This window comes from Equus caballus, chromosome 19, assembly GCF_041296265.1.
Source record: "Equus caballus isolate H_3958 breed thoroughbred chromosome 19, TB-T2T, whole genome shotgun sequence".
Classification (NCBI taxonomy): domain Eukaryota; kingdom Metazoa; phylum Chordata; class Mammalia; order Perissodactyla; family Equidae; genus Equus; species Equus caballus.
Genome location: NC_091702.1, coordinates 18,774,937 through 18,880,870, shown reverse-complemented (window position 1 = coordinate 18,880,870; position 105,934 = coordinate 18,774,937). Strand labels below are relative to the sequence as shown.

The 105,934-nt window shown below is 41.3% G+C and overlaps 1 protein-coding gene, 1 long non-coding RNA gene and 1 pseudogene across 14 annotated transcripts; 2 read left to right on the top strand and 1 right to left on the bottom strand.

The window, feature by feature from the left end:
• The first annotated feature begins 11,991 nt into the window (after positions 1-11,991).
• Positions 11,992-14,313, top strand: LOC138918940 (uncharacterized; annotated as a pseudogene).
• Positions 14,314-21,063: 6,750 nt separating this feature from the next.
• On the bottom strand, positions 21,064-24,271 carry LOC111769059 (uncharacterized). The gene is made up of 3 exons (XR_011428747.1): positions 24,137-24,271; positions 23,644-23,985; positions 21,064-23,251 (listed from the first exon to the last, which is right to left on the bottom strand). It is a non-coding gene; the product is annotated as an uncharacterized lncRNA (long non-coding RNA).
• Positions 24,272-24,440: 169 nt separating this feature from the next.
• Positions 24,441-99,223, top strand: GOLIM4 (golgi integral membrane protein 4). 13 transcript variants are annotated; one of them, XM_070242570.1, is made up of 16 exons: positions 24,441-25,273; positions 67,334-67,408; positions 68,686-68,735; positions 70,273-70,326; positions 71,648-71,798; positions 75,530-75,612; positions 76,137-76,220; positions 79,411-79,569; positions 81,767-82,015; positions 83,810-84,072; positions 84,925-85,004; positions 86,377-86,486; positions 89,240-89,404; positions 89,736-89,804; positions 97,426-97,506; positions 97,821-99,223. In XM_070242570.1, exons 1-16 carry the CDS (start codon positions 25,087-25,089, stop codon positions 97,968-97,970), a joined length of 2,010 nt encoding a protein of 669 aa, XP_070098671.1. In that variant the 5' UTR covers positions 24,441-25,086; the 3' UTR covers positions 97,971-99,223. The 13 variants fall into 13 exon arrangements, with proteins under 13 accessions (XP_070098671.1, XP_070098670.1, XP_070098668.1 ...); XM_070242569.1 differs by having other exon boundaries at positions 84,925-85,007; XM_070242567.1 differs by having other exon boundaries at positions 81,767-82,036.
• The last annotated feature ends 6,711 nt before the right edge of the window (positions 99,224-105,934 follow it).

Here is a 105,934-nt window from a genome sequence, read left to right as displayed (position 1 = left end):
GAAAACCTAAAGCAGAACTAGTCCTATATCTCAGAAATCCACCTACTAAATATGAACAGGAAGCCTAAGAATAGAAAGAAAGACAAATAAAACAGCTATATCAAAGTCCTAAGCTTCCCAAACTTCTAATTAGTTAAGTGTGACAGATAAAGTCATGGAAAGGCTGCTACCGTTACTTATTTTTATTTTGCGTCTCCTACACTCCCCAAATCAATGGAAAACTCTCTAATGGCTGCGCTGGTGTGATCACAACAGAACACAGTCTCTATTTTTGAGTTCCTGCTTCCTATTATTCAGACAACACTTTGGAATTTTTTCTCCACAATTTGAACGTTGGTTGCTGCCCTGTTACTTAGCCAACAATGCATGATTTTAATTGAGTGTGGCTGTATCTAAGAGGGAAAGGGCACCAAACTTTAGAAAGCAAACATCACACCAGCATGGCTCAAGGCTTGCTAGCTGTTTTTCTGGCTGATCTAAGATTTCCACAGATGTTGGAAACTGAATCGTTATGGAATCAAAGTTTCCATTAAAAAGCTCTATTTATCATACTGAATCGATAGGATGCAGTAAGTTACTACTGATTTCCCAACACAACAAATCAATGGAATGTTTTGAAGTTATATATTTAATTCTTTGTTCAGTTTTATAGTAAGTTTATCCAACGATTGCATAATCACTCAATTAGCCTACTGTTCTGGGTCCAGAACTCCTGGGACACTCTCCAACACATTTTTGTCTCCCATCAGGATGGTTTATTACTAACAGGTTATATAACCTAACAGCTACATGATTATTGAAACAATTTCCTTCTCCACGAAATTTAAAATATACCAAAATTTAAATTTAAAAGAAAAAAGCCTGTTTTTTTCCTCTGAAGACAATAGGCCAGCACTAGTCACAACTCCAATACAGTTAACAATAACAATAGAGACAAACAAGTATAGATTGCACACTGTTGGAGACTCTGTTACGCAAAAGCTTTCCTTTCATTCTTCTTTGCCAATAGGATCCCACTGTTTTGGTAGGGGGAGGCTTGACAATGAGCCTGAAAGTACACACCTTCTTACAATCCCTTGCTTCTGGGCGAGACGGCGTGACCTGGTTCTAAACAATAAAATATAGACTGAAATTCTTGATGAGGTTTCTAGGAAAGCTATTGTTTTCCTGAATGTTTAAAAAAAAGAGAGAGAGAAAAAAGAAGGAAGGAAGGAAGGAAGGAAGGAAGAAGAAAGTAAGAAAGGAAAGAAAGGAAGGAAGGAAGGAAGAGAAAAAGGGAAAGAAAGAAAAGCAAAAGAAGAAGAAGAAGGGAAGGAAGGAAGGAAGAGAAAGACAAGACAAGACTCCTTTCCCGCCTGGAGCTCAGGAAAGGGGTGGCTGGCCATGAAGCAACCATTCTGCAACATTGAGATGAAAACCTCTTATTACAGAAGGTGGAACAGGAAGCAAGATGGTCTGTGTCCTTGACAATTCCTTTTGAGCAGCTGTACATCAGTTCTGGCTGCCTCCTCTCAGATTTCTTATTATCTGAAAAAAAGAAATCCCTTAATGTTCAAGGAAGAACAGTCAGGATTTGTGACACTGTGGCTGGAAGAAATCCTCACTGATAAAATAACACTCTATGCGTCCAGGGTGGTTGTGTTCACAAGTCCAGAGAGCATCATTTACTTGTATCCTGTACACCCACGTGGCCCTGTAGCTGCCGGATGCTAAACATGTCCTGGGGATTCAAAGATCAGTGAAATACTCTGCCATGTTAGAGACTCCGAGGAGTCCTGTAGCAAGAAAGCTATTTAACTTTCTTTGACTTGTTTTTTAAAATTATTTAATAATGAACTCTTTTTTTCTCATTGGCAGTATCTCTTAATATCCTGCACGCCAGTGTTCAAAAACACACTTAAGGAAATGCTGTACTAAGTGATTTAATAAAGTTATAACTTTAGTGTTGTGGCAAGTGTTACCTGTGGAAATAATTCAGCCATAGTTAAATTATCCATATATTAGTCTCTTTTCTTTTTTTAACCATCAGATGTGGGTTGAATTCTGTGCCCCCAAAAGAGGTGCTGAAGTTCTAACCCCTGGGACCTGTGTATGTGATTTAATTTGGATATAGGTTCTTTGTAGATGTTATTAAGATACAAATTAAGATGAGGTCCTACCGGATTATGGCGGGCTCGGATCCAATCGCGGGGGTCCCTAGAAGAACAAAGGATACACAGACACTCAGAGGAGCAGGGCAAGTGAAGACAGAGGCCGAGACTACAGGGACGCAGCTGCAAGCCGAGGAATGCCAAGGACTGCTGGCAGTCACCAGGAGCTGGGAGAGTGCCACAGACAGCCTTCCTTGGAGCCCCCAAGAAGAACCAACCCTGCTGACACCGTGATTTTGTTCTTGTGGTCTCCTGAACCGTGAGAAAAGAAATGTCTGTCGTTTGAAGCCACCCAGTTTGTGGTCCTTTGTTAGCCCTAGGAAACTAATACACAATCATACTTCCTATTTGGCTTCGGTCGGTTCTGTTTGTTGGGGGACTAGCTCTTGGTTCTTTCTCTGCAGTCTAGCAGCTGTGGGATGGGAAAGGAAGGGCATGAGATCCAGAAGAGTTTGGGCCCTGACTCAGCCTCTTTTTAACTCTTTGAATTTAGGCAAGCTCCTCAGATGTTCTGAGTCTCAGTTTTCTCAACCCTAAAATAGAGAGAGAAAGTTTCATTCATCAATTCATCCAGTCCTTTGGCAAATATTGATTGACAGTAACTGTCTGCCAAGCGCTGGCAAGGCGCGCAGACAGATATTAAACAGGCAATTACCAAATCCTGCAGAGAAAAAGCAGGTTCTAGGAGAGGGCATAACCCGCCCACATAAGCTACTCTGGGAGGTGGTTGTGAGAGTTAAATGAGACTTGTGTGAATGTACTTTATAATCTGTCCCTCAAAATACAAACAAAACTATTGTTATAAATAGGATCAGATGGGTTAATGAGAATGAATGTCCTTGTTCCCTCTGGTCAAACTGGTAAATATTAGGTTCAAAACTTGTTGGTGGGGTTTCAGAGGACTGGCGGGACAAACTGTTGGAGAATCCTAAGAGGGAATAAATACTGAAATAATGATAATATGTGTTAGTGTAAATAAATACACAAAAGCATATATTCCTGCCTATTTCAAAAAGGTCTTTGACGCTGCTTTTTAAAATATTGTTTATATTGGGGCCGGCCCCGTGGCCCAGTGGTTAAGTTTGTGCACTCTGCTTCGATGGCCTGAGGTTCACTGGTTTGGATCCTTGTCATGGATCTATACACGGCTCATCAAACCATGGTGTGACGGCATCCCACATAGAGGAACTAGAAGGACTTACAATTAGGATATACAGCTATGTAGTGGGCCTTTGGGGAGAAAAAAATAAAAGAGGAAGATTGGCAACAGATGTTAGCTCAGGGCCAATCTTCCTCACCAAAAAAACAAAGTATACTTTTGTTTATAAACAATGTTATTGTTTATAAACAATATTATTATATTATGTATAATAAAAGATAGATGTTCTACTATTCCAGGACTTACATTAAGTCCTATAATATATTACAAATTTTATTAAGTATATTAATTTTTAATATCACATGTTAAGGTTTTAATATCACAACTAACATGTTTCATGGTATAAATTTCATTTTAAAAAAACGAATTGATCTTTTTCACCCATTCAACTTTCAAAGAAGAGTAATCATAGCTCCAAACCTTACTAGCAAAAATTTAAAATAAACTACCTAATCAGCAAAAGGAGAGTCATTTCATGGACTCTGAGGGAATCCTGGTAAACAAGGCTTATATGTTTAAAGGAGCATCAAAAAATTGTGAGGAAAATAGAGTACCATGAATGGTATTTGAGCTGCAATTATATCTACCTTGAATAATGTCAGTTGTATTCATTAATTGTCCGAAAAACATCCCTACTTCGGCAGCTTTTCTGCTCTCCCGTCCTGGTCTCCAGATCCTTTCCCGTAGCCCCCCATGGCGGTTCTCGTAGGGTTGACGGGTGCAGCTGAAATTGAAGTGGGTTAATAGACTTTGATTATGGGAAAGATATGATTGAACAATTTGAGGGCGGTACATTCTACTCAGGGATGGCAAATATGTATAAGAGAATATGGACATTTAAAGAAATCAGGAGGAATCACACCAGGATCTAGAAAGATCTAGAGACACATGTATATACACAAACACATACATATATACATTCAGCTAAGAAGAGATGTAAATATGATATCCAATTATTTGTTTCAAACTTGATGAGGAGTGCCATGTCCGCACCCGGGGTCCTAACCGGCTGCGCCACTGGGCTGGCCCCTCTTTTCCTCTTCTTATAAGGGGCCAGCACTATTGGATTAGGGCCCCCACCCTTATGACTTCATTTAACCTCCTCAAAGGCCCTAGCTCCAAATACAATCACAAGGTGGGTTAGGGCTTCAACGTATGAATTTTGGGGAACACAAACATTCAGTCCATGACAACAGATGTGTAAACAAGGATGGGAGAGGCAAAGCTGCTTATTCAAGGTCACAGAGAGTGCAGAGGCAGTTGGAGATGGGCAAGCTGAAACCTCAAGAGCCTGTCGTTAGGACGGGAGCCTGGACATGGCTGAGCCGGGAGAAGGGGAACCTGCTCTCAAAAGTTAGCCTCCTGGAAAACCACCTCCCCTCCCCTCTCTTCCGTGGTCCAGTTGCTCGTCACTCTGCACATCACCGGTCTCTTAGGCTTACTCCGCAGTGCTCTTACTGACAGTCCAAGGGCTTGTGTTTGCTTTTTTACTGGAAACCAGTATGGCAACTAACAGTGAATTCCAGCAATTCTTTATTTTGTAAATCCAGCAATTAAGAATACATGCTCATTTTATTTATTTGATTGCTTGGTGAGAATCCAGAATTTTTTCATTCACTTTTGTTCTTTTTCTCTCTTGTGCATTAAAACATCACATGCTTCAAGGGTAAATGTCATGGAAAATGGGTAAGAACAAACTAAAGTTTTGATTTAAATGCCACCACTAAGGTTTTTTTCTATCCACCACTCATAGCTGTTCTTTAAAAAAGTAAGTGTATTTTGAACTCCGTATCATCAATACAATAAAATAAGGGCCCAGGGCTGTTGTGTGTTGTGGCCTCTTGGCCTGAGAAGTGGCCTGTCTTCTTCCTTTTTCTCCTAAGGCTCGGGCTTTGAAGAGAACAAAGTAGTTCTGGAGTTTCTCTTCCTTCCCCAGAGTCATTATTAACCGAAGAGCAAAGAAAACGAAGTGGAAAGTTGCTCCCCCGCAGCACCTCTCCATCGTTCATGCTTGTTTCATCTTGTGGTGGTGGTGGCATTGATCCAGGCCATGGGGAAAATGGGCTCTTACATGGAGTGCCTAAGCAAAGAGTAATTTATTAACACTAACAGAGATGAGTGCAGAGGAACGAAAAGAAATAAACAAAAGAAAGAAACCCTTCAGGCGTGCTTGCAGCAACAAAGCAACAACTCCCTGAAGGGCCACCCCCCGAAACAGCATTCTCTCTCAGGCCCCTTGTCTCTCAAATTTCACACCTCCAACTGCTTTTTCTCACAGCCCCGGTTTCTTCCTAGGTGAACTCACCTGTCTCTGGTCAGTCACAACAGAAGACTGGAATCAGAAGTGTAAAAGATATGTTATTCACTGAGCTCACATCAGATGTAAACTGCTCCCTGAAGATTATCAAATTCAAAACTGGTTTAGCTTTTCAGCTGGCAATTCAAATTCGATATAGAAATGCCTAGCTGGTGATTTGTGTTGGGTCCACCACCAAGGAGAGAAAATTAGCCCAGCCATTTTTTTTCTCCACTAATAATTATGCTTTCCATACATTATTTTTTATTTTAGCACATTTTAAGTGTAAATCTTTCTAAATGCATAAGTTTTCATGACTCTACCAATAGAGTCAACAAAACATAATTTAATTTGATGCTAATCTCAATATCATCGAAGTGGGTCCTGGTCTTCCTGATTAAGACATGTCTTTGTCAGAGCAACATGGCCTCTCCTAAGTGAACTGTGGCAAGCCAGGCAGCTACTAGGTAGGAGCTACCCCTCTGAGTCTGGCCCAGTGGTCATCAGATACTTAGCATCAAGACCTTCAACTGGGGCCCTGACATGACTGTTTTCAGAAGTTCTGGGAAAGAGTCCTATTTAACTCCCCCAGAGCAAAGATTTGGCATGCGACCACAGCTACACCCAGAATTACAGATGGGGCTGTCTCGTGATTCTGTGGGAAGTTTGCTTCTTTACTTGGCTTGTGTTGCACGGTATGTCATTTTCTGCCCACAACTTGGTGAAAGAGAACTTCTCTGAGCTCCTCTCTCAGCATGTGCACGCAATGCAGAAACAAGCCTTCTGAGAGCCAAGTATAACTGGATAAAGGACAAAAGAATAAGGTAATCTATTCTCTAAAACTACCTTGAGGAATGCAACCCAAAGAATGCACCCTACCTTCAAGCCTACGGCTATTTCAAGTAAATTGAACCAAATGGATAATTAAAGATTATAAACATGTTTTGAAATACTAAAAAATAATTCAGACTCAGTCATAGTAATAATTGTTCTATAATTTGGGCAAAGGGTTGATCTTTGAAGAATACAGATACTATAAATAATTAAAACATCTGTAAGAGAAAAACTAATTAAAACCCCTTCACATACTTGGATATACTCTGCTAGAAATATGCTTTGTTGACAGACATGGATAATGATATTTAAGAAAACATTATGAACAAAGAGACACTTGCAGGGGTTATAATTCATACCATCAAACTTTCCTTTCCCAAGTTCCTGCATTATATACTAGTTTCAATTTTCTTTTTTTATACTAGATGTATTTTACAATACTTTGATCCTCTCCAAAATCCTGTCTTGGCTTCCTTTTCCCTAATGAAGCCCATATGCATTATTTTAGCATTTTTAAGTTTATCCACTCTTCAGCCCCAATTTATCTTTCCAATTTAGTTTCTAATCCTCCTATACAAAATCTATACTCCCACGTTATTAGACATTTCATCTTTCCTTGAGAAAACCTTGCACTGTCCTTGGGCCATTTCTAATGTCACCTTCTCCATGAAGCCTCTGTGATCTCTCCAATCAAAAGAGATGGGTCCTTTATCCAAACTTCTGTAGTCCTTTGTACTTCCCATGCGGCATCCACCATGTATTGTATTATTAGCTGTACACATCTTCTCTCTCTTACCAGATTGTACAGTAACTTAAGGGTAGAATATGAGTTATCTGGCCATATGGGTATCACCCACAATACCTAACACAGTGTCTTACATATACAAAATGCAAGATAATCAAATGATATTACATATGTATGAGTCAAGCCTCTTTCAATTGCAAAATAACAGAAACCAATTCAAACTGGCTTAGTTTCTAAAAGGGGAATTTATTGACTCGTGTACATGGCCAATCCAGGGATGCAGCTGACTTCAATTATAAAAGGATTGAGGAGCTCAAAGAATGTCATTACTGTTCTCTCTCTCCATCTCTCTGCTTTTGCTATTATGTCTTTGTCTTCATTTTTCCAGGGGATATTTTCCACACGGTGGTTAAGAAAGGCAGCAGCAGCCTCAGGTCACATATTCCAGAAAAGACAACCATTGGCTCTGCTTGGATTTCATAAACCCACACCAGATATAGAATGAAAGCAGAGTTCCCTGATGGAACTCCAAGATAGATGATAAGAATCCATGTTGGGCAGTAAAAAACTACAAAGTTACACTACAAATGACAAATTAACTTTTTATAGACTCACATAAGGGTTAGCTTTTTCACTTTAAATTTTAGTGAAAATATCAAATCAAAAAGCATATATTATATGACTGCGTATTATGCTCAAGGGATACAAATGATGTAAAAGTCAAAGTTTCAACCACTGAGGAATCATAGCCTGCTTGGTGGTTGACAAAATTTGATGCATGACAAATAAAGAATGTAAGACATGATATTAACCAAGTGTTAAATGTTGCAGCACAGACTATAACCTTAATAATAACTCAGGGAAGAAACGGTGATTATGGAATAGGATAATCATTGAAGGTTTTATGGAGGTGGTAAAAACTGTTTTGTTTAATGGGAGATTGGTTGTTTTTGAATTGCTACAAGAGGGTGGGAAGGAATAAGGGAGGAAGGAAAGAGAACAAAATGGACCAGAGGTAAGCATTCTATTCGTAGAGACATAGTTGTAAACAACAGTTCACTTATAATGGAGAATTTTTGTTGGGAATAAGGCAAGATTACAGTGAAGTTAGCTTAAAGAAGATTTAGAATACTGGGTTTATGAGTATGAATTTTATTTAATTATAATTTCACTATACGTAGGTTTGAAGAGGAATAGAGAGGAAAATCCAGCTGCAGGTCATGATATAAGAGGAGTTCAGAAGTTGGATCATATTTGTGCTGTAAAATAGGGACCACCACTTCCATGTATGCAGGTTGTGAGCTGCACAACCCTAGTGGGCACCAATCACATTACAGTGTGAATGGTACCTCCTAAGGTACTCCTTGTTCAGTGCACAACCCTTATAACAACGTACGGCCCATCTAGATGGCTTTCAAGAAACAAAGAACACATCAATTTGATGGGAATGAAAGACAGGCAGGTGCTAGGTAGAAGTTAGAGAGAAGATTGAAGAGAAAAGTGAAGACTAGAGTGTGGAGTGCCTTGAATTCCAGGCTAAGGAGTAAGGACTTTATTCTGTATTTAATGCATGGGAGCAATTGGGGAAGCCATTGAAGGATTTTGAATAGAATAGTGAAGTTACAATCAGCGTCTTAGGAAAATTAAATTTAAGCTACAGGTTTAGGATAGACTCAAGGGGTAGAAATTAGCAAAATAGAGAACTACGCAAAGAGTAGTGCAGAAAAAAAGTGGACCATAAGACAAAGCAAAGGAGAGATTTGGGAGGTTTTTCAAGAAACAAAGAAAAAGAAAGAAACCAAAGAAGAGGGATTTTGTGCATCTCTTACAAAAGAAATACACACGCTGGACCAATTATTATTATTTAGGTAGAGAACAAAGGACAAAAATTACGTTTCTTTCAAATCACTCCTAATGACTTTACTGCTGGCAGTTATATAGCTCTTTGCAGTTTACACAGTAATTTCCAACATATTATTTAATTTGGATGTAGACGCTTTTTGAAATCATGAAATTGAGAAATGTCCTAATCTCATATAAAAAGGTCACATCTAAAATATAGAAATTGTTATTCATTGCCTAGAATAGCATATAGAATTCATCACATAGAATACAATTTACTAGCGTACCAGCAAACTTTCCTATGTTTATTTGGCCCAAAAAGGAATGAATGGGCAGAGATACCAGCACATCCAAAAACAAATTTTTCTTGTTTTCTTGATCCCATTCTTCTTCAGGAAACTTTTTCCCTACTTTTCCTCTTCTCATCACTAATCTTCCCTTCAGCATTTTAGAAAAACATTCTTTAACCCTATTTCCATCCTGGGACATCTCTCCACTTTTCATCAACCCAAGCTGCTGACAGAGTCAGTGTACATTTCATGTCCCCATCTCCTCTGCACTAAGTCCCTTCTCAGTCCATCCCACCTCTGCAATTTTTCTCCCTGAAGATAACACAAACCTCCCATTTGCTATTTCTATTGGACACTTCTCAGTAGTCACTATATTCAACCTTTCTGCCGTGGATGATATAGTTTTCCTTTCCTTCATTCTTGAAACTCCTGCCTTGGCTTCTGGGTCTCATTCTGCCTTATTTTGCTTCTGTGCCCTGGACTTTCTCCTGTCCTTTCATGTTAATAATTCTCCAGGATTCCATCCTTCACCCTCTGCTCTTTCTCATTATAGACGCTTTCTCTGGGGAATTTCATCCACTCCCTCTAAAGCTTATATACTGATAGCTATCAGTTCTATATCTCCGATCCAGATCCAAAGCCATATATTTATAATTAAAAGTCCCACAGATGCTCCCCAACACATGGCCAGCGCTGAACTTCTTACTAGTACCTCAAGTCTGTTCTTCCTTCCATATTCTTTTCAGAATTTATGGAGCCACCATTCATGCAAGAGTCTGAGGTAGAACGCAGGGATTTTTCTTTGATTAGGCCTGGATAGAATAAAAGGCTAAGTAAGAAAGAATTCTCTCTCTCTGCCTGACTGTCTTGGAGCTGAGACATTGGTCTTCTCCTGCCTTCAGATGCAAACTCCATCTAGAACTTACCCTCTAGCTTCCCTGGTTCTCAGGCTTCAGACTCAGACCAGAACTTTACCACCTGCTCTTCTGAGCCTGCAGCTTGCTGACTGCAAATCTTGGACTTCTCAGCCTCCCTAATCACGTGAGACAATTCCTTACAGTACATCTCCTTCTACAGAAAAGAATATATATCTTGTTGGTTTCGTTTCTCTGGAGAACTCTGACTAATACAGATTTTGGTACTGAGAGTGGTTCTAGAACAGAATTTTAAGGATGAGTTTTCTGAATTTGTTCCGGGGTTTCTAGAATTGGCTCTCCAACCTGATTAGATTGAAATATGCGAATGACTCTATTTCAGTGGTAAAGAAAGCACGGAAAGCCATGGCATGATGTGGCAATAGAGATGTGCAAAGTATCCTCATTAGATACTTCTAATCAACCACTTATAAGAAGCAAGGAGTTTGGTGACTCCATGTATGATACTTTCGAACATTTTTGGAAATTTAGTGAATGCAGTGAGGTTGGTTGATTGCTTCTAACCTTGCTGGACAAAGTGGTGAGAGAAAAGGATGAGCTCAGGGATTCAAATTCTCAGTTCCAGAGCCACATAAATGCCCTGGACACTTCTACGTGTGCCCTGAAGGAGACCCTTATCTCCTGTAGCCTCAGGGCTGAGACTGCTGAAAATCAAACACAAAATTTTATCCTGCAATCGGCCCTATTACAACACAATTGAGCTCCCAGCTTCGCAGGGTGTCTGCTGTTAAAGTGAGGGCATTGACTGGAAAAGAACGGGATCTTGTAAACTGGAATGGAGACGTGTGGGAAAATCCTGAGGAAGCTGGGGACACTGAGCCCCTAAATTCTGATGAGTCTTCTTTCTCAGTGGAAGCAGCCTCCTCACCCTCAATGGTATGAGCCTCTCCAACTCCCCCCCTCCTGTGATGGAGGGCATTTAAGCCTGCGTTGCCCGAGGAAACTGTAATGCTCTAAGGGCCTCCTCTGAGGGAGTTGCCAAGCAACACAAAGCTGATTCTCCTCAGGACCCACCTCTATTACTCTTTTCTCTTAGACCTATAACTAGACTCAAGTCCCAGCAGGTCCCAAAGGTGAGGTACAAAGTGCAACCTACGAGGAAGTGTGCTATACTTAAAGAGAACTAGGTGAGTTTTCTGATTTATACAGACAGAAATCTGGGGAACAAGTGTGGGAATGGATACTGAGGGCGCAGGATAATGGTAGAAGAAACAAAATTGGATCAGGCCAAAATTATCAACAGGGGCTTACTCAGCAGAGATTCTGGATCTGATGTTGTAGCTTGCGGAGTTGGAAAGGGGTCTAATATTTGTTTTGGTTGATTGGATGAAACATGGACCACTGTGAGCAAACTAGAAACACTGGACCTGCCTCAGTTTAATGTAAAGAAAGAAATTCAAAGGCTTAGGGAGTTTGGAGTGTGGATTTGTCAAATTAGTGGATTTTTAATTTAAGACCTATTCACCCACATTGAGAGTCCAAGTGACATACCAGGAGACATACCAGAGAGCCAAGAAGACATACATATCTTTCACTGCTACTTTGAGAAATGAATTTGTGAGTGGAGCCCCAGCATCCTTGAAGAGCTCCACAATCACTCTTCTCTGTAGGCCAGACCTTATGGTGGGAACTGCAGTCACTGAATCAGGAAACCTAAATGCAACGAGAGTGTTGGATCCTGGGGTTGTAGGGGCCAAGTGGCACCATGCAACCACTGAAGGCAAGGTGAGCATAGTTACCATGACGGACAGCAGGGTCCAGCAGCAATCAGCAGAGTCATTCAGCAGTCAGAATAGTATGAACCACACAGACCTATGGTATTGGTTGTTTGATCATGGTGTTCCGAGAGGTGAAATAGATAGGAAGCCTATTAAATTCTTACTTGATCTGTGTCAGCAGAAAAGTTTTAGATCGAGTGAACGAAAGTCTAACCTGAATCATAAAAAACAGAGTCATGGCCTCTCGACCGATTCCCAGACTTGAATCAGTTTGCAGACCCAGAACCCCTTGAATAGAGAGGAGGCCGGGTCACCTTGAGGCAGGACCCCAGTACACTGCCACAAATCTTTCTCCAAGCCTTTGCCAAAGGGACCTACAGTCTTTTATCAGGGTAACCATGCATTGGGGAAAAGGAAATAATCAGACCTTTTGGGTGCTACTGGATACTGGCTCTCATCAGACACGGATTCGAGGAGACCTGAAACATCACTGTGATCCATCAGTCAGAGGAGGGGCTTATGGAGGTTAAGTAGTCTGTGAATTTTAGTTCAGTTCCCTCACACAGTTGGCCTAGTGGGTTCTCGAATCCTTCCTGTCATTATCTTTCTAGTTCTGGATTATGTAACTGGAATAGATATAATCAACAGCTGGGAGAATCCCCACATTGGCTACTTGACCTGTGAGATGAGGGTTATTATGGTCAGAAAGGCCAAGTGGAAGCCACTGGAACTGCCTCTAACTAGGAAAATAGTAAACCAAAAGCAATACTGTATTCCCTGAGGGATTGCAGAGATTAGTGCCACCATCAAGGACTTGAAAGATGCAGGGATGGCGATTCCCACCATATCCCCATTCAACTTACCTATTTGGGCTTTGCAGAAGACAGACGGATCTTGGAGAATGACAGTGGACTATTATGAGCCTAACCAGGTGGTAACTCTAATTGTAGCTGCTGTACTAGATGTGACTTCATTGCTTGAGCAAATTAACACATCCCCTGGTACCTGGGATGCAGCTGTTGATCTGGCAAATGATTTTCCTGGCTATCCTTTAATAAACACCACCAGAAGCAGCTTGCTTTGAGCTGAGGAGGCCAGCAATACACCTTCACTGTCCTACCTCAGGAGTATATCAACCCACCAGCCCCATGTCATAATTTAATTTGTAGGGACCTTGATCACCTTTCCCTTTCATCGGATGTCACACTGGTCCGTTATACGGATGACATTGTGCTGATTGGACCTAGTGAGCAAAAAGTAGCAACTACTCTAAACGTTTGCATGTTAGAGGGTGGAAAATAAATCCAACAAAAATTCAGCAGCCTTCTATCTCAGTGAAATTTCTAAGGAACCAGTGGTACGGGGCATGAAAAAATAACCCTTTTAAGATGAAGGATAAGTTGTTGCATCTGGTCCCTCCTACAAACGAAAAACAGGCACAATGCCTAGTAGGTTTCTTGATTTGGGAGGCACCATGTTACTCATTTGAGTGTGTTACTCTGGCCTGCTAGTGGATCTTAGCAGAGACTGAAGGCTTAATCAAAGACCACCAAGTTACTGTGCAGCCTGAGCTGCTCATCATGAACTGAGTGTTATCTGACCCATCAAACCATAAAGCTGGCATGCCCGGCAACACCTCATCATCAAATATAAGTGGAATATACATGATACGGTTGCAATTTATCGAGACTTATTTGTCTCAGAATATGGTCCATCTCAGCAAATGGTCCATGTGTACTTAAAAAGAATGTGATTCTGCTGTGGTTGGGTGGAATGTTCTATAAATATCAATTGGGTCATGTCGGTTGTTAGCGTTGTTCAGGTCTTTTATATCTTTACTTGTTTTGTCAAGTATTAAGAGAAGAGTGTCGAAGTCTCCAACTGTAATTGTGGATTTGTCTATTTCTCCTTGTTCCGTTAATTTTTGCTTCTTGTATTTAAAGCCCCGCTCATAGGTGGATAAACATTTAGGTTAATTATGCCCTCTCAATAAATTGATCCCTTTATCATTGTGAAATGACTTTCTTTATTCCTGATAATGTTCTTTCCTCTGAAATCTACTTTGTCTAATATTAATATAGGCCTTCCATCTTTCTTTTGACTAGTGTTCTCAAGGTATATTTTTTCCTTTTTGGGGATTTTTAAAGTTTGTTATTTTGAAATAACTTTAGACTTACAGAAAAGATGCAAAACTAGTTCTCGTGTACCATTCACCCAGCTTCCCCCAACGTAAAACGTCTTTTCAGTCTCCCAGTTTTGTCTGCTCCTCCGCTAGGGAGATGGCCGTGCCCCACCTGGACTCCTCCTTCTCCGTGCTGCAGCCTTCTCTCCGGGCAGTAGTTAGAGCAGGCATGCAGTTTCCTCTCTCTCTGGGATTACTTTTGTCTGATGTCTTATTTCTAAACCATTGTTTCATATGTTATACAGGTTTTTAGTCATTTCAGACTGTAGCATAAACCTGGTCACCTTATATAGTTGTTGGGCTTTTTCTCATTTAGCACTCAACAGATCACACAGTATTCTTTGAAAACACCAGTTTAGCAGGTTCATCAGTGCTCCACTCACATTTGCATGGATATCTTTACTGTTTTCCTCACACATAGGCTTCCAGTGTGCTTTCATGCCCACAGCCAGTACCTGTGACTCAGGCTGCTGAGGCCATTTTGCTCTTTGTGCATGAAGGGCAGGAAAATTCCCGGGAATTTCTTACTGCCAAAAGGAGGAGGTCTTCTACTTGCCACAAGCCAACAGTAGAGAGGTAGGAGAGAATGGGTTTTATTACAGCTTGCTAGCAAGGTGGAAGGTGGAGGACTAACATCTGAAAGAACCATCTTACAGAACAAAGACTACAGACCAGTCATATAGTGGCTGGTCTCCAGGTGGGGCAGACATCTGGTCTTAGTTTCTGATAGTCTTTTGTTTTACTGGATATGCATCACAGACTGGAGCAACGCCCTATGCTCTGATTTAGTTTAAAGACCATAAGAACAAAATCTTCAATATGTGTAGTAAAGATTACTGTTTACATAAGTGGCACCAACAAATTTACTCCCCTCACCCCAGCTGTTAATTAATGACTCGATGGAGCAGGAATATAAACATGCCAGCTCCCTTGCTCCTGATGGGAACAACAGTGAGATATGATCTACATTTCTCCAAAGCTCTTCTGAGAGATTGGACAAAAGTTACTTTCTATGATACTGCTTGTTGGCCATTTTTCCTGCTACTATACTGATTTTTCATAGGAATTCTTCCTAATAACCCTCCTTCACACAAATCCTTTTTTCAGGGTTCCTTTCTGAGGATCCTAAACTAGAAAACCAGATTAAATGGCTGGTGAATATTCTACTCTTTATATACCATTTATATCATAATTTATTTAACTATTTCCCAATAGTTCAGCATTTAGTTGTTTCTATTTTTTCTACAATAAATAGCTTTGTACTGATTATCTTTGCATGCAAAAGTGTTTTCTTGGGTACTAGATTACTCTCTATGAATAGATTCCTAGAAGGGAAATTACTAATCAAAGTGCATGAATATTTTACAGTGCTTGATCTGTATTGCCAATTCACTTTCCAGAAAATGTGTATTGATTCATAGTTCCCTTTGCAGCATATTTTCTTTTTTTAAAAGATTGGCACCTGAGCTAACAACTGTTGCCAATCTTTTTTTTTTCTTCTTCTTCTCCCCAAAGCCCCCCAGTACATAGCTGTATATATTCTACTTGTGAGTGCCTCTGGTTGTGATATGTGGGACGCCGCCTCAGCATGGCTTGATGAGTTGTGCCATGTCCGTGCTCAGGATCCAAACTGGTGAAACCTTGGGCTGCTGAAGCTGAGCGTGAGAACTTAACCACTTGTCCACAGGGCTGTCCCTGCAGCATATATTTTTTAAAAATTTCTTACCACATTAAGTCAATCTTAATGTAAACTTTCCAAAAACCTTGCTAATTTTACTAGTGATGAGATTATTAGTATTGTCTTTATTTCTTTGATTACTGAAATTGAATATTTTTTCACATATTTACTGATTCTTTATCTTTTGCGAATTATCTGTTTATGAACTTTGCAATTTTTTGTTAATTAGCTTAGTGTTTTTTAAACAATACACATACAATTATATAATTTAAAGTCTATGTAACTTATGCAATCTGCTTAATCCATGCAAATATTCTCTGTATGTGTTTGTTTTTAAATTTTTTAGTATTGTTTGAAATGCAACAATTTTGCTTTTCCAGTAATCCAATCTATTTATTTGTTTTCCTTTGTGATTTCTTCTAATGCTTTCCTACTTGGAAAGTTGTACTACATTTAAAATCAGATAAATTTTATGTTACATTTTCCTCTAGAATTTTTTCTTTCTTTTCTCTCTCTCTCTCTTTAACACTTATCTTGTGAATTCCTCTATTTATTTTGACATAAGGCAGAGATCAAAAATAGATTACATCTTGTGTGCCAAGTTTATATACTCACTCAGGAAAAAGGTCTTCAGTGTTTCCTGTGTACCAGGCACGGCCCTAGACATGACTGGTAGAGGCAAATGGTGAGGGGAATATGAAAGTCACATGGAAGTCACTCAGTGGGAGAGTGCGCTTAACTGATTACTGATGGTGGGAGAGAGAGGCGAGGGGGGAAATGTGTGGAATGGAGCCCAGTGCTTGGGATTTTGCCCTCCTTTTACATGTAGTGTAATGTCAACTCACTACTTATAAAAAAACAGAACTTATGATCAAGGATACGCTCAACAATGTTAAAAACCACAAAAGAGTAGAAAGTATTATCTTGAGGGGAATTAATAGATTTTCATGAGCTATTTAAAATATCCTCCTTTTTTCCTCTCCATCTAATTACTTAAAAGTAGTAAGATATAACAAATTATTTTTTCTAGAAGTATTTTAACATGGTTGTAATCATATTGTTTATAGAATTTTATGTTCTACTTTTTCCATTTAACATTATGAAACATTTGCATATGTCATAAACTACTTCATAAACATCATATCTAATGGTTATACATAAATGCTTTTAAATGGACCAGTTACTCTTTTCAAAGCAGAGGTGGTTTCTCTTCTTAAATAAATAGATATTGTTTTATAGATTCACTACTTGGGATATTATGATATAATCATGCCCATTTTGGGGGGGTGTACACATTTAATCAAAGTGAATTAATACAAGCATATACCACCTTAGGTCCTCAAACAAATTTCTTTTTCAATTAGCCAGGCAGGCTTTTCAATTTTCTTCTTTTTGGTAGCTCTTAAGACCATTGATTCCATAATTTACTAGCCTCTAAGATGGAAAATGAACTATACTAGGGCATTGCCTTAAGGAATAATGTTCCATGCATTCTAATGACTGAGGCAGACTTTTCTTTGCTTCTTAGAAACTATATTTAAATGTAGCACTTTACATCTTTAACCTATTCCTCTCTACTAGCTCCTTTCCATAAATTCTTTAAAAAAACCCCAAAACCAAACTGTCTCTCAACCTAGTTTCTTCCTCAAGCGCCACCCAATCTATCTTCCTTCTCTGCCAAACACGTCAAAAGCAGAGTCTATCCCGACCGACCTCTCCTTTTCTGATATTTACCTGTTACCCATTTATTCCCCAGCCTACTGCGATCTTCCACCCCACCCCTCATCAGTTCACTCTATGACCTTGTTCTAGGCTTTATCTTAACTTGCTTTCTCTGTAGTCCTATCAATGAACACTTACCTCTCTCTCCAAAGGATTCACTTCCCAATACCTTTGGTTGCCCTGTTACTTCCCTCACAAACCTTTATTGACCACCAATTCCTTTGTTTCCCTCACTATTCATTTGATTGTACAGGAGAAGCCCTTACCTCCACTTAACCCACTCACTGGATGAGGGGAGGCTCTTCCTCTCTCTGTAAATCACTCTTTCCCCCTCCACACTAAAGGGCTGAAGACCCCTGGCATATAAACTCATCTCGAATTGGCCTGTGCACACCTACGGTGCTGTATGCTTAGCAGAGACCAACGGTTTGTTCTAAAAACTGTTCATGTAATTGCACCTGCTGTTTTAATTATGTAACAATCAAATATTATGTAAACTAGATTAATATGAGAGTGAAAAGAAGAGTTGTTTCTGTGAAAATTAAGATGAGTGCTTTGGAAAAGTTCCACAATGGCTGGTAGCTTAAAGAGAAATTGCAGTCAATTAGGTGCAAAACAAGACCAAGAAAAAAATCCTTCAAATTTAGAGATATTTTATATGGAATCACCTTAGCATGCAAGCGTCTTTAAGTTCTAGCACCATTCTACAAAGCTGAAGCTGAAATCTGAATGATGCTCTATGGCTTAAAAGATGAAGCTGAGCTCCAACCAACAACAGATACACATGTAAAGCAAAGGCCTTGGCCCCACATCAAAAGAGAATTAAAGGAAAGTACATTTACATGTTTCAAAGTGTCTATGTATCACTTCCGTTTTCCCAGCTTTTACTGGCTCTACTGATTAGCTTGTCCCAATTGCCTTGTCTAAGAGGCCTCCTTTTCTAGAAATATCTTGATTGCATCATGAGGCTTCTTCTTTCTTCACTCTGCTTTCTCCTTGAGAAATTTAGTTTCCAACCAGAGCTTCAATTTAGCCTTTAAACAAATAAGTACCAAATCTGCAGGCTCTTCGCAGAGAGGGTCCGTGGTTCATTCATCATCACATCCCCTGCCTTCCACTTCCCTCCCTGCGTTGGGCCTTGCACACAGTAACTACTGACAAAAAATTGTTGAGATTTAAAGCATAATGAAAACATTAGTCCATAATTATAACCCAGGAATTAGAAATCTGGCTTGAATAAGTGTATTACAAGAAAATTCCTTTCTTTTAAAGTCATAATTTACCCCTTCACAACCATGAAAGGAAAGAAGCTCAATTGATAAAAATGATTGGAAAATTATTTTAAATTAGGTAGCTGAAGCTGATCTTTTAAAAAATCAACTATAGTTTTCCAGAAATGTACAAATTTAGGTGAATGACAACAAACACTGCTATGACGTTCAACTTTACTTAAATGAAGTCTGCATTTTGCTTCTCCCTTGAATCCTGTGGGCTTATTTTCTCTGAAGCAACTGTCTCGGAGCTAGTCAGGGCAGACAAGATTACCCCTTCCATTTCATAGATGAGAGAATTAATGGTTCAAACAGTTACTGACTTACTCTTGACCTTAGAGATAGTTCATGACTTAAGTGGGATTTGTACCCTGGCAGCAGGCATCTTGAGTCACCTTTTAAATGTTTCTAACCCTTTTAAACTGGGCAGGAGAATCAGGAACTAATTGGCAAAAAGTCAAATGCTTCTATCCACAGTTATTACTCATTTACTTACCAGGCTGTCTAAGATTATGTCATTAGAGGTCAGTCTTTTGATTTAACATATTTTCCCACAAAATTCTTGAGAGGAATAATAAATTAATAATGCATGCTTTAATATCTTCCTATTAATTAATATATCCAATTTGCTTTCCTTTAACTAAGTGGTTACTTGAAGAAAAGGAAAGGACGGTAATAGGCATTTTCAGGAAGGATGATTTTAGATTACTGTACTTTGTCTTCAAGTAGGAAAGTCTCGTGTGTGTCTATGTGAGTGGGTGGTGGGGTGTGACAGGCATAGTCATAGATGAGGATTCTGGGAAACCAAAGGGGATAACTAGGATGTTGGATGCCAGGAGTTGAAGAGTTGACTTAGAGAATAGAACAAGAAAGAGCAGAGTAACCCAAGACAAATGTTTCTATTTCACAATTTTAATTTGAGCAGGACTTAATGCTGAGGCAACTTGATTCTTATTATTTTTTATTTGAAAGTTTGCCCTACTTTATTTCTAAGTAAACACATTGATAGTCCCTTTGTTTTGACTCAAAATGTTCCTGGAAACCAGAGCATAAAGAATGTTTATGAAGCAGATTATGATTCCCCTTAAGAATAGTTCTGAAATTGAATGTTGAACTTCTGACCCAGGGTTTAGCATTGGATATACCATAACCATGACCAGCCATGTTTCATGGTAATTAAGAAGTTACTATAAATACCTATCATATAACATATTAAAATTATAATACTAACTCTTTAAAATGGTTGTGGATAAACCAAGAATGTCTTTTATACAAAGGAATCCAATAAACTATATGTTTGGGGGGAAACATTAAAAACGTCATGTTTCATTGGCCACTGATCTTTTCCTTGGTCTCTGCTTACCTGAAGTCTCTGAGTTACTGAAGGGAGCGAGCTAGTGAAAAGCTGCCTGAAGGAGCCAACGGAAGATTTGGGAAGCTCACTTCTCTTCTGAGTCTCACATATGGTCCCTTTCTATTCATTCTAACATTCCTAGGAAACTAAACATGCTAGCTATTACAAACATTAAGCAACAAGTTCAAAATAATTTCTTGTCCCACCTTAGAATTTGGAAGAGTTTAGGGTATGCTAGATGGTCCTGCTTTAGAAGGCTGTTAAAGAATTTGAAATGATAGTTCCTGTGTCTTTAGTTTAGCTACACATCTTATAGCAAGTAGGGCCTTCTAGATCATTTCTTCCATTATCAATGTAGTCTATGTCCAAAAGATATTTATTGGTGGTGCTGACGGTGAGGTTTCTCTTATTGAAAAGCATTTTACAAATAATGGGTAGTCATCTATTTTCCCCTTTACTCTCCTTTAACTCTGAATAGTTCAAAATGATCAAGCTGGCAGTTTAGAGACAGACCAAAGCAAGACAAACTGAGTGAGCTTCCATCGCTTTGTTGTGCGTTCAGCTACTTCTTACTTTGTTAATCTGTTAACAATTATCGCCAGGTAATTAGCAAAATTTTGTGAAAAAGGAGTTTCCAGATATCTCTCACAGAACCTTCAAAAAGACAGAATACCTTGAAGGTAGGTTTCTTTACCCCTCCAAACAGGTTAGGTATAGGTGGCAAGCAGCCAAGAGTGTGTGTTAATTAAGTGACAGCAAATGGTGAAGTGGCAAAAAAAAAAAACAGAGATAATGAGTAAAGTTTCCTAGAGGAAAAAGGATAGCTGATTTCAGCAATTTCCACATGAAAAAATTAAAACTGTGGTTTATGAATACTGAAACACCGCTTAAAATTTTATTTCTTTTTTATTGAATATAATTGACATTTAGCACTATATTAGTTTCAGGCAGATAACATAATGATTTGATATGTTACATATTTATTGGGAAATGATCACCACAAAAAGTCTAGTTAACATCCATCACCACACACAGTTAGAAATTTTTAAAAAATTTTATTTAACATTCATTATCTTTTCTTAAGTGTTGATTTCTCTTGCAAATTAAAAAATACTGGATTCAATTAATTTCAACGAGATTCAATTCAATTCAATTCGAGATTTAAATGAAAAATTTCACAGACAATGGAAATTATTTACTCTAGCATCTTGAACATTATTAATTTAAAATTATCTATTTTTACAAATAATACATCAGCTGTATCCCTCAACTGTATTTTTCTTGCCGTCCTCTATTTTGAAAAGGAACAAATCTTACTGAAATGACAAATTTACTAAAACTGGAGAGAATACTAAGGTTCCAAATGTTACCTTAGCCCTTCTCAAATGTAAGACCTTGAATCTCTTTAAGTTAATTTCTTCCTGCCTTAGAAATAAAATATTAAATTGGTGAAATTCCTCAGGACTTACAATTTTTAAATTATATCGAGTTAAATATATGGCATATAGGAATATAATTGTCTAATAGTATTTTCTAAGTGATAAAGAAACAAAAATAAAATAAACTTACAACAGACCTAGCAAGACCAGCATAAATAGCTCATCTATCACAAGCTCTACCCAAAGGCAATGTTAGGCAAATTCAGTTTATAGGCCCCGGATAGCTTCCCCAGTGTTGGCCTTTCAAAAGCTCTGTGCTGATATTTTCAAGAAACTGGCAGCATACTTCACTTTGGGAAAGTAATATTATAAAGACACTGCCATTAGTGATTTTATGTACTTCTACATACCCTTCTTGAATTTGAAATAATAGATAAGTTCAGGTAATAATTTTTGTTCTCCTTCAAATTTTATGACTAAAATATTGAGTTGTGTTTTATGGCCTGTATTTATTATTATTCTGCAGTCAGCCAGCAGCTTTAGGCAAAGAATACCTTCGGAGTCTGCAATCAGATCGGAAAGAAGCAGAGGTTGAAAATGAGTAATCATGTATTCCGGAAGCATATGAATTTCCCAAAGATTCTGAAATACAACTAAATACTGCATACTGTGTAAGATATGAGCAATAATTTTCCAACCCTTGGTACAATTTCTTTTTCTTTTGTGGCTAGGATAACTTTTTATTCAAGTGTGGGGCAGGAACAATTGTTGCTGTAAACCTTCATTTCCTCCAGAGCAGTTATGGTAGTTTTTTTGGAGGAAGAGTTTATTTAGCAAACTGTACACTGACAATGGTAAAAATTTTTAGTTATGAGGAATTCTAGTAAGGTTTCAGGAATTATCCAGTCTCAATTTCTAAGAGTCAGACAGAAAGAGGGAAATTTAAACAGAAGTAGGTTCAATAACAAGTCAGGCTATATAGTATTTACGTGACAGAACAAAACTCTAAAACTTCTTTAGATCTTTTGCTTTTTAAACTTGGTTCTCATTTAATGGACCAGATACAATTTGTTAAATAGACTAGTTTAAAAAGAATGAGAACCTGGCTTCTATAAGAAAAAGAGATGGAAAGGGGAGGATTCTGACGTGGATTCTAATTCTGCTGAGCTCCTAACTTTGTGCATGACCCAGAGGGTCCCAGAGCTATCATAGTCACTTTGATAAGCTTTGGTGTCTTTATTTACTAAAATGTAAGCCTAATACTTAGCCTGGCTGTGATGAGTGAGACAGCGTATCTGTAAATGAAAGCATTTTGAGCAATATAATGTAAATTATTATTTATTAGGGAAAAGCACATGCCAGGCACACTTAGTTTTCACCGCAGTATAAATGTCACAGGCTGTAAATTCAACTTACTTTACGGTTTTTAGCATCCTTTAATTTCAGAGTCCACTTGAAAAAATTCTGCATCAGGGGCTGGCCCTTCGTTGCAGGGGTTAAGTTCCCATGTTCCACTTCGGGGGCTGGGTTCGCTGGTTTGGATCTGGGGTGCCGACATGGCACCACTTGGCACGCCATGCTGTGGTAGGCGTCCCACATATAAAGTAGAGGAAGATGGGCATGGATGTTAGCACAGGGCCAGTCTTCCTCAGCGAAAAGAGGAGGATTGGCAGCAGTTAGCTCAGGGCTAATCTTCCTTAAAAAAAAAAAAAAATCTGCATCAGGGACTGCCTTGTTTGTACTTGGCTAAACAGCTCTACCCTCATTTTGAGCACTCACTGGCCATTAGTGATAGTGATGACTAAAATCCAGTTGCTATATCATTAAAATTATGGAGTATGTAATAAATTCCACACTACTGAGGCATCTGAGAAATTAAATTTACTTTCTGAGAATTCAGGTCAAGGGCAGAAATAAAATGATGATTTATGCATAACCTCAATTTTCCCCCCTCAAGTACACAGAAAGAACAAAAGCACTACAGATTTTCTTTGAAGACATTTGTGGATATTACGTTTGTTTACTTGTTTTTACATAGGGAATCTTTGCTGGACTTTAAAATGTAATTTAGCAATGTAACTGACGTACTTTTGCGACCAATGAAACAATACGTATGACAAAATGAATGCATGCTCATTTCAGCCTGTAAGACTTCTTTTTAAATTATTCTCTTTGCAGCCAGGGAAAAAATATGAGATCATTTCTTTCCTCTCTGCCAAAGGCAAACTGATTTCCCCAATCCACGCGGGCAGTTGAGCGGTAAGTCTAGCGTGCTAGCATGCTCGAGTCCTGACTCGCGTCCTGCCATCTGTGGGCACACACGCATCCACCCTAGTACGCTGGATGGGGCAAGACTCAGCGGGCAAGGCATCTCTGGTTCTACTGCGAAGACTGCGCCCACGATGTAGCTATCCCGTGTGTCCGCAGCATCTGCCCATGGATAGGGAGGGAAAGAAAGGGTACTCGGTGGAGTGTACACAGTTGTTCCCATACATCCTCTCCCACTTACAACACTGTAGTGCTCTCCCCACGTGCGCTCCGAGTGCTAGAACACAAACCCACACACACGTGCGCACAGTACCTCGCCCAGCTGCAAGCCGAGACACGTCCCCAGTGCACTCCAACCTCCCCGGCCCTCGCTCCGCCGCCTCTCCCCACCACCCGCACTCCACGTGGGCGCCCCGGGCACCAGGCGGTCGCGCGGCCACGGAGCCCCCAGCCGGCGCCCGCGGGGGGAGGGAAGGCGCGGCCCGGGGCCGGACGGACAACGCAGACGTCCAATCAAGCCCGGCAGTGCCTCCCCGAAGGGAGGGAGCGGCGGCTCGGACGGGCCCAATGAGCGGGGAGCCCGAGTGGGACTTCCTCCCGGAATCCCGTTGGCCAGAATAGCGGGGCCGTGGGTGACACGTAAGTTGGGTGGGAGGCGGCGGCGGCTGCCGAGGCTCGGGAGCCTCATCAGTGACACCGGTCCGCTGTCCCCCAAACCCGGCCGGGGCGGCCGGCCCCCACCCATCCACCCACCCTGGGCCGCGCGCTGAGGGGCCGCCTGGAGCCCGGGTCCCTTTGTTGGGCGCGCACCCCCTCCTTTTGGTGGCAACAAAGTCGCGCAGTGGGAGCCGCCGCGAGGGGGCGGGGAGCGGCCGGGGCGGGACTCCAGGGACAGCCGGGCCAAAAAGTGGGGAGGAGGGAAAAGGCAGGCGGCGTGCGGGGCCCGGCGCGCGGACAGCCCGCTCAGAAGTATGCGGAGGGCCCCCTCCGGGGCCCGGGCACCCGCGGAGAGCCAGTCTCGCAAAAGTTTGGCGGCGGCGGCTGCCCCGGCGGCGTGGATGGCCGCGCGCCCCGCGTCGCGCGGGGGCTGAGCGGGCGTCACCTCCCCTCCGGCCCCGCTTTTGTGTCTCGCGCCTCCTGCTCATGCTGCGTCCGGCCCCCTCCTGCGGCGGCCGCTGCTGAGCGCTCGCCCGGGCCGAGCGGGGGACCGAGCGGGGACGGGACGGCGGCGGGGCGGCCGCGGCGCGGGGGCCAGGCAGGACTATGGGAAACGGGATGTGCTCCCGAAAGCAGAAGCGGATCTTCCAGACGCTGCTGCTGCTCACCGTGGTGGTCGGCTTCCTCTACGGCGCGATGCTCTACTACGAGTTGCAGACGCAGCTGCGGAAAGCCGAGGCGGTGGCGCTCAAGTACCAGCAGCACCAGGAGTCCCTTTCCGCCCAGTTACAAGGTACGGTTAACGGGACGTGCGCGGCCAGTGGCTGACTTTGCCCCGCGCCTCCCGCGCATCTGGAAAAGTGGCTTCGGTGAGCCCTTGGCGCTGCGGGTGCCACCTCTGACCTTCAGGGACATCAGAGCCGGGCCGCCGGGCCTCCGGAGTGTCTGGGAGATGATGGGGCCATGACATCCCCATTCTCCCGCTTCCTCCGGAGGTTACGTTTGAAAGTGGTGGCAGCAGCCCCTGGGCCCGCGGGGCGTCGGCCGGCCGGGTGCGCAAGGGGCCCTTTACCCCAGCGCTTGTCAAAGGCCCAGCTGCAGTCCGGGCAGGCAAACCGGGAGCCCTCCCTCCGCTCCTGCCAGCCCATCCCGGAGGGACATGGTTTCCTGGTTTCTAGGTATTTGCTTTTCAGTTGACTTTGTCAGTAGCCTAAGAAATGGGGAGTTTGGCAGAGATTTCTCAAACTGGGCTGTTTTTTCAAGGGAAATTAAGCCATGATCCAGCAGCCCAAACTAATGGCCCAGTCGCGTGGAACGTAGACCTGCTAGTTTCTGTTGACTTAATAGGGTGAGTTTAGAGATGTTGGAGAAATCCACACCACTGCTGTTTACCATCCTGCAGGTATATTTTGGGGAAAAAAAAAAAAAAAGTTTATTTGTCTTCCTGAGTAACTTTTAGTTTTTTTCACCGAGGTAGAGGGGTGTGTGTGTTTTACAATTAGCCCTGAGAGGTCCAAGAGGACAAAACTGTGTTTTTCACTTTGCCAGACACAGCAAACACAACTTGAGCAAGACCTTTAGAAAGACTTAAAGCTCCTCTCCTTCTATTTTTGAATCTCCTTTAATGTAAATTTCAGAAACATAAATGATGCATGACTGCAAAGTAAGCACCATGTGGTCTTGTTAAGAGCATAGTCATGCTATACATATTTTTTGAAAGCTTTTACTTGTACTCCTGGCTAGTTTTCACTTATGCAGCCCTCTCTCCAACCAAAAGAATAATAGCAAAAAGCTGTGAGTAGTGAAATATTGACGGTCTTTGCTGATAATGCAAATATACTTATTTCATGTTACTAGGAAGATACAAGCTGGATGGATGTTTCTGTCTGTGTATGTGTATACAAATATAAAACAGATGCCTTTTCGTTGCTTCAGCTATTTTGAGTGTTTTCTAGTAAAAGAATTTTTTTAAGTGAGAGAAAATGATGTACGGCTGATTGCTGCTGCTTCTTTGCTCTTCCCAACTTAGTACGGGAGTATTTTTAGCTTCCTGAAGCTGCATAGCCACAGGCAGTGAAAATATGCGAGCTGGGCTTGGTTTAAAGGGAAAACTTGTTTTGATACCATCTTAGGTTTAAAACTTGTTTCTTTAAACTTGTTGAAATTTACCCCTGAATTATTGTTGGCATGCAAGTATGGATATTTACTTACTTAGAAGGTACCAGCAAGTTTCCCTGTGAAGTTCAGTGCCTTTAGACCAAAGGGAAAACTTGCTGTCTAACTGTAGAGTGGCACGACTGCATTTTCACACACATGGCTGGAAGAGGTGTGGATGGTGGGTTCTATGAGGCTGGTGCCTCGGTCTCTCAGTTAAGGAGACCCACGAGAGCAGGCGCTGTCACGTTCACCAATATATCCTCAGCCCTGCACAGTGCCTGGCACTCATATGAGTTATTCAATCAACAAACAAACTTAGCCTGAACTTTGAGACTATTAATCCCAAACGCTTTTGTCCGCTTTCTCAGGCTTCACTTTTCTGTCTCTGCTTTTTGAAAAAAACCAAAGTAGTGACAAAATGTTTTGCCCGAATAACACAGTTGACTCAACTGCCGGTGGTGGAACTCATTGACTGAGGCCCTGATTTCTGAGTCATGGCCTTTATTTGCAGTATGCCATTTGGAAAAATCAATCTAGGTTTTTGTTCTCCTTTTATTTACCTTCTCTTGGTGGTGGTAGTGGGGGAGAATGGTGGTAAATGGTAATAGGAGACCGTTAAAATACCCAAATAAGCCAGCCCTGATGGCCTAGTGGTTAAAGTTGTGCACTCATTGCTTCAGTGGTCCTGGTTCATTTCCTAGTCACAGAACCTCCCCACCCATCTGTCAACTGCCATGCTGTGGTGGCAGCTCACATAGAAGAACTAGAAGGACCTAGAGCTAGGATATACAGCCATGCACCGGGGCTTTGGGGAGGGGAAAAAAACCCACATCTGCTTTGCAGCAGGAGATGAAAAAATGTTCTAGGTAGTTTGAATGAGTGGCGCGTAAAGTCCGTTTCTTGATATACTCTTTTGCCATTTCCTCTTGAGTTGTGTTGCTGCAATAATTACAGTGTGATTATGCATGAAGTTATGTCCCAAGCAGGCTACAGTTTCTTCTTCTTTTTGGTGGGTTCACGATTGACTTCTGTAGCGTTTATTTTGGATTTCACATCTGCAGGCTATTTAATGAAGACTTTCTGATGGTATGCAGCTTTTGCTTCCCCTTTCCAATGACAAATGACATTTTGCTCAGCAGTGCCATGTACCACCTGCATAGATTTGTTTTTAGGGCATTAGACTCCGTTGTTAAGACTTGTTTAGTTACGTGAGATCTCTTGACCCGGCTTGGATTAAGATCAGAGTAAATTATGAGTTGCCTTCTTTAAAAAATATGACTCTTGAAATGTTTAAGTAGTTTGGCCCTATAATCTGAAGGTGTATGTTTGTTAAGTGAACCTATTTAGGTCATCTTCAGTTTAAGAAAGGGTTGTACTCCAGAGAGTATTTTGAAAGTAGGTAATGTTTAACTCAAAGTGCATTTTGCAGTACAACTGTTCCATAAATAGGAGATGGTGGTCGGTGGGTGACATGGGGAAGTTCCAAGACTAGGCAGCCTCCCCTCCACTAAAAACAAATTTCTATGTCTGCCAGCCTGTTTACCTGTTTATTTGTCTCCCACCCACTTGTTGTTGTCAGTGCCATCTGGTTGATTCTGACTCCTAGCGTCCCTGTGTACAGCAGAGCGGAACCCTGCCTGGTCTTTGGTGCCATCCTCTCACCTTCCCGTCCTGTATCAGACAGTGCTCTGCTGCTATTCACAGGCTTTTCATGGCCAGTTTTTTCGCCAGGTCCTTCTTCCTAGTCTATCTGAGTCTGGAAGCTGCGTTGAAACCTCTCCACCACGGGTGACCCTGCTGGTATTTGAAATAACTTGGTGTGTAACTTCCAGCATCACAGCAACATGCAGTCACCACAGGATGACACCCAACAGATGTTTGGTGTGGTTCCCTGACCAGGAAACGAACTGGGGCCTAACCACTAGACCACCAGGGCTGGCTGTGTCCCACTCATACTGTACCTTAATTATTCTGAGGAGTGGGGCAGAGGTTACATACTGGCGGCAGAGACAGTAGTTACAGCCTTTGAACAGCACAGTGTTTAATCAACCTTTACATTTTTTAAAAAACTGCTTTCAGGAGGCCGTGCACCATTTTCTGTGTCTGAACATACTGGTTCTCAGCTTTGACTGCCCATTAGAATCACCTGGGCGGCTCCCAGACCAATTAAATCACAGTCTGTGGGGGTGGAACGCACCTGGCAGTCTCCCCAGGTACTCCAGTGTGCAGCCAAGGCTGAGAAGCACAGCTTTATAATCATAAAACTGAGCCACTTCACACATTCACTTTACCTCCTTGGCAGCAAAGACATTGAGGTTTTTTTTTTTTTACCAGAGCATGTGATTCAAATTCTAGCCCTGCAACTTTTTGTGTGAACTGGGGCTTCATTTTTCTTATTTATAAAATGGAGATCAGAATGACCTATTTCATAGAGGTATTGTGCGATACAATAATATCTATAAAGCTCCTAGCACACACCTAGCACATAGTAGGTGCTGTTAATTAAAGATTAGCTGTTACTATCATCGCAGTCCCTGTTTGAGGTAAAATGCTTCGTCTCTTTCTCGTCTCAGGTTTGTCATGGGTACAGTGTTGCAGTTGGTGGAATTTGGTTTTAGAGCCAGGCACCTCCTTTTGTTGTACCTAAATGAACATCAAAGAAAATGGGTAAAGTGGCCGAAATCCAAGTACTTTAACCCGGACGAGGGCCTTTGCTGACAATTTAAATTTGGAACTTAGTATGGTTGCTGATTAACTCTCCTTGCTTCACATCAGGTGAGGAGGCAGGTGACGACTAGAGAGGCAGTGGCCTTGTGTAATAAGACCTGGGAGGGAGAGAGGACTCTTTGAAGTTGAAAAAAAGTAGAGGCAAAGAGCCCCTCGTTCCTGAAACACTGGATTGCATTATTGCAGCCCTGCCCTTGGTCTTCCCAGTGATGACCAGGAACCTTCAAGAAAAGGTTTATATCGTGTTTCCTATGCTCCTGTTCCAGAGCAGTGTATTACAACTATGCAGAATAAACAAGTTTGATGCTTCTAAGGGCAGCATTGTTATCTAAGTTAGTTGTGCCTTTGCATCGTGTGTCCCTTGCACACAGGATGGCTGGCTAGCCTGGGCATGAACACAGCATATTGTGAACTGGATTCTTCTTTGTTTTCAACCTACCCTAAATTTGCTTTGTTTAAAAACAAAAGTTCTTCGGTTCAGGGCCAGGCTTTTTTTATTCTTTCTTCTCCAGTTCTTGATATAAAGTGGGTGCTCTATGGTAGATCTATACCTATGTGATATTTTAATCTGCCTGTAAATGTGCCTCTATGATATGGTGCGCAGTGAAGTGTAGTGGATACAGGCTGAGGGGTCAGAGCACTTGGATTTGATTTCTTGCTATTTTTTTTTTTACCAGCTGTGTGGTCCTGGGCAAGTTGCTTAACTTCTCTGTGACTCCTTTTCATCATATGTAATAATCAGGATAATAGTGCTCATAATAAGTTGTCACGAGGATCAGGAGTGTTAGCTGGTGTACAGTGCTCAGACGAGTGTCTTGTGTTTCGGACTCTTGGGGACCCCCATGTACAGCAGAGTGTTTGCAGACCTCCGTAGTTCAGCCCCACAAGTGCGGGTAGTATGCATTAGGGACAGGCATTTCCAAGTGTAAAGTGAGGACTTAGAAACGTCAATTAGATCCGTCTATTAAATGGACATCTTCACTGAAGTATATCTTGCAGTTAAAAGGAGATGTTTATCAAATAGCTGTTTTTATTCTGTTTCATTTAAAAAATGGAACAGAAATAAATTCTCTTTAAGTTCAGTAGTTTTTATTTGTATGAAAATTTGTATGTAAAATTTGTATGTAAAACCCCGCCTTAAAATTCATTCCCTGAATAAAAAATAATTTTAGATAATTTTTGAAAATCTGACTTAATGAAGCAATCTGTTAACTGTATCCGATTTGCGCAAATATATATGATTCCGTACGGTGTGTCTGCCTCAGTCATCCCTGTAAATTGCAACGTGGCAATATTGGTTGACCGTGAGGAAATTGTTCATTATCAGTGAGCTTTTAGCTCCCAGGTAGCTTGGAAGCCTTACCTTGACTTTTTCAAATTCTCTCCTGCCTTACCAAGGCCACTTTTTGTAGGGCTGGGCCACAGGACCAGGTGTGAATGCCCTAAGGAGTGAGTGAGTTGAGTTGGGGAAATGATGACTGAAGCTGCTGTGGACCCAAATGCAAAGGATTTGACAGAAGCCAGAAGAAGCAAGAGAGAGAAGAGGGGACTAATATCAGTTTATGACTTCTCAAAGCTTGGAGAAAGCTTCTGCCTCACATCTTTATGCCCTAAAAGGAAAGAAACAGGGAATAGCGAAGGGAGAGTAGGTTTGGCATCAGGTATGGTTTGAATGCAACTCTCGTGTGTACCAGAAGAGCTATGTAGAGTGGGCAAGTGACCTCTGAACTTGGGCTTCTTCATTTGTAATTGGGGATAACAATATCTGTCTTGCATGCTTGTGTAGATTAGAACTAACACATCTGAAGTGCCTAGCACGAATCCTGGAGCACAGTACAGCTGCATTTATTAGGTGACAGGACTACTGTGACTGGATTAGCATTGGGCCATCGGGCTCCTTTTTGTCTTGCCCACAATTTACCACATCAAGTAGGTAATAGTGGGATTAGTTGTGGCCCAAATGTGAGCTGTGTGCCTAACTTGGCTGAAACTTGTATTTGATTTAAGACCCTCTCACTGTCTTTTCTACCCTGTTGACCCTTTTTAGGGAAGAAAAGATCTGAAAGCGCTTTACGTGGTAGCAAAGAAGAGTTACTATTTTTCATTTTGACAACTGAGTGTTCTCGTTTTATCATCGAGGACAGAATGGTTTTGCGGCTTTCGTCAGTCAGTGGTTTGTGGGTTTTTGTAGCTTTGTTTGGAAGTGAAAGTTATATATAATGTAACTTTATTATAAAAGAAAAATGGCAAACTGTGTTTTTCTTTCAAGCCACTGGTATCTGAAGTGAATTTCGTTCAATGGAATTTTGAGAATTTATTTGAAGGAATTGAATTATTTTAAATACATAACATTTCTTGAGCATCTACTGTGTGCAGGTGTGGCATGAGGCACGTGACGTGCATTTTCTCAGCTAACGGGGACACCAGCACTTGAATGTGGATGAGCGATCTGAGGCTCAGAGGGGTTACTGAACTTGCAGGGTCAAGGCCAAATCTAATGAAACTGGGCTTAGAACCCTGATGTGCCGTCCCAGCCCGTGTTCTTTCCATTGTACTCCATTGCCCTCAAAATTATTTTAGCGTCTCTCATGACGATATTAATGGTTTTGAAAAAGTAGGTTAGGTGGGTCGTATGAGGATTCAAGATAAAATTTAGAAACAGAAGTAACAGGTGTGAGTATTTTTTGCTGTAGCCTTTTTGGAGTGTAGGACATTTGCTGCTGTTCCAGAAGGTGATTTTGGTTGACAATGCAGTTGGTTTTAGGTCGTATCCACATGCTGCATAAAATAGCATTGAATCACGTAATAAAAAACTTAACACCCTTTTGTATTCCCTTTCAGTGTTTTCTTGACAAGTCAAGGAGGAACTCTCAGTTTAATGCCAGAATCTCTTTCCTAGATATAGTTGCTCATTTGTTTTTCTCAAAGAGAGCAGACTTCAGGCAGCCAACAGCCTAATAGCTAGAGTTTTAATAGTTGTTTCTTGTTTTGTTGCATTTAAATTTTGCAGTTACCATCCATTAATGCCATGTAAGTCAGATTTTTTATTTACAAGATAGTAGTTAAAGTTTCCTTTTGGGAAGTTTATTTTAGGGGAAAACGCGAGTATTTGGTAGCCCGTGGTCCCTGTACAGATTTTGCACGCGTAAAGGAAGAACTCGTGTTTGGAGTACCTGCATGTCCGAAGTTTCGGAACACATTAACTGCTCATATCTGATACAGACACTAAATTTTACAGCTAAGAGAACAATCCTGAAGTGGATGAATCACTCACCATGTGTCTCAAGCTGAGCACGGAGCTTGCACCTCCGGACTTCCAGGGCAGTGCAGCATCCCGCCCCCGCGCTCGCCGTCTCTAGAGGCCAGCAGCACCGGCTTCTCTGAGCAGAAATGGGCGTTGCTATTTTTAAACAATGTTGTGTATTTCTGAATGTCAGATTTGTGTTCTTTGTTTTCACTGGCCTGTGAGTGCTTATCCAGAGGACATGCCAGTGGTTGCCCTTTGCTAGGGAGCCTCACTGAATAGGCTCATAGCCTGGAGGGACATGGGCACGAAATAGATTGCTCTTTATAACAGTATGACATTTAAAAAAATATTGCTATAACTATTTTTCATATTTAAAATGTCACAATAGGATAGATAGTGAATAGAAAAGTAAAAGATGTGCTGTCGTTCTGAAGGATAAGGCATTACAGACCATTTGAATGACACCATTTCCTTTCTTTGAGAGTAAGTGAATTTAAGAAAAATATATAATCATTTTAGGAGAGTCAAACATCCCATTTCCCATTTCCCACTCATTTAAGCCCCTCTTTAAGTGGAATTTTGTTACAAACAACAAAAAAATCTGTAAATCAGGATATTTAAGAGTGCTTTAACATTGCTTGTATGCTCTCGACAATAGCTATGATGCTATAAAATAAATATTCTAAACATAGATTAAAATTGGGCAGCTGTTAAATACTTGATTCGTTTGTTTAGTGTAGAACAATTTATTGTTTTACATTAGTGAGATTCATTATTATAAATCTATAGTTCATGTTCATCTCAACCTATTGACAAACATTTAGAGGGAGGGTTTTTTTTGTTTTTTTTTGCTGAGGAAGATTCACCCTGAGGTAACATCCATGCCAGTATTCCTCTATTTTTTTTTAGTATGTGGACTGCCAGTACTATGGCCGCTAACAGAGCAGTGTAGGTCTGTGCCCGGGAACCGAAGCCAGGCTGCCAAAGCAGAATGTGCTGAACTTAACCACTAGGTCACCAGGGCTGGCCCAAGAGAGAGTTTTTGAAAGGACTTTATATCCTTTTTAAAGGTTTGATGCTATAAAATATGTTAAATTGAACAGATGTCAGACATCACTTTTATGAGATGATGAAAAATAAATCCTCTTGACTGTGTAGGTGAGCATCACCTCAAAATCCAGGAGTCATCCACGTTTGATCTGGGTGTTGGTGAAGCTCCTAGAGTGTAATTCCTCAAGTACAGCTTCTCAAGTACAGCTCTTTTTCATCTGTAGATCTATGAAACTAAAGAGTCAAGATAGCTGACCTCAACACAGCCAACGTACAACAGTGGTACAGGTATAAGATGCCTAAATATTCTTGTTCAAAAAAGTGGAAAATACACGGTATGTAGGAGATACTGGTCCATAGCAGTTCTGAAATCCATCTAGACACATGCTCCTTGACGAGGTCTCCAGGTGTAGGAATAATTCTCCACAGCTCTTTATTCTACGTTTTGGGCTATTTGTTCCATTCTCTGAGTCACCCTTCCTTTGTCATGAAAAGGAGCATGTGTTTGCAGCTGGGTTTTCTCAGCCTGCTTTTTGCCAGTAGAATTTTTGAAATCTATGGCCTTTTTTCATTTAGTACCATCTCAGTCCCTTTCAGTCCAAATTGACAGTGTTCCTGCTAGTGAAATCCTCTCGAAACTTTTGTGGATCTCCTCTGAAACTTGTTGGGGCTCACTCTATTGGACAAAAACCACACCCACATATTTCTTGGAGAAAAATCCTTCTCTACCTTGGGCTTCTGCTGAGATAAGGGAGAGACGGTGCCCTTTAACTTCCGCAAGTCCTATTGAGAGGATCTGTGAGTCACATCCCTAAACTTTTAGAAGATCCTATGATCTGACTGAGTAGTACTCTGAGACACCACATCTCCAAGGTCTTACCAAGGAGTTCAGAAGCCACGCCTTCAGTCTCAGCTTTAGACCGTGGTTTTCTTCGGACAGTTCCCTGAAATTGATTTTTGCTTGAAAGCTGTTTCTTAATTTTAGCATTGTTTGCTGTCTAGAAAGGCTGAGAATTTTCAAAACCATCAAGTCTGCCTCCTTTTGGTTTAGTAGTCCTTCTGTCAGTTTATCTCCTCACAGTTCGCTATATACAGCAAGAAGAAACCAGGTAGTACCTTCAACACTCTGTTGGAAAATCTCCTTTGCTGAATCACCCAGTTCATTCCGTACATTTTTTACTTCTCGTGTAACTGCACGTGACTGCAGGTCATGTAACTATACATAAGTGCGGGTATTGTTAAACCTTCTGCCCTACATAATTTCCAGTTTCCAACAGAATTTTCCTCACTTTCATGCATGCCTTTACTAGCAATCCCTTCAAAGTCCAAAATTCTGTGAACAAAGTATTCAAGGCACTTTGCAGTTTTACTCTTCTTAAGGCCCACTACGCAGTTCCAGAGTCGCTCCCGCCTTTTAGATTTTTTGTTACTGCAGCACCCCACTTCCAAATCTGTCTGTTATCCTGTTGCATAGCAAAATATCCCCGAACTGAATTGGCTTAGAACAACATATATTATTTCCCCGTTTCAGCAGGAAAGGAATCTGGGCTCAGCTGGGTGATTCTCTCAAGCTCTCTCAGGATGTTGCAATCAAGCTGCTGATCAGGATTCTAGACATCTCAAAATTTGACTGGAATTGAAGGATTTGCTTCGAAATTCACTAATGTGATTGTTGGCAGGTCCTACAAGATCTGCTTCCAATCTCACTCATCTGGGCCTTTCCATAGCACTTTCCACAGCTCCAGCATGGAATTTACAACATGATAGCTGGCTTCCTCAGACCAAGAGATCCAAGAGGGAGCTAGAGAGTGTGCAAGAATCCACGATGAAAGTGAAAGTATTTTATAGCCTGATCTTGAAAGTGATATCCCACGACCTCTGCCATATTCTGTTCATTAGAATCAAATCGCTAAGTTCAGCCTGTGCTCAAGAAAAGGGGTTTGTCGAGGGCATGCATAACAGAAGCTGGGAATCATTGGGGCCATCTTGGTGGCTGCCTACCACAAGGTGAGAATGTCATTATTCTCATTGTTAGCATACTTGCTATATACCAGGCACCGTTCTAAATTATTTTCTTGGATTATCCAACATAATACTTTTGTAAAAATATTTTACTACATTTAAAATGCAGTTTACCATTTAGTTTGAAGTATATTAGCAAGAAGTGGCATCTGACCTGGAAGAATTAAAATTCAAAGAGGGTTCCAGGTAACTCCGAAGCATAAACCCAATCAGTAGGCTGTCAAGGGAAATCCCAAAGTGGAAAGCATCGTGTCCTTGGGGAGTTTCAAAATCCATTGACAATATGTGAAAATTTCCCACCCCCACAAGTGACTATTTGGCAAGTAGATGGGAATGCAGTGTAGTGTGTTTGTACATAGACCATTTTCACTTGCTTCTGAGTGTTCCTTCCGACTTTATAGACTTCAGTCCTTGGTAATGATCTTGTTATTTGATAATCAGAAGATAGGTTTTTTTTTTTGTAGAGTTATACTGGTCTTAGATAAATATCTTTGATTTAAAGAAAGAGCATTAATTGCATGGCTGGTAAGTTCAGCTTACTCATCCCTACTTTGAAAGTCAAGTTTAAAATATTGCAATATATGAGTTTTCTTTTGTGATATTACTAAAATAAAAAATAGAGCATAAGGGCATGTTATGAAAAAGTCATTAAATGTTTTCTAACAATTGTCATTCCAAATTCATAGTATGACCTCCTTCTTATAAACAAATTTTAGTAATTAGAAATATATGAGATAAATATTTCTATTTTCTATTTGACTTCCATTGTACTTTCTTAAGCATATTTCTGTCAGAGATTGGATTGGGAAGTGGATAGAGAGTATTTTGTCAAAGTATATTTGAGACCATATTCCGTTCAAGAATCAAGGAGAGTTCTGTGCTTGTCAGTGAGAACTTGCTGCTTAATTTCTGTAGACTCAGTGACTGTCTTCCAGCTGCAGTGCTCTCCGTGTGGGTGCCAGATTGCTGCCATGATATTCCCTGTTACTCTAGGTTGCTGTGGACTTCTCCCTTGGTGATATTCACATGAAAACCATTAAATCCCTTGTGACATGTGGCCCTGTTCTCTGCCCCAAAAACCCAAATGGGAAAAATGCCATACGTGTTCTACAATGTAGTGCTAATAGGCACAGTGCGGTTCTTAGGGAGACTTAGACGTTGCATACTGTGTTTTTCTCATATACCTGTTGCTGCCTGGGTTGGTTAGGATCCATATGGATTAAACTAGAGGATGCTGTCTTCTCTTGAAACTGTCCAAGGAAGCAGGAGCTACTAACCCAGTTAGCTAGAATGATGGTATTTGTGAGTGCATGTGAGACCCCTTATATAGACCCCAAGAAGTCTTCATCTGAGGGTCCCACAGTAGCAATACTTTGAGTAAAGGCTGAACCTTTGCAGAAAGATTGCTTTGTTTTTATTGTAGACCTCCAGCTGTTCTCAAAGCTGCCTCCTGCCTGGCAACAGCTCATTCCTAAGACCACACTGTGTGTCTTGTCTGTGACTTTCTCTTCCTTAAGGGTGACATTTTCAATTTGGGGTCTATGAACTTTCTGAAAATATGTCAGTTTTGCCTTTTTCCAAGACAGGAGCCGTAGCTTTTATCAGAGACTGAAAGCGTCAGTGACCTGAAAAAGGTGAAGACTATTGCTCCAGGGCAACTTCCTCCTTCTGAGGGCCTTTCAAGTCCATCTTGGAATTTGACCTCCCCTGGTCTCACTCCATGCACCGTCTAGAAAGTGGCTGAGTTTGTAATGAGGTAGTCACTGCTCACTGCTGTTCCCCTAAAGCCCTGACCCATGCCGGCCGCCTCAAACCTAAGAGAATCCTGATTAGATGCTTAAATGGCATTTAATAAATTGCATTCCTGGAATCCATTAGTAATTGCTTAGTAAATAATAAAGAATGCCTTGCAATTGCATGAAGAATTTATACTTTTCAAATTGCTTTATATTCATGATATCCTGAAAGCAGCCCTACGATGTAGAATAAAGCAATAGCTATATTATTACCCTTTTAGATTTGGGGAAACAGAAGTCACACAGCGAGGCAGTGACACACTTGAGGTGAATGCTCCAATTGCTTGAAGCCTAACTCACAGCTCTTGCTAATCCTCAGCTTCCCGAGCTACCTCGCCCTGGAACTAAGATGAAGTTTTAACAGTATTCACGAAACAGTGTGTCTGACTTTGCCTCCTCGGAGGGAACTCCCTCCTTTTCAGATTCTGTCAAACAGTTAGACATATTCCCTGATGGTGACTCACCTGGACTTGAGAACTGATCTCCTTGGAGTCGCCCTGTCACCCCCCACCTCTTCCCATCTCTGTGTCCACGGGAGGCGCGATGGCTGCCCAAGCTGTTACTTCCTGCTTCGCTTCTGCAGCTGTCCACCATCAGGGGCACTCTTGCCTGGTTCCTTTTCAGGTCTCATGTGCCCTGGAGACTCTCAGCAGGCTCCGTAGGGATTGGGTCCCTGGGCAGTGAGGGTGACAGTCACTGTGGTGAATTTGGCCTCATCCCCCATTCCATCTACATCTGGTACATTGTCCTGATGCAAAATTAGGGGGTGGGCTGTCCCTTAGCTCAGGATGATTCTGTTTCAGGCTCCTCTGCATGCTGGGATGTGGATAGGGCTTCAGCTCACACTGGGATCCTGCTAACTTGCACCACGGGCTGTCTCCTCCTGATGGCGTCGTAGCTTCACCTTGACTTCACACAGGGGCTTTGAAGCTCACACCTCAACTGATTCTCTAGCTGCGTTTTTTAGCTTCCAGATGTAATAGTTAGATCGCTCCTAACTAAATCATAGACTGGGAGAGTAGGAGAGAAAGCTTGTAGAAGCCAGGTTGCAAACAGCAGCATATGAACATGTTTTGATTTGACCACACAGGCTCTGAAAAATTTCACGGTAGTTGTGTACATAGAAAAAGAGTTATTTTATGTAAACATCCAGATTTCCAACTTTGAAGTCATGATTCCTCATTACTGGGCTGCATTCCTTCCTGGTGAATGATACATGTTGAATGGGGCATGTGGGCTTCAGTGGCAGAAATTGCCACTGGGAGTTCCTAATAACTTCTTTAGTTTATCCGTGAAGAAAGTGAGCCTCAGAGAGATTGAATGACTTGACAACTGTGCTGTCCAGTGTGGTAGCCAGTGGTCTTTTGTGGCAAAAACACTTACAATGCAGCTACTGTGACTGAGGAACTGAACTTCAAATTTTAACTAAATTGAAGAGTTAAAACTAAAACGTGAAATATTTTTCTGTTAAACACAGCTTTATTGTTTTGGTGGCCCTATGTTTCATTTAACTGTTGTGTCACATTAGATGTTAGTGACATATGACAGTGCACATAGACTTTCTACTTTTTAAAATGCAGCTGCTAGACATTTAAAAATTACCATGGTGGCTCACAGTGTGTTTCACTGGACAGCACTGACCTGACAGAGCTCACGCAGCTTGTTGGTGGCAGGTCTGGAATTTGTCAGTAGATATCCACAGTGCTCACCATATTTTTTCTCCATTACTAAAGTGTTGCCTGACTTCTTCTAATTCTCAAAACCTCTTCATTATAACGTAGGATCTCATCCTATAGGAATTTGTTTTTCCTTATTTTTCCATGGTACATAATACAGAAGTGATTTTATGTAAAAGAAAATTTAGCTCCGTGTATCATCAACAATTATATAAATAAAGGTAGTTTTAAAGATGATAAAACCAATATTCATGATATATAAAGACTTTAATTTTTTTCTCATTTTGGGTGATACTGCCTGTTTAATTTTCTCTGAATTATTTGTGTAAGCAAACAATTTTTAACATTTTTAAAATAACATTGTGTTTGATTTTGGCAGAGATGTATATTAAAATGAGTCTAAAATTAATTCTATCTTTTAGCTTTAAAACGGGACAAAGTTACTTTTAGATCTGATAGATTGAGTTCTTACATTTGACAAGGTAAGAATCGAATACTTCACAAGTAAAACATTGGGCATGTGAGTAGCCCAGTCAAATCTAACCTTTACCTTTTTCTTTGACGTTTTAGATTGAACTATGAATTATAACATATGTACATAAAAGTGCACAAATTCTAAGCATACAGCTTGATGAATTTTCACAAACACATTTGTGTAAGCAGCAACCTGATTGAAATACACAACAATACCAGCCCCCCAGAAGTTTCCTTGAGCCCCTTTCCGCATTTGCTCCCCCCCAAGGGTAATCACTATGGATTAATTTTGCCTGTTTTTGTACTTTACATAAATGAAATCAAACAGTGTATACTCTTGCATCTGGCTTCTTTTGCTGAACATTTCATCCAAGCTGATACATGTTACATAGATAGTTCATTTCTATTAGTATGCCCATGTGTAAGTCTGTCACAGTTTATCCATTCCACTGTTGATGGATGTTTGGATGATGTCAATTTCTGCTGCTATGAATGTTCTAGTTCATTTGACTTTTTTTTTTTTTTTTTAAGGACTAGCAACTTCTTGATGTGTTTGATGACGATTTTGAGTAAGATAATGCAACTTAAGACTATTTTGGTGCATTGGCAGAATTGTCTTATTATTGCCTCTCTGCTAGTGTTGATTTAATATCCTGTCTGTATGCACTGGACTATTACCAGTACGATGAAAGCAACTAAAACCTGATGTTCAGAATACAAGCATTGGTATCATTGTTCAGCCAAGGATAAGCTACCCAAGGAACTGCCCAGATATGAGCCGGCCTATCTGGTCTCTATTCACCCTCATTCATGTTCATTTGGTACATTCTTTTTCCATTTGTATTGTGCAAAAGGGTCATTTTTAAAGTAATTTATTTAAAAAGTAGAAATTATAACAAGCTCAGTTACTGCCTTTTGCTAAATTAATTTCCTGAAATGTATTCACAGTCCCTCTGGTTTGGGAACATTGCCTCTTAATGGAAGGGTCCAGAATATGACTATCTCAGCATACAGGAGGAATGTTATGGATTAACTGAAATATCGGGTGGGTGGTTGAACTGTCCTTAAGATTCTTTCTCAACTACAATTTTGTGATTTTTATATTCTAAGATACTTGCTTAAGTGAACAATAATGAAAATAATAATTACTTGTAGTGACTTATGCTCAGCAATTTATTAATACACAGTAAGTTTTCACAGTATAGTTTTGCTTTATTGTATATAAATGGCAAAAAGAGCAATGATGTTCTTAGAGTTGATCCGTGAAAATCTCATTAATATTACTTTTATAGCTTGTGATAATTGAACTTTTATTAGGCTACAATTTGTCTTCATGCAAATTATGATAGAAAAAAATAGTAAAATATTTGTGTAAACAAAAATCTATCCCGCTTTTTAAAAGAACAGATTTCTAAATCACTTAGGAACATAAAAAGGAAAGATATCCTTCTAGCCAAAGAATTAACAGATGTTTTCCATCTAGTGATTCAGGCAGACTCTCCACGTATCCGTTTTCAAAAGTAATAAAATTGCCCTCACTGAACTCCTTTAATTCAAGATTTTTACTAATTCATACTGGCTCCTCCTCCCAACACTAGTTCACGCCAATGAGTGTTTGAAGGGAAGCTGTTCGGAAACTGTTCAAAGAACCAGACAAGGGGTTCTAGAGTGGATCAGATATTTAGGGCAGCGCTGTACTTTTCCAGTTCACTTAGGCAACTGCTGCTTAAGTTGTAGAAACACCGGAGGTTACAAAATTATAACTTGGGTTTCTTAAAATACAGTTTATTCAGTATACTATAGTTTATTTCTGGAAATCAGACTTTAGTTATAAAATGAATGTCTTTCTGTGACAACTTTTTCATAACAAGTTCCTGTGTTACAAAGATTTCTAATTCTGTTCTCTGAAATAAAAGATAGCCAAAGAAAACTATTGTTAGTTTAGGATAGGTAAATCAAGAAGGCGTGGTTTGATGTGACTAACCTTACATGAGTAGAAAGAGACTTGAGCATCAATATATTAGTTTTTGTTTTGTAACAATTCCAAAATCTCAGTGGCTTACAATAACAAACATATTCCTGTTCATCGGTCTGCAATTTGGTTGTGGTTTGGCCATCATGGCTTGGACTTGGCTGGGCCTGACTTGTCTGGACCTAGGCATAGACAACAGGTTTTTGGTCAGTGTCAGGCAGACTCTGACCAGCACTGAAAGGATTTCATCTGCCTGGGGGTGTTCTTCTCAGGGTGGATCACTGGAGCACAAGAGGGCAAGTGTCAACATGGCGATGCCTCTTAAAGCCTTCTCTTGGAACTGGCTCACTGTCATTTTGTCCGCATTCTGTTGGCCAAGCAAGTCACAGGGTCATTCCCAACATTAACGGATTGGGGTGCGGAGGAATACTCTGCCCATAGCATTAAGCACTACAGGGTCAATGGCAGGCTGTGGGTGTATAATCACAACAGTGAGGGGTGAAGAATTTGGAATGATGACCCCATCTACCATAGTCAATTTCAAAATTGGTACAGTGTGAGGTAAAAGAAGGCGGCTTCTTTTGTTTGACGAATTATTTTACAGCGATTTGCTGTAGACTTATGAAAAGACTAAATAACATAATTTTAGTCATAGTTGTGTTTTCTCCGCAAAGGGTATGAGTTTATAATGAAGCACTTAGCATAAATTTTAAACAAAAGGCAATAAGCAAATGTGTTTTTTTTATTCAACAAACTTTTCTTGAAGCACCTACTCTCCACAGGCTTTCTTGGAGGATGTAAATTTGATTATGCAGCCGCTGCCATCAAGAGAAAGAGTGTAAATGGAGGAGCCTTTAAAGCTGAAGGCTTTTCTCTTGGATTTTTGTGACTCTGCTCTTTCAGCGACATAGACTGAGAACTTCTCCACCGAAGTATTTTAACATTTAATACGCTGATTTTAGCAGCAAAAGCAGATATGATCAAACATAGGATTTACTTTTATACACTAATTTATGTGGGTAATAAAGGAACTAGAACAATTTAGAACGTGGATCTATGGATCAATTTGGTCATTTGAAAGTTTCTGTAGACCTCCTGTGGACACGTAGTCCCTTGCTTTTTAAAAAATTTTGTTGTGCTGGGATTCTTTTGTGCAAAGAAAAGGAAAAGAATTATGCCAGTAGTGTTTACTTGAAGGTTCTAGTGCCTACTATGGCAACTCTGTATGTTTATACTCAAGGGCTTGGGAAAAAACTGGAAAATTCATGGTCAGATGCCCTTTTTGTCAGTCTGTCTTTCTGACTTTCTTTCGTCTTTTTAAGAACTTATCTGATTTTAAGCATTTCTTTAAAACACCCTTACTCTTCAAGTTGCACATTTATTAATTCCATCCATTTAACGTGAGATTGTGTATATATGTATGATTGTATATATGTGTGTGTATGGCTGGTCAGTTATTATATTGGCCTTCTTTAGTAAGATAATCCTAATAGCAGTTTATATATACTTTTACTTTTTAAAGCTTGATTCTTCATGTCTCCGTTTGAGAATATCAGAATTTTCTACTGAAAAAGGGAAGCCGAGGGCTGGTCCCTAGATACAAAAATATGGCCTCAATTTGGAAATGGATATTTCCTGTGAGTCATCCCGACATGCTTTTTGTGTGTACAAGAGAAGAAGCAGTAAGAAGAGGCAGGGTATTTTTGACAAGTTCATTTCTGTACTTTTTGTGAACAATACCTGCTCAGAAAATTTCCAGAACAGGGACATGTAGATTCTTGTTCAGCTCTAATGAGTGAGGTTCTAATGCTCTCTGAAACCAGTGAATAGTGGGCCAGTAACCAGGGAAAGTATTTGTTCTCTAACTTAAAGAAGTACTTCTTGTCGTTAACTTTGTTCCTTTGGAAGTATGTTGCTCTGGAAAGAAAATCTGGTTTTCTTTTTGGTCTTCCTCATCTCTGTTTTATTACTTATTTTTTGTTTTTCACTTTGCTGGTTGATTGCTTGAACACTTTTTTTAACAGTCTTGTTAGCACCAGTCAGAACAGACACCAAAAAGAACATTTCTCTTGACTGCTTAATTATTCTATAAAGGGAAAAATCTTTCTTTCCAGGCCCCATAGCGTATTAACTACAAGAGGTTACAATTTTTCTTATTTTATTGTATTTATTTATTTATTTTTTTTGAGGAAGATTAGCCCTGAGCTAACTACTGCCAATCCTCCTCGTTTTGTTGAGGAAGACTGGCCCTGAGCTAACGTTGGTGCCCATCTTCCTCTAGTTTATATGTGGGACACCTGCCACAGCGTGGCTTGCCAAGCGTTGCCGTATCCACACCTGGGATCCGAACCGGTGAACCCTGGGCCGCTGAGAAGAAGAACGTGCGAACTTAACCACTGCACCACGAGGCTGGCCCCGAGGTTACAATTTTTCACCACCACACCTAAAATTATTTCTTGACTTTTGAGTTACGTTTCAGTAGGTCATATCTAGTTTCCCCTCCGTCTAAGTCTGTTCCAGTGTTATCCAGGTCACTCAAAAAGCAGAACCTATTGGCATGGTGTAGGCTACATGGATAAGTTTTTTATGTAGTTGCCTTGACTCTACCTTCAAAATACATGTCCTGAATTTTGCCCATCTATAATATTTCTATTTCTAATATCCTAGTCTGATTTACTGTCATCTGTTGACTGGACTAATTGCAGTAGGCTTCCACCTGGTTTTCCTGCTTCCACCCTTACCTCCCCCATAGTACCCCAATAGTTTACAAATTATTCGTTGTGCAATATGAATTAGGTAATGTTATTTCCCTTCTCTCTTGGGAGGAAATTTTAACTCTTCTCTTACCTTTGTTATACTTTACCAACAAGATTCCAGCGACATGGGCCTTCTGGCTGTTTCAGGGACATCCCAAACTCACACCTTTCTCAGAGCCTTTTTACCTGCTATTCTGTCTGTCTAGAACGTTCTTCCCTGAGATCTCTTCATCACTGGCTCCTTTTTATAGTCATGCGCTGCATAATGATATTTCAGTCAAAGATGGACCACATATATGACGGTGGTCCCTTTAGATTAGTACCGAGTAGCCTAGGTGTGTAGTATTGTAAGTGCACTCTGTGCTGTTTGCACAACAACACATTTCTCAGAACGTATGCGCCTCGTTAACTGACACGACTGTATTAAGCGATGCATGATGTATTCAGGCCTCTGCTCAGATTTCAACTCCTAGAAAGGCAGCTGTATTAGTTATCTATTGCTGCATAACAAATTACCCCAAACTTTGCACCTTCAAGCAACAAACATATAAACATTAACTTTTACACGCCGTTTCGTGAGGGTTGTGAATCCAGGAGCAGCATAGATGGATGGTTCTGACTCGGGATCTCTCATGAGGCTGTAACCAAGCTGTTGGCTGGACTGTAGTCATCTGAGGATCAGCTGGAAAAGGATCCACTTGCAAGCTCATTCACATGGTTGTTGGCAGGCTTCAGCTCCTCACTACTGGCCAGATACCTCAGTATTTTACTCTGGAATGCCCGTCCATGGATTGCCTGTGTCTTCATGACGTGGCAGCTGGCTTCCCATAGAGTGAGGGATCTAACAGAAGACGAGCCCAACGTGGAAGCCCCAGTCTTTTATAACCTAATCTTGAAAGTGAGATAACATCACTTGTGCTGGATGCTATTAGTCACACAGACCAGCCCTGGTACAGTGTAGGAGGGGAGTACACAAGGGTATGAGTACCAGGAGGTGGGGGTCCTAGGGAGCAATCTGGAGGCCTTGCTGCTCCAGCAGCCCTGCCACCCATGGGGATTTCACCGCTTAGTTTCGAGAACTCTGTACCTTTCATATTTGTCCAGAGGTAATCTGAACAATCTGTAGAAGTCTTCTGTTCCTTGATATGAGGGAATACTCTGCGTAAGCAGAAAGATGGTCATAGTTGATACCCAAGGGCTATCTATCCTGTTATCCTACATTTTTATCTTATTTACACTGAGGACTGTTGCAAATCTCATGTTGTATCTCCTTATTGTCTATCTTGTTTGTCTGTCTTCCTCTATGAGATTTTAAGACCTTGAATTCGGAAAACTGGTATTTCACGTCCGCTATTTTAATCCTTGAGCTTAGAACAGTGCTTGAAATATAGTAGATAGTTATTTGATAAATGAATAAGTAGGTTTGCCTTTTCAAGCCCTAGAAGTTTTATTTTAGCCACTTTATATGGAAGTGTTTCTGCGTGCATCCCTGTGTTCTGAAATTGAGTATACGGAACATAAATTTCATTAGTTCAAGTAATGTTTGTAGAGTTTACCTTATGTAGAAGGCACTGTGCTAGTTACAAACACAAATAAGTCATGCTCCCTACTCCCGAGGAGTCCTCTTAGTCAGGAAGGGCTGACTCTGGGATGGGCCATTTGAGAACAAGTGAAATGAAGGAGAAACTACAGGGCGAGGGGAAGGGTGAGAGGGGGAGGAGGCTGCCCAATGGGACGCCCTCTTGATGTCCTGGGGTCAGTACAGTTATTTTGTGCTGTACTGTTGTGTTCTTGTAGCATGCTTGGAATGTAAGAAGGAGAGAAACCATATTTTTTGAACAACAGAAAAATCAGGAAACCTAGTCTACGTAAATAGAAATGGTAAATTATTTAGTTATATGTTTTTAAAAATCGCCTTGCTGAAATGACTGAAGATATATGAAATTGTGTTTCGTTATATGTGATCATACGTAGGGCAGTGGCCCGTGCGGTAAGTGGCTCTGGATCAGTGTGTCTTTGGCGTTGGTTCTCATGGTAGTGATTCTTTTCTATAGTATGCTTCGCTGTTGTTGTCTTCTCACTGGACACATTATCTCCCTCTCCTTAAAGTTGCTTCATCTGATTTTGCTGTGGACTTGAAAGCCCAAGAACCAAACTTGATAGAATTATGTGTTGTAGGAGTAAGTCAGACTCTGAAAAAAGTTTTCAAGTAATTAAGTTTTAAGGGAAATTTTTCTTCTCGCTTAGCCATTTGTGGCCCATCTTTTACTTCTTTGTAGTACTCACCAATGTTTTAAGAATTCTTTTAATAGACAGGATGTGACTTTACTCAGGTTTCCTATTGAACTTTTTGTCTCATTCAATGTATCATAGTTGGCTTTGAAGTCAGACTGACTCATAGGTCTGCCAAATTTTGTTTTATGTCCTAAAATAAATTGTTGAATCTTTCTGAGTGTCATTAAAAAGAAAAGCTCATGTCTTCCTTCCAGTGTTAGTGTCAAGAGTGAGTGACTATGTTAAGGACCTAGAATGTTACCTGGCAGTCTCTCTCCTTCCCTCCTTTCCCCCTTCCCCGTTCTCCCCACCAGGTTGATGGGCTTCACACTCTATCACCAACTGCCTGGTGGCAAATGCCTCGGTAAGCGGCATCTGTAACACATGCCACTTGGCTTATCTCCAGCCAGCAGTGCAGGACTGGACCAGGAAGCCCAGTCCTGCAGGCACCTTTTTTCCTAAGATAATCAGCACAACTTGGGGAGTGATGCCAGGTTGAGTTTCATTGCAGAGTGGTACCAGTCACTTGGCTCTGTGGAAAATCCAGAGTCCAAGACTGGCCATAAAAGTAAACTTGCTTTCTAGGTTTCCTTCAGAGATTTGATACCCACAAGGCAGGTTTAACTGCTACATGATATTTCATGCCCTGCCTGGGGTTTCCAGTAGAGGAACTCAGAGGCATCTCAGCCTTTGAGAAGAGTAAGACCGTGGGGGTTTCATAGGGGGAGGTATCAGTCACTGTAGATGCTCAAAGTTAACAAACATTCAGAGCAAGGAATTTTTTAATTAAGGTAAGTTCTACAACGTCCGTGTAATTATTTACATTTTTCTACTCCCTCACATATTTTCTCAGCTTACCCACCCTTGTGACTCATTCAGTCAGAAAATCAGTGAAATCAGCATTCTCTTCTAGTCATCAAGCAAAAATGGGTCATCTCCATGGCCAACTGGATTCTCTAGTGTGTCCCAGAGAATCTCATTTCAGTTTGGGCCTCTTCCTGCCACCATGTCTCCTTGTTTTCCTCTTGGGCTGGTTTATATCAACCCATGGCCAGCTCCTTCACTCCAGGTTGCTGTCGTCTAAATATTGCATATCTTATATTCATTCATCATCCATGCCTTGAAAATCCTACTAAGATTCAGCCTTTTTCTAGTTTTAAATTCAGCTGAAATTCACTGAGTACCTATTATGTGCCATACATTGAATTAGGCCCCGGTACTTACGTTAGGGATTAGAGGAATGAGGTTCAGAAAGATTGTGTGTCCAGAATGACGATGGTAATGAAAGATAGAAGGAATTTGAATGCAAATCTGCTGACTCCAAATTCAGTTTTCTTTCCAATTTAGCATAACTCCCCTTTCCTCCAGGCATGCCAAGACATTGAGAAACACTGATGATGTGAGCTGGAAGGCTTGGCTCCTTTAGGTCATGCTTGAGTCTGTGCCCTCTGCTGACTCGGTGACTGCTGGCAGCAATGTGTGGCAGATGTGCCCCAGGCACCATTTCTGGGTCCAGTTTGACTCTGTAACGCTGGCCTGTAGGATAGACAGAAAGATGTTATCTTCACTGTTGATCTTTTTTAAAAAAAGGACTTGTCTTAAAAGTAGAGCTAGCGATTTAGGATAGAAAACCTGCACTCACTATGGAGAGTGAGCTTGTCAGTAAATGTGAAGAAGTTGGGGGAACTCTCCGACTTCAGTTTAGTCAGAATATGGGTTTAATCTTTACTCAGAAGGGTATTTTGTTGAGTAAGCTTTCCCTTTCAAGTTTTGAAGCCTCATGCCTCCGTCTAGACAGGTCACAGACATTGTTTTTTCTTTTTTTTTTTAACTTTAATAACCTTATGAAAGTGAAGGTGGTTTCCATGAGTTGAAAAACAGGCAATTACTGATTTAATTATATTATTGGAAGAGAATATTAAAAATAGCTCATTTTGGGTCTCATAATGTGTATTTAGAGCTTACCTTTGAATCTGTATTTGATGAGGTAGATTTCTTCAAGGACTTTAATGAAGCCACATTGTGAATAGCCAACTCAGGAGGATGGGAAAACTATGCACCTTCTCAAAATCTGGAATGAGTGTAGACTTGCATTCAAATTGGATTCCATGATTAAACAATTGGATGACCTTTGGCAAGTTACCCAGTCACTTGGCCTATTTCATTGCCTGTTCAAATAAGAATTCTACTTGCTTTCTGGAGTTAATGAGTCTAATGAAAGCATCTATACTGTGCCTGGTGTGTGTTCGATATTTTGAAAAAGTTAGTCAACCCACGCACCATTTTAATCAGTTGAGAAATTACAACTTGAGGGAAAAAGAAAGTATTTGCCTTAGTAATGGTGAGTTAGTAACTTCATCTTTATATACAAAGGCTCCATAGTTGAAAACTTGCTACATTATCTCAAAGGTTTTATATAACACTAACTTAGAACATAAAATGGAGATGACATAAAGCTCCATTTGACACCCTTTTAAGATCTTCATTAAGGAAAGTAAGTTTAGCGTATTATGAGACATGATTTTTTTTACATTTCTCTCATGAAGTATATGTTGGAATGATCTTTGAAAGGCTGCCGTTTCAATGGTTAATTCGTTTTACTCAGAGACTATGAACATCAAAGCAGCAAAACTCAGTTAAGTGAACTAGTCAGGAGTTGGAATATTCTGGTAAATTTAATTGTCAATGTGAAATAGAAAACTTATTACCTTCTCTACTCATATGGTTTCTGGTCTCCATATTTAAATCATTCCATTGAATTTGAATTTGTATTGAAAGCTCTGTACCAAGTTTTTTTTTTTTTCCTGGTAAAAGAGAAGGAAAGCAATGAACGGAATTCCTTTTTGTTTCAAGTTATATTACTAAAAAGCATTCCAAACTGTATTAGTTGCTTCATTGATAAGAAGGGTCATCATTAGAAACGTCAGTTCTCTTCTCGTACTAACAATGTAGATCAGATCTGAGGAAGATGCAACTGAGTGTCTACTGTCCCTTGGACATAGTAATGAACTAGCCTTATCAGTAAATTTTGATCTTTCCCTTTCTTCTAGAACTTGAGTGCAAAAAAAATCCACTTATTTAAGTTATGGTGAAATGAGCATCAACATAATTAATTGATATGATATAGACTTAAAAGAGTAGTTTATGTTTGTGTACAAATGTGAAAAGTGCAGAAAATTTTTAAGAGGCGAAAGGAAAAAGTCATTCATAATCTCAAGAACCGGAGCACTCTCCATACAAGTTTAGTATTTAATCTAGTCTTTGTTTACAGAATCAAAGGCAAATGGATTTGCAGTTTTTTTAACTTGTTTAAATTTTTTTAAACCTCACTAAGTTGGTGTTTTGCTTTATGTATTTTTATTTCCCTTTTAAGTTTTAGGGAAATTATAAGGAAAAAAATGGATGAAAAGAGCAGAAATGAAGCTTCCCATTATGGTTTAAAAATTTAAAAATCTGTCCTTTACTCAGTCAACATTGCAGTATCTTGTTGGGTATGCAGGAAAAAATAACACACTGTTTTTTTAAAGTTTTTTATTCTGCAAGAAGTTGATATGTAAATAGTAAATCACATACTTCTTTCAGAATTCAGGAAAAAAAATTGCTCTGGAAAAATAGAACCATTCAGAAAGCAAATTTTGAGATTTTTTTTCTGCTTTGTTTTCCTACTTGGAGTGTTGAATGAACAATTTTTATCACAGTAATTTTTTGTTGGTTTCCTTTCAGGGTTTTTCCATCACTGTAAGGAATGTAAGCCTAACAGAAAAATGTATCCATGAATTATCAATATCTGTTTTATCTCACATAAATTAATTGCTGATCATTGACTTTGTAAGGGCAATCTTAGGAAAGTTATTTTAATTCTATAATGCGGTATTATCAGATATGTATTTTTATCAGATATATATCATATATAGTGATATTTTATAAACTCATTTAAATTCAGAATGAGAACTTAAGCACATAGCATCCTTTTAGTTCTGAAGTTAAGGAATTGTAAAATTATTTTTGTATATTCCTAGCGAAACACCAGGCCAGAAAATATTCATATTCTCTGGTTAGATTTCATGTATGTCTTTTTCAGATTCTCAAAACTCTGAAAGACAAGATGATGGAAATACCCACTTTCTGCACCTTGGATAAATGTCATGTCTATTTTGCATATTGATGATGTAGAATTGTCCTTTCTGCCTTAAGGAAATTTTTTGTGAGTCTTGGCCTTTTCTTAATTTCTCAGGTGGCTGTGTTGTATTCTCTGATGCATTTAGTATGGGACCGGTTCACTGAGTTCCCTCAGTACATTGGCAACTACGTTTAGATCAGAGGGATTGTTTTGGTTTTTGGTTTTTATATGTTGTGTGTATGTGTGTGTGTGTGTGTGTGTGTGTGCGCGCTAGCTTGGGAAGAAAAGCTAATAACTACTTAGTTTTATTTTTTTGTTTGCCTACATATACTGCTAATTATCTATTTAGGTAACTGCCTAATGTGTATTCCTGGGTTTATTGCTTTGGATCAAGGGCTGGAATTCTTAATTCATAAATTTTTGGTGTTGAAGGAATAGGCTACTTGTAAGTACTGTAGCTTTTAGTCTGTCATGGAGTAAGTAATGAAGTAGCCACAAAATTATCTTGATTAAAAGTAACACTCAGGGGCCAGTCTGGTGGCATAGTGGTTAAGTTCACACACTGCTTCAGCAGCCCAGGGTTCACTAGTCTGGATCCCGGGCGTGGACCTACACATCATTCATCAAGCCGTGCTGTGGCAGCATACCACATAGAAAATAAAGGACGATTGGCACAGATGTTAGTTCAGGCACAATCTTCCTCAGGCAAAAGAGAAAGATTTACTACAGATGTCAGCTCAGGGCCAATCTTCCTCGCCAAACAATAAAAATAAAAATAATAGTAACACTCAGACATGGTTTCTTTAAAATGTTAAAAAAATTTACCTAGTGTTTTCTCAAGATTCTAAAGTAAAGATGAAAGAATGTGGCATGACTATTAACTAAAACTTGACCTAATTCTCCTATGATAATTCATATTCAGTAGTAATTACAAAAAACCTTTCTTTTTTCTGTGTACTTATATTCATATGGCTTTATGGGGGGAACTATGTTGTATAAATGATTTTAAGGTAAATTTAAAGAGGATCGTCTCCTTTCTTTCTCACAGTTTCTTGAATGACAGTCACAAAATCACCTTAATAAGTGGATTCCTTTTCTTATGAACTAACTCTTCAGAAATTCAGAATAATGGAACAAGACCATATTAAATCACCAAAAAGTTTACTGCTTCTTCAGTCAATGCACTTTTAAATACTGTACTTGTAAGATGAGCTAATGGCTAAAGAAAGGTCACTAGATGTTCTAATGAATAGATGGGAGTAATTTCTAATTAGCACCCTGTTCACCCACAAATTACATGTGAATGGGATGTAAAAGCTCTTTGTATATAAACTATAAAGGACTATAAAAGCAAAGTTTATTATCATTGCTGCCGAAGTGGGTTTTAAAGGACATTTTCTCCCCTGAATATGTAAACAGTCATCTGCAAAGATATTTAACCTCTTAGTGACAGGTTTATCTACAAGGTGATAAACAGTTGAACCGAGATCTTTAGTGAAATAACTGTTTGCTCTTCCTGAGAAATTCTGATTTACACTTTGTCAATGGGGAAATAACATAAAATCAGAGGTGAAGTGTCTAGTATGCTAATTAATCTTGTTTTAAGAGCTATGGTTATAATTAGTTTTATTCTCTGTTGCTTGAAAATCAATATGTCGTATAATAATAAACATCAGTTATTCATGTGCAAATTACTATAAATATTGAATTGGTTGAATCTGGAGCTAGTAAGGTTATTCTGTGCCTGAACTTCCTGTTTTCACTTACCTCCCAATTACTTTCAGCTGTCAAAATAATTTTAATCACTTTCAGATACTTTGCAGAAGAAAAGCGCCTAAAGCCCTTCAGCCAAAAAGATGTTGTCCCTCCTTTTCCCATCTTCCTTTATAGCCCTGCTGGGTCCTTTTATTCTGGTCCGGCCGGCGTTCCTTCTGAACATCGCTATTACGCTCTAAGATCTTAAACATGTATCCAGGTCATTCACGATTCTGATTCTGTATCCTTGCCTGCTAAACCACATCAGAGAATTAGAGAATTTCAGAGCTGGAAGAGGCCTTAGAAATCAGTTGGTAAGCCCTTTTATTTTACTGGGGTGAAACATATGACATTAAATAAATACTTTTCAGATTAAAAATGAAACCCAAATCTCTAGACTTCTAGCCTTTTGGCTTGTTCCACCATGATGTGTGGCCTGTAGAAATAAGCAAGTAGACACGCAGAAACCTGCTTCCTCTGAAGGAGCTCCCAACGCCTGCCTTCTCCCACCGCTGTGTCCAGGCGGTCCCGGATGTGCTTGGTTATTTCCCAGTATGTGGAAGAGTTACTCTGGGGAGAGCAGATGGAAACACATATTAGGCAGAGAAAAAAACGAGCAGACACACTCCTGAGACCCACTTGCAATTAGAGTGGCAGCTGTACTCGTATGTACTTTACTGCTTTTATTATTCATTAGTGTCAGAAAAGGATAATGTGTTTGTATTTTTCACAGTCGTAACTATAGAAAAGGAGATCCCCACTACAGGACACCTTAAGTGTGACATAGGGTCTTAGCTTATATTTAATAGTTTTCAACTTTTTGAAAATCAGAGGTGACAGATAAATCTGAAATAGTATTCTTTTGTCAAAAGCCTTTTCCTAAAAAATCAGAGATTTTCCTAGCATTCTGCTAAACTGAGTCTCTCCTCTCTTATTCAAATTTAAGACACTGAGAATATTCAAAACCAGTTTGAAATGATTTATGTATTGCCCATGTCACTATTCTTCTCCTTTACCATAAATATGCATATTTAGAATTTTAGCATTGGAAGAACTTCCATGACCCATCAGCCCAACAACTTCATTTTATTGCTGAGGAAATGACCTAGAAAGGTGAACTTTCTTCGTTGTGAGCACAGAACTGGTTAGTGTCAGGCAGCGTGCAGCTCAGGAATCTTGGCTCAGGCCAGTGTTATTTGCCCTAAATTACTTGAAAAATCCTCATTAAGTTATCTCTTGGCCCCATCTGTTTCTGTCTGTATCTCTGTCAGTCTGTTTCTTTTTTCTTTCTCTCTGTTTTTTCTTCTAGGCTAATCCGTCTCAGACCTATTTAAGTAATTTTCAGAGGATTTAATCTGAATTCTAACTATGGAAATGGGTTGAAAAGAAAAATCAGAAGTCTGATTCTAATTAGAATGCTGATATCGTTAAAGATTTGTTCTTTCTTTCAGCATCCTGTCATGCACCTTTCTACAGGTTGATTGATTTTACTGTGCTTTCAAAAATCCCCATGTCCTTTGTTAACTTTAGAGGGTACCAACGAATTCTTATGCTTATACTGGTGTAAATGCGCTATATCAAATTCAAAGTTTCCTTAAACTGGACTCTTGGAAATCTACCTTGATATGTAACCACTAAAGTTTTTCCTACATAAGTTGTGTGCTAAGTGATGTGAAGAGTGCATGGTTAATGTCATGTGCCGCCTTGGATTCAGTCATTCGTTCGTTTGTGTTAGTTCAGTCACTTAATAAACACTCAGCAGGTCCCCACCTTGTACCAAACTCACGGCTAGTGCACAGATTGTGAAGAGACCAGCCCTCTCATAAGTGGTCCGCGATGGAGTGGGAGTGACACATGCACGTAAAGTGTTAAAATGGGACCGTGGGTGGAGATATGCCCAGGATCCTGTGGGAGAACAGAGGAGGGGCACCCCCACTACCTGGGAGGCCTCTGGGGACCACAGGGAAGGCAGATGCTGACCTCGCGTGTTGGGTGTCACGTTGTGGGTGACTTTATTTACGTGATGCAGGCCAGTAGAATGGAAGACTCTCAAGGCCTACTCACCAGAATAAGCTTTCACGAAACCCTCTAGAGCCCACCACATCACATCATCATCGTGTCTCCCATGGTCACCTAGAACCCACACTTCCTGATAAGTAGGGTGCCCTTCCTTTAAGGATGAAAAAGGCTAACGCTTTTGTTTGACCTTTGAGGGGCTTGCCCGGTAACCCCAACCTTCGACTTTCAGGGACTTTCACATGCTGTGCGGTGATTGGTGATCAAAATGGAACCTCCCCAAATCAGGCAGGTCATCTCACCGAGCGCCACGGGTGTTCTTCCTAACAAACCGTCAGGAAAATACTCATTTTCTGCAGCAAAGATGAGGAAAGAAGAGAATTATCCTGAATTATCCTCTTGTCCCAAAGGAGAGCTTAAAAATGAATGTCTGAAAAATGAAAAGAGAAGCAGGATATCACTAAGAATTCCGATAAAACTGATGAAACAGGTTTTAGACAACCAGTGTCGACTTTGTCCCACAGACTCTTATCCATCTGAGTTCCCTCATGGTAACTACAGGTAGTTAAGCAGTGTGGTGGTGGGACAGAAAATGTCAGGGAGAGTAAGAGGTGGTGGTGGAGGACAGGCTGGGCCTTACTCAGAGGGCTCCTTGTGTTGGGCTCTAGACCTGAATGTGATCGTGAACTAGACCTTCCCAGCAGGGATCCTCCAGCGACCAGCAGCATGAGTGTTTCTTAGGTTACTCTTTATACTTCTCTGTGCTGTCTCTCTTTTCTTTCTTTTCTGCTGGGGAAGATTTGCCCTGAGCTGACATCTGTTGCCAATCTTCCTCTTTTTTTTTAATTATGAGCCTCTGCCACAGCATGGCCGCTGACAGATGAGTGGTGTGGTTCTGTGCCCAGGATCCAAACCCGGGCCGCTGAAGTGGAGCATGCTGAACTTTAACCACTAGGCCATCAGGGCTGGCCTTCTCTGTGCTATCTTGATATCCCCATCAAACATTACCCACGTCCAACGTGGGATGCGTGATGTGCCCACCCCCTAGTCCTCCTTGGTCCTGGATTCACTTTCACACAGTAGCCTAAGTCAGAAATATTTGTCCCATCCTTGGATCCACCTTCTTGGTGTACTTTCAATCAATCATTCAGGCATTTTGATTTTGTTTCCTTAAATATATTTTGCTTCTGTGCACTCCTCTCTGTCTGTCAAGTGATTATTGCATATGCTTGAATATTATAAGGCAAGAATCCCTTCATACTGCAAAATTATCCCTCAGGAAAGAGGGGGGCTTTTTGTATTGGAGTCCGTACAAAGCCTCTGCTATTACTGGGTGCTTTCCCGACTGCTTTATTTTAAACAGCAGAGCACTGTGTGAGCAAGACACATTAGCCCAAAATGACCTCGTGTAGTGCCGTCAGATATTTATAGAGGGCACTCGACAAAATCTTTTTTTTTAAAGGATGGAGTAGCATTTAAAATAATGTGGCATTTATTTCCCAGGAATGTGTCCTCCAATTGCAAATGCAAAATGTTTTTATAAACAAGCCTTTTCACCAGTCCCCTCTGCCCCCCCCCCCCCCCAAGAAAACACCCAGTACTTTCAGGAGTTAGGGATATAGAAAGCATGAATATGCACCTACAGGACAAATGAAAACAGCAGCTATCCTAATTTTTACCAAATATCTGTGGCTTAGGACATTTCCAGTGATGGCATCAGACAGAGATGCCACAAATGCTGTATCTGCAGTGAAGATGGGTGTGCTTGAGAAAACCGTCCAAGGACGAAACGCTGACCCGAGGTGATGCAGATACACGTGTCAGATACACACATGAGGAGTTTGAATCAAATTGTTTGGGGAGATGTGGCTTGAGAAACAAGTGACATTTCTAAATGTGTTTTATATTTCACTATTAATGTAACCAAAAATAACAAATACCATGATCTTATATAAACAATTATACATTCAGAAAAGTATATGAATTTTAAGTATATAGCTCAACGAATTTTCACAAAGCAAACAGTGTAGCTGGCGCTCAGACCAAGAACCAGAGCATTGCCAGCACCCGAAAACGCCCCCTCCTGCTCTCTTCCAGTCCTTGCCTGTCGCCTCCCACCGCCATATGCACAGTGTGAGCAGTATCCTGTCTTCCGTCACCACGGATTAGTTTTGCTTGTTTTTGAAGTTTTTATAAGTAGAATCATTCTGTAAGTACCACTTTGCTGTTTGGTTCTGTCCTCAACATCATGTTTGTGAAATTCATCTTCTTCTTCCATTTAGTTTGTTCACATTGCCGAGTGATGTTTCATTTTTTGAACAACCACAGCTTATCCATTCTATGATAGATGTTTGTGTCGTTTCCAGTTTGGGACTGTTATGAGTAGTGCTGCCCTTAAGACTCTCGTGTGTGACCTCTGGTGACTGCATATCAAGCATTTGGTTGGGTACATGCCTAGCAGCGGGATTTATTGGCCACAAAGTATGCCTTCGTCAGCTCTGGCAGATAGTGTCAAACAGTTTTCTAAAATGGTTCTACCAGTTTAAGCATCCATCAGCAAAGCGGGGGAGTTCCTGCCTCCACGTTCTTGCCAACTCTTGGTATTCTCTGTCTTTTTTAACTTGAGCCATTTTGGTGGGAGAATAGTGACAGGGCATGATTTTGATTTCATTTCCCTGATGACTAATTTGACCACTTTTTCATACATTTGATCACTATTAGAATATCTTTAAGTGCCTGTTCATTTTCTTTTTCACTTCCCACTCTTTTTTGCTGCCCTAAAGTTTTGTGTATTCCTGTGGGCAAAAAGAAAAAAATCAACTTTTATTTATTGGCCTGTCTTATTGGCAGAACTGGAGATCATCTTCCATTTGGTCAATATGGAAGTTTAACCTTCATGTTACTTTCTTTTAGGTTATTGCAATGACTTCCTAAGTAATCTATCAGCCTCTACTCTCTTGCATTCTCTATCTTCTACACTTCCCATAAAGTGGTTTTTTATAACCACGCAGATCGGCCAAGTCATTTGCAGCCGTCTCATCCATTCTCTCCTCACCCTGATTCCCCGCCTTCCTATCAACCCCATGCTAAACACAGTGTTTCCAGATCCCCCTATAAAACTTCATGGGGGAACAGGAGGGGCACACTTGCTGACTATTCAAGTTATCCAGCATCTTCCCTGGAAGTTCTGATTGAGTAGATTCAGGTTGGGCCCCAGGAATCTGTGCTGTTAACAAGCACTCCAGGTTATTCTTAACTTCAGGGAAACCTGAGAAATACTGCCAACAAGTTGTTGTTTTTCCCCACAGTGCTCTTGCACGTTCTCTCCCCACTGTCTGGATTTTTCTTTGTCCTTCCTCCGTTGTCATCTTTTACCATCCACACAGATGTTGCCTCTGGGACTCCATCTTGACCCCTGCAGGTGGAGTAAATCACTGTGCATTCAGTAAGTGCCTATTCCTGATCTTCCTCACAAACCTATCCCACTAGTGGCCTTCCCCCTCTCAGCTGACAGCACGCACTGCTGTTATGTCAGGGTAAATGCAGAATCTGCCACAGCTTGCACACTGCTCCTCTTCTGCCATTACCTCATGCCTGGATGACTGCAGAAGTCTGCTAATAACTAGTTTCCCTGCTTGCAGCTTGCACCCTTGTGGTCAGAGTGATCGTTACTTTAAAATTTAAGTCAGCATCACATGTTCCTGCTCAGAACCCTCCAAAGGCTCCTCATCTCTCACAAAGTGAAAACCAGAGTCTTCAGTAGGTCCCGAGAGGCCCATCGCCATCTGCCCTGTCCTCACCTTCACCCTTTGACCTGCCAGGCTCCCTCTGCCTCAGCAACACGGGCCTCCCTGCTTTTCGTAGAACGTCCCAGGTGTGCTCACACTCGTTGGCTTTTGCATTGCCTGTTCCTTCTCTGGAACATTTCTCCCTAGATGTCTGTAGTACTCACTCCTTCACTTTTTTCAAATCTTGCATCAAATGCCGTCTTCCCAGTGAGTCCTGCCTCGACCACCCAATTTAACAAAGAAGACTGACCCATCCTTCCCTCATCTCAAGTCTCCTTGATTTGTGTGAAGTTGCTTGGCCCTGAACTCACGTCTGTTGCCAGTCTCCCTCGTTTTGCTTAAGGAAGATTATCACTGAGTTAACATCTGTGACAATCTTCCTCTATTTTATGTGGGACACCGCCACAGTGTGGCTTGATGAGCAGTTCTAGGTCTGCACCCGGGATCCAAACCTGCAAAACCTGGGCCCCAGAAGCGGAGCACACGAACTTAACCACCACGCCACCTGGCCACCCCCGCCAATCTCTTTTACTCTGCTCTTTTTTGCCTCTGTGGCATTCACTAACTTCTAATATACTATTAATTATGTTTGTTATCTCTCTGCCAGAATATGAACTCCCCTGAGGCAGACGTTTTTTACTGTTGTGCTCACGATGTATTCCCAAATATCAGAACAATGCCTAGCACAGAGTAAGTGCTCAGTGAATATTGTTTGATTTCTTGAATGAAATATTCAGGATGCAATAGATAGGAGACCTTAAATAGTATCTCTTTGTAAGGAAGATTTTCATGAAAGCTTTTCCAAGATGCATTCCATATTTTCACATTTTGAAGTGAAAACTTGACGTTGGGGGTTCGGATGAAGCTGGGGTTGCTTGGGTACAGGTGCGATGATTTGAAGGAGAAGCCGTTTGTAGCCTGGCTCACCTGCCTTAGTTGTGGGTATTCTCTGGGGTGTAGGTTTATTCAAAGTAAAAACCTCTGAGGGGTTGATACCTGAGTACTGAATTTTCGGTTGTTCTCTCTTTGGTGACATTACTTGAAGTGTCCATTGAGGCATGTTCCCATGAAGAGCTCATAAAACTTATGAAGATTAAATGTCTTAAGTTTGGTTCAAACACATCAATTTTGAAAAGCGTTTGCAGAAATTCGTAGTCCCATTATAAAACCAATGTGCTTTTGCATATTTTAGCCCATTTGAAGGGCATTCGTATACATCCTTGCATCAGTTTGGGGTGACCAGAAACCTAAGCCTCTTTCTCTCTTTTTCTGTCTCTCATGCGTCATTTCCTGAAATGCTATGATGCTGTCCTGCTGAAATCTGACTTCTAGGTAAGAAGAGTAGTACTAAACAGGGTCTATTTATATCCATCTAATTTGGGGATACCGTCTGCTTCTGTGAGTCCTTAAGTTTCCAGTATATATGCATGTATACTTCTACGTGTCATTTTTGCTTTGTAGAGCACAGCGTTTTCATGGGACAGGAGGCTATTTTCCTGTCGGCTTGCAAAGGGATTCTGTGTGAAATCTGCGGGCTCGGCAAGTCATTATGTCATCCCAGCTCATCTAACCTTTGGTGACCTCTGATTGTCTTCTTACTGTTTTACCTGTCTTGGCCTCATCTCACAGCCTGAATTTATTGACTATAAGCTTTTTTAAGAGTCAGTTCTACACTTTAGTGTCTCCCAAGGTGCCTGGCACACTGCTGGGCTGTGATATAATATCTCTGAGCAGCTGAGAGAAGCATCCTTTCATGAGGGGTGAATAGATTTCATCTAATAATAAGAGTGATTACTAGTGGCTCACCACTTGAAAGAATGCCAAAAGAAGACTTGAATGAAGAAATATATCTTAAGTCAGCTAATATAATACGTGTTTGAACAAGCCAAATCTCAATTAGATAGTGTCATAAGGGAAAGCCTGCGTATAGTTTTATCCAAAATAGAAAAGGCAGTTAAGCACCAATTCAAATCATGGTTAAAATTTCCATTTAAACAGCTTCATAAACCGTGTGCATTAGCAAACTTAAAAATAGACTCTTGTGTGAACTATTATAGGAACTTTATTGTGCAGTAAAAAGAATACTTCAGTTGCTATGCAGTAGAAAAATACCTAATCAGACTGTCCTTTTTTCTCTCAGCATTCTGAAAGCTTCTACATTTCAGGGCTAAGATTTAACTAACACTAATCTTATGAGCCTGTACATCAACAGATAAATTTATATTTAATCTCTATTCTGTTACTGGCCTCTTCTCTGGGATGTGCGAGTTCCAATGATCCAACAAATGTGGAAATTCAGTTTAAAAGTGCTGGGACATAACGAATGGCAGGCAAATGAGGAAAAGAAGGAAATGTCTTCTAAATGTGCTCATTCACTTAACAACTATTACTGAATATCAGTAGATACTAGAGCTGGGGCATTGGGACTGATGTGGTAGTGAGGGTTTGGGTTGTAGAAGAGAAAGAAAAAGGAGACAGCCAATCTGAGCCTTCAGTGCTCTTAGAGTTCATTCATTCATTCATTCATTATTTATTTATTGACTGCCTACAGTTCAGTGTACCGGAGATACAGTAGTGAAATAAAGCAAACCAGAAATTCTTGCTTTGACTGAGCTGGGATAGAAAGGCAATAAATAAAACAAGTGAAAAATACAGTAGCAAGTGTTGAGTGCTAAGGAGAAAAATAAAGTAGAAAAGGAGACTGGAAGTGTTGAGGGTGGGAAGCAGGTTGCAAGTTTAGATGGGCTGGCCAGGAAAGAGCTTGGCGAGAAGGCGTCTTTCTGGTCGGGATCTGAAGGCAGTGAGGGAGCTGGTCGTGCAGGTCTGGAGGAGGAGCGGTGGGGTGCAGGAGGAGGCGGGCTGAGGTGCGGAGGTGAAGGTGTGCCAGGCGTGCTCAGGGAATGACAAGGAGGCTGCGGTGGCTGGAGCGGGATGAACAATGGGGTGAGGCCTGGAGGACTTGGAGGTTTGCTCAGGGTGTGGAGGGAAGCTGTTGGAAGGTTTCGCCCCCAGGCCTGGAAGGTGAATATGTAATTTAGTAAAGGGAGCTAACCACAGGGAAAGGTTAATTAATAATTAAACTCAGCTATAAATGGTCAGGCAGACTGGAAAGGTTGAGGTGTACTGGGAGATGTGAAACTGGGGTGGAGTTGAGAAGTAAAAGCTGGACTTAACGGTTTAGTCGTCTGGGAGAGGTCGGAGTGAAGTCATGAAGATGGACGCGGAGCTCAGGAGACTGTCAACAGCGGCTGCTGAGACACTGAGGACAGAGCTTTAGGGGTGCCCTTCTCTCCAGTGTGGTCCTCAAAATGGCAATAGTTGTCCCCCTTCTTTTTTCTTTTATTTACTTGTTTTATGTGGGTTGTTTTCTATGGAAGGCTCCTGTATTCTTTCTCAGACTTCTTAGGAGGTAAAATTATGAAAGAAGGAAGGAGAGATGATTGGAAACTGCATCTGTGAGGTTGTCTTCATGTTACGTACCAACTCATTGTTCTCCAGAGCGGGGAGTGGGCAAGAGGCTGGCCTCCACCTGCTTCTGGCAGCTTAGAACCACCTCTGGAAACTGTTCCTAAAGACTATGAGAAATATCTATGATTTTAGGCCTAAAAGACAAAAACAAAACCAAACCTCAAAAGTGTTGTGTTCTGGGCACTGTATTGATTTCAATTTATTTTCCTTTTTTTATCTCTCTTGCTATCCTACTTGAAAATCTTCAGCCACAATTATCAAAAGCACAAATTTGTTCGTCTTAACTTTTATCATATGTAAAATGATAAAGGTACTTGGAAATCTTAATATTTTCAAAAGTTGAATTGTGTGCTTTCATACCAAGCCTCAGTTATTTGTGTTTTAAATAAAGATAAAACCTTATGTTATTGTCAGGCCTGAAAGCAAAATTTCATGGGCTGTTGCTTCTGCCAAAGAAACATTGCCCTCTCTTTGCTTAAGGTGTTAAAACACTGAGCAATGTTTTGTGTCTATTTTTAAGAGGGTTGCTTTCTAATTCTGAGTTGGAGCAGTTTGCCCTGAAATGTCATAGATATGTATTTTGCCCATAAGTGGATGTAAACAGCTAATTTCTCTTGTGACTTTCAGATGGAAATCAGAGTTAGAATGGAAAATTGCTGTAGGAAGCTGGCATGTTTTTAAACTCTTGAGTGCTTTAAGGGGAAATAAAACCTCTTTCCATTCTCAGCTGCATGGAAAATATTAAACTCTTTTTCGGTAAACAGAGGAGATGCTGAGTATTGTGGATTTTCATCTTTTTCTCATGAGGTCTTGTGATTCAAATCCTGTCCCCGTTGCAGGGTTATGTCCCTGTTGCAGTGTTACTCTGCGATAAAGATTTTGAATGCTGAGATTGAACCTTTATTTTTATACTTATTTTTCCTGAAACTTGTTTGGTGCTTTGCGAATATTCATTATAGACCTTTTCAGTTGCAGATGTTGTATCAGCATTAGTTCATCTTGACCGATGCCCTTGACTTCAGAGTATAAATAGAAAAATAGAGATAGGTGACAAGGATTGATTAGCAATCCTCCTGGTAGGCCAAACAGTAAACCTATCTAGATAAATCACTAGCTTAGAAGCCTGGAGAATGCATGTTTAAAGAATTAAGGGTAGCGTGAGTGTGTGCATCTGTGTTTAATTGATAGGGAAATTTTCTAGAAGAGCTACAAGGACATAGAGATTCTGTCTGGTCTGTTTACTGGCCTTGAGTTTTTATAAAAAATAATAGGCTTATGCGTTTTACTAAGCTGTTGGAATGATTATTTGCTTTCTCTTTTTTTAAGGAAAATTTTTTTAAGTAAAAGAAAACAGATGAATATTTTATTGCCTTTTTGAGCGTCTGTCTCTCTCTTTCTCATTACTTTGTTACTATTAGACTTTAATTGTAGGGTTGAAAGGGCTCGGGGAATCACCCAGTTCTTTGACACTTTTAAGCCATCACAGATAGGTGAAACAACATTTTAGTATTTTCTAGCATTTATTTTGTGCCAAGCACTGTTCTAAGTACTTGACATATATTAACTCGTTTAGCCCTGACATCCTCCCAAAGAGATGGCTACAGTCATTATCCCTGCAGACCGTGTGGGAAAGTGAAGTACAGAGAAGTTGAACAGCTCGCCCCGTAAGCAGCTGGTCTGGGATGCGAACCCAGACACCAGAGTGTGTGCTTTCCACCATTCTGTCACCACCCACCTCTTTCCCTCTCCCCTTCTCTTTAGGATTTCTAATTCCAAGGGTTAATTTTCACTCTCACTTTCCTTTCCCTAATAGGGTTTTCTCAGCATATAGTTTAAGGCTCCTTTTTGGCTTGTTTTCCTTTTTCTGAGCCTAATGAAGAAGAACACTTCTCCAACTTTCCATCAGCCACTGCCGCTCCATTCTTTCATCTTCCTCCTTGGTGATATTGTCCAACCCCAAACCATTTCTGCATTCTTAAGTTACATTACATCAGGACTAGAAGCTGGTCTATAATAATGGCTTGACCAGTTCTGAGTAAGATAATAGTATGATTACCTCATGGTTTCTATATATATCCTCTATTCCTGTTTACCACATCATTTTTTTCTACTACAATTGCGAAAATGCATTCTTGCCTTAGATCTTGCTATTGGTGATGCCGTTTTGTGTATTCATGAATATGTCTTAGATTTCCCAAGACCTTGGAATTTTGACTATAATCCACAGCCATGTTTGCCTCTTTGTGGACATCATATGGCATCTATTCAGGTTATCTGTGAAAGTTTATAACTGTGATCTCCTGGCTCTTGAGACACACTGCTATTAATATATTAATATGTCGAATGTGTAAATTCGCATTGAGGACAAAACTGTCAAAGACAGTGTGTCATTCAGTTTGATAAATGGGTACTTTGGACCAGTTGTGGCACATTGTCTTCCTGACTGAATCACAGAGAAGAGACTAAAGAAGGGAGCACCATCTCCCGCCCTCCCACACACCATCGCCCACTCTCCCTCTCTCTTTGGTGTAATCCAGCAGACCCTCCACTCTTAGTGAAGATGAATCCATGCTGACGAGTTTTATGGTTCCTAAACCAAAGATAATCATTACCTCATTACTGAGTACCGCACAACATTGAGTTTGCAACAGTGACTTTACAGTGATTCTGCTATATTTTACTAAGTAAAGAAGAATTTCACAGGATTGTAATTTGTAAATGCAGCCTTTCCCCTCTGTGCTTACCCTTCCACGCTAATGTTTAACACTTAGAGTCTGAGGTGGCTGGGGATGGGTGATGAGCAGTCCTCTTGTGTAGGTCTTCCTGACGTGTGTGTGTGTGTATGTGTGTGTGTTTTATCATGGGTGTTGCTAGGCTGGAATTGTTTCCCCCTAATGAGCCTGACCTCTGCAGGAGCCCCCAACTTGGACTCCCGCTGCCACTTCAGTTCCATTGGAACATGATGGTGATGACTCTGCTGGTTCCTTTCTTGGAAAGTGAAGCACATGCTTGCTGCAGTCGTCTATAATGTGTCCAGTTCCTGCAGCAAGATTCCCTTTTAACTGGCATGTTTACGTTCCTGGGGCCCTCCACCCAGAACACGGGACCTTTGGCCGGTGGACTGGAGATGAGGGAGTGTGTTTTCTCCCAGCTGGGGAGCTCAGGTGGTCCTATAGCCTTCTGTCCCTGCCTCTGTTATGTCCTGACAGCGTTGTAATTTAGCTGTTTCCTGTACGTTTCCCCGACCTGCCTGAAATTCCCAGAGACGGAGCCACAGTTCAGGGCTTGGCATGGTGACGTTCTGTAGCGCTAATCCTTGTTTTTGCTGCCGTGTTGCAATCATCATTCAAGATGGTACTGATAGTACCAATCCAAGGAACCTCTTGGTTTGAACAGGCTTTTAGAAATTGGCTCAGTGACTTATATACCGTACATGTATATGTTTTAAAAAATGTGATTTCTCAACAATGGACTGGAACTAAGCTTTTTGGAAAACAGCTACGTTTAGTCCAATTTCACACCTCATTGCCTTTGTCCCTGTGGTGTCTTCCAAGAGTGACTTTCTCCTCTGGTGCCCCTGTTTACCAAGTTGGTCTTTTCACTCTCAAAACCAGCCAGGAGATCACCACCTCTGAGAGGTCTTCCTTCACCCCTCTCCCATCCAGAGCTCTCTCCCGTGTTAGACTTGAGCTTCTTGAGGCCAAGGCCCACGTCTATCTATTTTGCATTTCTACTCGTAATACGGTGCCAAGAACATAGCAGGGGCTCAATAACTAGAGTTGTACTGGATTCCTTTATAATAATAGCAGTCGGGGGAAAGAGGTCATCTGGCGCATAGAATAGGAACCCAGGTGGAGAAGGGGAATGGGGCAGGGATTATTGCAATGACTAGTAGGGGGGTGAGGATGAGGGAAGAGATGAGATTGCGGCAGCTATGCCATTAGGGGACAACACCATATCGGTTTGGGTGGTGGCAGACATTCTAGGAGTTGTGGACAGAGATGATAGCAGAGGTGTGAGCAGAGGTAGGGGCTGTGGTAGTCATAGATGGAGCCCTGGGAATGGGTTTATATGGGACAAGAAGATGAGAGATGCAGTGTAGGGAGAAGGTGGAAGACCCAGGAGATGATGGCTGTGTTGGAAGGAGGACAGCAGTGGCAGTGGGGAAAGGATGAGAGGAAGGACCTTCAGCAGCAAGAGATTGTAGCAGGTGTAGGGAGGGGAACTGCTGTGACCATGGCGACTTTGGACGACCATGGGGGGATTTGTGTGCTCAGTCCGTGATTGATGATGAAATTGTATCTTAGGCAGTCGTGGGAAGCTGGAGACTGGTAAAAGAACCAAATGACTTTGACAGATTTGGTTTAGTTTGCCAGGGAATGAGATCATATGTGACCATAATGTTGAACCAACAGGATTCAAAGGGTCCATCAGAAATCTGCTTTATCCTCTTCTCCTCTCCTCTCCTTGCCTATTCAATCCATTCTGTGGGGCTGGGTTTTCTGTCCCTGGATGAAATCTAAGACACACTTGGTTGGTTCTTGGCTTCTCTCAGATTAAAAAAAAAAACCTTTCAATAGCTTTTATTCATAAACACAGTCTCAGTTTAGTAAGTATCATGTCTGGTCTAGTCCGGTGTAATCGGTACTTTATTCGTTAAAGGTGAACCTTCCCCTCTCTTGCAGCCTCCCTTTGCTGTAGATGTGGAGCCTGTAGTGGGGAAGAGAGTTCTGATAGGCTTCCTCTCCCTGCTTGCCGCCAACACATCTGCTCTTCCTCCTCGACTCGCCAGGTGACTCCGGCTGCTTCCGGGTAGACTGGCTAGGTAGGGATGGTGACGTGCAGGGAGGTCTCACACAGTGACAGCAGTTTGCCTTGTTTCTGCTGGCCAAGGCAGATGTAAACCTGACTTGTTCTTCTCTGGGCACTTGTATAGGTTCTTTGGAGAGTCCCTCCCTCCTTCATTTCCGAGGCGCTCTCACGTGTGTTTTCCTTGACACACGGGAGTGCACCCTACCTCTTTCATCCCAGTGGTACACTACGGAGGTTTCCTCACTGGTCCAGGCAGCCTTAACTCAGATTCATATCATGTCGACTTGGCAGTACGTGTGGGGTATCAGTATGGAAACAACGTGTAGGCTTTAGAAAATGTTCTTCTCGTGCCTAATAGAGAGGTGGAAGTTGGCAGTATAGATGTGGGGTAGATGCTGTGCCAGTGGTGGTTGAAGTCATGAGCGTGGACACGGTTGCCCAGGGAGAGACGTGGAACCTCACAGAGACGCTTGAGTTTAAGAAGCAGCAGATGGAAAAGGAGCTGGCAGAGAAGGTGGACGCCTTTTCTGGAGTCTTGGTTCTATAGAGGGGCAGACTCCATAGGAGTCAGTGCAAAATGATGTCTGTTATTGCGTCTGTTTTTTACTGAATGTGGAACTTACAATACATCCGTTTTTATTTTGATTGTGAGAAGACCTTAAACTGTTTTCCTCTTACTTTGAAAATTTTACTTGAGAATTTCTAATTCTTTGAAGACAAATTTTAACTCTTTTGTTTTACAGTTGTGTATGAACACAGATCAAGATTAGAGAAATCCTTGCAAAAGGAAAGACTTGAACATAAGAAAGCAAAGGAAGGTAAATAAATAATATGATTGTGTTCTGTGTTTTTGCTGTGTCTTCACTGAAGCATCATGTATTTGCTTTACTGTTTTTTTGCTGAGAAATCTTTCAAATCAACCCAAAGTCAGTTTTATAAGTGGATAGAGAAAGAGATGTTAAGGATTATGCTCTGCACCATGCAATAAAATAATTCCTGCTCAAGATGGCATTCAGAATCTTTAATTCAGTTTGTGCCGCCTTGAGATACTTATATTGTATCTACATATTGCTTCAGAAATAAAAGCTTTTCATCTGAAGCTCACACACATGTTACTCATACCTGGAACTTCTGACCACAGATATCTAGAAAGTAGCAGCAGTACATTGTTCAGAATATGACAGATTTTGTATATATACATGCACATACATGTACACACACTCACATTTATAATATAATGAATTGATCACATTGTATAGTGTCTTTTAAGTTATGCACTTGTTTTTTTCTTGGGAAGCCTTTTTTTGGCACAGCCAATTGGTTCAGTTTGAAAAATTAACATGTAGCACAGGTATTAGGCAATGCTATTGATTTTTATTGGAATTTTTCTATAAAGCATAGGCTTTATACAGCTCGTGATTTGAAATCATCAGCATTCTTATTTATTCGTCATGTTTTCTGATAAATCTTAAGATTTCAGGTCGGTGTTCTGTCTGATTACCCCGGTATGGGGTAGGAGGAGGGGGAGCAGGGAGGGCAGTATGGTTAGGATGTCATACTGACCCTCGAATGAAGCCTGTGTGGGGAGTAGAAGTTTACTGTCATAAAAATGCTTCAACAGGATTTGGGTTTTCGTATCTTGAAATGCAGAGTGATTTTACAGGGCCATCTAGTGGATAGTAAAGCTTTAAGAGCATTGAAGGTGGTTTCCACGGCTTGATGCGTCTTTCTAGGTCCTGCGTGATTTTCGTGTGCCATCTAGTGGATAGCAATAAGTCGTGTCTGTCTTTAGGTGTGCTTCATGGTTTTTTCTCCTTAATTTCAAGGAGAGTGAGTCATAGAGTGCACATTCTCAATGCACTTTTAATCAACTAGTTGATTAAGATTTACAGCTTTAAGGTAAAGAGGAGAATTATACAATAGTTTTTTAAAGCATTAAGAGGCAAAATAAAGTATGTAAGGCACCAAGTAGATTCTTTTAAACCTAAAACATTTTTTAGAAGTCTGAGTAAAGTTTGCCTTTATTCTTTTAGATGTTTAAAAATTCCACAGTGAATTAACTCACCATCTATTTTCTTCATTTGGTGTTTTCTAGATTTTCTTGTTTATAAATTAGAAGCACAAGAAACACTAAATAAAGGAAGGGTAAGTTTTTTTTTCTTAATTTTTTAAATGAAACTTAAAGGAGAGGGAAATGTAATAGAAAAATCTTTTACTCTGTTGATCATTAGGATTGTAGGGCTAAAATACGCTTTTCTTTTTTACTGCCAAAAAATTCCAAGAAGAAGACCTCAAAGATTGTTCTTTTAAAGATTACCTTTACTTATCATGTTATTGATGATAGTGATACATTAGGAATGGCCTTATTAATGTTCAACAGTAAAGAGAAGATTATTTTTATCCACTTATTTGTTCATTTGTTTAGTCTCTCTTTTCTATAGACTGCAATATTTTTTTAGTTTGTTACTGTGTAGTCTGACACAGTCCCTGGCTTAGAGTCCACATTCAAAAACATTTGTGGAATGAATGAATAAATAGATGATATTTGCATTTAAAAAATTTTTTAAAGTCCAAATTAACTGGAGAAAAACAAGTCGTTCTTTTACTCTAAGAGAAAGAATATAAGCATGAGTTGAATAAAACACTGGCATTTTGGGTATTAAAACTGAAAAGAGTCAGTTCCTTGGGCGCCGGGAGGCCCTCAGCCAGCTCTCAACTCTTACTTGCTTTTACAAGCCCTAATCAAACTGTGTGCAGCCTGGTGTGCATTTTATAATGTAATTTTCCTATAAATTAAAATAGTAAAGCAATAAAGTGGTAAAGCAAAAATGCAGTTCATTTTAGAAGTTGTAAAAATTTGGAAAAAAGATATGATTGAGAGTGTCCTTGTGCTGGCGGTGGGGTAGAGCGAGGATTGTGGCCCGTAAGGTAGAGCAAGGCAGCCTGGGGAGAGAACCTCCGGGCATCCTTTGTACTGGTTATGGCTGCCCAGGCCTGTGGCAAGGTGTGAGGTCCACGGGTGAAGATGCTCCTCCGGGCAACAAAGATGTGCTACGGGGACATGGAGGTCGGCTTAGGCTTAAGTTCAAGCTTCAGTCCTGGCTCTGCTACTAAAGGAAATGTTTGCCCCTGGCCCCTTCCTTATCAAACTGTTTCAGTTTCTCACTCTGTGCAGTGGAGTCTTACTGAGGTAAAGTAATGTATGTAGAATTTCTTACCCACTGAAGCTCAGGGAAGGAAAGCGCCTTTTTTCTCCCTCCTTTAAGCCATGCTAGGCTTGTGAGGCCTGGTCCTAGCTGGTTCACGCCCTCGTCCCCTTGGAGCACAATGTCTTAGCCGTATGCGGTGACTGTCTCAGGACAAGCTCCTCGTGCGTCTGGGCCTCGGTTCTCAGTAGGAGAATGGAAGTCAGTCATCTCCACCGGCCCTGTCAAGCTCTGTTTTGTGATTCGATGTCCTGCTTTTTCATTACTAAAATCTAGCAAACTTAAGGGAATGTTAAAACCTCACTTCAGCTATTCTATAAAGAGATGGCCTCAGAGACATCCTGGTTCAAACGTGGAATTCATTTTAGTTACACAAGCGAAATGAAAGAATTCTTCTCTTAAGAGCTTTAAGCTGTGTTTAGCAAAAGGCACAGATTTTTCATCTTTGTCTTAACTATTTTCTTTTTGATTTACAGCAAGATTCCAATAGTAGATACAGTGCATTGAATGTGCAACATCAGATGTTGAAAGTGAGTAATTTAAAGTTGTTCTTCATGAATGAATGGAAGGCTAACTAGCGTAAGTGATTAAGGAAAGTTTGCAGAAAGTTGATTTGTATTGTAATAATGTATATTAAAGTCATATTTGGCTAAAAACGATGTATAGTTGTAATGCCCTATCATATACATCACCCAATTACAAAGAACATATTTACCTTATCACATTTTCTTATAAATCAGACTCCCTGGTCAATGAATTTTTAATGTTGTTCCTCTCTTTATCCTTTAAGGCTTTTTGTTTGTTTAATTTCTCATGGTTGTTTTCCTTAGATATTTTGTTTTCCCTTAGACACACTGGAGGCAGTAGAACTATTAAAATGCTTCCTTCGTGTTACTAATATTTAATGCGTCCTTTTACCGACCACAGGAAGGCAATTTATATTTAAAGATTCTCCTTCCTTGGTTCTTGGGTAAAACCCATTATTGTGTGTCAGGAAGACTAAAAAAAATAGAGAGAAAGAAAGAGATTCCTTGATTCTGTGAAGCTGGAGGAGATGAGCAGCTGCCATTATGCATTCTGCGCTGCAGGAAGCCCGGGCGGTGATCTCCACCCCAGCACCCAGCTTGGTGTTGGGATTGCCTTTCCTCCTGTAGCAGTGGGGCGTGTGCTTTTTATTGAAACCAGAACCTTTCCTATTATCAAGAAAGCCATACGTGAATTAGAGTAGACCATCCTCTCACAGCAAGCATTTAGAGACTGGGAAATTTATCTAGATTGTGATGACAGCATGGTATTATAATCAGGAGTGAGATAAATAAGAATCATTCTATAAACAATAAATTTATTACTTCCCCAAAAGAGAAAAGAGTCTTTTTCTTTCTTCTCCTTTAAACCAGGTTACCAGGAAGGCTGGAAATCAAAGAAGGAAGATCAGAAACGTTGCTGGGCAAACATAGATTGAAAGAGGAAGTCTGGACCCCCCCGGGGAGGGATAATTGTTCCATTAGCCTTACTTTTTTCCGCAGTAATTTGAGTCCCTGGGAATTTCCCCCAGTCCCTCTCCTTTCTATCTGTCATGCGAACTTCTAACTTCTGCTTGTTCACATTAATGTTAAACATTAAGGAGAAAATTCTCTTTGGCTGTGATCTCAAACTATTCATTTGGAATGTGAGGGAAGTGGAAGGGAGCTGCACAAATTAAAAGCGACCAGAGGAAAACGAAGCCTTCTTCACTTCTTCACTTCTTCACTGGTTCTTACTTTCTTGCAAGAGAAAGGTTATGCTGTCAAGAAATAGACTCAAATGGAATTTAGAGACTGTCCATGTCTGCTCAAGTTTTCATCTTTGCAGAGTCAACATGAGGAGCTAAAGAAACAGCACAGTGACTTGGAAGAGGAACATCGCAAACAAGGAGAAGACTTCAGTCGGACATTCAATGACCATAAACAGAAATACCTGCAGCTGCAGCAAGAGAAAGAACAGGAGCTTTCTAAGCTAAAAGGTATTTGGAAATCTAATTAGCCAGTTTATATGGAAATAAGTGCTCACATTAACATTTCAATGGAACAGTAGACTTTTTGTTGTATTTTGATTTTTGCATGGTGACTGATGTACATTTATCATGTGGTCCTTTACCAGCCACTTACTTCTTTGTAACATTTCATATCTGTCCTGATCTCTGGGTTTGTTTAGGGAATCAGAATAGAATACTTAGTGTTTCTCAACAGGGCACACTGGCCGTGATGGGCAAGACAGGGCTCTTTATGTGTGTTGCAAGAACAATTTAGCATCTCTCACCCCTACCCACAAAATGCCATCAGTGCTCCCCTGTCATTGTGATGACTGAAAATTGCCCCATGCATTTCTAGATCTCCAAAGGGGCAAGAAGACCCCCTGTTGATTGCTAATAGTAGCTTCAGAAAGCCCAGGCTCCCAAGTCAGGCTGTCCTGGTGAATCTTGGCCTCTTCACTTACTGGTTATATGACCATAGGCACATTGTGTGGTCACCGCAGGCTTCATTACCCTCATCTGTGAAGCTGGGAAAGTCATAAAAAGTATCAACCTCGTAGGGTTGGTGTGAGGATTAAATAATTTATGTAAGCACCTAGAACAGTTTCTGGTACATGGTAAACCTTCAGTATACGCTAACTGCCGTCCGTATCAGCAGCAGTTATTTTCATAGTAATATGGATCAAAATGCATCACTTCTCTGAGTAGATGTGAGTTCTGGAAAAGAGAAACAGCGTATTCTACAATCACCTGTTCAGGTGCTAAGTAAGTTTAAAGTGTGAAAATTGCTTTAAAAAGGCACGTGGTGCTGGGAAAAACAATAGTGAAATCTGAGTAAGGTCTGTAGTCTAGTAAATTGTACTCTGCCAAACAATTTCTTGGTTTTATGTGAGGTGTCATCACAGAAGGAAGCTGGGTGATCTCTCTGTACTTTTTCTTGCAATGTTCTATCTATAAGTATTTCAAAATAATAGGTTACCAAAAAAAGGCACATGGGAGTTAAGTAGCCATTAAGGCGGTTTGCAAAGGGTTGAGGTGGCCTTGATTGAGTTGGTCCAGGTGTCCTCAGATGATATCCAAGAGATGTGGACATGTGGGGTCTTGGCTTCTTGGTGATGCGCCAGGTGGTGAGGGGTCATTGAAGAAACAAACAGAGAAAGGAAGAAAGACTGAACACGGAAGGTCCTCACAGAGGCGGTGTAAAGGAGGAAAGGTCTCCAGCATCAGGGAGCACTTGCCGGGCCTGTGGAAAGCTCTGCTGTGGGTGGTGAGGGAGGAGACACTGGCCTTATTGGATTCACTGTTTAGCATCTGCAAACCTGACCTAAGCTGAGTAAGTACATTCAATTATACTGATACCAAGTAGATTTGTTAAGGAATGAGAAAGAAAATTTTCTAGATATCTGAACTCTGCATGGCATACTTTACATAGTTTAGTTCATTTAATTTTAGCAATAGCCCTGAAAGTCATGTTTTCTTATGTGTACTCTATATTTACTCCTTTCTTTAAAACAAAGTCCATGTATAATAAAATTTTAACAAGAAATCAGAACCACAGAAAATAGGGGGACACATGTATGTGAGTTCTGCGTAGTGAGATAATCCAATCTTGTAACTTGGTCTGAACTTCCTGGCACCCAGGACAAAAGAGGAAATAGAGTAAGTTATAGGGCTCTTGTTATCAGAAAGAGAGAATATACTAGTATCATGGGGGGTGAGGGAGAGACAGAGAGAGAGACAGAGACAGAGAGTAAAAGAGAGCGAGAAAGAGAACAGTATTTCTGGTACCAGTTAATTTTTGGAAAGCATTTCTCAGACCTGAAACAACAGAGTATGACAGTGCTTTTGATGACACTTTCATAAGCAGTTTTCACATCAGCACTTTTTTGATTATGGTCCTTGATAAAAGCTTAGGATAGTAAGCGAAAGCATATTGTGAAAGATGCAGGTCAGTAGTGCAAACTGTAAGGTGTGTAGTCTAAGTAGTCTGTGGTGGTTGCATGTGATATGAGGAGAGAATTTAGAATTTAGACTATGTCTAGCGATGAGCTGATAGCATAGAAGCTTACCTAATTATCCTTTCCATTATTGTTATAAAAATAGCTGACACTCAACAAATGTTTACCATGTGCCAGTACTCGGTGAAACTCCTCATGCTATCTTATTTCATTCTCATAACAACCTGTAAGGTAGACCTTATGTTTAGCCTAATTTAACAAATGAAGAAATTGAGTCCTACTAAAGTTAAATAACTTGCTCAAGGTAACACAGCAAAGGCACGGGAGCCACTGCTGATAAGTTTATAATCTGAAATCCATTTAAAAGCTAGCAAAGTTTGTGTATTTCAGGTGTGTGTGTGTCTCTGTCTGTCTGTCTGTCTGTCTGTCTAGACTGAAGCCCCATGCAACCAACAGCACACTTACCGTCCTCTTGGATTGGCAGCGGCATCCTGTTTTGACCTTTGAGAAAATCCATCATTACATGCCGGTGGACACTGGCCACATTTCCCATCTTGCTCTAGATCTCTCCCCTAAACCCATGACCAATCCAATGCCCAGGGATCAGGCAGGGACTAAAAAGGAGTGAAAGGGACGGAAAATACAGTGAGAGATGGTGCCTGGCACTTTCCTTCAGCGCCGAGTGCCACGCTGGAGAGGTAGGATTTCGTCTGCAGAGGGCAATGCCACTCAGAGACGGTTTGCCCAGCGCAGGCAAGGCTTACCCCTGCCATCTCAGCATCCCCTTTCATTCTCGAAAGTACCTCCCATTGAAAAAATGAATCACAGTGTCACCCTGCCACCAGGCAGCTTCTGCTGAGTGTTGTCACAGAGAATTGGCCTTGTGTTACCAGACCCAGATTCCTGATTTTTAAATGGTGACAACTATTCAAATGTGGAAGACGCTGTCTAAGCCAACACTGCAGGGGCAAAAAAAAAATGTTTGTGATTTGGATTCAGCCCAACAGCTGCCAGTTCATAACATCTAATGTCCAGATACAGGGAGTGTGAGAAAATTACCAAGAGGGTCATAGAGATGCGTCCCAAATCTTTAAGTCACTGAGGCTGTTCCCCGAACAGGAGTGTGTGAGGGTGGGGAAATTCTGGGACGTGGCTCTGACTGCTGCAGTCTCACTGGTAGTCCTGGAAAGAACTGGCCTGTAGCTATTGGAGGGAGAATTCGGATCCATCAAGAACTCAATGGTAGGAGAAAGAAAATATATTTATAACTTTTCAACAGGTAAGTGGGGTTTTACTCTCTTGTTTTATTTCTTTGAGTTGCCTTCATAATTGAAATACCTTTTGGGGTCTGTGGAAATTATTCATGCCATAAAAAACAGAGTTTGTACTTCTTGATAACTTAAATTTGTAAAGAGACTCAAATCTTAGACCACCCCTGCCCATTACATTTTATTCCTGAGGATTTGCTTTATTAGCAGATATTTCATTTTTAACTCCTGAGTAATTAAAAATCCTTAACTTCTTCTCCATTGTGTAGTTTGTTTAAAAGTATTTAAACTACTGAACCAGATTGTATTGTGATGTCCAGCCCAATCCAGACCACATCCCAAAATGATACAGTTTCTGTTGATTTGGAATATTATACTGTCAAAGTTCAAAACAAATCCTAAAACAAGTTGTGTGAAGCTGTGGATATGAAAACAGTGGACTCAAAAAACTGAAAAGCTCAAGGCTTTATGCGTGATTTTTCTTGTTCTAAAATAGAAACCGTGTACAATTTGAGAGAAGAGAATAGACAGCTAAGGAAAGCGCACCAGGACATGCACACGCAGCTCCAAGACGTCAAGGTAAAGAAAAACTGAGCTTCTGACTCTGTGCTGTTTGCCTACTGAACTTTGTAGAATGGCTGTAAAAGTCACTTCCCAACTGACCTGCTTTCCTAATCCACGTTATCATTTTGGGCTTTGCATAGACTGGAATCCGCCCAATACTTCTACCACGTCTGCATCGTAAGCCAAAAGATGATCTGAAAATCCAAACATGTTCATTAGTACAGAAATGATTCTTTTGCTAGGTGGCTGCATTTTCATAAGCTTTTTATTTACAAAGGTTTATTAATGATGAAATATTTTTTCTTTTTGTTTCGATTTCATTGTACATGATTATGATATTCGGGTAGCACGTTTTAGATTTTGGAATACTACATTAATCATAGTCTGTTCTCTACAAAGACTTTTAAACTTAATCAGTGCTGCCAAAACCACAACAGAGAAACACGCAAGCGCTGTGTGGGTGCTCACACCACTGTCAGCCAAAGTGGGATTTGTCTTCGAATGTTAAAACTCAATGTGTAAAATTCTTTTTCGTGTAGCAACAGCATAAGAATTTACTCTCCGAGCATGAGCAGCTTGTAGTGACTTTGGAAGACCACAAGAGTGCGCTGGCTGCTGCGCAGGTTAGAAGGGTCGCAGCCTCTGGGTTCTTTGTAAAGTCTGCTTTAACATTTCTGAATTCCTTTCTGCATGTAGCCTCTCACCACCCAACCTTCGGTGGGTTTCTTCGGACAGCGCTATCCTGATCCTGAGCATCGTGCATGCTTTCAGAATTCAATCAAGGGAATATTAAATAACCTTCTGTTGTTTTTTGCACTAGTAGTTGGCTGCGTATGACCATTTCTACCTTCCATCAGCCCCTACATGCAGTAGATTAATACTTGTTTAAATCATAGAAATTATCCTATAAATATGGTCTTTGGCCACTCTCTGACCTCTGTTGACTCCTGCTATATGATCTATGGGATTTTATGATGCCAGCAACCTAAGCAAATCATTGTCAGACTTTCTCTTCCGCCCCTCCTGCCCTTGCTCCCAGCATCGCAGCCCACACACACTCCTTTTGGGACTAGGCTCATGTGCTGTTGGTCAAATTACAGAAAATAAGAAAAGATCTCACGTCAATAAAGAACAAAAAATGAGAATTATAAGCTCCATTTGTTCAAAGCCTAGAACAGTCCCTGGCACAAGGCAGGCCCTCAGCAGATATTTACTGAATGAACAAACGATCAAACACAAGTGTTGGGGAGCTAATTACAGCAATATCATGCTGAGTGTTGTCCTGCTTTCTAGCGGAAGCAAAGAAATGGAAATGGTGGGCTTAGTCACTGTCTTCTTAGCCACTAGTCTTCACTTTTCTTCTCTTGGAAGAATTCAGAGGGAAGGGCAAAGGAAAACCAACTTTATCTGTACTTAGCAGGAGACCAACTATTATTTTTTGTTGTTATAAAATTATTCAAAGTGTCATATGCTGGGCCCTGACCCATCTCACAGGCTGTGGCATCTGGGTTTGGGGGACCCCATTTCAAGGTTGTCATTGATGGGGTGTCTCCCTACAAAACTGCAGCTGTGTGGTGATTTTTTACATGGGTGTAAATCAAGTTGACTTTAGAGGAGATGATTTCATTCAAAACTTTATAAAATTTTTGTCAAGTATTATTATTTTTATATGAGGCTATTTTCCATACTGAAAAATGTGACAAACCAATTGAATACTCTATGTGCTACAATGGCCAAAAATATTAGACTAAGCAACAATTTGCAAGTTCAGAGAAATATAAGTGAAATAGCTCATTTAATGACCAAAACCAAATTCTGTAGTTAACACACTAGGAATATTACTGACAGGGTTTTGTATAGAAAAAATATATATACCTTTATAGTTTTCTATTTCTTTAAATATCTTTTTGGCTCTTTTGAGAAGGGGCTCCAAGTTTGTCTTGCCCCCTCCCTTTTTTTGGTAGTTATGGCAGAACTAGGCACAAGACTTAGCGTCCACGTCTAATCCCGTATTAAAACTTCTCCTGAGTCTCCTAAGAAATCAAGTGCTGTTTCAGGCCTCTGCATTTTTCATGTAAATCATCGTAAGAGATTCTGTCTAAGAAAGCAAGAACAGAATAGAATTTGAGAGTTTACAATTTATCAAGGATTACCACAATAACCTTATATACAAAATTTCTTTACTATTCACAACGTATTGAGTTATATAATATTGTGCCCTTTTTATAACTTAATAAAGTGAGGTCCAAAGGAATAAGGTAGCTGGCCCAAGAACCAGGCTTGAAGCTTAGGTCAACCTGACGTCAGAGTCATGCTTCACTCTTAAGCCCACCAGTGTTTTTGGAAATTTCCCCACATCAGTTCCCTGGGCCTTGCCCCAGACCCGTTGAGTCATGATTTCAAGGTGGAGGCCCAGGAACCTGCATGTTTAACATGATCCTTCTGTGATTATTAATGCACACTATTTGAGAACCACCACGTCACTGCCTTCTAAGATTATACATAGTAGGAGAAGAAAGGAAAAAGGCTAGAAATAAGGTTTGTGTATTCCTTCATATTTGTCTTATTAAAAGTATCACCCTGTGGATGTCATTTCTTTTTTCCTTTGACCTCCAAAGTTAGTTTGCAAATGTTTTGATAGATTTTCGAGCTAAGGCCTGCTGTTAGCCGTATGGCACACCTTTGTACACGTTATAAAGAGGCACTCCCCTGAGACAGATTTGGCAAGCAGACTTCTTCACCTTTGTGTGAATTAAAAAAAAGGCAGAAAGGCGCCTCTTCCTGGGCTGGGTGCACGGATGTGGCAGCGGGAGCGCCGGCTGGATTCCAGCCTCTGCTGGCAGCTCTGCTGTGCACACTGAGAGAGGTGGCCCTGTCTGGGAGGCTTGTTCAGAAAAGGTTTCTGTGTTCTTTGTATGCGTTTATGTAAATGTGTGTTTGCACACAGCATTTCTGTCTTAGGAGAACAGTGTTGGTACATATGATGTGCTAAGATAAGCAGTGTCTATTGATTGTCTTAAAGTATTTGATTTTTTTCTGCCTTCTTAGCTTCTCGTATTAAAAATATTACGTGCACACAGACACACACACACTCCACCACATATACATAGATACACCAATATAAGTATATTCTAGTCCTATACCCACATTAGTGCCTTTATGCTGTATAAGAAAAGGACATTCAGGATTGAGGAGCAAAAGTCCAGCCTCATTTCACACCTATGCTCCTACTTTCCAAAACCACACAGCACAATACTGAAAGTGTTCTGGAAAGTAAGGGACCCTGTTTGAGCACAAGTGGCCTGGGGCAAGAGGGTGGCCTGAGTGATTTAATATATAGATTCAGTTACTTATTTTAAACCTATGATTCCTTTCCACTGAAGAGTGTTACTCAGACTGTACTGGTAAAAGATATCTGCACTTGTATTTATATAATTGTGGAATTTTTTAATAGATTTTTTTAATGCTATAAAACTGACTACATAGCTGTCTTACTTTTAATAATGGTATTTATACTAGAAAAATTATTTATAAAAATTCTGACTTTGTTTAATGTAGCATGGGAAACTAACACCTATCTTAGATATTTTTTCTCTGTTCCCTTTAACTCTACTTCTATTTTGCATGTGCTTAAAAATGGTTAAGCATGTCCAAGTAAGTATAGCTAATGCATGGAGACAATCTGCATATTTTTCCTAACTTATATTTAGGTATAAATTTTTTGTCTAGTTTTCCAGTGAACCATCCATGAATGATATCTTTTTCCCTCCCCAAATTGTGCAATTTGCATCCAATTGTGCAATTTATGTGCAGACTCAAGTTGCAGAATATAAGCAACTGAAAGATACTCTGAATAGGATTCCAAGCTTTCGAAAACCAGAACAGGCAGAGCAGCAGAATTTTACCCAGCTGGCGCGTTCTCCACAAGGCGACAGCACAGCAAGGGAGAAGCCAGCTGGAGAGCCGCGGGAGGTAAGGGGCGTGAACCGCTAATCTGTGGCCCACTGCGTCACTCTCCCTGTTAAGGTGTCATCAGGTGACCTGCTCAAAATATTGCCAACTCTTCCTGCAGAACAGTGGTTCTCAAATTTTAGTGTGTATCAGAGCGTCCAGCAGGGCTGTTAAAACACAGATAGCTGGGCCTCAGCCCAGAGTTTCCGATTCAGTTAATTTGGGGTGAGGCCTGTGGATTTGCATTTCTGACTCAGCTGGTCTGGGGAGGTGCATTTTGAGAACTACTGCTCTACTGGCTGTGTCTTTATTCATGTGGGTTTATTTGTTTGAAAGGAGCTGTCCTGTCTGAGCTTTTTAAGGGTTTTTTTTTCAGGGGGGTAGAGTGAGAAGGTTAAATGATCATGAGGATATTATGTGACGGTCAGCCCACTCAGGTATTAAAGCTGATAATATAGTTAAAGTTAATGCAGTGCTAGGTCCCCCCCAAACATGCCAAAACTTGTATTAGGAGACCTTTTAAAACTACTGTGGCTCTAGGTGCTAGTGTCTCCATCCACTTTTTGTATTCTTCATAAAAATTAAGCCTTGCTTGAGAATATTTCACAAGTGGAACGTCACAAGTAGTGTCACCCTTATCCCGAGCAAAGTTGTTTTGCAATCACATGTGTAGCAAGTATGGTTATCCAAACCCTGACAAGGCTGTTTTTAACATTGTGTTTGAGAACAATGTTTGAGAAAAGTTGCCCCAAGTTACCGCCTTACGGGAGTAAATAAGTTGAGATGAGTGGAGCTCATAAGAGTCTTCACTCGGTGCAGAACATTCCTTCACAGACAGTTCCGTGTCCTCGTGGGTGCTTGTCTTTCGTCTGGGTCTTCGGCTAGTACTAGCTGAAGAAAACCGACCAGATCCCTGGCCTGGGAATCCATTCTATTCGCTATCCTAGTTTGATTACCAGTTTACTGGGTTAATCTTTTAATGGGGCAGACGTTTAGTTTTTCCATCTGTGAGGTAGAGAGAGAGTAGTTGTCTGCTCTAACCTTTCTCACAGGGGCATTGTGGAGATAAATGACAGGTGTTTGAAAGCACGTAGGGCTCTTCAGAGAAATATTTCATGTAAAGCCAGGGCAGTGTAATGTAAAACTTGGCAGGTAGGCAAAGACCCTGGTAAGATGTCCATCTCCAAAAGTTACCCTCAGATGTCTGAGAATGGACTTTTTCCCTCGGTTTATTTATTTATACAGTCCAATTTCTCAGTTATATTTCTGCTAATTTAAGAAGGCTTCACTTTTATGTCAATTACGGGAGAGCAATCTGACCAAAGAAGTTATTTTTCGGATAAAGCAGGTTGGGGGGAAAGTGACAAATTTTCCTGTTGACATTATAGCATCTCTTTTTAACCCCTCTTTTCTAAGTCATGAAGACCATATAGAAATCTCTGAAACTTGCAAGGAAAACTGGTTCAAGTCAACCAATTTGAGAAGAGGAGTAAAAGATGTCTTTTTTCCGTTCAGAGTTTTTTATATTAACAATACAAAATATTTACCAAAGACTTTCTCTAGTTCATGAAGAAATACTACTTTAATACATTAAAAAATGTTTTATTGTATCTGGTTTAGTGGGCACTATTTTTAGCTAACCACGGATGTCCATTAGTAATGACATTTGGCATTCTTTTTCTTTATTAGCTAATAAAAAGTGAACCCAACTCATCCTCACTTTGATCTTATCTTTTCAAATAATTCTTGAAAACAAAATTTACATTGAGGAAAATTATGTAAACATTCATCACGAAGTTTGAGGGTTTTTTTCCTGTTTTTTCTGTGGGAAAATAGCAGTTAGATTGCTTGTGTGGGAAGGGTCTGCTGAGATGTGGTTACGCCTGAGCTTTACTTTTAGGTCATTTACTGTGATCTGAGAGGACGTTTTGCTTATGTTATCTCCATGTTAGAGGTGAGATTACACAGCGGGGAGTTGAGTGGCTCCACTGCAGCCATACTTCTCACTCACGAGTCTCTGTTCTAGAATCCAGGATCTTGCTTATGTTGTAACCCCACAGACATGATAATAAAGAAATTCTGTCACTCCTTTTGAGATGCAAGAGTGTCATTTCCGGTGACGTGCTTGGCCTAGGTATCTCGAAATAGTGATGTGTGGCAGGACCATGAAGCAGTTCCTGGAAGAACAGAAGAAACAAAACCGTATTCTCCCACCCAGAGGGAGGCGGAATTCCAGGCCCCAGCAGATCTGCACCAGCAAGAGGCGGAACGTAGAGGGCCTGAGGAGCGTCAGGCGGAAGAGGAGCACAGAAAGGCCCTCGAAGAGGAGGCCATGGAGCAGGTCGGGCAGGCGGAACACCTGGAGGAGGAACACGACCCGTCCCCAGAGGAGCAGGATCGGGAGTGGAAGGAGCAGCGGGAACAAAAGGAAGAAGCCCACCTTCTGGAAGGGCACGCTCCTGCGGAGGTGCGAGGCCATCCACGTCAGGTCGGCTGGGATTGTGTCTTGCTGGCTGGAATAGGGAGTGTGGCTTCGTTTTTAAATATTAAAGAAAGAGTCCCTCCCCATTTATAAAAATCTCTAAAATAAAATTTGAGTGATATTACTAAATGTTACATGCCCATATTGAAGTTTTCTAATGTAATATTAATAGCATAGCTACTTACATCCCTCAGAAAGATGACTGGGGTAAAGAGGACGGGCTGTTGTGTATGTATGCCTTCCCTTTGTCTGTAGTGCCCAGGAAGGGAGACACACTCACATCCCTTTAACAGTAAGAGAAGAGCTGAGCACCTGATTCGGCACCTTCCCGGTTTGTGCTCCGGTCCTGGGGGCATCTTGAGGCTGAGAAGTGTCTCATTTTCTATCGTCAAAGGTCCTCTTCTCCCTGTTCGTTTACTGTCGAATCGTATGTTGGCTTTTGCACATTCACTAGCCAGGTGGTTAGTAAGTTATCTAAAAGCTGATCTTATCACTTAAGGCTATTCCACTAGGTGAGTGTGTTTAACCAGGCCCTGCTCAGGCTTCCACGTCTGAGCACTGCCCTCTCACTCAGTGGCATAGTGGTTAAGTTGGCATGCTCCTCTTCGGGGGCCCTGGGTTCGAGAGTTTGGATCCCGGGTGCAGACCTACACACCGCTCATCAAGCCGTGCTGTGATGGCATCCACATCCAAAATAGAGGAAGATTGGCCCAGATGTTAGCTCAGGGCCAGTCTTCCTCACCAAAAAAAAGAAAAAGAAAAAATATCCTTCATTATTATAAATGATACTTTAGAAGATCTTACAGCAACACTGTGCACAGCTAGGTACCTTTCCTCACTGTCTCTAAGCTGAAACCCAACAATAGGCTACCTGGCCTTTACATAGATGCTGTCAGCTTTTATTTCTAACTCTGAAGCTTCGTTTGGCCTCAGACTTTCCAAGACTTCAAGCTGCTTGAGGCTGTAGGCTAAGACTGAAGGCCTCGGTGGTTGCATTCTTACGTCGCAAAGTTAGCACTGAGAGGCCTCTCCCATCTTGTGTCCTTCATCGCTTTCTTCAGAAGTCCTTCACGCCAGTTTATTTCCCCTCCACGTGCACCCTGTCCGCTTTGTGAGAATCCTGTGTGCTCCTGTTAGTTGGGGGGTGGAGGAGAGAGTGGTAGATTGTTTAAGGAGAAGCAGAGTTTAAGAATTCCTGCTTTTCCTTTAATCAGAAGGTACTGTCTTCTCACCCATTCTTTGTTGCTTTGAAGAAAATTGATTCTCTGCTTTTCCATCCTAATCTGAAATTTGACCCTTTTTTGGCTGTGCTTAGCCAGAGATTGGTGTATTCCTTGCTGGAGTTAATTAGCATCCCTAGGTTGTTCCCTCTTCATGGAAGGCTTTAGCCTCAGCGCCAGCTCACGGAGTCCTCGCTTAGGATGAGGTTACCCGTGCCGGCTCGTAGCAGAGCCTCCTGAACACAGGTTTTGTTAAGATTTGAAACTGGTTTCTTCTGTTGTGTCCTCTTCAGTTGAGAGGGAGCACATTAAAAATCTGCCGCAGTGCCAGCAAATTGGGAAGATGGGTTGCTAAAAGACGCCCAGGGCGAGTTGGGAGGGACCTGGGAAACAGGCGTTCCAGCGCCGGGTGACCTTGGACCTGATGTATAATCACAGTTCACCTGACAGATCGGGGTTAATAAACCACCTCTGACTCCCGAGTTTGTCGTGAGAAACAAATGAAGGGAGACCGGGGGACCTGGCTGCTCTTGCTCAGCACCCGCTCATTTTTCCCCAGGTGTATCCTTCCGCCAAGCCGGTCACCAGATTCCGATCACCGTATGAGGAGCAGCTGGAGCAGCAGAGACTGGCGGTGAGGCGGGACGAGGAGGCCCAGCGGCTGAGACGACAGCAGGAGGCCCTACACCAGCAGAGGCTACAGGGACACTTGTTGCGGCAGCAGCAGCAACAGCAGCAGCTCCTGGCCAGAGAGGCGGCCCAGCAGAGACCGGCGGGGCCCGAGGAGGGGGAGGGGCCGGCGCAGCGCCCGCAGCAGCCACGGTAGCCTGATGCGTGTAGATTTCAGAGGCAGATTAAAACAGATCTGTTATTTGTCCTCTGTGAACTTGAGGGGCTCGGATTGCTTGTGTAGCTGAGGCAGAACAACCACCTGAGAAATTCCAAGGACTTCAGTTTAAAAATAATCAACATTTTTTTTTTCTGCTTAAAAATGATAGTTGAAGTCTCAAAATAACCTAGCAGGTCTTGCGCTAACTTTATTTTAGCATTCGAAATATGTTTTATCTTTTTTTAGGGTATCTTTTGAAAGTATATCTGGAATCTTTATCAAACCTAATCACATAGTTTTTTAAAAAATTTTTATGGCTTTTTTTAATTTTTAATTTTTTTAATTGCAGTAACATTGGATTGTAACATTATATAGCTTTCAGATGTACATTGTAATATATTTTGAATTCTGCGTAGATTACATCATGTTCACCACCCAAAAACTAATTATAGTCCATCCCCTCACGTGTGAGCCAAATCACCCCTTTTGGCCTGCCCCCTTCAGCTATGGTAGCCACCAATCCAATCTCCAATGCTATGTGTGTGTTTGTCCTTGTTTTTATCTTCTGCTTATGAGTGAGATCATATTGTATTTGACTTTCTCCCTCTGACTAATTTCACGCAGCATAATATCCTCAAGGACCAACCATGTTGTCGCAAATGGCAATGTTGTCATCATTTCTTAAGGCTGAGTAGTATTCCATTGTGTATAAATATCACATCTTCTTATGGCTTTTTAAAAAATGTTGAAAATTTTGTTTAACTGTCTTTAAAGATAAATGACTTACGTCAAACTGTGCTATGTAATTTGTGTCACTGAGTGGATAATGTTTGTGTCCCTTGCAGGCAGCAAGCTCATTACGATGCTATGGATAATGATATTGTTCAGGGAGCAGAGGACCAGGGCATCCAGGAAGAGGAAGGAGGTGGTGAGACTTCTTAGATGATGAATGTTTTAATAAAATTGCTTGGTAATTTGTAATATCAACTCTGAGTTATATGCATATCTGAGTACACACAAAGAAGATTTGTGTACCGTGTTTATGTTGTCCTAGTCCTTGTGTTTTCCTGAATCCTCCCAAACAGTGCACATCGGTAGTCAAAATTGCCCAAGATAATCTATTTCCTCTCTAAAATTTTAGAATGGAAAGGAGATGGTAATTTAAGCTTTTTTTATACTAAATAGTTATTTCTGACACCTTATCATAGGACTGTTATGTTTTGGGCAACTTCTACATTTTCTCCTTACCTTGGAGGCTTTGGGTCATTGCCTTAGAAGTTTTTCATGTTAAGTCGATGGTAGCTTTCATTTAAGTGCGTATCTAGTATGTAATTTATGAAATATCGCTGACTGTGATAATAGAACTAGAAAGAAACCGTCTCTCTGGCAACACTAACACTTAGATATGGATCCTTTTCTAAAGAGTCTAAAGGAAGATGATTACCCAAAGCCTATTCTGATATTTTATAGCCCTTACAGTCAGAAATTGTTTTCCTTATGTCCCCCCGTGCAGCACTTTAAGCTCTTCTGTTTCATTATCAGTAAGACTAGAGAACGGTTTGTTCCCTTCTCTATTTAATGAATCCCTTGGTGCACTTTGAAACCTAATGGTAAGTTACCCAGCGTCTCTGTTTTCTGTAGGCTGAATGCTCAACCATATACTTAACCTTTCCTCCTATGCCTTCTTTAAAAATTAGTTTGTTTTTCTCTTTGTCTCCTCTTATCTAAATTCTCTTTGTGGAAATTTTTTTTGAAAAGTGGTAAGTGCGTGTCGGTGTGAGAGTAAATGTGGGATGTCTCTGAGTGTGGCAGTCACCACCGCCATATCAGAGAACACAGGATGGCCGCATTTGTCTTGAGCTCCACAAATGGGGTTGTTCTTTCCTTCATTTCCTGAAACATTATCCATTTCTTCTTTTGGTACTTGCTCTTTCCTCTGATGTTACCAAAAGTTAGTTGATAATTTTAGCAATGTCCAGCTGACTGGGTTTTCTTTTGTTGAGAAAGTGTTGTTATTTTTTGCATAACAGGGTAAGAATTGCAGCTTCTGTTATGAACATTTGTTTTAGAGGGTTAGAATGGTGTCACTCACCTGCCCCGTCTCAACGCACGTTCTGGGAAAAAGATGTAACTTTATTTGGGAAAGCTGAGACTATGCCTGACGTTGACTTACCCTCGCTGGAGGAGAAATGGGATGAGGTGGTCTTAGGAAAGCCCACCGGTGGCTTTTCTTTGAGTGAAACGGAAGAATCCTGTCTGGTTCATCTGGGCTGATGTTAGTTCCTTTGATTTGCTAGCCTATGAGAGAGATAACCAGCACCAAGATGAGGCAGAAGAAGACCCAGACAATGGACGTGAACCTCGAGAACAAGGGCCCCATGAAACTGACCCAGAATCGGAGGCAGATGTAAGTGTCCTCTCTTCTGGTACAACACCTGGAAATTCACAAGGCAGAAAGGGAACCTGAAGGTTTGCCTGACCCCACGCGTCTGGCTCCAGATATGTCTGCTGTTTCATCAACACAGAAGGAAGGTGGCTTGCATTATCATATGATATGAGCAGGGTTGTTAACTATAAACCACGGCAGGGTGCGGGGGGGGCGTTGCTCTGGGAAAACAGCAAAGGAGTTTCCTTCTGGTGACTTTTAGATGAATAAAATTAAAACTGCGAAAAGCAAAATTGAGAGGCATTGAAATATGTAGTAATTCTGAAAGATGAAAAATAAAACAAGTGTGGGAGTTGGAGAACCTGAGAAAGGAAATGAACCATTATGGAGCATGGCGAGCAGTCTGCTAGGGTGTGATGTATGTCCTCTGACTCTGTAATCTCCCAGCAGTCAGTGACCATTTTAATAAATACATGGATAAGGATGTGTGGTTTGAGAAATGAAAAAAATGGCTCAGGTACCGTGATGCTATAGAAAAATTAGAATATATATAAGTAGAGACCTCATAACCAGAAATGTTGTTTGTGTTTACCAAGAAAGGACCAAGACTCCCAGTTCAGCTGGGTTGTCTGGGGCTGTGCCTCTGCCTACAAGTAAGGCAAGCAATGTTGAGTGAGTGTGTTCTTGTGCTTTTGTATAGATGACTTTTTCAACTTACTTTGGCTCTCCCATCATCTTCTGCTAGTAAGTGAACCACCGAGTGTATAGAGTTCAGTCTGTGCTAGCATGTGGGTCCTGTTTGGGTGGATCCCATGGGCTGGACGGAGGATCCACATCCTGCCTTGATAATCATGGAGAAAGTCTTCCTGATAGCTCTTTAAAGCCGCCTTGATGGAAACGGCTTTTCCACTTAACTTGCACAGAGATGTGGCAGTGCGTGTTCACCTGCCAGCCCCTGAGTTAGCATATCTGAAAGTAGCTTCAGGGATCCCAGCCCTGAAATATTTTCTGGAAAGAGCAAGAGCTGTAGAGAGTCGGAGAGTATGAGAGAGCCAGAGAATATGAAAGAGCCACGGAGTGTCCGTAGGAGAACAAGAAAGGGAGTGTGCACAAGCCTGAGGGCGTGCCTGAGAGCATGCCTGAGAGGGCCCGACAGGGACAGGGAGAGGGCGAGTGCTCAGTCACTGACCTTGGGGAGGCGCTGTGCACTTTCGTTCGTTGACTGTGCAATCCTCTGTTCTCTTCTCACCGAGTTACTTGTTCTGGAGAAGTGGCCTTTCTACCGTGCCTTCTTTTCATTAGAAAGTGTTGCCGGCTTGTCCTTCTTTGTCTCATGTAACTCTTTTAGTTATTTATTTATTTTTTAATTAAAAAGTGTTCTGTCCAGCTTTGTTGAGGTATAATTGATCATCTAACTGTTTTATCTAAATGTAACAGTCATGCCTGTTAAACCTCACTGCTTGTTTCTTGAGAGTTGAAACTAGTGTGTACGTTTTTATGAGCTTTTACAAAAGCTTTTGGCATCTTTCTTCTGAAGAAGGTGTGTTACGTTTTTCCTATATTTCCACACAAAATATTGATCACACACAAATAGAAATCCATATGACAGGACATTGTGGAGTGATTGGAGTTCAGCGTGAAGGTGACTGTTTGTCACGCTCTGTATTCCCAAGAATAGTGTCACTGGCACTTGAATGAAGTCTCCAGCCAGGATGTGCAGACAGTGGATCAGCCGAGCCTGCCGGGAGCTCTTGAACCTGTTCAAGGCTCGGAAGTGCACTGAAGTGGGGTCCTGTGGTCTGGAGCACACCCGTAGAGACTAAATTTACTCTGAGCACCCCCGTCTCTGGGGAGAAGCATTTGCTGCTTCCGTTAAGTGTCCTGTTGATGACCCTGGAGTGGTCGGAAAGCTCCTGCAAGCAGCTCCATTTCTGCCCAGCTCAGGCTCTAAAATCTGAATCTTTATGAGGACGTGTTTTATTCTAAAAGGTACTTTGGGAGCTTAAGTGGAAAATCGAGATAATTCTGTAGCTGATAATATATGAAGGGCATTTGCTGAGCACAGTAACTGAGAACTACCTTGGGAGGTGGGGTGGGGTGGGGGAGATGCTTTTCAAAATATATCGCCATGATCGGGTGAGCTCAGTTCTTTTTCTCCTGTCCCTTGCCAGTGCAACATCTCAGGTTCGTGGTAGTGTTTCTTGTAAAGAAACTTGCTCCGTACTAGAAATTGGTCATTTACTTTTGAATGAGGCCTCTTCTTGTCTCCTTCGCAGGCAGGCCCTCTTCTTGGGTCCTTTCTGGTGTGAGCTTTCTCTTTCTTCAGCTGCTCTTCACCCACTTAGATATAAAACGTTGCTTGCAAAGGAAAGCTCATCTGTATAAAAATCATCATACCAGTGAAAAAAGTTACTATTTGCCTATCTAAATCTCCCATTTTAATTATTTCTCCTACTTGGTCTTTTGGCTTTTATTATTTTTCTTGTTGTCTGTTTGGTTATGCTCACTGCCTGTGATATCGTTTTGAGAACTGTTTTGCAGTCACTTGCAGAAAATAAGTGCTACTTGTACTTTGTTGTGATTCATCAGCCACTGACAAAGCAGGAGTTCTGTCTTTTGACGGTGGGCTGTGTCCTTGTGAGTCTTGGCAAGGATAGATCTGAACAAGCTGGTGAAGGACAAGTTCATTTTCTGCCAGTGCGTGGCCTTTCAAATGAAATTAAACTTGATCCTGGATTTTGAAGTGGCGGTTGATTTTTATTAAAATTTTACAGAGGGCTGCTGTAGAGGATATAAACCCAGCAGATGACCCTAATAATCAAGGCGAAGATGAATTTGAGGAAGCCGAGCAAGTGAGAGAAGAAAATCTGCCAGATGAAAATGAAGAGCAAAAACAAAGTAATCAAAAGCAGAATGCAGAAATGGAGGAGCATCTGGTGGTGAGCAGATGCCACAGCGGAGGGTGGTGGTAACCTGGGTATTTTCATAAGGGCCTGGTATATGCAAAAAGTTAGTCAGAACCTCCATTGATGAAAGGTTTGCCTCTTTGGTTGGTTTTCAGACCGTTGCATGAAATGATATGCCTGCTCTCAGAGGGAGAGGGTAGCGGACATCCTGGGCTTTGTGCTGAGAATGATTATTCATCATTTCCTGGCCACTGATGCATTGAAAGTGCGCTTTTCACGGTGGCGTGCTTGTTCTTTGTCCCAGAGTTCTGTAAAATACGTCTCCAGTGACCAGTCACCTGAGCCCCCTCTTTTGTTTCAACAGATGGCAGGAAATCCAGACCAGCAGGAGGACAATGTTGATGAGCAGTACCAGGAGGAGGGAGAGGAGGAGGTAGGAACTCTGAGCGATCTGCTTGTCATCGCCCTAACCCTAAACAAACCTCAGCAGCATCAGCTCTGACAGGCCCTCTGTAGAAATGTTCAGAAAGACTTAGGCAGGATAAGGAAGACAGTTTCAAGAGGAAATGGACCATGGCAGTGGAGACATTTGGATAGAAGATAAAAACGGGGTAATAGAATCCTCCTTGGTTCTCACTAGAAATTTTGAATTAAGAAATTTGACCTTTCAGGAATGTGGTTGAAGTGATCTTTCTAAGAATATTTTCTTCTATCTCTTTCCGTCATAAAAGAGAGAAAAACCTCGGCAGGTTGAGGGAGTCTGGACTAACCCTTGTGACTTTCTCTGGAGACGTCGCCACAGGGCCTGCCTCTGAGGGGTACCCCAGAGTGTCCATCGTAATACACTCAGCACCCTCCAGACTTTTAAAAAAATTTATGGTCTCTACTTTTTTAGCTTCTTCCCTCCTGAGAATTTAAGACCTAAATTAAATTTAACAATAAAAGGAAAAATATATAAGGAGCTCAGTTGGAGAAAATGCATTTGGGTGGAATTTCTTAACATTTCATTTTAGTTTGCTTTTTATTGTGAACTTCTAGCATATAATTGTCATTGAAGTTTATAGATGTCTCTCATGGTGCCGCATTTGCGTGACTGAGCGATGAGTGCTCTTGGTCGTAGCTGGTTAGTCACAGCACTCTACTGTGTGGAGCACTGAAGCTCAGGACTTGGGAATATGATAGGGATGAGGCCAAGGCCCCACGTTTAGTCTCTCTCTGGACCAGTAAATGGGCCAGCGCACTACAGTCCTGCTTCAGAGGTGCTTCTCGGCCAAGCGTCCTACATATGTGCACCTTTGACCCTGAAGGGAGCCACACAAGAGGATGGACAAATGGCAGCCTGAACAAGCACCCCTGCTGGAGACCCTGCTCAGAATACGCGTGCTTCTGTGCTCACGTCCACAGTTCCCTTGACTAGGTCCGCTTTCTCGTTTTTATTGCATTTGTCAGCCTTTCAGAGCTGATGCTAAAATTTGTGCTTATACCAGGAAAACAGAAAAGGATGTTGCTCTCTGCAGCCCTTGGTGACCTACATCGCTGGTCACGTGCCTCTAACTGACTGGATCGTTTTGCCCTCTCTCTCTTCTCTTCCTGCTGTTCATCCTAATCAAGACCCTGAGCTGTCTTATCAGAAGAGAGCGTTAGAAAACCAGCAGGCTTGGATATTAAGACATTTGGCAAGGAAAAGATATTCATCTGGATTTCTCTTGTAACAGGATGTCTAGACTAATATTACTTTGTTCCGTTCTGTCAGATGCCAGCAGTCTTTGAGGGATTAAAAGAGAAGAGATTCACCTTGGCTGCTTTTTAAAAATTCAAAAGGGTAAACATAAAATTTTAATCAGTATTTACTGATACTTCTTACCTCTATATTATATCAGCTAAGGCGGAGGGAGAAATCCTGTGATCCATGAGGGATCAGGATGGAAAGAAAAGACAGAGAGGCAAGAGGGAAGGAGAGTGGTGACAAGGTAGAGGTGAGCGCCTGGCACTCGGCAGCCACTCCCTCTGGCCCCTGCTCCTCCTCCCTCAGAACCCCGCCCCTCCTCCCTCAGAACCCCACTCCTCTTCCCTCAGGCCCCTGCTCCTCCTCCCTCAGAACCCCACTCCTCTTCCCTCATGCCCCTGCTCCTCCTCCCTCAGAACCCCACTCCTCTTCCCTCAGGCCCCTGCTCCTCCTCCCTCAGAACCCCGCCCCTCCTCCCTCAGAACCCCACTCCTCTTCCCTCAGGCCCCTGCTCCTCCTCCCTCAGAACCCCACTCCTCTTCCCTCAGGCCCCTGCTCCTCCTCCCTCAGAACCCCACCCCTCCTCCCTCAGAACCCCACTCCTCTTCCCTCAGGCCCCTGATCCTTCCCCCTCAGGCCCCTGCTCCTCCTCCCTCAGGCCCCTGCTCCTCCTCCCTCAGAACCCCGCCCCTCCTCCCTCAGAACCCCACTCCTCTTCCCTCAGGCCCCTGATCCTTCCCCCTCAGGCCCCTGCTCCTCCTCCCTCAGGCCCCTGCTCCTCCTCCCTCAGAAACCCGCTCCTCCTCCCTCAGGCCCTTGCTCCTCCTCCCTCAGAACCCCGCCCCTCCTCCCTCAGAACCCCACTCCTCTTCCCTCAGGCCCCTGATCCTCCCCCCTCAGGCCCCTGCTCCTCCTCCCTCAGGCCCCTGCTCCTCCTCCCTCAGAACCCCGCCCCTCCTCCCTCAGAACCCCACTCCTCTTCCCTCAGGCCCCTGATCCTTCCCCCTCAGGCCCCTGCTCCTCCTCCCTCAGGCCCCTGCTCCTCCTCCCTCAGAACCCCGCCCCTCCTCCCTCAGAACCCCACTCCTCTTCCCTCAGGCCCCTGATCCTTCCCCCTCAGGCCCCTGCTCCTCCTCCCTCAGGCCCCTGCTCCTCCTCCCTCAGAAACCCGCTCCTCCTCCCTCAGGCCCTTGCTCCTCCTCCCTCAGAACCCCGCCCCTCCTCCCTCAGAACCCCACTCCTCTTCCCTCAGGCCCCTGATCCTTCCCCCTCAGGCCCCTGCTCCTCCTCCCTCAGGCCCCTGCTCCTCCTCCCTCAGAAACCCGCTCCTCCTCCCTCAGGCCCTTGCTCCTCCTCCCTCAGAACCCTGCTCCTGCTCCCTCAGGCCCCTGCTCCTCCTTCCTCAGGACCCTGCCCCTCTTCCCTCAGACCCCCACCCCTCAAAACCCCACCCCTCAGAACCCCACCCCTCTTCCCTCAGAACCCCTTCCCTCAGGCCCCTGTTCCTCCTCCCTCAGATCACTGCTCCTCCTCCCTCAGAACCCCTCGCCTCTTCCCCTGGGGCCCTGCTCCTCCTCCCCCCTCAGCCCGCTGTATTGGGTCTTCCCACCCCTTCCCGTTGTTCCTAGTTCTTCCCTTGAGGAGGGTGGTTCCCCAGTACCCTGCAGGGACTCGTGATAGTCGGAGAGGAGCTGCTCAGCGACTGCAGCAGAGGGAGACACATGCGAGCACTACAGCAGGGGAGCACGCGGGCTGTGCTGTGTATAAGCGACGTGTGTGTGAGACAGCTTTTGCAGGGCCCTCTGAAAACCCTCGAAGGCTGGGTAATGGGCGTCGTTCTTCCCTCCATTAGCCTCAGAGTCTTCCGCTGCCCCAGCTGGCCCCCGAGTGTGAGGCCCATTGCTGCCCTCAGTCCCCTCCTGCCTGGCCACAGTCACCCTGACTTCTGTCGGCATCTGCTCCTCGGGAGGGACAGTGTCCTGCCAGGACTGTCCCTGTTCTGAGATCCAGCCCATCAGGCTTGTGACTTAAGCTCTGAGGGGAGAGGACCCAACACAAGTGTGATGTTAGGCGGCTGGCACTCCCCCTGCCTTCTCTTGTCTTAGCGCAGCAGCGTTCTTAACAAGCACTCCCTGTTTGTTGGGGGGCTTGTTCGAGTGGAACGTGTCCACGTGGTGATGCCATCCTCCTGTTGCCTACTTTCCAGATTTTGTGTCTACTTATGAGCAAACAAGGCAAATTATGACTTTGCCAAAAAGTGTTATTTGTGCTTTAAAATTATTTGAATGTTCAAAAAAATGTATAGATTCAGTGACTGCTTGAAAAATCTGAGTGCTCCATCTCCCTGGTATAACTGACAAGAGATGGATCGGAAGACCCCTGAGAGAGCGAGCGTGGGTTATTGAGCCGCCTTCAGTGGTCCTGCGGCCTGTGAATCACCACGTCAAGAAGCTGTCCGGATGGATGGCAAAAACTCTCCTAGTAGACGTCTCGCAGCAAGCAGTGGTGTCCACCGCTGCAGCTGATGTTGCTGAAGGCCCTTCCTTTGTCCCATTCCATCCGCCTCTTGGGATCTCAGCCTTCTTGACTACTTGAGGTTCAGCCTTCTAATTCCTGTAACATCTTTGATGTGTAAAGAAAGGCATTAATACCTACAGGGATGGGGCAGCTGGCCTATGCCCATTTCAAACTCAGTAGACCTATTCTACTTGGGGTTTGGGCTATTTATTAAACTTGCCATATCGCATACGGACCATTTCTAAAATGCCTAAAACATTACATTTCAGCGAATAAAAATGAGTAACGAGGAGCAGTGCTGGGAAATCTTTGACAAATGTTTGCATCAGCTTGAGCAGGACACTAAAGAGGGCCGAACGTGGAAGACATAACTGGTGTGTTTATGTCACGAGAGGGAAACTAACATTTGGTTCTGGTGATTAGTCTAAGCATATTTTAAAGTTAGAAACTCCAAATGATTTTGTTCCTCTTCAGTAATGCCTTTAAGATGAGTTTAAATTACTTTTGCCCCAAACATGAGGAATATATTATTAGAATAATAAGGAGTATCTGTAAATCTGAAAAATTACAAAATTTTCATTTGTGGGTTCCCTAAATTAAAGAGTAATTTAATTCAGTGCTTCCCACTTCAAAGTATATTGACAACTGGGAAACCACCTAAATTTTCTACGAGAGATCCCAAGAGAAGTGAAGAAAGAACTAACAAAAGGGTATTCATCTCTTCAGCTGGAGACATTATTAACCTGGCGTCTGTTGTCGCTTGGGCAGGTGGTGCTCAGTCTTTGCTGTGGCTGAGAATCCCTTGGAGGGTGTGTGAAAAATACAAATTCCTGGGCCAGACCTTAGCTTAGAGGTTTTTATTTTATCTGTGCTGGGGCCTAGAAGTCAGAGTTCTTCACAAGCCCCCAGCTGATGCCAGCATTTCCAGAACACACTGTTTAGAGAAGTAGTATAGGACCCGTGGCTGCGGGTGGACTTGGGGAAGTCTGAACATCCTGAAACTTCTATGCAAAATAACGTGTATCTATGCCCGTTTGCTGAAGCCTTTCTTAGCAAATCCTTAAAAGGGTTCACGACCCCCTACCACACACACACACACACACAGAAGATTAAAAATCAATGATGTTTACCCATCCCTTTTATTTTACAGATAAGAAATTTGAGTTTCAGAGAGGTTAGCTAAATTTTCGAAGGTCTCACAGTTTGTTATTGTTAGAACCATGATTAGAGCCCACCCAGGTCTGATTTTAAAGGCCACCATAATTAAGTATACCAAGCAAGATAACTAAATAGTTGATGTGGGCAAGTCCTTCTTTATAGAAGTTAGGTGAATACAGAAGGAATGATGGAATTAGAAAGTTACTATTTTTGTGACTCTTAATTAAAACTATTGATTTCAGAGCAGTCATCAGTGGATGATATCACTGGGTGAATGGAGGTCAGGGAACTTTACCATGGAGCGATCAGGCCGTCACCATCTGAGGACCAATCTTAGCCCCACTGAAAGCCAGACAAGATCTGAAAGCTACCACATGACCTCTGAAACCCTTGCTTTGCAAATTGAGTCTGAATTCCTTCACGCCTTTAAGCAACCTTCCTTTTACGAGAAATGTGGGGGCTAAAGGAATGAGTTAAGTGATACCTTAAAGAGGCAGATAAATCCAGAATGCGGGTCATTCTCCAGGGCGATAAATCAATAGCAATAAAGAAAAACGAGAGGAGTGGAACTGATGTGTGTGCGGCCTTTGTTTGGATCATGATTAGAGCAAATCAACTGTAAATAGACATTTTTAAGACAATCAGGAAAATGTAAGTATGAACTAGACATTAGATGATACCGTGGTATTATTTATCAGGATGCTAATGGCATTATGGTTATATAAGAAAAGTCCATGGATTTTAGAGATGTATACTGAGATGGGTGAGGGTGAAATTACATGATGTCTAGAATTTTTAAGAATAGATGATACAGGTGTGGCGACACTGAGATGACTTTTGAAGCTTGGTGATGGCTGTAAGGGGTTCCTTGAATTATTGTCTTTATTTGTATGTGCTTGAAAATTTTCATCATAAAAACAAATGACCTCATTGTTTATATAGCCAGAGAGTTGGAGACCCAGGGTTTTGTCCAGGTCTGGCTGACTGCGCAATCTGTGTGAGGGGCTGGCAAAGTGCCAGCCTCGGCTTCTTCTGTAACGAAAGTCTTGTTGGCACACAGCCAGCCTGCTTTACGCAGCATCTAAGGCTGCCTCTGCCCTGCAGCGGTGGGGCTGGGTAGTTTCTGCAGAGACCTTATAGCCGAGAAGGCCTGAATATTTACTATCTGGCCCTTTACAGAAGAAGTTTGCTGGCCCTGATTTATGTCTTCTTTCCACCATAGTGCTTTCCAAGCAGTTCCTTCCCCATGCCAATGAAACCACGTTTGGTGTCCTAGTATATTTTCATTATAGAGGCTACATAAAACATGTCTTCGTTTACTGAAATCGACCAGGACACAACAATTTAACGATGTTTCAATTAGCGAAACCTTAATAGATCCTAAAATAAGTGCTTCCTTGTTTTCATCCTAGCGTCCTGGGGCCGGTGTTATGAGCTTCTGTGACTCAGGGCAGAAGAGATGTCCTGGGCCACCAGTCTGCTGGTGAGACAAGGGTGTCTTCTCTTTAGCTCGCCCCACCAAGACATGTGAATACAAAAGATGCTCTATCCTCTGTCCCCAGAAGGTATTTGGTGCCAATGGAGTTTAGGAGTTGTGAGTCCAGCCGACATAGGGCTGGTTAGAAGAGGTTCGTGAAGGCTGGGCTCTGTCCAAGGGCGTCTTTGAGGGTCGTCTTTGTAGGCTCCGAACAGGCCAGCCTCCCCCCACAGCTTGTCTGGCAGGCACCTGGACTGGACACCTTGAGGCAGCCCTTAATTACAGCACCCGCAGACTTTCCTCCCCTTGCCCATTTAAACCGCCCCCCAAAAGTATCAGGTCATTTTGTGTGTTGTTCAAGATTATTCAGCAAAAATATTTGGATGCTTGCTTTGATTGCATTTTGAAAAAATAATGGAGATCACTGACACATAACAGTATTAGCTTACATAACAGAAAGCTCCTTAAAACAGAACTACTGTGTTAGAACACTAAAGAGATGTAGGGATTTGAGGCACTTTAATAACTGTTTCATGAAGAAATTGAAATGATTGTGTTCTACGTTAGAGATATTTTAGCCAGAGGAGTTTATTCCTAGTTATAAAAATATAGATACACTTTTTTTTCTCAGTTTTCTACTGCGTTGTATATAAGTAATGGTGTCTGTTTGCTGTTACAGAGCAGATTTTTTTTGCATTGATTGATTGATTCATTCCTTGAATATTTATTAAGCAATTACAGTGTGTCGGGTAAACATCTAGGTATTAAAGACAATTAGCTGAGGAAGCCAGATGGTTCCTGTCTTTGTAGAGCTTACATTGTGTCAGAGCCTTCAGACGTCTATAGTTCTCCCGTTTCGAAAAGGGGAATTTTAAATTTCATCAGCTGAATTTCTTCAGGTGTTACACTTGGGGTGTTAACCCTTATTCAAATAAATCAGAAACTCAGTCACAAAAGTCCTAGGTTCTGAATCATTCACCCTGATTTTTTGTAGTAGGTGTGTTACACATTTCTTCATAGCTGATAGACACGTCACATCTTTGACTTTTATCTTTTTTCAAGTTTATTTTTAGTTTATTTTGTTCCTGTTACTCTGAATGAACTTTTTGGAAATCAAAATATGTTGCAAGTGTTTAAATGATAAAAGCGTCACCCAGTATCTCTGGTTTGTTTTAGGTTCAGGAAGATTTGACCGAAGAGAAAAAAAGGGAATTGGAGCATAATGCTGAAGAGCCCTACGGTGAAAATGATGAAAACGTATGTGTAGGATCTATATTTCTGCTGCGTGTGTGCGCATGTGTAGGAGATCTGTCTGTCTAGTCGGATAGATACCAGCAGGTGCCTCTAAGGTGCCATGGGGTTTAACAGGCCAACCTGGAGTTCGGAAAATTTGTGACAACCTTCATAGATTGGGAAAGACTGCAGCACTGTTGCCTATTGGAACATTTTTCTTCACTTGTTTCCTTTCTCCAAGAAGGAGTACCATCGCACCCTTTACTTTGTAGAGGGAGTTAGTTACATCACCAACCCCACACCCTCTCTCTTAGTTTTTCTTTTCTTTTAACTTTAAGGCTGATGAGAAAAACAACGATGGAGAAGAACAGGAAGTTCGAGATGACACCCGTCCCAAAGGCCGAGAGGAACATTATGAGGAGGAGGAAGAGGAGGAGGAAGACGGGGCCGCTGCTGCTGAGAAGTCCCGGCGACGAGCTGAAATGTAACGGTGCCGCCTGCACACAGCGCTCAGCCAGCGGCTTCTGTTCACGCTGCTCGAAAATACATCTGCCTACTGAACTCTAGGATATTTAATTACAAAAATTAAGAATTTAGACATTTTTTAACTTTTGTATTAGAAAAGCTCATACATTTATACAAATATATTTTGATAACCTAGGTTAGAGCTTCTTTTATATTCAAACTAAACATGAGCAGGAAGAAAAACAGTAAAGCAAACCTTAGACTCTGAAGCTGACTTTTTATAGACTTTGTGGTGTTGGGAGGGATGTCGATTTTGTACATGTTTCAACTTTCCTATCTTCTAGTTTCCAGGTGATCTGTTGTTTGCCTTTGATAAAATACAGGATTTCTGAAGAGGGAACACTGCAAAGTGCCGTGCAGACTTCCAGGAGAACGGCCAGTTGACTCCCGTCTGCCCTTCCCAGGGTCTTGTGTATAGTTCCGATGGGATTGTCACAGTCTGTGTCTCTCTCAAGTAAGAGCCACATACAGAGTGACATGCAGTTGGAAAGACATTTCTCTTGTAAAGAACTTGTTTCCAACTTTTCAGATCAGTTAAGAAAATGTTTGGCTTTACTTAAAATCACAACTGTTCTTCGTGAAAGGAATTAAATTTACAAATGGGATAATACTAAAACTCACGTCACAGTATTCTGGACTTAGATATTTCAGTATTCGACAAGGTATGACACATGAGTGTATTCGCCTTTTTGAAGGACTGACTCCTTGTTTACTGACTAATTTAGTGTGTATGGGTGGTGTTTTCTATGTGAGCACCTATCCTGTTTTTTTCCTGAAGTCACCTAGTGAAATCCTTGTTTCAGTATCTAGTTCTCTACGGTAATATATATTTCCCCTATAAGCTCTGTGCCTCAATATGTAATTACTTTGGTGACAAATCTGAATATGAAGGCATAGCAAATTGTACAATTGAATAGGATTATTTTTTGAAAACTGTACGGTGAAATACACGTGTCGATATGACAGACTCTCATGGCTTTTCTGTTTTTCGCTGGGACTGGGTCTGCATTCTGCCCACATATAAGCATTTTAGTGATTATGAATTATAACAATCCTTTAAAATAAAAAAAATTAAAAATCAAAAATTTCCCTTGAGATAGAGACATATTTCTGTCTCAAGCATAGGTTTTTAAATATGTAAAATTAGGTTATATAATTCCTATGTGTGTGGTTTTATAATAATACTCTCAAATTAATAAAAACAAATTTCAATTTCTACCATTGTATGAATGTAATTTTATTTTTTAACAACCATACTCATGTATGGTTTGATTATCCCAGTTGAGTGATTGTGTATGTGTGAATAGGGATGTTTTGTTCAAATGTATTTTGGATTTTCAATAATCATAAATCAAATCTTACATTTGTGTATAAAAACCCTTTATGTAATGTAAAATGTATAATATTGTACATAATATTCAGAATACAATTATTTTGGTAAATTAGTTGTATTTTTAATGTCCCAGTTGCAGTATTTAATTATTTGAAACATATTGAAACTTGGTAATAGTCAATAAAGCTATAAAAAGCAAGTGGTAAATTTTTTAAAGTATGTGATTTCTTATTAGTTTCTGATCTTATCCCTCAGTTCCTTTTCATAAAAGGAAAACTTCTAAGAGGTATCAATATATATTAATGAATTATAAAATGCCTCTCCCAACCTGTTCCTGTTTCCTTATCTCCTTCTCTACTTGGATTAGTATGTGATTTTTTTTTCCCTTTCCTAAAGAAAGAGCTAAGAGTTTTTATTTTATTTGAGCTGGTTCTGGGGGAAGAAAAAACAAATAGGTACAGAAATGTAAGAGAGACTCATGTGGCACACACACAAAATAATGAAACGATTAAACTCACCCCCAGGAAAGCAGCAACCTCAACCCATTCCGCTGTCTCTATGGCTCAAAGTTATAGGGCCGTGTCAGCTAATGTTTGGAGGAGATCTAATCAGCCAGAGCTGATCTACATTAATGAGGTGAACAGAAATAAAATGTCACTTGTTTATCCTGCGAATTAATCCGTGACTTTCGGTGCAACCAGTAAGTTAAAGAATTTGGTACAAGTGGCATAATCAGAAGAAAAAAAACAAGGCAGTTTATTAGGGACAAGTACAGAAGAGGACAAAAAAAAGAAATGACTGGATATTTGTAAGAGTGATTAAAAAAGATCAAGGAGTAAGTATAATCTGAGCCACGTGTAAGTCATAGCGACTCACTTCTATAAAGGAAAATTGTTGACATTTACAGAATGCCTTCACAGTATAAAGAGTGTGTGAATAGGACCCGCTTTATTCCCACACTGCTCTTTTAAGGTTGTTAGAATCCCTCTCTCACAACTGAAGAATTTTGTCCTCCTGGAGCATTTGACACCGTTTAACCAGTTTGAGTTCATTGTTTCATTTTTAGTTTTCTTATTACACTATGATACATTCATACTGTGGCATGTTGCATAGCTATTAAAAAAAATAAGGTCAATTTCTATTCTGGAATCAGCTTTTGTCTTTTTTTGTCTGTTCCTAGTTTTCTTCTTATCATCTTGGCTACTCTTTCTTAGTCTTTTGCTGGTTTCTCTTCTTATGTCTGTCCCTTAAATATTAGTGTTCTTCAGCTTTTGTCAGTTGTGTGGAGAAAATACTCCTCAGAAGTAGAGAACAAACCTAATCCACAAAGATAAGCACAAGGCAGAGGCAGAGATGAAAAGAGTTGTGGCATTTTTTCAGTCCCCATGCCTTCCCATCCCTGATGCCAGCCAGGTCTACCCGTAGGTTGATTAATGAGCCAATAAATACTACTTTTTCATTTGAGATAGTTGGAAATGGATTTCTGTCACTTGCCACCTGGAGATTCCTGAGTAATACTTGACTAACATTCGGTTCCTTTAAATCATTATGCTTTGATATCATGGTATATTTGCTACCTACTCTCCCCAGAAATGCTGGTCAATCCCTATTCTCTCTCCTCTTCTGCTTGGCCTGGCTCATTGCTTTAGGTCTCACCTTAGACAGCATTTCCTCTAGGAAGGGTCTATCTCCCGTTCACTGCCACCCCGCCGTCAGTCTAGGTTGCATACCTTTTCTTTGTCCCCCAGTAGCATCCTGTATTTCATAGCAAAGAGCTTACCACAGTGTATGGAAACAGCCTATGAACTTGTCTATTCTCTCCTTGACATACATGTTCTATGAGGGTAGAGACCTTATTTCTCTTGTTTATTTTTTGCATCCCAAGCACTGATACCTTCAGTAACTATTTACTAAATGAATATCTTACAGTCCTCATCTGTAAAATGGGGATATTGATTATTTCAAGATCATACGACGAAGTGGCAGAGCTATGATTTCTTCCTGGGTGAATCAGATTCCAATATTAATCTCAAATATAGCCGGGGTTATGTGGCTCACTATCCAGTGTAACATTCTGAGTTTCATACATTAAGAAGGTATGTTCAATTTTGCAAAAACAAATCTTAATGGGAGTCAAAAAAAAAATGTGAAGTCTCAGCCATAGGATCTTGAGGAACCAAGAAATTGGAATTATTTGACCTGAGAAAGACATAGTCAAAGGAAGATGTAACATTGTATGTCTGTCTTCTTCAAAGCATCAGTTGTAGCATCAGGAATAAAGAATTTCTTGAGAAACAGGTGAACGGAGTTGTGAAATCTAGAGAGGTTTTCAAATCCGAATGTATTAAAGAATTAAGATTTACAAGAGCCCTGCCTAAGCCGAGGAAGAGATGCAACATCCCCTTGGAATTTTCTTGGGTCTTGTGACTATCTGTTGTGCGACGGCCAGCTGATAATGGTGGAGTAGGCTAATGTGTTCATCCACTGGTGGTTCTCTTGTCTGCACACCATCTCCTCTTCTGCTCTTCATTTGTAGAAAGGCCTAACCCTATAACCGCAGGGGTGGCCCCAAACCAATCCTTGTATTCCATCTTCTGCAGTTTCTGTACTGCGGCCAGTTAAGAGGAATGCTCTCTGGCTGCTCTGGTGATGGCAGGAAATGTACATCTGGAGCTGCCGGGAGTCATCCTCTTCATGATGTTGAGAAAACCCAGTTGTACCAGGAAGGAATGAAGCCAACACAGAAAGAGCGACGGGATTATTGTATGGGGGGGGGGGGGGGGGGGAAGAAAAGTGAGAAAGGGAGAGAGAGAGAGACAGAGTCATAAAGAAAATGGTGTTCAAATTCCCAGGTTCTGACTTTCTTTGATTTTATTTGCCAATAAATCTCCCTTTTTTTCCCTTAAGCAAGTTTGAGGTTCTTTTCCAGCACAGCCTAAAGAATACTGACTGACTTCAGCACTGTTTTTCTTTATGAGGCAGAACAACATTAGGGTGAGAAGAAATACTTTTCATTAACTTTTAGTCCTATTGCCCTAAATGTAGCAAGTTTTAAAAAATAATGACATGCTTTTTGCCAATATCTTGATCGTCATGTTTTCTCTTGGATCAATCTTTAAGGCCCAGAGAATGTGTAAAAAAACCCTAGAGATTATTGTAATAAAGTTAAGAATACTCATATATCCCCATTCTTTAGTCCACACCAAAAATTGGCAAACTTTTTCTGTAAAGGGCCAGATAGTAAATCTTTTAGTTTTTGTGGCCATAGAGCCTCTTTCAAAATGACTCACCTCTGCTGTTGTACTCTGAAAGTAGCCAGAGACAATACATAAAGGAGTGAGCATGGCTGTTTGCCAATAAAACTTTATTTAAATAAACAGAAATCATGCCAGATTTCACCTGCTTGCTGTAAAAACAATTATTTCAACAGAAAATACAAATATTTTGAGATCTTTAGATAGCAGGGCTTTCTATTTCTTTCTTATAATCCCTTCCATTTTAAGTTGGCAAGCACTCAACATTATCTTAGCTGCTGCATTTGTGCACTAAGTAATTGGAAATGGAATACTTTTGTCCTTTACCATCTTGGCTGACTTTGTTCTCACTATTCCCTGTATGTTACTAATGGAGCTTGAAATTAAATGTCATTTCTGTTTATCTGTTAACACATACACAACATTCCCCATAAAATGCATGTCGTTTAAAGAACTGATTCATTGGAAAACGTGGGTTTGAGCAAGATGAGATGACTTCTTTTGGGTTGGTGTGTTCTTTCTCCTTTTAGGACTTAAGGTATGGGAACCAATTACCATGGCTGCACATTAATACATTAACAATAATCAAATTTGTGATCTCAACTCCAAGAGTTTTTTGGGTCCTACGGGTGTCTGATTCCTGTTAAGTTTTGCATCCTAGTGCAATTAGACTTTTTTTCCATAAAGGCAATTCAAGGACCTTTTATGTTCCCCTAACCCTGACCAATTATCTTCCAAGCTGGTTTAAGATTTGTCCATAAAATCTTTGATGGTCTTCCTTTCAAGAGGTGGAGTCCAATTCCTCTTCTCTTGAGTATGGGCTAGACTTAGTTACTGGCTTCTAACAAATAAAACTAAAGGGCAGTGATGGTGTGTGACTCAGAGATTAGGTCATAAAAGACAATGTGGTTTCCTCCATGCTCTCTCTTGGAAGTCAGCCAGAAAGTCATGAGCATCTTCAAACAGCCTTAGGTTGACACCTACATCTCTGTGGCAAGAAATGGAAGCCTCTGGCCAACAGCAAGTGAGGACCAGAGACCTATTGCCAACCAGCCCCATGAGTGAGTTTGGAGGAGATCTTCCAGCTCCAGTCAAGCCTTCAGTCTACAACTTGATTGTAACCTCGTTAGGAACCCTGAGCCAGAACCATCCAGATAAGTCGTTCCCAGATTCATGGCCCATACAAACTTGATATAACAAATGTTTATTCTTTTAGGTTTTGGGGTAATTGGTTATAGAGCAGTAGATAACTCATACATCTTCTAAGGGGTGTTTATGTCTCAAAGTGGAGTGACCAGTGGTGAAGATGATGTATAGCTGCGTGGTGTAACTGGGCATCTAGCCAGTTGCTGTGCTGGAAGCCAGACCTAGAAGTGTTGGCAAGGGAGGATGGAGTTCAACTTAATGAGTTGAATAAATTTAAGACAATTTATTCTTTCAAAATTATTAGATTATTCTTGGCAGATATTAGTAGCCTCGAATACAGTGGTTCTCAACCTGGAGAATTTCCAAAATAGTGATGCCTGGGTCCCACTCCTAGAAACTCTGAACTAATTGCACCAGGGTATAGTCTGGGCATCAGGATTTAAAAAGTTTCCCAGGTGATTGTAAGGTGCAGCTGAAACTGAGAACTGCTGCTTTCCAAGTGAGAAGGTGGAAAGAGTAATGTTGCCTCCCCAACATCTCTCTGCCAGATGGTAAATTACAATGAAAGCAAGTCTCAGACCAAATTTGCAAAGCAAATATTTACAGGCAAGCAGAAACAGACGTTAAACTTTTCTGAAGTCTCAATAAAGTCACGGATCCCTATCCTTTTAGGCATGCTAGACAGGCACGGGGCGTGAAGGATTTGCTTAGGACAGATGCTGTAATATTCCAGGGACAAAATTCAGCGAAACTTCTGGTCACATCCTGTGCCCGCCAGTCTTCCCTTAAGAGGCCCCGGCCCTTCTGCAGTGGGTGCTGGGCTCGCCAGGTGCTCAGCCCTCTTTGTAGAAGCGGGGAGGTACCTATGCAGGACTCACACCAGCTCCCCCACATATTTTGAGCACCATTCATTTCCAGAATGGAAAAAAAAAATCTTTAATATTCATGATGCTGTCTAACAAAACACTTAGTGCTGATTTAAGCTGAAGAGAGTAGAAGATCTTGTGGCAGCAGCCTCTTAAGGATGGACATTGACGAAAGCCCCAGTTTCTCAGCCCCGGATGCACATAGAGAGCCACTGAAGAAACTTAACAAAGACCCCAGCCCCGTCCCCAGTCAAATTAAATCAGAAACTCTGAGGATGGAGCCTGGGCACTGGCAGTTTTTAAGAGCCTCTCAACAAATCATGATTGCCAGGGGTTAGGGTGGCGGGGAGGTGTGACCCTAAAGGGATAGGATACATGAGGGAGTTTTGTGGATGGTGAAACTCTTCTGTGTTCTGATTGTGAGAGTGTTACAAAAATCTATACATGTATTAACACTCAAAGAACTGTACAACAAAAGGGGAGAAATGGTTAATCTTGTATGATAATTAAAAAAATATCACAACTTTTAATTCTTTTTAAAAGCCTCCGATGATTCTAGCATACAGCAGGGTTGGGAGTCACTGCATTAGATTCTTTCAAGAGCTGATCCACCATCTCTGGGATGTTCCTGCACAGTTGGGGCCCTGTTAGTGTTATCTTCCTAAGTTAACAACCTCCTCTAACCACACATATGCACACATCCATGTATAGAATACACCATATTGTCAATGCTGAAGTCTTTCAAGGAAAATTATGAATACTGTAATAGTGAGATATAGCTTCCTCTCAGATTCACACTGGGGGAACTTCAGAAGATTGCAGTGGGCAATTGCACGCATCAATACTTCTATTAATCTCTGCTCTTGGAGAAAAAACTCACAATGCAATTGTTTTGCCTCAAAACAATGTTTCTCAAACCGATAAAGTGTGGTTTTTATAGGATAACGAAGAATCCCAAAAGGAGAGTAATTTGGCAGTTTAATTGGTTTCATTTCTGAGTAGGATCACAGGAAGCAATAAATACATTTTATTTCACAAAACAGTGTGCATGGATATGTGTGTATATATCATATAAATGAAGCAGAAGTTTCAAGAAGAACTTGTGCCCTTCCTATTTTATTCTATTCCATGGCAGTGTTGGTCCTGACTCAGTATCTCGCTATCATAATGCATATAATGGTGAGAACATCACAATTTGAATATTCTGGGAGAATCCCAACAGGTGTCTCTGCTCCTTCCCGCCATGAGGCAAGGAGACAAGGAGATGGATAGGAATTCGTCTCTTGGCTGCACCATTCTCTAACTTTCTGAAGTTAGGCAGGTTTCCT

Bases quoted from the DNA above. Each gene is read 5' to 3' on its own strand.
- GOLIM4 (XM_014732728.3), top strand. From the start codon at position 25,087: ATGGGAAACGGGATGTGCTCCCGAAAGCAGAAGCGGATCTTCCAGACG. The intron at 25,274-67,333 runs GTACGGTTAACG...TTTGTTTTACAG, and splicing joins CCTTTCCGCCCAGTTACAAG to TTGTGTATGAACACAGATCA. The intron at 76,221-79,410 runs GTTAGAAGGGTC...ATTTATGTGCAG, and splicing joins GTGCGCTGGCTGCTGCGCAG to ACTCAAGTTGCAGAATATAA.